Source organism: Patella vulgata, chromosome 5, assembly GCF_932274485.2.
Source record: "Patella vulgata chromosome 5, xgPatVulg1.2, whole genome shotgun sequence".
Classification (NCBI taxonomy): Eukaryota; Metazoa; Mollusca; class Gastropoda; family Patellidae; genus Patella; species Patella vulgata.
Window position 1 is genome coordinate 71293063 of NC_065883.2, and position 144179 is coordinate 71437241.

Genomic DNA, 144179 nt, shown 5'->3' on the forward strand with positions numbered 1-144179 from the left:
TACCATACTCTGGGCTGAGATGAAATTAAAACGAGTTGTATCAGGTTGCAGTTCCTAAATGTCACGTAGACTGGAAGCCCGTATTAGAAATTAATAATATTTAGCCTATATTTTTTTTTTATAAACAATATTTTTATTCAGGATGTCTGAATGGGATTGGGGAACAGGCTCAGCCTATGTAAAACCCCTCTCCCTAGATAATATACATACATAGTATAGGAACAAAGTGGGTGTATATATACACTTAAAATGACAGACACATAAATATATAAGTGTAAATACATATATAATGAGATGGATGGGAATGTACAATACATACTATATGTTACATTGTTACTTAAATTTAAAATTAATATTGTAAATTAAACAACTAGTAAGCAAGATTAAAATCTGTTTGACGTATCAATAAACTTGTAGTTTGTCTATGGTTTCCTTTCGTGCATTTGAATATAAAGAGCATTGCAAGAGGTGGTGATCAGGATCTTCAAAAATGTGACCACAGAGGCATGCGGTCTGTCAGCAACATCTCTGAGGTATTTGTGTTCCTGCAGGTCAGAATATCAGAGTCTTAAGTTTACTATGGATTATCTGGAGTTTCCGCTGACCGTTATAGTAAAAAGATGGAATTTTTATATCTGATTTGGAGAGATGATCGGATAATATTTTAAGAGTTCTTGAGTTTTTTACATGAGGGCTGAGTTTATTTCACTCTCTTATACTAGCTGGGATAAATGATTTAGAAAAAATTTCAGTACGACAAATTTCTTTTTTTGTATCTGCATTTCGAAATGAATATGTACTTGTTGGTTCCAGATCAATGAGATTCTTAAGATAGGGAGGAGTAAGGTTATTTATAATTTTGTATAGTAATTTTACTTTGTGTCGATTTCGTCGTTCTTTGAGTGGAATCAACCCAGTTTCCGCGTAGAGGGAAGCGTGGCTAGTACCCTTAACTGCCCCACAAATAGTGCGTAGTGCATCAAGCTGAAGGGATTCGAGATTATTAGACAAGTATGTCTGTGCATCCGTCCCGGATAACATCGGCATAGTCAAAGTGCGGCAGAATGAATGAAGAATATAAGGTATTTAGCGATATTCTGTTTAAACTATATTTCAAGGAGCGTAGGCAGCTTACTAATTTTGATACTATCAATGTGGCTGTTCCATTTACAGTTGGCTTGAAAAGTAACTTCCTTTATTTTAATTGATTTCATTAATAGGGGTCGTTTCACAATGTTGCGTTTAGTCGTGAGTGTTAAAGTGTCTGTCTCGAGTTGGTTAAATGTCACTAGCCATGTTTCCGCCCATATATTGATTGTTTGGAGATCTTTGTTTAGGGTTACTGCGCATGCCTCTGGGTCATCTATTTTTAAGTACAGAGAAGTGTCATCTACCAACTGATTTTGATTGTATGATAGTTCTTGAACCACAATAATAACCCTCCCCACACTCCAACAGCATTCAGCTTATGTCACAAAAAACGATCCTTGTATATTTGTTATGGTCAATGGCTTGAGATAAAAAAGTGATTTAGATTTATTAATTGGAAAACAGTAGAATCACCTGGTAGGAAACCACTTTGCAGTGTTGTTAGTATTAAATTGTCCTTGAAGAAGTTAAAGACGTGTTTACATATTACTTTATAAAATATTTTTATAATAAAGCTAAGGAGAGAAATGGGTCTGTAATTGCTGCATTCATTTGGGTGCCCTTTTTTGAAAATAGCCATGACATTTGCGAATTTCCATAAATTTGGAACAGTGTGTGTTTCTAGTGAAAATCGAAAGAGTTGGCACAGGGGATTACTAATTTCATTTACAATAAATTGTAAAATTTGCGAGCTTACTCCGTCCGGTCCGGAGGCTTTAGTTGTATCTGGGCTATTAATTACGTCTTTAATTTCTCTAGGTGTTGATATAATCTTGTCTAGACAATTATTATTCATTTTGAGGGGTGGAAGAGATTTATTAGTACTTGGTACATAACTGATAAGACATTTCAGGGAAACAGAAACTATTTAATGCAAATAAGTTTATTTACATTCCTATTACATTCATATTACATTCATATTACATTAATATACGTTGCGACCCATTTGTGTCAATTTCTAGGTCCCAAATATTAGCGACGATTTAGCTCATTTAAATAATGCCCCTTTAAGGTTTTATAACAAGCCAAGAGTGAGGCTGACGCACCAACCACAATCCCAAAACAAAAAGTAGATGACACATATTAATTAGTTGTACATTTATCTTTTTGACAAGTATTGATTATCTATACTTGAAGAGTTATTGTGTCCCAAAAAGTGTGATGGACGGACACACAGACCCATTTTATTAGTCCCCTGCCTCAGGCAGGGGGACAACAAAGACAAAATATGGCGGCAATTTAAAGGCTTATTTAACGTGCACCTAGGGTTTTCCTCCCATCTGAACGGGCACAAAACCAGACCCAACTTTTCTAGAGTAAAATTTTACGTAGAATACGATGCCGAGTGGTAATCAGTCCGCCGTAGGGGCGTTTTCGAGATATTCGGGGTCAAATGGGTTCATTTGCACTGAAAGTGAATGCGCAGTCTTTCTTGTATCATGAATATAAGCTGAAAATGATCGAAAGTAATAACACTTTCAATAGAGGTCAAAAGGTCACATTTTCCGTTTTAGCACTAGGAAGATTTAAAGTAATAAATGACAGCGTAAAATATAAAAACTATAGCGAAACCTGTTCTAATTAATAATAGGACCATTTAAAATTTATCTTTAGGTGGTCTTAGCACCGAACTTCTACTTTGTAACGTCGAAAATGATCTTGCATAACAGAACCAAAACGCTTCGGAACCTGTTTCAAAAATATGTAAAAACTGTCAAATCGAAATCTCTCCGATTTATTTTCAAAGCGATTATTATACATAAAGATACTTGTTATCTGAAAAACAATTGAATAGTTTCAGTAGTGTTAAGTTTTTAGATCTGCCCTTTCCTCTACTCGATCGATCCTCTATTGATGTTTTCAACAGGATTTGTAAATTGTAGTGGAAGGGCATTTGTCACAGGAAGCCCTCGTCTGAAAGGCTTTGGTAAACATCCCTTAAAAACATTGAAATAAATATTGAATTAAAAATACAATAGTAAACGACTGAAAGGCTGTGCTAAACATCCCATCAAACAATTGTCAAAATGAATATTTTAATTACAAATACAAGATTAATCGACACACTTCTACCATAATTTTTAATACAAGAAGTTGTCTTACTTAAATGCTCCTCTCTCGGCAGTCTATGCCGATATTCACACATTTCAGACCACAACTTACTGGAATATGCACCCTGATTCCAAGAAAAATCGCAGGTAATTTTAGAAGTTGTAACCAATTCCACTATTATTTCAATTTTTAATTTACCATCGTAGCATTTATGTGTCAATAATGCCCTTCAAATTTGGAAATTGTATCCAGGCGACGTAACTCGTGTTTCACAAGATATTTCATTTCACTGATAATTCCGTTGAAGATGAAAAGTTGTTATATGAGACGATGAGAGGGTATCTCACAATTCAAAAAAGAATTGGCTGTCAGTAGATAAAAGATAACGAACAAATTAGAAAAAGTCCGTGCATTACCCTGTTTTTATTAAGAACAGAATGAATAAAAACGGGGGAATGCACGGGATTTTTCAACTTTTTGTCGTGCCCCTTATCTAGTGACAGCCAATTCTATTTGGAATTGTGAGATACCCTCTCACCGTCCCATATAATAACTTTTCAACTTCAACAGAATTATCAGTGAAATGAAATTCGATCGTTTGTCTGTTACCGCTCGTTATTTCAGTCTGTTATATAGAAGGACAACTCGTGTTTGTCATGTTTGGCGTCACTTCCCGTTTCTTCACGTGCTTGTTACAAGTCTCCCGTAGCATTGATCTCTGTGTTAAAATTATATTTGGAATGTATTTAACCAGTTCTATCACATATGTAATAATGACTGACACCAATATTGTCCTTTAATATATCATATTTATTAATACCTTTATTCATATCAAGTTTGTATGTTTGCAACTGTGGTGCAAAACTGCTGAGGCTCAGTTTCTTTTATGCTGTCAGAATCTGAAAGTACTTGACCAAACGGAGTTTTTCCGGAAACACTAATATATATTTTAAGATAATTGAATCTTTTTAGTTTATTATCTTTGAAACTTACTTTTGTTAATAATTTGATTAAACTGATAAGGTAGTGTCATATTCATGCTTTATTAACTAGTCAAAGGTAATAGAATTACGATTAGGGCAATTAGCTGAAAAACAGCTCAATGGATTTAGTGTATCTTACAGCTATACCTTTAGATTTACTCAATTCATACTAAACTATAGCCACAACCATGACATATTCTCAAAATTAGTTAATTAAATAGGTTATAAATCTTGTTATATAATGGTTTTATTTAGAAACGTAATTCCGTTACCATGACATGTAATTCCGTAACGTGAGAAAGTCACTTCTTACAAAATTATTGAACAAGTTGCAAAATGGATGAGTTTAAATATTCCACAGAATATTACTTTAAGAAATGGGGGCTTGTCTGAATAAATCAGAGAGTTTCTAAAATCACCAAAACCAAATAAATAAAGGGGTTGTTTTACCTACACAGACACTTTATACATTCATACAGTAAGTCAGTGGTAATTTTTTAGAGATGATATATTATATGCCTGTTAACTCTCACGCTATTACAGATTTGACAACACAGAAGCCAAAAGTAAAAATCTGTTAGCTGTTATTCAGTATCAAACAGCTTTAAATGTAATTATTCTGTTACCGTAAAATTTCCCAGGTTAATTTTTGTTGTTGTTGTTGTTGTTGTTGTTGGCATAGTTCATATTAAAAATGTGTTTTTAATACTTAGATGATTATCCCGGTTTTCTTCGAAAGGCGGGGGCCAATAACAATTCAGAATAACTTGGGTTTAATAATGTACAAAAAGAAAATTCACGAGGTTGAACAGGCGACCCTTCTCATTGTCACGTACAGCTGAGGAATCAACACCACGCCAGTGGACTCAATGACAGACCGTATGATTCAACAAACACGTGCTACCCATACCCCCCACCCCCCTCCGCTAGAGAAATGAAATTGAATTTATAAACGTCTTACTTGTCTTCCCAATCAGTGCTAATGAAGATGGGCATGCCAATGTATACACGGGACCTATAAAGTAATAGATAGAGACCCAAATTTTGGCCTATCTAGAGATTGCCGGTAGTACTATATAAGAAACAGATGAATACACTTCAGTTTTCAAAATCTTAACTTTCTGAAAATTGACCAAATTGACATAGAATGACCCAAACATCAAATAGGTCTGTCGGATGGATGTCTAGCCAAAATGCTTTCTCATTTTTCTAAACATTCTCTGTTGCGTTTGTCATCTCCAAGCTTTCTAAGAGCTCTGAAGCCTGGTTTGTCAAGAGTTTAATACTATCGTAACCTCTTCCCTCGTTCTATGCGTGTTTAAATGTTCGTTAATATGCAACGCGATTTTACCATAACAATAGCAGGCATGTGTACTGTCATATATACGCGTTTTCTTACTTTGTCCACTGAATTACCTTGGTCTCTTTAATTTGTCCTTTACTATATATATATATATATATATATGCCTTTTAATGGTGTAGTCTCTGATGAGGTCTCTTTCCTTGGGCTCTGAGAGCATCACCTCGGCCGTGTCTAGTTTAGATCTCTTTATTTCTTCCTCTTCATTAACATGTGGGCCAAATTTCCATTAAGTACTCCGTTTTTAAATGTCGGGTCGCTCTCCAGTTTTTGAAGTTTTTGTGGTTTGGCAATATCATTTTGGTTTTCTCTTACGAAGAATCAGACACATCGATACTGATTTTTCTCTTTACCATATTCTCAAATTCGATTGGTGGTGATGAATTATCGTACTTGGAGTCTGAAATTAAAAACATTCACGACGATGTGAAAGTGTTGACAATGGAAAAGAGGAAGGCTTCACCTTTTCATTTGAATAAGAGAGATGCAGGCATCATAACCCTGTGTCCCTAATAAACTAATAGAATATCTAAAATGGATATCAGTACAATCTAGAGCATCGCTACCGCTGCAATATACGTCCACTTTCCAGCTTTGCTTGATATGGTACATTTTAAAATGAAGAGCATGAAATATGAAATGGCTGCAATGACTATAATATGACAAGAGGCTAAGAAGGCTAGGCGTTGGGTTTATTTTGCCAAATTTACAGAGTAAATATTGACAAAAAGTGGCTGTGACACCACCCCAGTGGGTCGGGGCATGCACCAAAATAAAAAGTTGTCGTTTTTTGTGGTATAAGGGATAAATATGCAAAGTTACAAGATGATCCATTCAGAATTTAAGCCTGTAGACAATAAACATAAAAATTAAGAGTGGCTCTGTCCCTGGGGGTTGGATATGTAACACAATAATCAGGTACAACCTTGTTATTGAAATGTTTAATATTCTGAATTTGAACCAAATTTGTTAATAATTGCAACCTGTAGAGTATTTACAAACAAAAGATTAGCAAAAATGTGGGTGTGCTACCACACGTGGGTCGGAAAATGCACCAAAATAAATAATTGCTATCCTTATAGTACTTAACAGTTGTTTGCGTTGAATGAAAAGCAGGCTTGTTATGTGAATGCCTGAATGATTTTGAAATACACATTTCTTTTGAAGAATTGGAATACACGTAGCTCTCAACTATACATTAACCACTTCTATAGTTACACATTTCTTTGTTTTGAAGATAAAACGAAATTCTTGGGTTTGATATTTGATAAGAAATTATCATTTTTCCCTCATATTAAAACCCTGACGAAGAAATGTCTGTAAGCCCTCAACATATTGAGAGTCTTATCAAACACTGACTGGGGAGCAGACCGTAAGGTCTTGCTCCGATTATATCGAGCTTTAATAAGATCTAAACTCGATTATGGGTGTATTGTGTATGGGTCAGCCCACGAGTCTGATCTCCAAGAGCTCGACACCGTACACAACCAAGGACTTAGAATCAGTTTAGGAGCATTTCGTACATCTCCAGTGCACAGTTTATACGTCGAGGCTCACGAGCCCTCGTTTCACGACAGACATGATAAACTGGCACTACAGTATGCTACAAAAATTGCATCTCTGCCTCATCATATTTCATATAACACCATATTTAGACAATATCATGAACACCTGTATTTACGGAAAACTAACGTTATTCCATCATTCGGTATTCGCATCCAACCCCTTTTGTCAGAGGCTGACATCAGTCATGGCAGTATTGCGAATACCCCTTTGTTTAGTACTCCACCCTGGACTATATCGCCTCCAAAGATCGATTTAGATCTTACAAAAAACAAAAAGAAAGATACTAGTTCCACGGTGTTTCAGACTCTCTTTCGAGGACTCAGGTCTAAATATGGTGATTATGCTCCCATTTATACAGATGGTTCCAAAGATGGTGATCGGGTAGCTTCGGCTACTGTCACGCCATCTGACACCATTTCTGTTCGTCTTCCGCCTGCTGCTTCCATATTTACTGCTGAATTCCAGGCCACCTTTCAGACTTTGGAGTATATCAAATCCTCTTCATCCTTAAAACACATTATATTTACTGATTATTTGTCCTCTTTACAGGCAATAAACAATAAGCAGACGTTTATCGTCTGCTACTATCACACGAGCTTAACAGCAAGGATATTGTCCTTTGTTGGCTCCCCAGTCATGTTGATATTAAAGGCAACGATCTAGCAGACTTAGCTGCCAAGTCTGCTTTAGATCTTCCCATATCACAATTTGTTTTACCTTGCACAGATTTTAAATCTTCCATTAACTTTTTTTATTTATGACCGCTGGCAACGTTCTTGGGATCTTGCAGGCACAAATAAGCTTCATCACATTAAGCCCCGCTTAGGAAATTGGCCAAACTCCTATAGAACCAACAGGAGGGATGAGGTTGTTTTGTGTCGCTCTCGTATTGGTCATACCTTTTTAACTCACATTTTCATATTAAAGCGAGAGCCTCATCCAGAATGTGAACACTGTCATGTTCCGTTGACAGTTAAGCACATTTTGATTGAGTGCAAGCATCCCAAAGATGTAAGATCGCAATTTTACCGTTGTCAGTCATTAAATCACATGTTTGCCCAACCGGGTTTATATAGATTTTTTTAAAAGAGACAGGATTTTATTATAAATTTTAAATTATATATATATATATATATATATATATATATATATTATTTAATTTTAGTTTTTAAATATTTGTATGCATAAAAGATTGATTTTATTTTTAATTTTACTTACTGTGATATTGTTTTCATTTATGCATATAATTTTTTCTGTGATATAATTTAGCCTGTCTCAAACTAATCACCATATGTTTGGCGCAATATAGCCCGGTTGGAGCTGACTTGCCATTCAACAACATTTCATTTCATTTCTTTGTTTTGAAGTGATTTCAATAAATATATTGATTGAAATCATTGGATTATTGTGAATCATTTCTATCTAACTGAATATTGGGAGAATGTACTATGTGCAGGTATATACATAGGATAGGGATTATCTATGAAATCGCAATTATGAATTATGTTCTTAAAGATACCTTCACACGTACAAACTAAATGATTTGATGATATATTTGGACTGGAAACATATTCAAACTAATTAAACTACCAAATTTTGCCTCAAATCCTCCTCATAACATTGTAATCACGAGGGAATACCCCTGCTATAAAAATTTGTATTAAAAGAGTTCGTGTTTGTGTCACCAGACTTAGCTGACGTGGTACCTAACAACGGGTGCGAAGCCAGAGGAGAATTCATTGCATATACAAGACGATGCTGTCTTTAATCGCTGTACATTTATCATAAATATCGAAGCCTATTAAATTATCAGATTATCCGATTCATCTACATCAAGCGCTCAACCGTTGCCGGTAAGGGAAACCCTTACATTTTCTAATAAGATTGGATGTTTCTACTTTCTATATAATATACCAAAATTGTTATACTTTTATTGATAAATACTTCTGTGGGAAAGTAGCTTTAATTCAAGAGAGATTATCTGACAGGACTTTTCCTGATATAACATGTCTTTATATATCACTAAATATATTTGAATATTCTAATATATTCTATTCGTATATATTCTAGTCATGTTTATTTTTCTTACTTTTGTGAGAGTACATTGCAAGTTACATTATAAGATCAGATTCTATTGGCTTGCATTATGTTCGATTCATCCATCGCCTTTGAATCAGTAGTGAACATTAAAGGACAATATTGGTGCCAGTCATTATCACATATGTGATAGAGCTGGTTAAACAGATTCCAAATATAATTTTAACACAGATCATTGCTACGATAGCGGAGTAATGCAGGTTTCCTGAATCGGAAGTGACGAACGCCAAAGGAAAACACGAGTAATCCCTCTATATTACTGACTGATAATTCCTTCCAAGACCAAAAGTTGCTATATGGGACTGTAAGAGGATACCTGACAATTCAATAAAGTTATTGAATGTCATTAGATAAGAGAGAGAGAGAGAAATGGGGTTTAACGTCCACTCGACACAAACTAGGTCATTTCGGGACTAACATATGGTTTTAATTTTATTTCAATAATTCGCTTGCGCATAGGGGTCTTTAGCAGTGGGAGGAAACCGGAATACCCGGAGAAAACCCACGAGGTTGGACTCATTAGATAAGAGAACACGGGAAAAATAGAAATAGTCCGTACATTCCCTTGTTTATATTCATTCTGTACCTTATATAAACATGGTAATGCGCGGACTTTTTCTGTTTTTCTTTGTGTTCTCTTATCTAGAGGCAGTCAATTCTTTTTATGAATTGTCAGATATCATCTCACACAACAACTTTTGGTCTTCGAAGGAATTATTAGTCAGTTATAAATAGGTTACATAAACCTTCCAGTGACAAAATGTATTGCGCTGAAACTTTCCGACAAGCAATATGGACAATTTCTTCCCATTTTGGCATTTAATTTGTCTATCACTGGGTATCCTGTAAATCTGGAATTCTCCTTTAATTCTTTTATCTTTAACTGTATACTTACATGTTCGTACATGTATGCAGCTTTATGGCCCTTTTCACTCTAATCGTTTATCATATATTTTACCAAATTCAATGTGAATGCAAATTTTTAAGTGCAAAAAAAACATTTTGAACTATTAAGTATAAACAAATCTAGATCAGCATAGTAATGTATAATGTCTTTCTATTATATTGCAAATGTAAATACCTTACATAATACATATATATAAACATTCAAATCCATATTTCAAATTTATTATTTCCTTTAAAAAACAAAATTAATTATTTCATTCCGATTCGCAGAGCGACAAATTTTAATGTTCTTGGTAGTCTATGAGAAATGAAGTTGGTGCCATATCCAAACTTATAATTCACTCCTTTTTTAAAAAATGGGCTTCTTTTCAAACATCAGTTTACTTGTAGCTTCCATAATACTTACAATTTTATTTGCGAATATTCTTTGTCTTCTATGGATCATGTTTGTCAAGGAGATTTATGAGTACAGAGTGTAACGTATCTAACAAATGATAGGGATCAGGTGTAAATGGGGGTTTCGGGTTTGTTGACTGGTCTAATTTCTGGACGAAGTCATTGGTATCGATATTTTATTTTTAAATCATGGAATATTATCTTGATCGAAGGAACAGATGGTCTATCAAAATCAACATGAAAAGATATGTAGAAGTGATTAGAATGAGACCCTCATCCCTAGCTAATATCCAATAAAGTGTATGGCCGCTTTGATGGGTTGCACATGGGACATGTTGTACAAAGTCATGTACATCTAAGATCTTCTTGGGAAGATAGTTCTCTTTCAAATCATAATGGATATTAAAATCTCCAAGTAGAATGGTGCTTTCTTTCGTCTCATCGAGTAAATCACAGAGATGCCTAAATTCCGAAATAAAAAGTGTATGTGACATCATGGTTTTTCGAAGGTGGGGGACGGTAGATACAAATAAAACGTGGCAACTTTTTTCCTCAACTTATCACACAAGACAAGACTTCAAAGGAATTAAAATTAATCTGAATTGGTCACAAAATCTGATCCCTGTAGCCTACTGGACAGCCTTTAAGTTCCCTTGGACAACAACAAGAGGAGAACGTCCATGTGCACAAAAAGAACCCCAAACCATGACGCTGCCGCCACCAAATCGGTCAACTTCTCTGACGCATACTTGAGCGTAACGTTCACCTCGTCTGCGGTACACTCGGGCCCTGCCATCGGCAAATCTCTAAGTGAATCGAGATCCGTCACTAAAGACAACCGAATTCCACTGTCTTTGAGTAAATCTTATGTGTCTTGTGGCCCACACAAGTCGGTTACGGCGATGAAGAGGTGTCAATATTGGTCCATTATAGGGCCTCCGAGCTCGAAGACCAGCAGCCTGCAAGCGATTTCGAATAGTTTGTGCAGTTACCCTTCCACCAAACATCTCTCTACTTGTGGAGGTTGCAGTGACAAATCTGTTTCTAAGATGACGTAATCGTATTGCTTGATCTTCCTGGAGTGACGTCACACGTGGCGCTCCCGCCCTTGGGCGGTCGGCAATAGTTCCAGTTTGAAGCACTCTCATTCTAAGATTAATTATTGTCTGGCGTGAACAATTAAAGGCCCTTGCAACAGTGACCACAGACTGACCAGCATAGAGCCTACCTATAGCACGTACACGTTCTACATTTGAAAGGCGCGGCATTTTCTAACAAAGATGAAAATAACAATTTTAATTTGTTTTTCCAGTTCAAGTTACGTGTGCGTGTTCAGTTTAAGCAAACTTTCATCGATTGACCTCACGAGTTTGTGTTTGCACGTGTTTTTCAGTTTTTTCATCTTTACATGCTCAAAAGTCACGTGATCCACGTGATTTAACAATTTTATGAAATTACCCAGTTAACATTGATGGTTAGATTTACGTAAAGTTTACGTCATTATGGTTAGATTTTGGTTAGCGTCCAATAATGGTAAAATTCTTTGGTTAAATTTACGTTACTTTTACGTCATAATGGTTATGGTTACTTTTACGTCAGAAAATGACGTAAATGTAACGTAAACTTTATGACGGATTACTAACCAATTTTTTTCCCTTTGAATACTTCTTGATTAAATAACATTACAAGTGTGTGCACATTCTAACAATTGATATATAGTCGGAATTCAGACATAATAATTATATATGTATTATTGGTTATAATTCTAACGTTAATCTAACGTAAATTTTACATCAGGTTCCTAACCGTTAGTTTATGGTTAGTTTTCTGACGTAAATCTAACGTTAGTTTTCTGACGTAAATCTAACGTTAGTTTTCTGACGTAAATCTAACGTTAGTTTTCTGACGTAAATCTAACGTTAGTTTTCTGACGTAAATCTAACGTTAGTTTTCTAACGTTAATGTAATGTTAGTTTTATGTCATAATTTTAACCGTTAATTTAACGTTAGTTTTCTAACGTAAATCTAATGTTAATTTTATAACATAAATCTAACTTTAGTTTTCTAACATAAATCTAACGTTAGTTTTCTAACATAAACCTGATATTAGTTGTAAAACGTAAAACAAATGTCAGTTTAATGTCATGATACTAACAATTAAGGGCCTGACAAGACAGCTGTCTAGTCATTAAAATGGGTAAGACCCTGGCTCGCTAGCCTGGAGGTCGGGTGTTCGATCCCTGCATTGGCCGAGAAAGTTCATCCAGATTTCCAGCGTGGTTTCCCCTTGTCAGTGATGCAGGACGGAGAGCCTGACAAGGACAGCTGTCTAGTTGTTCAGATGGGATAAAAAAAAAAACGAGGTCCTGTGTACACATTGGCATGCATGTAAAAGATCCCTTGACAGTTGGAATTCAATATAAGAGTAGGCCGTAGTGCCACTGTCGGGGCAAAATTTCCCTCATAACACACTGTATGGTGTATGGCCATCTTCATTAGCCCAGTTCGGAGCAGAACAGTTGGACGTTAAACCCCATTTCATTTCATTACATTTTGTATCCATTTCTAAGTGCCCAAGAATAGAGATCTAGCTCCTTTAATAGTTGCGGTCTCTAGGTGACACACAAAGAGAAAACGAATGAATGAATGATCTACTCTCATTTCAAAGATCCCTTGGTAGTTGGAACTTGATATAAGAGTAGGCCATAGCGCCGCTGCCTGGGCAAAATTTCCTTCATAGCATACTGTATGGCGTATGCTCATCTTCATTAGCTCAGTTTAGGAGCAGAACCCCTCATTTGCTAGCCAGTGTGTTACTAATTACTAGAGAGAGAGAGAGAGAGAGAAATGGGGTTTAACGTCTACTCGACACAAACTAGGTCATTTCGGGACTAACATATGGTTTAATTTTTATTTACATAATTCGCTTGCGCGTAGGGGTCTTTAGCAGTGGGAGAAAACCGGAGGTTGGACAGGCGACCCTACTCCTTGTCACGTACAACCGGGGATTCGAAACCACGCCAGTCAACTCAATGACAGACTTTATGATACAGCGCCCGCACGCTAACCATTCAGCCATCCAACCCCCCGTTACTAATTACTAAGTTTGTGAAATGTAGGTTTTTCCTCATGTAGGTTTGTCCTGATGAAATCGGTTTATTGTCCTACTGTTCTGCTCCGACTGGGCTAATGAAGACAGGTACATACCATACAATGTGCTATGAGGGAAATTTTGCCTACTAATATCGAATCCAACTGCCAAGGGATCTTTTCGTGCAAGCCAATGTATACATGGTACCTCGGTTTTTTGTCCCATCTGAGTGACTAGACTACTGTCCTTGTTCCTGCACCTCTGAAAAGGGGAAACCATGTCGGAAAATCATGATGAACTTTCTCCACCAATGCAGGGATCGAACACGTGCCCTCCGGATTACCGAGCCAGCATCTTACGCACTTAGCCACCATGGCTTTATCAAAATTAGTAATGAAGATGTGCTATGACAGAAATTTTGCCTGGACAGCAGCATTACCGCACTTACTAATGAAGAAGTGCTAGGAAAGACATTTTGCCTGGAGAGCAGCATTTCCACATATAGTCATTACCAATAGTTCTAAGTGCGCGCCAACCTGTAAAACATGTCTTTACACACTTTTCCATCATTACCAATTACTAGTCTGCGGGTTCACTAGTCTGTGGGTGCACTAATCCGTGCATTCACTAGTCCACTAGTCTGACTCTATAAAATACTATAAATATACTATTCAAAAAAAGTAGGGGATATTTGATTTTGGGGGCATAATACTAAAATATGCAAATGACTACGAAAAAAGTCACTATAGAACCTAACAGAAGAAACATTTCCAGTTACATGTGACGCCCAAACGCACCAATAGCTACCGCATGGAATGCAGGGGATGCTTGGGATCATCATGGGGGTCCAACCCAAGATTTGCACGACTCTGACTTTGAATGTTACAGTCATTGTGGCATTGAATTCCAGGGTGGAAACATCAGTTTAATTGTTTTAGTGACCAGAAAACAAATTTTGATATGCGTCGGCTTACCCAAAATGAAAGGTTACGTGCCCTTGGCATGCTACAGATCGGCACAACACAGGCGGTTGTGGCGCGGACGATGAATGTTTTTCAGTCTGTCATAAGCAGGCTATGGTCCAGATACCGTGATACACAATCTGTACAGGACAGACCACGCTCAGGTCGACCAAGGGCGACAACTCAAGCCCAGGATCGATTTATCCGTACCTTGGCCTTGAGAAATCGTGTCATCACAGCAAATCAGATCAGCGCTCGTCTTCAAACAGACACTGGTGTGAGAGTGAGTGGCCAGACGATTCGGAATCGACTGCATAGGGGTCACCTTCGCGCCCGACGTCCTCGCGTGATCCCTTGTTTGAGAGATCATCACATTCAGGCAAGACGTCGTTGGTGTAGGGATCGTCAACACTGGGATAATCGACGCTGGAACAATGTGATGTTTTCAGATGAGTCAAGGTTCACTGTTGATTTTTTGGACAGACGTAGGAGGGTGTGGCGTCGTCGAAACGGGCGCTTCCAAGACGTTAACGTCATCAGACATGATCGATTTGGGGGTGGTTCTGTTATGGTGTGGGGAGGCATCACTGTTGCTGGAAGAACGGCTTTACATGTTGTTGCAGGGCGTGTTACATGCCAGTACTACCGAGACAACATCTTGTCAGTCCATGTTGTGCCGTTCGCACGACGTCATGGCCGCCGTTTCATCTTCCAGGATGACAACGCAAGATGTCACAGGGCCAGGATCGTTACAGGTTACCTCCAACAACAGAACATCACCACATTACCTTGGCCAGCACTGAGTCCCGACCTCTCCCCCATCGAGCATGTCTGGGACATGCTTGGACAGAGGTTACGTCAACGTCAACAACGTCCTGCCAATGTCCAAGAACTTGCTGCTGAGTTGCAACAGGAATGGGACAATCTGGACCAAAATGACCTTAGACGTCTCATTAGGAGTATGCCACGTCGGATCAATGCTTGTTTGACAAACAGAGGAGGATTTACCCGTTACTGACTTGGTTGTGATGCTGTGGTAACTTTGCTGTTTGACCCCGGGTATCATTTTACCCTTATAATGGTCAGTCTGTGCCTTACTTAGTCTAACGATCATTTGGAATAAATCGATGAATGTGAACTTCATTTCATTTTGTCATTTGTTTCTTCGTCAGTTTCATTAGGTGACTTTAATAACACTTAAAAATCAAATATCCCCTACTTTTTTTGAATAGTATATGAGTATTAAAGAAACCCAGTAGATATGGTGACTGATATCACCCTTCGTAAGGCGATAACCCAACATCACGGCATTTTAACCCGAAATCACAACATTTTAACCATTATAGCATATGCCCTTCTTCATTAGCCCACTTGGAACAAAATAGTAGGATGTTCAAACCCCATTTAAAATTCATTTTTATACTTTTCTGAACCAATCGGACTATTGAAGATAGTCATACGCAATGCAGAGTGCTATGACGGAAATTTTCTATGGACTGTGGCAGGGCGGAGGATCTGGCAAGGGATAAGGTATAGTTGTTCGGGTCATACGAAAAATCAAGTCCTCGTGTACATATTGGCATACACGTAAAAGACACTCCGACAGTTGTAATTCAATATCAGAGTAGGCCATAGTGCCGCTATCCGTGCAAAGTTTCCGTCATAGTACACTGTATATAGTGTATGCCTGTCTTCATTAGCTCACTCAGAGCAAAACAGTAGGATGTTTAATCTCATTTAATTTTATTTAATTTTCCTACTTTTCTGCACCAATGGGACTATAAAAGATAGGCTGGCAAGCGGACGAGTGCACCCATTGACTATTGAGCATCATTTACTTGAAAACGTTGAGAGAACCCTCAACGAAATGTCGCTTTAATTAAAATAGTAATTGTGTTTTTTGTTGTATCATCGAGTCAAGTGAACGTTAAACCCCATTTCTCTCTCTCTCAATTTTGATACCCAAAAATTTGACAAAACAAATAATGATTGATTGTCGGAAACTGTTTCATAAAGCAAAGTTGTTCTCTACTAAAAGGTTATCACTGTCCAAATGTTAGGAGTAGTCCACACCTAGGCCGACTATGCATGAAGTGTTTTTATAATTAAATTTATTAAATATAGTACCTTGCATCAGTAAATATAAAATTAATGATCCTTTCACCAGTAAATATAAATTAAAATTACCCGATTTGATTATTCTTTTAATATAACGTAATCATGTAACCTCATATAAAATATGGTAGAGCGTATACAAACAAATAATATGAATAGATTCATTATCAGAAATATTACAGGCCTTTCAAACGAACAGTCGCCATTTTTAGACCTAAATACATGTAGATGTACAAATATATTTTTATCGTCTCGGGCAAGGTCAAGGTCACGATCTGTTCACGGTTGATGATTGTGTTTAAATCGGTTTATATCATATTATTTCTATTCACATTCACATTACAACGGTTGATGATTGTGTTTAAATCGGTTTATATCATATTATTTCTATTCACATTACAATATTTTTTTTATAGGTTACGGTTATTGTTGTTATTTATCAAAATTGCTTCAATTATTTATTAAATATTTTTTGTTTGTTCGTTTGACCGGAACGTACGGAATTCTGGGATTTAAAATGGCGGCATAGCTTATTATTTTTCCCAAAGAAGAAATGATGCCGTGATTTAAAGTTAAATAAAGCTATTCCACACATACACACACGATTTTGGATTCAGCAAAGTAAAGTTGAAGGTAAGTGCACTTTTTATGCGAACTTCCGTTGACAGTATACCGATAGATCTAATGTTGATAAAAAAATAATCTGGCCGTGGAAAAAGTTTGCACGCAACTTTGTATATCAGACAGTCAGTATTTGTTTTTAACACGATGCAGTTACATTGTCCGTAAACCATACTATTCATAAACAAAATCAACATTGCTTTAAGTTATCGAAAGTAATACTGGTTCCAAAATTGTTTTTAAAAAATCTGGATCCAAAAATTATCAAACACATAACGAATTTATTAATGATGTAGACTGTTAAAATTCAGGCTGTGCTAATTATAATATAAGTACATGTAGTATTTTCTAAACATTTTTATGGGTGTTTCAGGTTGGGTTTTTTTGTTGTTATTGTACTGATATTTTTGCAAATTTAATAATGCATAATGCAAGAGCTAAATCTATATATTGTACGTAGGTTAAGTAGGTATTTCTTGAGACTGTAAATGTTAAATTTTTTTATAAGACATTTTAATGTATTAACTTGCTAAGTCTATAATCAAGTCTCAATGCCATCGGGTGCTCGAGATGTTCACAGATTCAAACACTGGCGGTTAATGTTAATGATTTAATTTAATTGAAAAATGGATAATCAAGACTTTAAGCTTATATACATAGGCCTATTTATATGATATAACATTAAATAACAAGTTTGCCCGTACATACTTGTACATAAAGGTTTCAGTCCTACTCCCCTGCTTATTTATTCTTGTGGTGGCCAAGAAAGTTCATCAGGATTTTCTGGCATGGTTCCTCTTTTAACTGGTGCAAGACAGAGGGGCTGGTAAGGGCTAATGTACAGTTGTTCGGATAGGACAAAAAACCAAGCTCTTTTGTACACACGTTCCAGTCAAAATTTTCATCATAGCACACTTTCAAGCATTTGTCCAACTTCTTTAGCCCAGTTTGAGCAGCACAGTATGATGTTGAACCCCATTTCATTACAGATCCACAGTAGGTTGGCTGTCAGCCCAGTTGGAGCTGAACAGTAGGCCGTTTAACCCAATATCGTTTTTTTGGGGAGTATAAAGTTGCTTTTTATTTATTTTTATTTTTTTTACAGATCCTACATGTATATTTGAGCACCCGTGGTGGCAGTAATGACAAAGAAGTTCTAAAAAGATTTATATGGGCTTTATAATGAAAGTTAGACAACACTACTACTTGCCAAACACTACTACTTGTCACATAATGTAATGATATAAATATATATGTATCTATGGTAGCACAAATATCATCAGAATGTAGGCCAAAGCTTTACAAGCATTGTAGGCCTAAAATACTTTCTGTCTGAACTTTTGACAGTCAATTCTTTGATGACTAGTTAGTTTAGAGCAGATATCCTGTCACAGTATTATATAACAGCTCTTTGGCTTAAAATTTAAACTGAGTTGTATCAGTGAGTTGAAAATCATCTGTGTTCCTGTTATTGCTCCCTGCTGCAGCCAGTAAACAATAACCTTTTGCTTTCCTTACAAATCTTCCAATTTTTACTGATAGATCAACCATAGCAAAGATCTCTATTAAGATTATATTTGTAATGTGTGTAACAAATTCTATGACATAGGTATAATATTGGTGTAGTTAAGTATATACCATATTTATGCACACATTTCAATATTGGCATATTATTAGTCTCTATCATCTAGAAAAAAATATTCTATATTCTACGAATATTAGTGTGGTTGCGTTGTCAACATTTGAGAATAATCGGTCATAGGCTAGATTATCCGGTCTTTTACATTATCATAAACAAAGTCTAAGGGAGGTAACTAGTCCTAAAACAAGATGTTGACGCCCATGAAATTTATATAAGAATGCCATTTCCGAAAATCCATTTGATTGCATTGTCAGTTCAATATCCAACACTCTTAATTTTTTTTATTGTAAAATTTCTCTCTTCATGGGCCATATCTATGTTGTTTTTTTTATTGAATCCTAATTCGTCATCACTATTCATGTTTGTTTATAAATGCAAGTGTTATTGACAACTGTCCCAGACCCTCATTATTTATATGGCCCAACTTTTCTTCGGGGTACACCGGCACGGTATTAGACTAGGATAAACATTAGTCTTATATACCGCCTCTACTTAATTATGGATGTAGGTCGGAAAAATGTAAAATTTGGCAATTTGACTTATACTCAACATCGACTTATGCTATAACTGTTTCAAATGACAAGTGCTAAATGAAGTATTTATGTGGTCTTTGGTGAAAGAAATGAAATGAAATGGGGTTTAACGTCCTACTGTTCTGCTCCTAACCTGGGCTAATGAAGACGAGCATATGCCATACAGTGTGCTATGAGGGAAATTTTGCCTGGGCAGCGGGGCTACGGCCTACTCTTATATCGAATTCCAACTGCCAAGGGATCTTTTACGTGCACGCCAATGTCTACACGGGACCCCGTTTTTTTGTCCCATAACGACTAGACAGCTGTCCTTGTCAGTCCCTCTGTCCTGCATCACTGACAAGGGAAACCACGCCGGAAAATCAGGATGAACTTTCTCGGCCAATACAGGGATCAAACACCCGACCTCCAGGCTAGCGAGCCAGCGTCTTACCCACTTAGCCACTTGATCCCCCCCTTTGGTGAAAGAGAGAGAGAGAGAAATGGGGTTTACTGTCCACTGGACACAAACTAGGTCATTTCGGGACTAACATGGTTTAATTTTTCATTTACATAATTCGCTTGCGCGTAGGGGTCTTTAGCAGGGGGAGGAAACCGGACGACCCGGAGAAAACCCACGAGGTTGGACAGGCGACCCTACTCCTTGCCACGTACAACCGGGGATTCGAAACCGCGCCAGTCAACTCAATGACAGACTTTATGATACAGCGCGCGCACGCTAACCATTCAGCCATCCACCCCCCCCCCCCTTTGGTGAAAGAAAACAGAGCTGTGGCTAGTGAAATGAAAGTTTAACGTCCTACTGTTTTGCTCTGAACTGGGCTAATGAAGATGGGCATACGCCATACAGTGTGCTATGTGGGAAATTTTGCCCGGACAGTGGCACTACGGCCTTCTCTTATATCGAATTCTAATTTCAAGGGCTCTTGTACGTGCACGCCAATGTGTACATGGGACCTCATTTTTTTGTCCCATTTTAATGACTAGATAGCTGTCTTGTCTAGCCCTCTGTCCTGCATCACTGACAAGGGAGAACCACGCTGGAAAATCTGGAGTAACTTTCTCGGCCAATGCAAGGATCGAACACCCGACCTCCAGACTAGATAGCCAGTGTCTTACGGACTTAACCAACGTGATCCCCGTTGTGGCTACAATTCCTGGATTTGAAGGTCAGGTATGATATGAAACGAATATTTTGAACCAATGCAACCAATCTGTGACGGGTTAACTGATAGAGGGTTACATCCTTGATATAAATATACTTGTCGCAGGTTTTAAAAATAGAAAGATATATATAAAGGTAGCTCAAAATTCATCTCTACATATACATAGGCCAAGGGGGGATCATGTGGCTAAGTGGGTAAGACGCTGACTCGCTAGCCTTGAGGTCGGGTGTTCGATCCCTGCATTGGCCGAGAAAGTTCATCCTGATTTTCCGGTGTGGTTTCTCATTGTCAGTGATGCAGGACGGAGGGCCTGACGAGGACAGCTGTCTAGTCGTTTGGATGGGAAAAAAAAAACAAGGTCCAGTGTACACATTGGCAGTTGGAATTCGATACAAGAGTAGGCCATAGCACTGCTGCCTGGGCAAAATTTCCCTCATAGCACACTGTATGGCGTAACCTTTTGCGTCTCTTCAAAATATTTCAAATCTTTTGTCATGGATCAACCATTGCAAATATCCGTGTTACAATTATATTTGAAATGTGTTAAACCAATTCTGCAACACATGTAATATTGGTGTAGTATATATCTTTGTTTATACACCCACATATCAATTTTGGCCCTGTTTGTCCGTACACTGGGTGTGAAATGTGAATCATTTCGATTGTGAGAGGACAAGCATTATCAATATACAGCTTTTCAGGACTTTGCCTTCCTTGGTTAATTCTCCTTTTTTCAAATGCAATAGATGCTGTCTTTATTCTTAATTGATCTTTTTCAAATTTGTGTTACACACTGGAATCATGAGAGGACGAAACCTATCAATATTCAGTATTCCACAACATTCCATTCCAGTGTCGGCCGAGAAAATTCTTCGTGATTTCCAGACTTGGTTTCCTCCCCTTGTCAGAGGTGCAGGACAGAGGGCCTGACAAGGAGGGACAGCTGTCTAGTCGTTTGGAAGGTACGAATGACCGAGGTCCTGTGCACACATTGGTTCGCACGTGAAAGATCCCTTGGCAGTTTGAATTCGATATAAGAGTAGGCTTTAGCGCCGCTGTCTGGATAAAATTCCATAATAGGACACTGTATAGCATATTTCCATGTCATTAGCCCTGTCGGAATAGGACATTAAACCCCATTTCATTTCACTCATTCCAAAGTTAACTCCTATTCCATCAATACCTTGAGCAAATAAGATAGAGGCTATAGGTTTTGGCCCAATTTGGTCAATATCCCAGTTTTTTCTTTCTTATATGCATATCAACACTTTCATAGCGCTAATGTAGACCTTTTTCTTGAACATTTTCCCTTGTCAGTGATGCCGGACAGAGGACCTGACATGGATGGCTGACTAGTCATACGGAAGGGACAAAAAAACCAAGGTACAGTGTATACTCAAGTGTGTGTGTGTGAAAGATCCCTTCGCAGTTGGAATTTTATATAAGAGTACGCCATAGCTCTGCACACTGTGTGGCATATGCCCGTCTTCATTTCTCAAACAGCTGTGGATAAAAACTGTTAATATTTAAATGTGTATTTTGTATTTTATAACATTATATTTTTGTCTTTTAAATAAAGTATATGTATACATACTTGTAGTATATTTTGTCATATAATTCTGCTAGATTTTTAACTTTTCTGTGCAATACATTTAGAATTCTGACTGGTTATGGGTAGATAGAGAGCAGTGGGGTAAAACATCCAATAGACATAAACTGTCCTTTGGGACTAAGTGATTCAATTCAAGTTGAATAATTCATCCGCACCAGGAATCTTTAGTAGTAGGAGGACCCAGAGAAAACCCATGTTCAAGTTGGGTGTGGAAAGAAACCACTTGACTCAATGACAGACCTTATGATCTAAAGCGCACACGTTGGACCACTCAACTTTTAGCCTCACCCACGGGTCAGGAAAATTTGATTATTGGTTGAATGTACTTCCCATTTACTGCGGCGAATAATGAATAATTTTGAAGGTTTTAATGCTCATCAAAATTTGACATTAGAATTGCATCCGTAAATGATGTTAATTTAATGTTAGATTTACGTTATAATGGTCGGTTAGATATCCATCATTTTGCTCATCCTTTTAACGACAATTTAACGTCAGGAAATGACGTTAATCTAGCGTAAAGTTTACGTCATTTTTATGTTATATTTACATCATTTTCTGACGTAAATCTAACGTAAAGTTTACGTCATTTTCTGACGTAAATCTAACGAAAATGACGTAAACTTTACGCAAATTTTACGTTAGATTTACGTCAGAAAATGACGTAAAGTTTACGTTAGATTTACGTCAGAAAATGACGTAAATATAACGTAAAAATGACGTAAAGTTTACGTTAGATTAACGTCATTTCCTGACGTAAAATTATCGTTAAAAAGATGAGCAAAATGATGGTAAACTGACTGACCATTTTTACGTAAATGTAATGTAAAATTAACATCATATTGTTATGTGGGTAATGGCTTCTTACTACTTACTATCGTTAGAAACACATTAAAATTTATCTGACTTACCAGAAAAAATTTTTTGTTGAAATTCATCAGTGTCAAGTATTTAATTTGGCTGAGTATAGTATAAAATAACCATGTCTGCTTGTCATGTTTGAAAAAATGTTTTGCACTCTTATTCTGTTGTGAGTTTGTTGTTCTAAGAAATGTTTTTCCCATGGTAAAAAATAAGTCGGTCTCAAAAAAAGTGCTCACCGCAGTCGGTCTCAGACTTAATTAATGAGGTAAACAAACAATGCCAAAATAGAAAGGAATAATTTTGTGTGAATCCGAACACCTAAATTGCAACGGTATAGTATATGATAAACTAGTCAGCTTGGGTATGTTGGTCTAAGAAATTGAAAGAGCTTGTTACGAAGATTTTGATATTAGTCGAACAGTTGGTAAGAAGTTATCGGAAGAATAGCTTGTTTCAGAAATACGAAAAAAATCTTTAATTTATGAAATTTTAAGGCGATCTATTGCACTTAAGAATTTTTATTTGTTGCATATTCGATCCCAGGAGAAATTGAAACGTATTTTACTCATGTTGTAATTGTTTTCTGACCATCAGAATTCTGCAAAATCTCTCCCCAAAGTCCAGGGCATTTCAGAGACCAAGTAACCGCCCCATTTATTTTATGTAGGATATGTTTATGAATACAATTTTAGAAGCTTGCCTGCAATGGCGATAAATGATTTAGAAACATGTCGTTTCAAGCAAAACCCTAATGTAATTTAATGATGTATGTTGCCTTAGAGACAAGTTGTTGTTTACACTTTTGATATCTCATAATCCTTTCAAGATATTTTTTCAACATTTTGTATACATATAAGGCCATTCATTATAGGAGCTGTGCCTTTAGCTAATTAGAAATTTCTAGATTTATTCATTTCTGTGTTTTTATGCAATACGATTTTTATTCCGGCGCATATTTCATAAACTGTTAAGATATCATTATAAAACTGTGTCTGTTACAACATTGCAAGCGCAGAAATCCGGATAAATGGGGGATGGGGATGGGGGCGGGGCGTTCTAAAAGCACATAATTATATGAATGTATGTAAAGTGATTTATATTCAATTTTTGAAACAAATATTGTAACGTCTAATCAATTATGTTCGACGGAATACGTGAACAGTTCAACTATAACGGCAGTCGTTTACGCCTGCTTAGTGCATTCTACACGTTTTTAAATTATTATTTTGTCTTCTTTGATTGGCATTTAGTAACTGAACATATTAACACAAGGTACAATTTTATGGATACACAATTACTGAGTTTAATACTAAGCGACGTTTCGACGAGGATACTCTCGTCTCTATCAAGCAAATGATACAGAATATGCAACAACGATAAGAATCAAATACAATTAAATCTTAACACCTTTGATTAGGGGGGCATTTACAACTAAAACCTTCACAACGAAAACTCTTACAGGGATTAAAAGGAGGGGAATCCGATTATTTATAAAGATCAATGTATTAACATCAATGTATTAATGGAAAACCAATTAAACTGAGGTATAGATAAACATTAATATAAAGAGAAGTGTGTATGTATGGGAGTATGAGTGAACAAGAGTGATCGCTGATGCAGGTGTAAAGAAAATATAATAATAAATAAAAAAATAAGATATATTAATTCAATAAACAGAAAATCATAAAAGATAAAACTTATTATTAGACTGTAAAATTGGACGAGGGAAGCAGTAAATATATTAATTCAATAATATACCGGCAAAGCAACGTTGCTAACAACAATGTAGGGTGGTTAAGCCTATCATTGCCATTCCATTTTCAAAAGTTGCGTGGGTACGCGACGCGGTATATTTGTGCCAATGGACATGAAGGCCGTTGGTTTTTTGGGGTTTTTTTTTGGGGGGGGGGGGGGGTTATTCAATTATATACTAACATAATACGGTATATACATACATCTAAACATACAATAATTATATCATACAATTTCAAATCATTTATTATTTATTTAATATTCATTTATTATTGTCAGTACATGTTATATTTTTAATATTGTTTGCAGAGGATACGTCACTCCTGTTATTTTAAAAGGGTACTATTTTAAGATACTATTTTATTGTTACGCCTAATTATATTTAGCTTGGCTTTTCCCTAAAATGTGTTATCTCCCCTTAAGCAGGGCGGAGTTTTGACATGATTAGCAAATTATTGAATACATAGTACGCGAATGCGTTTAAGCTGTAATGCGGTAGATTTAAGTACTGGTCCTTTCCACGAAATGAATATTCGAAAGTTGAAAGGACTTAAGTACTTATAGCTAGCGTTTACTTCATACAATTTAATAACAATAATTTGGTTATTTCTGTTTTCATAACAAAACACAGCACAAGGTATATATCGATATAACCACTTCTCTACAACGTTTCGTAACACATACAGGTCACGTTTCAAGTTAATGATAAATATACATCTAGTCAGCCTATTTTGTTTGGATATTTGGTAAAATATTCCATTTATGGAAAATTTCTCATTAGTTTTAAAAATTTCCGGTTCTAAGGATTTTCTACGTATTTCACCGAACATAATTGATTTGAAATTACAGTAAAAACGGAAACGATTGAATGTAAATCAGTTTATATACATTCACATTACATTATTATATGCTTTGCGACCGATTTGTGTCAGTTTCTAGGAACCAAATATAAGCGATTTAGCTCCTTTAAATCATTTTCTAGTTTTAATATTAATTCAAATAAACGAGTAAAATATTGTTCAGAATAAGTATTCGGGCTGTGCGTATTTATAAGAATATAATTTGTTTTATTTATTACAATACATGCATAAGAAGCTTTTTTTCGTACAGCGGTTTGAGATTTTCTAATGTAAATCGTTATATGAAAAATTAGTTATTATTATTATTATTAGATTTAACTAACAATATTTACATCACATATATCTCGAAATAAGATAGCTGTGCCTGCTGAGTTGCTTTTACCGTTTGAGTAGACTCTGTGGTCTCCCCAGTCATGCAACCAGAGATTTTTTTCAGTTACAGTACTGTGTGTTTCTTCAATCTGATTATTAAAACACAGATCCTATTTCGTTTTGTATTTTATAGTTCAAAATTTCGTTTTACTTGTCTTTACTACACCAGGATCTAGAAGATCTGTTCTATAAGTCGCGTTCTGGTTAATGTGAGGGATTAGCCAATGAAACGCTCTGTTACGGCGAGTTCTTGGAGTGCGGTGCACGGAACTGTGGGTAAACCACCAGAAACATCAACGCTGATTGATTAATTAATGTCTGATTAATCAATGGCATAGGGTCAAAAGCCGGTTGTAAGACCCCTGACGCGACCTACCACTACAACCGGTCTGATCTTAATGTAGTGTAGGCCATCGAAAGTATAAAAAAAACGAAACGAAATGTAGATCTGTATTTTAATCAGATTGTGTGTTTAAGTCACTACAGGAAAGGCGAAGTCGACAATGTAAAATCTGATTATTTTTTTTTTCTTTTTCCGGAACTAAAGTATGATTGCGGTTCTTCTCTGTCAAAATTGTTCAATTTACTTTTAAAGATACTGAAGTCAATATGTGTACTCTCTCGTAAATGGCGACCCTGCATGATATGTATTCAGTTTATAACTGGTTTTTGCTTGTGTGTTTTATGAATGTTACAAGTACCGCTAGACGTGACATAAGCTCGTACATATTCAGTGATGTCATATAGTCTAGGAGCTAGCAAAGATTTATTTAACATCTCAGGTACAAAATGTTCAAGGCCTGGAATTAGAAGATGGGGACCCCCAAAAACACAACTTTTAAGTAATGCTATTGGGTCGCTACCATGGGGCGCTGTTCACTTCACATTACCGCCAAATTGGTATTGTAACACACCTCGAGTACATCCATAAAATCTGTGTTAAAATGGTCCTTAGTATCCCCAATGACAATGTTAATGATTCTGAGTAGTCAATGTTGGGGATTATAACCCACTGCTGAGTAAGTCAAAGGTCACCATTGGTTGGCTATGTCCAAGACAATAAATAATTAATCTCAATACCAGCAGAAAATGGGTAACTATGCACCACCCCCTTAGGGGAATATGAATCCTTCTTAGCCCACCCCTGAGTAGGCCAAAGGTCACCATTGGTCGGCCACGCCCATTCCGACTTAAATACATATCCTCGTATAAACAACCAGTACAAACACACCTTGTTCCTTGGGAACCCCTTCTGCAATATGAATCCTTCTGCGTGGTCAAATTTTGGGATTAGCCCACTTCTGTATAAGGTCAGTGTTCACCATCAGTCGACAACGCCCAATCCCCCTCAAATTCAAATCTCAGTACATACCGTAGACAAAGTGAAAATCGCAAGTAGAGAACAGGGAAATTAACCCACATCCGAATAGGTCAAAGGCCACCATTGCTCGGCCACGTGTCCAATCCACATTAAATATCTCAGTACATACATGCAGTACTAACACACACTATTCTTTGGGACCCTCTTGGGTAATATAATCCTTCTGAGTGGTCAAATTTGGAGATTATCCTAATTTAAGTATGCCAAAGGTACCTTATCTAATCCAACTTCAATTTATCTCAGTCAAACCTTAGACAAAGGGAAAACCGCAAATAGAGAGCAGGGTTCGCACATGAGTAATGCTTCGTAATTATGAAGCACGGTTGAAAGTCGGTTAAAACATCGCTAGCTTAACACTGTGACCATATCTGCAAGTACGAAAGTTATTATATTGGGCCGGGTATATTTAATCAGTCCTAATAGTATAAAAGTATTTTTTTAGACCGAAATACAGAAACGAGGTTTTCCAGGTGAAACTAAAGGCATCCGATGGTAGCTAAAGACAAATACATCAGTATATCAACATGACATGAGTATCCATATATCCAGGCACGCGCATGCTATACCATTAAAACTGTTGTTTAATACTAGTTCTTGATCTTTGAATGCCCTGATAACCGGACAATGGATTCAATTTATAATTTCTTCCGGCACAACCAGCTTCGTATTTGACAAATTATTAGGTCGTTTAACACGAAGAAGTGCGTTACCATCCAAAGGAAATAGATTGCGGTTACTCCAGTATTGTTTTACCAGACAGAGGACTGTTAATTTTAAAATCGCTTTCTTCAAGTTCGAGTCCCAGAAGTTTAACAAAGTTAAAATAATTTCTTGAGTCTAAATCATTCTATTGATCGGTTTTAATTGTTTACGCATAGTAGTCACTTAAGGAGGAGGTTCCCTCATCTTCCGATCGCATCATCGTCATCAATTCCATCCCATCGATACCCCTGTGATAATAACGAAATGAAATGGGGTTTAACTTCCTACTGTTCTGCTCCTATACTGGGCTAATGAAGACGGTCATACGCCATACAGTGTGCTATGAGGGAAATTTAGCCCGGGCAGCGGCACTATCGCCTACTCTTATATCGAATTCCAACTGCCAAGGGATCTTTTACGTGCATTCCAATGTATACACGGGACCTCGGTTTTTCGTCTCATCCGAAGGACTAGACAGCTGTCCTTGTCAGGCCCTCCGTCCTGCACCACTGACAAGAGGAAACCACGTCGGAAAATCCAGATGAACTTTCTCGGCCAATGCAGGGATCGAACACCCGACCTCCAGGCTAGCGAGCCAGCGTCTTAACCAACTAGCCACCGTGGCTCCCTGATAATAACGACAGACGCCGCACGGTCTATATTAAAATCGTTGCACGGTTTATCCTGTATTATCATGCTGTTCGAGTTATCTGCGTTAATAATATGTAAACTTGTTTTACCGTGGACCACCGTTTTGGTATATGAGACCGGAGAAGACAGTCTGCCTTTAGGGATGTATCGCATGCCTGTCTTGTGTGCACTCCGTGAGTGGTTTTCCTGGAATCCAGTATTTTTTTTTTAAGTAAGATTGGATGTCTCTACTTTCCCTATACCAAAATTGAATTGCTTTTTTTTTTTTTTTAAGAAATAAATACCCGATAAATACTTTTGTGCATTTGTATCTTGAAATGTACTTCCATGTGTAGTTTTAGCTAATTTTCTGCTATGTAAGACATTGGTGTGGTTTCACTCCGTTCTAATGGTTTAACGCGTGTGCGTTAGGTCAAGAAAGTTCATCCCGATTTTCCGGCGTGATTCCCCCTTGTGAGTGATGCAGGACGGAGGGCCTGACAAGGACAGCTGTCTAGTCATTCGGATGAGACGAAAAACCGAGGTCCCGTGTACACATTGGCGTGCACGTAAAAGATCCCTTGGCAGTTGGAATTCGATATAAGAGTAGGCCGTAGTGCCGCTGTCCGGGCAAAATTTCCCTCATAGCACACTGTATGGCGTTTGCCCGACTTCATTAGCCCAGTTCGGAGCAAAACAGTAGGACGTTAAACCCCATTTCATTTCGCGTTAGGTCAAAAGGAGGTCTGTCATTGAGTCAAATGGCGTGGTTTCTATTTCCCGCGTGTATGTGAGAAGGACTGGTGTAGGATCGCATGCCCAACCTAGATATGAATAAAAGGCAGAAAAAAAACAACTGCTATTTGGGAAATTAAAATGATCACCATTATTATTCTATTAATTATTTTAATTAATATTTTTTATTTTAGTCTGTAGGCTATCTTCGAACTATATAATGTGCCTCTGTCTGAACATCTAAAAATGGCAGTTGTACAATAATAAGTTATTTATTTTTTTTAAAATGTGTATTATTTTCTTGCAATACCATACATTTTATTATTAATATTAATGCAAAATATAAGTAAATACAATTGTCGAGGGCGAAGACAATTAAGTCTTATTTTATTTATTTATTTTTTTATCAAAGTGAATTCCGGCGAATAGTCTACCCGTAATAATATATATTGGCGCTTTTTCCTTTTCGTATACGTAACTTTTTTTTAGCATTTACATGTCCATGTATGGGCAAACGAACAAGAACAGAATAACAGGGACGAGAACATCAATGACGGAATACAGGTGATAGATTCAGCGAGGTAGCTTTTTTGATTATTCGAAGAAGGATTTCCGTTCGATGGGTTACAACATCACAAGTATTTTATTTGTTTTTTAAAAAATATTTTTAATTAAAACAATATACAATGTAATATGCATTAATACAGAAAACACAAAAGGATTTGTGAATGTATATTACTCGTTCCTACGATTACTATTTATTTAATAGACGAATATCGACAAACGAATATCCATCTATCTTCTGTTAATGACCCTTTATGGTCTTCACACAAGAGAGTTCTTGTGACAGGTGACGTGAAGAAAGTGACTTCAAGTCAACATCACTCTTAAGATTTTATACAATAAGTATATTAGTGTAGGCCGCTTTACAGTTATCTTTATCTTTGTAAAACCCCAATCTACAGCCATTATTGGTAAGACTTATTTTTTATATTAGCGTAATTTAACCCTTTGATTTACACAAATCGCACCACATTTCAAGGAACTGTTTTCAATCAAGCCATCAATCATGACATTATCATATCCAATATCATGTGCATGCGTATCAAATTTCTTTATAAAGTTTATATCTGTGTCATTTCTTTATGGTTGTAGTTTGTGTTGAGTGGACGTTAAACCCCGATCTCTCTCTCTCTCTCTCTCTCTCTCTCTCTCTCTCAATAAGAAGTTAAACCCCACTTCTTTACCTTTTGTGAACAAAGTCTTTGAATTATTTAAATGAAAACAGCACATGTCAAAGAGTGTATTGCTGAATATTTCAACGATTTTAAGGGGGGTATAATAACTCCAGGTAACATTTCATTTATTGGAGACACTCGGCACTATTAAACTTCGGCTTCAAATAAGTTACTACCAGTATCCTATGCTATAGCTGCATCCTACAGCTGCGGTATCCTATATTATCACCAAAACATGACCTAAGCTTTCTTAAAAGGTCAATGAATTATAGTTAATCAATTAGGAAGATTAATCTATTATTTACTGTAAAATGTATATATATTTTTTAATTTCAGGCTATTTGGCTCGTCTGCGAATGAATGAAGAATAATGGATGAACTTCATATCAAAGGCGTTGTTTTTATTCAGACTATTCAGAAATACTTTCAGGTAATTAGAATTCACTGGGCCTGAGTTGTGTTCAAGGATGAAGCTGAGAGGGTGAAGACCATAGACCTACATTTCAAGGGGGGGGGGGCATCTAATCTATCAATTGATAGCACCTTAGGTTTTTTTGCAAAGAGCGTCGCCCCCCAGGTAACAAGATGAGTGGCACTAAATGGTCCCACAAAAATACTATTCATTGATAAAAAGTCAATCACATCATTTAGAGAGAACTCCTATCTAACAAGATTCGCTCACAAGAGCGAAACTGATAACCCTAAGCTGGGAGTGGGACCCACAAATGAGTGGAGTGTCTGTCCCGTATTTATTCCAACATTGGGTCAAATGAGACTAATATCTGCAGCAAATTTGACTAAAATATCTATTTCTCTACTGATGCAACTGCAGGCCTGGAAATAATGGTTTTACGTGTACCTGACAAAATGTCAGGCACTAATGAAATAGTACCTGACATTTTCAACTTAGTGTCGGACATGTATTAATATCAATACAAAAGACAAATCAGTGCCGGACAAAATGACAGGCACCAGAGGTTTAGTGCCTAACAAAGCCTGAAACTGTGCCTGACATTGTCAGTGACAGGTGCCTTATTTCCAGGCTTGTACAACTGACAAGAAATCTCTTGCCGCAATGTTTCAAATTATCAGGGTAGAAATAAAGCCTACCTACTAACTTGCTTCCTATGTTTAATACAACACCGGAGAGAGAAAGAAAGAAAACATGCTTTATTTTCAAAGCAAATTAAAGAACATAACAGACTGAAATCGTGTAAAATACATCTTGATCTCGAAAGACACCAAGTAGAAATGTTACGATACTAATAATTGAGCTTTTCATGACTGATCCGGACAGTGAGAAAAATATGTCATTTGTAAAGTATTTGAATCAAAAAATGGATTCACCCTTTTAAGAACTTTCGCAATGGATGACTCAACGATTCCCCATTCTCTTTGTTTACATTTGTCATTATTTATTCATTCATACTAATTACAATCTAATTAAAATACTGATCTAGATTTCGTTTCGTTTTTTATGCTTTCGACGACCTACACTACATGAAGATCTGACTAGTTGTAGTGTTGTAGTTTCTAGTGGTTTACCAAAAGTTCCGTGCACGTCACGCCAAAAACTCGCCGTAACAGAACGCGGATGTTCTCTTCCAGATCCTAGTGTAGTAAAGACAAGTAAAACGAAATTTTGAACTATAAAAAAACGAAACGAAATAGAATCTGTGTTTTAATCAGATTGGAATAATTACTAATACATCTAATTCATTACAGGATGAATCAAGTTTCATGATTTTAATTTCACACCTAAGTGATCCCAAGAATGCATTTTTATTTTATTTTCCTCTGGTTTTCTGTCTGCATCGATCTGTTGGAAAACGAGTTCTATGGGTAGCAGCCATTTCTGAATGGTTGAATGCAGTTTTTAAATGGTGAGACAATCAAATAGGAAACAATCTTTTTCACTTGAAATTGAAATAGCGGTTTAATCTCCTTATTCTAACAGAAGGTCCCTGAAAATTTGATTCAAACACTGTGAAGTAGATATCGTTGACTAAGAGAAAAATAACTTTTATAAATGAATATATATGACATTAGCAGATCAAAGATATCATTTTATATAGATAATGTTTATTAGTTTATAAGTGATCACGTATTTGACTTGTTAATAGAACCAACTAGGCTATATTGAGCCACACTATGTATGGTGATCCTTATGAGATATCATGTTCTTCTGTAGATATAAAATCAGAGCTCCCCTGTGTTGCGTGAGAATGTTCCTTGAGATTTGCAGGGATGGTCTCACAATGTCAGTAATGTAGGATAGACAGTCTGGCTAGGTACAGCATCTAGTTGTTCAGATGGCGCAAACATCCGAGCTATGCATATAAAACAAACCTTGACAATTGAAAAAAAAGTGTACCATATTGCCGCTGTTCAAGCAAAATTTCCCTGATAACACATTGCATAGTCTATGCCTATCTTCAATATATTTGTAGCAGGGATGTGATTGTGTGATTGTGATAATTTGTATATCAGCGGAAACCTATATTGTTCTGTCCTATGGTGTCTAAATGTTTAAATATACTTCCTGCTGTCTTGGTTATGGGGAATTCCCTTTGGTTCACACAATAGAGATGTCAGAATTCCATACCTGGGGTCATGGGGAATTCCCTTTTGTTCAAACGGTGGCCGTGGTGAATTGTCGTTTGCTCACTCCATAGAGGTGTAAGAATTATATGACTGGGTTTGTAAGAATTCCATGCCGGGGGTTGTGGGTTCGACATTGGCCGTGTGGAATTCCCGTTTCCTCACTCGAATTCATACCAGTATTTTATATTTTCAGGATATTGCGTGGAGAACGGCCATATTGGTGGGTTAGTGAAAGTAATTTGTATAAAACACCACCACATTTAGAACAGTTTGATATAACATGTGAAACAGGTCCAGGTATGTTGTTAGTCATTGGGTTCAGAGAGCGGAGAGAGAGTAGGGGGGGGGGGGGAGAGACGGGGGGGAGGGAGGGGAGAGAGAATGATCAGTTCAATACAACCTAGTCATTTCCGAATTGATGTATGGTACAATTTTGTTTCCATAATTCGCTTGTGATATGAGTCTTTTATTAAAAAAAATTCTAGTGATATTTGGACAAACTTTTTCCATATAAATGTTTTGTGTAAGGAACTATACAATTTTAGAAAAAAGTAGTTGAGCACGACTGAAATCGTGTAATCACATTAAATGCTTCACATCAAATTTCAAATAAATCTGAAAAGGGGAGATAACTCCTGAATGCTTGACAAAATATTAAATCTAAATAGTCTAGATATTTAAATTGAAATAACCGATTTACGTCTAAACAACTGATAAAGATATCAATTCATTTGGGTTTAAAGTCCATTTCCTCAGCTCTGACATGGCTAATGAAGACGGTTAGGCTCCAATACCCCATGCAGTATGCTGTGAGAGAAATATTTCCTGGACAGTGGCACTATGGCCTACTCTTATTTCAAATTCCAACTGTCAAGTGTTCTTTTATCGGTTTTTACATCCCTTCCGAACGCCTATACGTTGTTTCTTGCCAGGACTCTCCGTCCTACACCACTGACGAGGGGCAACCATGTCGGAAAGATTAGATATGAATGGTATGTGTATATTTTCAGGTAGTCCATCTGGCCATTGTATGGTTACGTCAGCAGTTATTTACATCATAGTATCCGACTTTCTATTTTATACAAATATTAAAAGGTAATCTTTCAATTTCGTAGAACAAACAGACAGATAGAGTGTTTTACATCCATTTCATGCTAACTAGGTCATTGGGCACTAACATATGGTACAATTTTATTTTAATTATTCATTTGCGCTTATGGGTCTTAGAGGAACCCCATGATGTAAGGCAGGCAACCTCACTTCTTGCTACCAAGCTTGGTATCAAAACCACGCCATTAAGTCAAGTGGCATGGTTTCAATTTCCAGTTTGTACTTGACAAGGAATATGGTCGCTTGTAAAATTTAGTTGATGGATATCCTAGGCCCTCAAATGATTAATCAGAATTTTTGATTAAAATGTTTCAATGTCTTCTCAACAGCTGCATATTAAGTTTATGTCTAATAATGTTTGTTATACGCCCACATTGTCGTCGCCCGGTCCATTCGTCCACAATTTGTTTGTGGACACTATATGGTACAGGTTACAATTCTTATCCGATTTTGTCGAAACTTGAAGTATAGGTTTATATCCAAACGATCTCGGTTCCTTTCGGTATTGACATGTATCAGATCGAAACTTCATGGATTATGGCCCCTGATTGTACAAAAAATAACCTTTTTAGCCTATGGACATTCTAGAGGTCCCAATTGTTATCCGATTTAGATGACACTTTTAAAATGTATGTTTATCACGTATATCAGACCGCAAATTCCTGGATTATGGCCCCAGATTGTACGGAAAATCACGTTTTTAGCTTGTGCTCCCCCGAAAGGTCACAATTTTTATCTGATTTATAAAAACGTTCAAATAGATCACTGTTACACCATAATGACAGTTGAGTTCGAATTTCTTGAAAATCAGACTGCAATTGCCCAACAAAATGGCCGCTCCTCATACGCCAATAGTGTAAAAGTATGGTATATCAAGGGTGTGGACTCTCTAGAGGTCAAAATTTTAATCTGATTTTGATGAAAATTTAAGTTTATATCACAAAGATCTTGGATCCTTTCGATATTTGTGCATATCCAAGCTGCAACTTCCTGGATTATGACTCCTGGTTGTACAAAAAATCGAGATTTTAGCTTGTGGACCCTCTAGAGGTCACAGATTTATTCAATTTTGAAAAACCGTTTTAATATGTCACCGTTACACCTTGATAAGGAGTTCGAATTCCGTGAAAATTTGACCCAAACTGCCTGACAAAATGGACTCTCTAAAGGTCACAATTTTTTTCTGATTTTATTTAAACTTAAAATGTAACCCAAAGATCTCGGTTCCTATCGATATTTGCGGGTATCAGACCATAACTTCCCGAATTATGGCCCCTGATTGTACAAAAAATCAAACTATTTTTCTAGCTAGTTTTCTGTCAATCTCTTGCAAAATGTGTGTGTGGTGTGGTAACAACTTATGTTTAGTGTTGCTATCAAGTTGTTGTGTTGGATGGGATATGTTATATATTGTTGATGCTGTTTTATTGCTTATTGCTTTTAGCTTTTTATAGTGTTGCTATCAAGTTGTTGTGTTGCAATCTGTTTCATAGAGAATTACGAAAGTCTTCTAATATCTCTGTAAAAGATGACTGCCTTCAACACATGCCATCACAGCACGCAGCGTCAATCATTGGCCGAATGGCGCGTGCATTGTTTACATAAGACGTTACACTAAATAGGAAATAATTTTTACCTACAAATACGTCAAACATCTTTACTTATTTTTCTAATACATCAAAAAAATGTTTTAGAATTTAATTTGTCGGTGGAAAAAAGTTAATATTTAAGACTCATTAAGTCGCATTGATGTCATCCTTATCAGTGATTGTAGCGGCCTAGCAAATATTCTCTGCTGATCAGTGTGGTTGTGTTGATCAGGATATATTATATTGTTTATATTGTTTTATTGTTTTTTACAGTGTTGGTATCAAGTTGTTATGTTGGTCAGGATATGTTATATTGTTGATGTTAGTTTGTATATCAAGATGTTTTATAGCAGCTCATTTTCCACATCAAGTTATAGCAGGAACTTTAGTAGGTTAGTTTCATTTTATTATTTATCAAATAAATAGCCCTTAAAAATCTTAAAGCATTCGAGGGCAACATCCAATCAAAGAGTTAAACATACATTATGCAAGCGCTAAATCTACTTAATTAACTTATTCAGGCCTTAATCAACTCTCGATGGCATCGGATGTCTCCGATATTAAATAGATTGGAACAGTTCAGCCATATTTTCATTTAAACATGCATTATGCAAGAGCTAAATCTGCCTATTTCAGGTCTTTCTTAAGGCCTGAAATGTTATCTAATTTATTAATTAGACATTAATTAACCTATCCAGGCCATAATCAACTCTAGATGGCAGCGCTAGCCTGCGATCTTTAGTGGATCGTAAGCCGATTTACTGCATAACTTTCCTTCTCTATTAAACGATTAAATGGATAATCAAGACTATGCTGTTTATCGTACTGACTTAAGTAATGATGACCGAGGCTTATGGGAATTTCAGTCGCTTAGTTCTCAGTTCATAGTGGATCAATTTGAATTAAATTTTCACCAAATTGCCTTTACATTATCTAGTTTTTAACTATTATAGTGAGAACTGCCAACTCGTTACCGAATCTCCCATAATGTATCTTTAAGCTAAAAATGGAGGAGCGAGACTTAGCTTCAAGCAACCAGTACAGTGGTTGAAATTATTGCAAACGTCTTGTCAAACCTTCTAAGGCTAATATCTTCATTCGCAATAGAGTAATTTGAATGAAATTTTCAAATTATTCATTTTACATTATCTATTTTCGAACTATTATAGCAAGAATGGCTAGCTCTTTATCTAAATCTTACATAATGTATCTTTAAAATTAGAAAATAAAATGTGTTTTAATGTGGCTGGGGGGTGGGTGTGTGTGTGGATTGCCGAATGGTTAGCATGTGTGTGCTGTATCGTAAGACCTGTCATTGAGTCAACTGGCGTGGTTTCAAATCCCCGGTTATATGTGACAAGGAGTAGGGTCGCCTGTCCAGCCTCGTGGGTTTTCTCCGGGTCCTCCCACTGCTAAAGACCCCTACGCGCCAGCGAATTATTGAAATAAAATTAAACCATATGTTAGTCCCGAAATGACCTAGTTTGTGTCAAGTGGACATTAAACCCCATTTCTCTCTCTCTCTCTTTTAACGTGGCTTATTTCTATTTCATTTGAATAACAAATATATTTGTCTGTTTTTTCTATCTCGCAATTCTCAGTGCTAGGCTCTAGTCTTGAGTCTTGGTGGAATAATATCAAGGAGTGGGTCTCTTTGAAAAAATCCTAAGGCCCTATCAATTCAAGTACAATTTGGACAATTAATTTATTTTGATCGTACATATATTTATCTGTACATTTATTTATGGTTAAAAGTCTAGTTATATTCATGTTAGTCCCGAAATGACCTAGTTTGTGTCGAGTGGACGTTAAACCCCATTTCTCTCTCTCCCTCTCTCTAGTTATATTCCTGTTAGTTATTGTAACATGTTTATTTATTTGGTTTAAATAAGGAGGCCCACTAATTTCACTGCTGGGCCCCCATATCGGACACTGATCACAATTTCAATATGGCGGCAATGATGTAATGCTCGGTTCTTGGTTTGGTCCTTATAATACTATTTTTTACTGTTTTTCTTTTTTCTTTTTTGTTGTTTTTTTTCAGGTGTGCTAATAGGAATGGTGATGAATAAAATTTCTACGACTAATTTATCTTTACCACATTATATGTTGACGTCTTTAGCCTTGTTATCAGGAGGTGTTGGAACATTTTATATTATTCAATCCATGGATCTGGATCCATTCTGGTCCATCAGTAAAGCAGAAAGGAGATGTGCCAACCCAGAATGGATTCATCTGGATTCCAGTCTCTTCTTTTCTATTGTGCGTGATTTCTCTTCGCTTATTGGTAAGTTTTAAAAAGACTTAAAACATACATTATGCAAGAGCTAAATCTGCCAATTGCAGGTCTTTCTTTAGGCCTAAAATGTTATCTAAATTATTAATTAGACATTAATTAACTTATCCAGACCATAATCAACTAGCCAGCTTTATTTACTGGATTATGATCCCATTTGCTGCTCGACTTCCATTCATAATTTAATCATGAAATAGATGATCAAGACTATGTTTTTTATCGTACAGGCTTTAGTAATGATGATCGAGGCTAGGTCGAAATTTCAATCGCTTAATTCTCAGTTCATAGTAGATCATATTTGACTGAAATTTTCAGCAAATTGCTTTTACATTATCTAGTTTTTATACGCCCACATTGAAATGTGGTTGTATATTGTCGTCGCCCCCGTCCGTCGGTCCAGCGTCCACAATTGCTTGTGGACGCTCTAGAGGCTAAAGTTAATATCTGATTGACTTTAAATTATATACAGTGTTTAAAGCCGTGAGACGAAGAAGCCTATTGATTTTCAGCGATTTCCGATAATTACTGCCAGAGTTATGGCCCTTGATCACTTCAAAAAATCTTGTGGACGTTGTAGAGGCCTAAGTTAATATCCGATTGACTTTAGATTTATACACAGTGTTTAAGGCCATGAAACGAAGAAGCCTATTGATTTTCAGCGATTTCCGATAATAACTACCAGAGTTATGGCCCTCCACTTCAAAAAATCTTGTGGACGCTCTAGAGGTCAAAGTTAATATCCAATTGACTTTAAATTTATACACAGTGTTTAAGGTCATAAGACGAAGAAGCCTATTGATTTTCAGCAATTTCCGATAATTACAGCTAGAGTTATGGCCCTCCACTTCAAAAAATATTGTGGACGCTCTAGAGGGTAAAGTTAATATCCGATTGACTTAAAATTTATACACAGTGTTTAAGGTTATGAGACGAAGAATCCTATTGATTTTCAGTGATTTCCGATAAAGTTGTGCCAGAGTTATGGCCCTTGATCACTTTGAAAAATCTTGTGGACGCTCTAGAGGCTAAAGTTAATATCCCATTGATTTTAAATTTATACACAGTGTTAAAGGTCTTGATTTTCAATGAATCTTTATGACTTGAACAGCTAAATCCATGATGTTAAAAGTTTCGTATACTAAACGTTAGCATGGGGCAGAACTTTATAAAAACCGAACAAATTCTAATGGTTTTCTGATAATTACTTAATCAGATTTTAATGTATTATAAATGTTTCATTACCAAAAAAAGTAAAAATATGCGACAACTCTTGTTGACTGCCCGGACGATATAGCTGTTGTGGGCGTATGTTTCGTTGCCTGGCAACCTATCTTTAACTATTATAGTGAGAACTGCCAGCTCTTTATCTTATCTCATATAATGTATCTTTAATGTATATTTCATTTTCTTACTAATAAACATAAATGAAGGGTATAGCCGAGGAGGCATGTTTTACTTTTCATATAGATTAAACTTGCTACAATAAAAACCATAAAACTGAATTTTTTTACCCAACATTTATAGGTGGGATGCCAAATGTTGTGATATTTTTAGTCCAAATTTAGACAAATTTTCACAATTATATATGAATTCCTTAAAGATACATTATGGGAGATTAGAAAAAGAGCTGGCAGTTCTCACTATAATAGTTAAAAACTAGATAATGTAAAGGGAAGTTGCTGAAAATTTCAGTCAAATTGATCCAATCTTAATCGAGAATTTAGTGATTGAATTTTTGACCTAACATCGATCATCATTACTAAAGCCAAGCCGGTACAATAAAAAAACATAGTCTCGATTATCCATTTCATGAATAAATCATGAAGGAAAGTTGAGCAGCAAATCGGATCCTAATCCAGTAAATATGGCAGGCTAGCAATGGCAACGAGGGTTGATTAAGGTCTGGATAAGTTAATTAATGTCTAATTAATAATTTAGATAACATTTCAGGCCTAAAGAAAGACCTGCAATAGGCAGATTTAGCTCTTGCATGATGTATATACTATTCAAAAAAAAGTAGGGGATATTTGATTTTGGGGGCATAATACTAAAATATGCAAATGACTACGAAAAAAGTCACTATAGTACCTAACAGAAGAAACATTTCCAGTTACATGTGACGCCCAAACGCACCAATAGCTACCGCATGGAATGCAGGTGATGCTTGGGATCATCATGGGGATCCAACCCAAGATTTGCACGACTCTGACTTTGAATGTTACACTCATTGTGGCATTGAATTCCAGGGTGGAAACATCAGTTTAATTGTTTTAGTGACCAGAAAACAAATTTTGATATGCGTCGGCTTACCCAAAATGAAAGGTTACGTGCCCTTGGCATGCTACAGATCGGCACAACACAGGCGGTTGTGGCGCGGACGATGAATGTTTCTCAGTCTGTCATAAGCAGGCTATGGTCCAGATACCGTGATACACAATCTGTACAGGACAGACCACGCTCAGGTCGACCAAGGGCGACAACTCAAGCCCAGGATCGATTTATCCGTACCTTGGCCTTGAGAAATCGTGTCATCACAGCAAATCAGATCAGCGCTCGTCTTCAAACAGACACTGGTGTGAGAGTGAGTGGCCAGACGATTCGGAATCGACTGCATAGGGATCACCTTCGCGCCCGACGTCCTCGCGTGATCCCTTGTTTGAGAGATCATCACATTCAGGCAAGACGTTGTTGGTGTAGGGATCGTCAACACTGGGATAATCGACGCTGGAGCAATGTGATGTTTTCAGATGAGTCAAGGTTCACTGTTGATTTTTTGGACAGACGTAGGAGGGTGTGGCGTCGTCGAAACGAGCACTTCCAAGACGTTAACGTCATCAGACATGATCGATTTGGGGATGGTTCTGTTATGGTGTGGGGAGGCATCACTGTTGCTGGAAGAACGGCTTTACATGTTGTTGCAGGGGGTGTTACAGGCCAGAACTACCGGGACAACATCTTGGCAGTCCATGTTGTGCCGTTCGCACGACGTCATGGCCGCCGTTTCATCTTCCAGGATGACAACGCAAGATGTCACAGGGCCAGGATCGTTACAGGTTACCTCCAACAACAGAACATCACCACATTACCTTGGCCAGCACTGAGTCCCGACCTCTCCCCCATCGAGCATGTCTGGGACATGATTGGACAGAGGTTACGTCAACGTCAACAACGTCCTGCCAATGTCCAAGAACTTGCTGCTGCGTTGCAACAGGAATGGGACAATCTGGACCTAAATGACCTTAGACGTCTCATTAGGAGTATGCCACGTCGGGTCAATGCTTGTTTGGCAAACAGAGGAGGATTTACCCGTTACTGACTTGGTTGTGATGCTGTGGTAACTTTGCTGTTTGACCCCGGGTATCATTTTACCCTTATGATGGTCAGTCTGTGCCTTACTTAGTCTAACGATCATTTGGAATAAATCGATGAATGTGAACTTCATTTCATTTTGTCATTTGTTTCTTCGTCAGTTTCATTAGGTGACTTTAATAACACTTAAAAATCAAATATCCCCTACTTTTTTTGAATAGTATATTTAAATGATGATCTTCTGTTTTAAGCATAACTACCAGAGAAACAAGCGTGGATTTAGTATCTTATAACAAATCAACAGAAATATACCATATGTTTATTTTTTACCATTCCAGGTCTTGGTCTTGGACTATCATTGACAAGTACTACAGGTGTTAAATTTTCGCCAATATTTACCCCTATACAGATAGTTGTCTCCCTTGCCTTAACCCTTGGTTCTGATTGGGTACAGTTGCCAAAGGTTCCAGTTATTTATTTTTATTTATCAGCAAGTCTCAAATTTATAGTTATATTTATATGTGTTGTTGCTGTTATACCAAAATTAAATATTGGTAATATTGAAAATAGAAAAAAACAAAAGAAAAAGAAGAAGTAAATAAAATATTTTTATTTAATGTTAAATGTCCGTTATTCTTGTTCTTTCTAGTTTTGGGAGTTTGGGTGGCTCAGTGATTAAGGTGCGGGAGTAATAAAGCAAGAGATTTCAGGTCACTCCCAATGTTGTCCATGAAAGTTCCTAGGGGATTTGTTTCCCCCTTTGTAGTTATATCCGTGGAATTTAAAATAGGAGTAGATCAAATTTACCCTCATAGAAATGAAATGAAATGGGGTTTAACGTCCTACTGTTCTGCTCCTATAATGGGCTAATGAAGACGGGCATACGCCATACAGTGTGCTATGAGGGAAATTTTGCCCGGGCAGCGGCACTATCGCCTACTCTTATATCGAATTCCAACTGCCAAGGGATCTTTTACGTGCATTCCAATGTATACACAGGACCTCGGTTTTTCGTCTCATCCGAAGGACTAGACAGCTGTCCTTGTCAGGCCCTCCATTCTGTACCACTGACAAGGGGGAAACCACGTGGAACACCCGACCTCCAGGCTAACGAGCCAGCGCCTTACCCATTTAGCCACCATGACCCCTTTTACCCTCATAGAACACACTGCATGGTATATGCTCATCTTTATAGGCTTATACTTAGCAATATATGAGTCGTATTTGTTACTGGACCTTCAGTGTGATAGGCAATTGGATTAAAATACAGATCTAAATTTTGTGTCCTATTTTTATACTTTGAATGGCCTACACTACATGAAGATCTGACTGGTTTGTAATGGCACGTTGTGTTAGGGGTCATACAAGCGAATTTTGACCCTATGATGTCAGACATTTGATCAACAAATCAGCCTGGATGTTTCTAGTGGTATACTTGCCATAACCGACCGATTCATTGACTGATTCCTTACATCGACCAGAACGCGGGTTATATAACAACTCTTGTAGATCCTAGTGTAGTAAAGACAAGTAAAAGGAAATTTTGAACTATACAAAACGAAACGAAATAGGGTCTGTGTTTTAATCAGAGTGTAATAGGCTGCTCAGTTGAGTAAAAGATAGGTCCGTATGAAACCCCAAGCTATAAATAACCCTAAAATTTGAAGCGATGTCTTGTGCAAATGCCCCCCCCCCCTTCCCCCAAAAGCATGGGGCATTTGCCCCGCTGCCCTTGCTTTTTTCTGACTATCTTTTAAAATGTTTTTGTGCAAATGCCCCCCCCTTCCCCCAAAAGCATGGGGCATTTGCCCCGCTGCCCTTGCTTTTTTCTGACTATCTTTAAAACTGTTTTTCGTACACCAGCAATGAGATTGTCAGACTATCCTTCTCGCTTCAACTGATTTTAACAATTGATATGTGTTCGAGCATTGGTTGCTTAGGTAAGGAGGGGGGGGATCCAATCTTGTGCTGGTCTCCAGTTAGTCAGTGTAGACTTGAGTGCAGGTCCGCTAGTGAGTCGAGCCGGGAGGTGTTCATACATACAGGTCGAGCCGTACTATGTCATGATTTTATATTTTTGAATGGGGGTTGAATGGTCGAATGGTTAGCACGTGCGTGCTGTATCATAAGGCCTGTCATTGAGTCAACTGGCGTGGTTTCGAATCCCCAGTTGTACTGACAAGGAGTAGGGTCGCCTGTCCATCCACGTGGGTTTTCTCCGGGTTCTCGGGTTTCCTCCCACTGCTAAAGACCCCTACACTTAAAAATCATTTACACCGGAAATAACACAATTACCTCCCAATTACCCCCCTTGTTTTCTATTCTCCACCATGGAGTAGCTATCTTCAAACGTTTGAATTTGAAGAAGAAAATGATATTTTTGCCAATTTCTCAGTTGGAAATAGTGAATTATAGGACTGTTTATAGATACCATCTATTTTAAGGCTTTATTTTAATAAATTTTAAAAATATAACTTAAAAATATGAAATTGCAACTTTAAGTAATACTACAGTCTGTGTAAGAAAGGCTTATAGCGTACTATGTCATGCTATAGTACATAGTGGTTACACGTTTGGGGAACATTGAGGGGTGTGAATGTACAAACGACTCTGTCATTAAACGGGGGGGGGGGGACAAAGTTGACAGAAAATAATTAAGACCTTACTTTGGCCTCAATATGTATGATAAATGGACAGTAAGTAATGAAAAATCCATTCTGAAAAAATGACCCTCCCTCAATGTAGTTGGGTGACAAACATGTCGTCTAACAACAGTTTATTTATAGCTTTTTGATAGATTAATTAGTTTGATTATTTTTTTAGTCCAAATATATCATCAAATCACACAGTTTGTACGTGGAAAAGTATCTTTAAAGTTCGCCCTTTTCTTCGATCCTATCTCTTCTAATTAAGCAAAATATGGCTATGGTTGAAAATAAAGTGAATGTAAAATTGCCGGCGGCCATACTGCCATTTATAAGATATCGGAACTTGTCCTGATCATACAATGCACATGAGGCTCCGCCAACTTGACACGAATTCCATACCAGGCATAGGTGATCGACCAATTTACCGTAGACAATTGGTCCTAACAACCAACCTACATGCAATTAAAAATAAGTATATTATCAATGATAAGAATTTGATTTTTTAGTCCGTCATAATATCTTTTATACATTAAACTGGACAGGACGATTTACCCAATACTACCCACTACCTCCCACTACCACCCAATACTACCCACTACCACCCAATACTACGCACTTCCTTCCAACACTACTCACTTTCTCCCAGTCCCACTACCACCCAATACTACACAATACGACACACTAGCACCCAGTCCCAATACTACACACTAGCACCAAATACTACACAATACGACACACTTCCATCCAATACGACACACTACCACCCAGTCCCAATACTACACACTAGCAGCAAATACTACACAATATTACACACTAGCACCCAATACTATCCACTACCACCCAATGCTACCCAATATTACCCAATACTACTCACTGCCTCCCAATACTACACACTACCAGCCAAGATTAACTCAATACGAGCAAATAAACCTAATCCTAGTATATACCACCAGATGCTACGTGATATTATTTAAAATAGCCATGGAGGAAACATAGAACCATTCCTTGTCTCGAAGAGTGGAACTCACGTTTTAAAACATGATCCAAACCATTTTGCGGTAATAACGGTTATATTTTAACAAAGACGGCTTTATACCTGCCAAAGCATTAATGAATGCTGCCACTCCCATCGCCATTGGTTTCTGCTCCTCTGTAACGCATCTGGAAAAGGCAAGTGGATATAGCAAACTGAGATCGCTTTCATTTTACCAAGTGAGGTGAGGGGAAACAATGTCATATATATTTAAAAAGAAATGAAATGAAATAGGGTTTAGCGTCCTACTGTTCTGCTCCTATACTGGACTAATGAAGGCGAGCATATGAGGGAAATTTTGTCCGGGCAGCGGCACAATGATCTACTCTTATATCGAATTCCAACTGTCGAGGGTTTTTATACGTGCACGCCAATGTATACACGGAGCCTCGGTTTTTCGTCCCATCCGAACGACTAGACACCTGTCCTTGTCAGACTCTCCGTCATGCATCACTGACAAGTGGAAACTACGTCGGAAAATATATATATATAAGCCACCAACCTGATAATGACCATAACATATGGTATCATTCCGGAAGAGCCGAGTAATGCAGCCAGTGCCTTGGTAACGACGTAAAGATATATCTGGGAACAGTCAGCTTCACATAATCCAGTGGTGGCACTTCCAGACTCTATACATCCACAGTTCAAATAACTCTGACAGACCGGAAAAAAACAGTTTTAAAAGAGGCATTATCAATTATTGAAATGAAATCATAGAAATATAGCCACGCAAACTTATGACTGAAAAAAAAACGACAGCCACGCAAAGCTGTCTCAAAAAACAAAGATAGTCACGCAAAGATATGTCTCGAAAATCAAGATAGCCACACTAAGCTATATGTCTCCCCAAAAAAATATAGCCATAGACAGAAACTTATGTTAAATGAGGGTGACAGAACGCTGAAAATGTATGCTTTACACTAAATGTGAAAAAGCTCTGTCCAAAATTAAGTATAGCCTCTATCGCGCTAACAAGGGTGGATAACTCTTGAACGGAAGGTCACAGATCGCTGAATCTAGATAGAGTTCATCCTCTCATGATTCAAATGCTTCACAACAAGTTTGGAGAACAAATACCAGTCACAGATTGTAGTCCTTATCGCGTCGTAAGGTCTCTGAAGACGCGCGGGGGAGTGGGGGGTACCCCAGGACAGGAAGTCGCGAAACGCTGAATGACGATATGATTCATCCTCTCTTGACCAAAATTGAAAATGTTTATGGACCGATAAACCGAACGATTGACGGACAGGGGAGACGGCATACAACGCCCACGCTGAATTTTAGGTGGAAGAGGAGTTAAGGGGTGGGGGACTATTTCTAATCAAAGGTTTTTCGGCAATAAATTTCAAATTTTGTCAGCCCAATCAAAAAGCTACGGACAAGACACACAGTATAGACACAACAAACAACACATGCACATATCAGATCAAGTCATGAATGGATCCGGGGGCTGTCCATAATGCACATATCAGATCAAGTCATGAATGGATCCGGGGGCTGTCCATAATCACTCACTGTGTTGTACAGTCCAGGGTCTGCACAAATAGCAGGCCTGTAAGAATGTAATGAAATGAAATGAAATGAAATGAAATGGGGTTTTAGGTCTTACTGTTCTGTTCCGATTGGGCTAATGAAAGCGGGCATGCGTCATACAGTGTGCTATGAAGGATATTTTGCCCGGGCAGCGGCGCTACAGCCTACTCTCATATCGAATTCCAGCTGCCAAGGGATCTTTAACGTGCACGTTATTATATACACGGGACATCGGTTTTTCGTCCCATCCGAACGACTAGACAGCTGTCCTTGTCAGGCCCTCTGCCCTGCACCACTGACATGGGGAATCCACGCCAGAAAATCTCAATGAACTTTCACGCAATGTTACCGTGTCATTATTTGAAGTACAACCAGCGTAGCAAGGTGACAAGTAGTTGATATCATCACCACATACAGGAGAATAATAACTGGCATCACAACCACAGGTATCATAGCAACCATCGGATACCCCTTTTCCAACTCTGTTAAAACGAAACGAAATGAAATGAAATGACATGGAATAAAATGAAATCGAATGAGGTTTAAAGGCTCAATACCACTCTTGTTGTAACTGAATAATATGTCCCTATCTTTATTCTGGTCAACAAATTGTACTATTTTACAATATTCCAATTAATTGATGATACAAATTCCATCTTAACACACCTAATTTAAAAAATTGGAAAAATTCAACTAAATGATTTGAAAAGCCTGACGTAAAGCTTTTCAAATGTTACTTGGATTTAAAAATATTTTTTAACCTTCTGGACAAGTAAAATAGGATTTAATGGATAATTCACAAAACAGGTAGGACACTAACACATCTAGTACTTAGGATAAGGCTTTTTTTTATTTTCTGGAACTATGAAGCCAGCAAGAGTGTTATTGTCCCTTTAACGTCCCACTATTCTGCACCGACTGGGATAATGAAGACGGGTGTGTGCTATAACTATAAGGGAAATTACAACTGTCAAAGGTTCTTTAACGTGCACGCCAATGTGTATACGGGACCTCGGTTTTTGTACCATCCGAACAACTATAAGTTGTCAATTGCCAGGGCCCTGTCCTGCGCCACTGACAGTGGGGAGGGGGGAGGGGGCACGCTGGAAAATCTCGATGAACTTCTTAAGGCAACAAGGTTGAATATCGCGCTGGCTCACTAAATATAGTTGTTGCGGAAGTCGATCCCGGTGTTCGACTAGAACGTTCCTCGAGATTTTCCAACCTGGTTTCAACTTGTGAATAGTTTCGGACGGACCTCTAGTTGTTCGGGTGGAACGAAAAACGGGGCCTTTATTTAAGCTTAAAGGTAGTATACTGGTTTGCGATCGTTCGCGAGGGATCTCTATTTTCTGGCACGAGTTGCAGGGCATCGCTCTCGTGTCGCTGAAATTTTGAAATGAAATGGAATTTTTCTTAACGTAAAATTCTGCTCCGATATTGGGATAATGATGACAGCGCTCGAATTTTGAACACGTTCAAAACATTTGAGCGACAAAAAGTTTCTCAAAATACTCACAGAGTCACTGCGGTTGTCTCGAATAAGTTGCCATGAAAAAGAAAGTGCGTGAAATGTGGGACAGTTTTTGTAAGGGGTTGGGGAACTATGACACTAAATTGTAAATGATTGGAAATGAAATGAAATAGCCTTTAGCGTCCTACTATTCTGCTCCGACTGGGCTAATGAAGAAGGGTATCTTATTGGAGAAAACTACGAGAATCTAACAGCGTGTCGCGAGACAGGTGCGAACTGTCTTGGGGCCCCTGTGAGCGCAACAAAATTGAGAATAAATTGCGACAAAAAAATTATATGGGCCAGATTTCGTCGCGCGGCAATCGCCAGAGTCAAATTCGCAAATTTGTCGCGCAAGTGTCTGGTGGCATTTATGCCAACTCCGGGCAAAGTTTTGCCAAAGTTTCGACGGGAAAACGTGTGACATTCGTGCAATATTCGAGCGGTATACCAAATCATGGTGATTCCAAGTAGAAATTAACTGTCGCTATTTCGCGTATTTTCTCGCAATTTAATGGCTTTAAATAGTCACAGTCCAGTGATTAGGCCTACTAGCTTAAATATGCATTATGTAACTTTTAAATAAATAGCGAGACGTTCTTGCTATAATAGTTTTAAAAAAAAACCAGATAATGTAAAATAAATGTATTGAAATTTCAGTCCATTTACTAGTTCCGGATTGACGTTATCAATCTTTGAAGTGGTCACAATATTGTCTCGATTGTCAAGTAACATTGTTACGATAGTATAAATGTAAATCGCGACCATCCGATGTTCTAGAGAGTTGATTATGGTCTGTGATGTGAATAAATATCTAATATATGATTTATATAACATTTTGAGGACTCAGACGTATTCCTTTTTCATTGGGGGGTTGGATGGCTGAATGGTTAGCGTGCGCGCGCTGTATCATAAAGTCTGTCATTGAGTCGAGTGGCGTGGTTTGGAATCCCCGGTTGTACGTGACAAGGAGTAGGGTCGCCCGTCCAACCTCGTGGGTTTTCTCTGGATCCTCCGGTTTCCTCCCACTGCTCAAGACCCCTACGCGCAAGCGAATTATTGAAATAAAATTAAATGGACGTTAAACCCCATCTCTCTCTCTCTCTCTCTCTCTCTCTCTCTCTCTCCTTTTTCATTATCTATTTTAAACTATTATAGCGAGAAATGTCAGCTTTTTATCTAAATCTTATATAATTTATCTTTAACTAGTATACATGTAATAGCCGGCCTATAAATATTATAATAATATAAATATACATGTAATAGCCGGCCTATAAATATTATAATAATATAAATATATATGTAATAGCAGGCCTATAAATATAATAATAATATAAATATACATGTAATAGCAGGCCTATAAATATTATAATAATATAAATATACATGTAATAGCAGGCCTATAAATATAATAATAATATAAATATACATGTAATAGCAGGCCTATAAATATAATAATAATATAAATATACATGTAATAGCAGGCCTATAAATATTATAATAATATAAATATACATGTAATAGCAGGCCTATAAATATTATAATAATATAAATATACATGTAATAGCAGGCCTATAAATATAATAATAATATAAATATACATGTAATAGCCGGCCTATAAATATAATAATAATATAAATATACTTCACACTTGCGTATTAATCTGATCTGCCCATTGACAACTAAACAGAAATCCGCAGCTCTCCAAACAACCAGACAAAAATGTTGTAACAGTGACGTATATTAAATTCCGCAATGGTGTCATTGACTTAAAACTTGTTATCCATCCACCAGTCATAGTGCCTATAGCTGACGTTGCCATGGTTGTACCACCTACAACCGTAATCACAGTTAATTTAACAAGCAAAAACGAGAGAGAGAGAGAGAGAGAGAGAGAGAGAGGGTGGGGGAGAGGAAGGGGTGGGGTGGTAAGGTCCACTTTACGTCATTTGGGGACTAACATATGGTTCAATTTTTTTTATTTCAATAATTCACCTACGAGTAGGGGTCTCTAAAAGTAGGGGATGTGGAAAGAGGAAAGAGAAAATCAAAGCGGTTGGGCAGACGGCCCTACTCGCGCAAGCTTTTGATTGAAACCAAGCCGCGCGACTTAATGACAGGCCTCATGATCTGACGCACATGCGTAACTCCACTCGACCACCCAATCTTCTTTTTTTACCATCCATCTTCATTAGCCCAGTCGAAGAAAAACAGTAGGACGTTAAACCCCATTTCATTTCCTTTTTTCTCTCTCTCTCTCTCTCTCTCTCTCTCTCTCTCACACACACACACACACTTTTATAATGTAGCCTGTTTCATTTGGCGCAATATTTCCCGGTTGGAGCTGACGTACCATTAAACAATATTTTATTTATTCGTTCATATTTACTAGAACAGTATTATCTTATATCTTACCTATAATGATATTGACTTGCCATGCTGGTAATAGAAATTGAGTTTCCAGATATTTTGGATAGAAAGCTCCTGTGCCTGCCATGACGAACAGAAATGTGCAGGTGCCGACCTCAACGAGAGTAAAAACCGGGTTTTTCAACAGTTGCCATATAACAGATATTAAAGCTACAAACAGAAAAGAATAACAAACAAATATAATTCATGTGTCATTTATTATGATGTGTTTTATATCAGATGTAACAACAATGTTTTCAATGTATGAAATCACATGAAATCAAATCAAATCAAATCAAACGGCTTTCTTTTCTGCACCAATGAAGGCACCAATGACGCGTGGCGTGATGGATTTTAGAGACTTTTGGCAAGTGGAATTTTCCCCATCCGTATCACGTATCCGTATCGTATACGTGATCCGTTGCGTCATTGTTGTTTTAGAGTTTGGGCAGATTTTCGCGTCGCGTACCTATGCGTCGCTGAGCTGAGCTTAGTTCTATTACAGCATGATGGCGAGTGTCTAGCCTACAATTTCCACGAGGAGCAAAGTCGCTCGACCGTCGCTAAGCTGTTAAAAAATTTTGACTTCGACTTGACAGCAATTTTTGGATTCACTAATGTATCATTTCAGAAAGTTTATACCCTATTACCATAGAATAAAATCATTTACAGAATTGCAAGGTCTCACCTCTCTAAATTTAGCACGTAAAAAAAATCAAAAATAATGATAAAATTCCAGTCTGTTTCATGGTTAAAATCACATCAAATGTACACTTTTGTGTTCTAGAATCCACATAGATTCATAAAAACGCTATGATACAACATTTTAGCGTCTAAGAGTAGCAAAAAAGGAGGGCAAAAAGACAACAATGTTCTACGGACCTTTCCCGTATGAAAGCTGTCCTAAATGTGCTGCCGTATCCGTGTGCCGTATCACGTATGAGAAATATACACACATTGATGGCGTCACACACAAAATCCATACGGATACGCGATATGGACCAGGAATTCACGATTGCCAAAAGTCTCTATTGTGCCAAGGGCCGTGGCGTTTCCCCCTACTCTTCGTGGAATTTCAACTAAATTTTTTGTTAGTCCCACCCGACAGCCTAGGCGCGTTTGCCGCCCAACTGACAAGTGATCGGGTTATCTTGATAAATTCAAATAATTGATATTTCCAAACCTTTAAAATGTTTTAAAAGTGACAATTTTCTTTGCTGTTCATATGATTGGTCCTTTAACATCTGTTGGTTTTTATAACTGCGTTTAGAGAACAGCATGGGAACTCCTGCTATCAGTGACAAAACACCAAACACCACATATCCCAGCCACCACGCCCCAATCCACGCGGAGTGACGAGGCGTGATATCCACGTCTACAATACAATAAACGAAATGAAATGGGGTTTAACGTCCTACTGTTCGGCTCCTAAACTGGGTTAATGAAGACGGGCATACGCCATACTGTGTGCTATGAGGGAATTTTTCCCCTGGCAGCGGCACTATGGCCTACTCTTATATCGAATACCAAGGGATCTTTTACGTGCACGCCAATGTATACTCGGGACCTCGGTTTTACGTACCATCAGAACGACTAGACAGCTGTCCTCCTTGTCACGCCCTCCGTGTTGCACCATTGACATGGGGAAACCACGTCGGAAATAACATAAAGCGAGAATTTCATATTTTCTAAGAAAGTCAAAACATAATTATTTCTATGTCTTTTGCTCAATAGGTTATCAACTCACTATTATACGATCATAGGTCATTCTCACACTTAAAACTCATTTACACAGGAAATAACAACACAATTACCTCCCTTGTTTTCCTATTGAAAACAATGGTCAGCAATTTCCTCAACGTTGGAATTTGAAGTTGAAAATGATATTTTTGCCAATTTTGCAGCTGGCAATAGTGAATTATAGGATTAATAGGATTATTTTTTAACAAGGTAGGACTGTTTATGGATACCATCTATTTTAAGGCTTTATTTTAATAAATTTTAAGAATAAAACTTAAAAATTTGAAATTTCCGCTTTAACTGAATGGAAAGAGGGTTGTACGCGTTTAATGGTCACGGATTAAATCAACCGCTTGATTCATATTATCTTAGATTGTGTTAGAGAGAGAGAGAGAGAGAGAGAGAGAGAGAGATGATGTTTAACGTCCACCCTATAACAGTGGAAGGAAACCGAAGAGCCCTAAGAAAACCGACGAGGTTGACTCAGTGACAGACCTTATGATACAGCGCGCACGTGCTAACCATTCGGACATCGAACCCCCCTTAGTGTTATATCTTCGCACAAAAACCTAACGGAAACTAGTATAAAGAATATTCTTAATACCTACCGTGTAGTGTGATATGGTATGTACCAAAAACTCCTCCTAAACCAAATCCGACAGCTGGTCCTAATATTGTGAAAAATCCAATAATACCTACAATAAAATGGTCGAGGTTTTAATATGATAAAGTGTGTTTTTAGCTGATGCGATTTGATTTGTTTGCTGTCACATAAATGAAATGAGATTTAATTTCCTACTGTTCTGCACCGACTGGAAGAATGAATACGTGGATTTTGTGATGAAATGGTATTTAAACCTGTATTATGCAAGAGCCAAATCAGCATATTTTCGGTCTTTCGTTGGGCCTTAAATGCTATCTCAATTATTAATAAGACATTATAATTAACTTATCAAGACCATAATCAACTCTTGATACCATGGCTAGCCTGCGATATTTAATGGATCTGCATACGTTTTGTAATGAATAATTTAACGGTATTAATGACGATCGAGGCTAGCCTAAAATTGAATCGCTAATATCTCGCTTCAGAGTGAAGCAATTTGACTGAAACTTTCAGCATAATCTGTTTTCATTATGTATTTTTTTTAACTTTTATAGCGAGAATTGTCAGCTCTTTATCTAATCTTAGCTAATGGACCTTCAACTTCCTACTGTTCCGCACCGAATGGAGCAATGAAGATGGTGCCACATAAATTTTCTACAACCAGTCCTCCCAGTGCTGACGGGTAATGAAATGAAATGAAATGGGGTTTAATGTCTTACTGTTCTGCTCCTAAACTGGGCTAATGAAGACGGGCATACGCCATACAGTGTGCTATGAGGGAAATTTTACCCGGGTAGCGGCACTACGGCCTACTCTTATATCGAATTCCAACTGCCAAGGGATCTTTTACGTGCACGTCAATGTGTACACGGGACCTCGGTTTTTCGTCCCATCCGAACGACTAGACAGCTGTCCTTGTCAGGCCCTCCGCCCTTCATCACTGACAAGGGGAAACCACATGGAAAAATCTGGATGAACTTTCTCGGCCAATGCAGGGATCGAACATCCGACCTCCAGGCTAGCTGATTGGTAATATTGGGCCGTGTGGAACATGCTGGAGTCGATTTCTAGAATATCTGACCCACGGTATATGTTTGACACTAGTTAAGCATTATGATTATAATTATAATGTTGAAAACCGCATTGAAAACCATGACACAAAGCTTGTCATTGTGTCCACATACTTCTTACATTAAAACGTTTTAGCCGAATTCATTAACCAACTTACCTAAATTAAAACCGGTTTTAGATTTATCAGTATTGGATTCAAGATAAGACACGAGAAATGGATATCGTGAGGCCAGAAAAATTCCCTGTAAAATACCCGAAATAACTAAAATACAAAATGGAGGTAAATGGTCGCTGTCACTGAAACTTGCCGTATTGTCATCTTCAAAATTTGATGAGCATTTTTCGGTTGTTGATTGGTTGACTTCAAGACAAAGCGGGCCAATGAGATTGGGGCCTTCTGTTGACGTATTAGTGTACGTATGCTGATGGCGACTGAAAATGAAGTTAGGAAGAGAACACAGTAAAGCTGTCGCACCAAATACGAATGTTGATGTGGCCAGAGCACGTGGAATGTGAACTCTTGTAGCAAAATAGCCGACAAACAGTGACGTGGATATGAAACCTATATCTATGCTGGCTACAACAATACCTGAAATATAGAATATATACATACAGATATCTTATTTCTTCTCTCTCGAATAAGTTATCTAGATTCTAAACAAATTGAAAATATATTAATAAAATACCATGCTTAAAACAAGAGGCCTCGTTATTTTTGTTTTTTTGGTGGGGGGGGGGGGGTGAGCAATGCGAACGACCATGGCGCTCTTCGATGAAAGGGCCGTTTTCCTGGTCATTTGGCAAGGGAAAACAACGCTTGAAAATTCGATTAACAACGGAATCGAACGCCGGATCTCCTGGTTGGTGAGCCAGCGCCTTACCTTCTTAGCTACCGTGTCACCCACCCCTTGACGTGATACTGTTGCTCCACGTGAATGAACACTAGAAAACGTCATTGTATGGAATAACAGAGCGTGTAAATAGCCAGCTTTGCCCCAATAAATGAGGCTTGTGTCTTCAATAGCTACGAAAAATTATTAAATGCAGGAGCATCACACATACCAACGAGGATAACTTTATATAGGCTAACACATTAAGGGGAGATCACTCACCAGATTGAGAACTTGTAAAACCAAAATGGCGTTCAATGGCAGTTATTTGTGAAACAGTGTATGCTAATATAGCATTGACCGTTACCACGGAGACGGAATGAAACACTATAAACCATTTGAGACCAATAGGAAACGTTGTAGAAAGAACTTCCACATCTTGTTCCGGTTTTTTGGCATCGATTTGTGACGTAGTGGCTTGTCCGTCTTCTCGTTGTTGGCGATTCTCAAGGCCGCGCAAGGGGATTCCTTCTGTTTCCATGACTACATAGACCGCCCTGGAAAAAAATCTTAAAATTCTCAAGTTCAGTATTATCCATAATCTTCGACATTAACAACACGAATTAAAATTTATTATTGGTCCATATCATATTTCTCCATTGCATCATAAGCTTTGTCATTGAGTCGAAGCCACGGTAGCTACATGAGTAGGGAGCTGGTTCGCTAGTCTGGAGGGTGCGGGTTCGATCCCCGTGTTGGCCGAGGCAGTTCATAGGGATTTTCTGGCGTGGTTTCCCCTTGTCAGTTGCGCAGGACGGTGGACTTGACAATAACAGTACTGTTGTCCAGTCGCGTAAAAGATCCCTTTGCAATTGTAATTCTATATCAGAGTAGACCGTAGCGCCGTTATCCGTCCAAAATTTCGCCCACAGTACATGATATGGGGTATGTCCGTCTTCATTAGCCCAGTTGGACGGTAAACCATATTTCATTTCATTTCTGTCATTGAGTCAAGTAGCGTGGTTTAGATTATGCTTGAACGTGACAGGGAGTAGGATCGCCTGTCCAACCTCGCGGGTTTTCTCTGGCTTGATAGGATATTTTTGACAAGTCAAATATTTTATTTAATAAAATTTTCCCACTCAATGTAAGATTTCTTAGTCTCCATTTCTCTAATGTTGTACTTTTGATGTCTAATATTTCGTCAAAATTAAGACTATTTTGAAAATCTTTGTCTGAAGAAAACAAATACCTAACATCTTGATAGCTGTAGTGTTTAAAGTAGCTAAGTCTCTAACTCAATATCATCCAAAATCTTCAACATTGAAAACACGAATTATTTGTCAATTTAAATCAACATTGATGTGATCTTACCAGGAAAAGATGGGCTTCTGATATCCAATATTTAAGACAAAATAAACATTTTACCATTGGTACACGAATCGTGTACCATAATGCGCTTCAGCCCCAGTTGTATCAAGAGACTCGAGGGACGAGGCTAGACACATTGCACCAAATCAAACGGCGTATGTAGACTGGAATAACCAGACGCTAGAAATTTGCACTCGCTTGAGACTGCTGGCTTATTTCGCCGAACATAACTGATTTGAAATTGGAGTAAAAACGGAACCATTGAATGTAAATCAGTTTATATACATTCATATTACAGTATTATATGCGTTGCGACCCACTTTTGTCAATTTCTAGGTCCCACATGTTAGCGATTTAGCTCCTTTAATGTTAAATTAATTGATTTAAGAACAGACTTCAAGTTCTTTATGTTAGAATTCAAAGTATCAACCCGAGATTAATTTAAATTATTTCCAGACTTCTATGAGGTGTCTAGCGAGAGAGAGAGAGAGAGAGAGAGAGAGAGAGATGGGGTTTAACGTCCACTCGACACAAACTAGGTCATTTCGGGACTAACGTGGTTTAATTTTATTTCAATAATTCGCTTGCGTGTAGGGGTCTTTAGCAGTGGGAGGAAACCGGAGGACCGGAGAAAACCCACGAGATTGGACAGGCGACCCTATTCCTTGTCACGTACAACCGGGGATTCGAAACCACGCCAGTTGACTCAATGGCAGGCCGTATGATACAGCACGCACGTGCTAACCATTCGGCCATCCAACCCCCCGAAGTGTCTACCAGACTTAAATGAAATGAAATGAAATGGGGTTGTTTAACGTCCTACTGTTCTGCTCCTATACAGGGCTAATCAAGACGGGCATACGCCATACAGTGTGCGATGAGGGAAATTTTGCCCGGGCAGCGGCACTATCGCCTACTCTTATATCGAATTCCAACTGCCTAGGGATCTTTTACGTGCATTCCAATGTATACACGGGGTCTCGGGTTTTCGTCTCATCTGTTCTTGTCAAGCCTTCCGTTCTGCACCACTGACAAGGGGAAACCACGTCGGCAAATCCCGCTGAACTTTCTCGGCCAATGCAGGGATCGAAGTCTAGCAGACTTTTAATAGGCACGTCACATGGTCTGCGAAGGCAGTTGGAGACATAGTAGTTTTTCAACTAGTAGCCTATATATTTCTGTTCGTATATCACATCAAAGCAACGTAAAACTTCAACTCCGAATGAAATGTTTGTTTTAACATTTCAATCGGAGTAGAAGTTTTACGTCAACTTTAATTATTTAAAGTCCGTTTTCATATTTTAACTATGAACGTAAAAATGGGGTCTACTTACGATTATACACCGCCCTGTATACCATAACTTGTATATTTTAAAATGCATACTGATAGCAGTGGTGTCATTACATGTGGCCTTGACCTCTCCAGAATAAACACTGATGGTTAAGGTCTACGACAAGGCGGCTAATTTTTTTCTCTATGGTGAAATAGCACGTTATTTTAAATAGTGCAATGCAATATGTCTTTAACCAAATCTTTTACATGGGTCGATTTATAGGCGTAGGAGCCACAGGGTGTGTGTGTGGGGGGGGGGGGTATATTCGGTGAACCGTCCGTTTTTCGGGCACAAACATTAGAGAATGTGGAACATTACCCAGCGGGCACGCAACGTTGTTACAACATTGTGACAACGTCAATATTGGTCGTGACGTTGTACAACGTGTTTTCGACCAATATTCGACGTTGTATTTACGTCATATACAGGTTGTTGACACAACGTTGTCACAACGTCATCAAAACGTTATCAAAACGTCATATACAGGTTGTTGTCACATCGTTGTCACAACGTTGCCACAACGTCATTAAAACGTTATTCTAACGTCATATACAGGTTGTTGTCACAACGTTATCAAAACGTCATATACAGGTTGTTGTCACGGCGTTATTACAACGTTGTTACAACGTTGTCACAACGTTGTAACAACGTCTTCAAAACGTTATCAAAACGTCATATACAGGTTGTTGTCACAACGTTGTCACAACGTCATCAAAACGTTATTCAAACGTCATATACAGGTTGTTGTCACAACGTTGTCACAACGTTATCAAAACGTCATATACAGGTTGTTGTCACGGCGTTGTTACAACGTTGTCACAACGTCTTCAAAACGTTATCAAAACGTCATAGGTTGTTGTCACAACGTTGTCACAACGTTATCAAAACGTCATATACAGATTGTTGTGACAACGTTATCAAAACGTCATATACAGGTTGTTGTCACGGCGTTATTACAACGTTGTTACAACGTTGTCACAACGTTGTAACAACGTCTTCAAAACGTTATCAAAACGTCATATACAGGTTGTTGTCACAACGTTGTCACAACGTCATCAAAACGTTATTCAAACGTCATATACAGGTTGTTGTCACAACGTTGTCACAACGTTATCAAAACGTCATATACAGGTTGTTGTCACGGCGTTGTTACAACGTTGTCACAACGTCTTCAAAACGTTATCAAAACGTCATAGGTTGTTGTCACAACGTTGTCACAACGTTATCAAAACGTCATATACAGATTGTTGTGACAACGTTGTTAAAACGTTGTCACAACGTTGTCATAACGTTATCGAAACGTCATATATAGAAGTTCGAACCTTGACCTCTGATTGTCAAACCAAGGTCACCACGAGACTCCCAGGGGTCAATTTAGTTTAAATAGCCACGACCTCAAGGTCGTCGGATCCGATTTGTGATGGGCGAGTTATCTGCCCTTAGACCACACCGCTGTAATACTCAGCTATTTCACTTTCTAGGGAAATTTGCCCAAAAAATGTCTTCCAATCGCCCCGGGATTTGGTGACCCGATAGACTGACCCAACATTTGTTCTTCATTTTTTAAAATCGGCAACCAAAAGTCGTGACCTTGACCCGCTAGGGGCCCCGGAAGTATTTTGGTTTTTGAACCCTAGAGGCCCATCTAATAAAGTCAGGACCACTGGACCTTGACCTTCCAAAATGTCATCTTGGTCCACATGACCACGGTAGGTCAAGGTCATCTGAAAGGGTCAAGGTCACCAAAATATCTACTGAGTCGGATGCTCCCGGGCACATGGTGAGGCCCCGGGTCTGCGCGGCAAATCAAAGGTCATGACCATGGATAGGCAACTCATTGACCTTTCGAATGGGGCCTTGACCTTTGACCTGACCCTTGACCTTGGGATCGAAAAAGTCCCAAAACTTCATGTACCACCCAGACTTTCGCTAATAAATGTCAAGGTCAAAGTCGTGACCCGCACCCGCAAGGTCATTTTTGGGGTTGTAACCTGAGTCAAGGTCATGACATTGCCTGACATTCCCTGTTCCCGGCAGCAATTTAGGTAAAAAGTCACATTCAAAATCCCGAGAGAAAGTGAAAGCGGAACTTTCAGAATGTTATTTGGAAGAAAATATTTTGCTTTCTTGTCAGTAAAATAAAGGGCCCCAAATTCGATGACTTTTAAGTATAATATAACATTTTCACTTTCTTGTCATTGAACACGGCGAATTTGTACTGCATTGATTGCGGATTAAAACATTTCGTCGGGTCCCACTCGGCGGTGTGCGACATCGATCATTTATTTGCTTTATAATTTTTCGGAAATCATAATTTCCTTTAATGCATTAAAGTTATTGGTGTAATAAATAGGCAATACTGGCCTGCTTTCATGTTGCTGAGCACACGGGTTGGGAAAGCAAGAAAAGGCGTTTACGTCCGTCATGTATTATACAAAATGTATTATGAACTGTAAACGAGATGCCTCTCCCGCACCTAAATGTCGCTGTTTTTACATTCGGTGTTTTGCAATTGAAATAATAACACAAAGCACAGAAAATGGTGATTAATGCATATTGTGTAGTGTGCAGCGTTTGCTACACAAATTCAGTGCATAATACGGGCCTAAAACAGGAATTGCAATGCGCTTATCTATAGAAATTGACGTATGATCTTGGGTACAGTTGTATTGGTTAACGACGTAGATCGAAATTGAATAACACAATACAAGCTATAATACATTTTAATTAAGGCTTATTGTAAAACAACTAGAAGCTGACAAATATTCCGGTTAATTCTTCAGTAAATTATCTGGTAACACTAGCGGGTTTTTTTCCCGCGGATACTGATAACGTGACTCTAATGTTGCCGCGAAAGATGCTTCTGGGACGCCATATTGGTTTTTTGGTTCGTGCCGAAGGTAAGTTCTATTATTTTAACTCTCAACTGGGTATGTGGAAGGGATATAAAAATCGTCAATTGCTTCTTCTAAGGCTAATATAAGATCAGATAAAATTATATTGTATCTTAACACCCCATTAGGCTATTAGAGACAGTATACAAACAAAACATTAGGCTACCTACGCTACAGCATTATCATTGGCTATAAAACAACAAAAACACCAACTATATTTACATGTATGTAAAACACGCGCATCTATACATACATCATGTAGTAACAGGGACTATTATTATTAAGTTGAATATGAAAGCCCCTCGAATTTGATTACCGGTAAGGTAGGCATGGACTTCGTTGACGACCGCGGTGTAAGTGGCGACGTTCATTTCAAAACACAGACTCAGACTGCAGCTGTGCCGAGTGAATTTCATATTTTTAAGTTATATTTTTAAGTTACAGAATAATCCTATTATTCCTATAATTCACTACTGCCAGTTGAGAAATTGGCCAAAATATCATTTTCAACTTCAAATTCAAACGTTTGAAGATAGTTTTTCCATGGGGGGGGGGGGAGAAAAACAAAGGTGGTAATTGTGTTATTATTTCCGGTGTGAATGATTTTATAAGCGTCATAATGATACCTATGATCCTATAATAGTGAGTTGACAGCCTATTGAGCAAAAGATATAGAAATAATTATGTTTTGACTTTCTTAGAAAATATGAAATTCTCGCTTTAACTATTAAAACTAGCTGGACCAGCTGCATGATTGTGTCAGTCCGCTCAGAATACACGAGTCTAGGCCAAGCGACGTAGAATTTAGAACTGACTGACGTGATCTGCACTAGTCTAGGCTAGACATTTGCGTTGATGTGTTGCGCAAGTAGATCTAATCTAAATGAAATCTCTCATCATTAGTTTTTTCATATTACTCATATACATTGCCGTTAAACGAATAATTTTCAACACATAGCAAGCCATTTGATCTATACTACACGTCACTGGGCTATTTGATTTTACGGAGATTTGTTACCCACGGCAAAATCTCGATCGACGCTTGGTAGTTGGTAGACTTAACGCGATTTTATCATTCGGCTTCACTAAACAAATTATTAATAAAAACAGCCGTAGATCGACATCTAATAGTGCTAATGTAAATTTAATAATACTATTCCGGTATAAAAAAAAGAAATGATAATAAAAGAATAATGAAGTTAAGTATTTAAATGATCATTTTAAGTAGATACCGTTATATTACTGAGCGCCATGGAAAACGCATCACTTTTTTTCCCAAATATTTTATTACTAGGTGGTTTTGTATGTATAATATTATGCAATACTATGAACTATTGTTTCACACAATGCTCCCAAACGCAAAAAATTTCGGCCCGTGTGCACCAAAAAAATTGCATAAGATGCACATGAAAAACCCAATATTCACGTGCAGCATTGTGTGTGAGCCCTTTAAAAGCATGTTTTCAAATTAATGTGTTGTACATGAACTGTGAAACATCAATCTGTCGTAATTTGTTGTTGGACGTGTGAAGGAATCGAGCTAGAGATGCCGAGACTTACTGAAAATCAACGGAATGAAGCCATGGGAATGTCCAGGGCTGGCATGTCTACACGTGCTATTATTGCCAGACACTTCAATTGTCATCAGTCCACTATTGTAAGGTTGGTGGAACGTGTTCGAATTACTGGATCAACACGTGACCGTCAACGTCCTGGTCACTCATCTGCGTGACAGATTCCGCCCAGCGACTCGAACAGGTGCAGCAGTCGTCGGAAGACAAGGACCAGTAAGTGCCAACACCGTAAGACGTCGTCTAAGAGAAGTAGGACTCCGTGCACGACGACCTTATGTTGGAGCTATCCTCACCGTGAGCGGCGTTTGATATGGGCTCAAGGACACACCAGACATTGAGAAGAGTAGACTGGCAAAGTGTGCTCTTCAGTGATAAGAGTCGCTTTCATCCTTATCACGCTGATGGCCGTCAACATGTGTGTAGACGTCTTGAGGAACGTCTTGCAGACTGCTGCATCTTCGAAACGAATCGATGGGGTGGGGGGGAAGTGTAATAGTGTGGGGAGGCTTCACATTTCATCACCGGACCGCCCTACACATTTGCAGGGGTCGCGTTAATGCTGTAGCCTACCGTGATGATGTCTTGCAACCAATTGTTGTTCCGATGTTTCGAGCGCACCCACAACTTCAGCGCTTCCAATAGGATGATGCACGTCCGCATACCGCCCGTTTTAGTATGGACTTCCTGGCTGCTAACAACATCAATGTCTTGGACTGGCCAGCCATGTCTACGGACATGGCACCGATAGAACATGTCTGGGATGCGATTGGACGCCGTCTGTATCGGAGACCACAGATGCACACCATTGCTGCTTTAGAAGCTGCTCTTGTCCAAGAATGGAACAATTTGCCCCAGGCCTTCTTTCAAACATTGGTTAATTCCATGCGACGTCGCTGCACAGCGTGCGTAAGAGCCCGCGGAGGACACACATCTGACTTTGTACCGTTGATTACAGATTAAACATCCATGAGTGTACAAATGTGTTGTTATTGATGTGTTCCCATTTGAATATTGTTCACAATAAGAAGCAAAATAAATAAGATATGTTTACAGGATCATTTTGTTATACGAAAAACTAAGTGATGCGTTTTCCATGGCGCTCAGTATATATAAGTGTGAAACCTGGCCATTATTTAATTAATTACAGGTCTAAGTGAATCCCAGCAAGCACAAAATATTTTAAAAACGTTTTTTGTTTTTGTTTTTGTTATTTTTTTTTTGTTTCTAAAAGGTTATGTAAAAAAAAAATATTTATCAAACGTTTTTTAAATGTTTTAAGTGTATGTTTTTCAGAAGTTTTCGATAAATATTGATAAAAATGTTTAATATAATATGTTTAGATAACGTTCATAATTGATGTTTTCTTTCAAAATTTTCCATTAAAACGTAGTACCGTAAATATGATTTTTTTTTTTAACGTTTATGAAACGTTTATAAAGAACCCGCAATGAATAGGTAAAAAAAAAATTTTAAAAACATTTATTAAAGGTTTAATACACCTTTAAAACTTAATTACGTTCATAACTTAATTGCAAAATATCTATATTTAATGTACCGGTATATAAAAAAAACCCAATAAAGGTCAAGATTAATTATCTTATACATATTTTATTTTAAAACACACCCAAGGTTGACAGTTGGTCCAATCAAATTTAAACATCTTTCCGCCAAAAAGGAATCCTAGCCAAACATGGCTGCTTTATTAGAGCTGTGATAAACTATTGAGTTTTATAAGTTGCTAGAAGGCGTAAAAGTTGAAAATTAGGTATGTTACGATTAATTAACATTTTGTGTCCATTTAGAAATAATTATGATATAAAAGAATTAATTGTTTCGGTAATTGTAGATTATTTTCTACTGGTAGCCGAACTTCTATTGTCATTTCATTATTGAACCCTCCTTGCAAAGTAAATTGAGTATTTTAAATATGTTTTATTACCTCTTAAATGATTTATTTTAGTTTTGAAACTTTAGTGTTTTTATTTTATAATTGTATTGCATTTTAATCATTTAGTTTTTGGTTAATTGCTATGTCTGGATTTAGAAAGAGCTATTTCAATCTATGTCTGGAATTGGAAGGGGCCATTACAATATTTATAGTATTGTATAATGGACTTTCCCAGTATCTATTATCTTTAAATGTATAGGGTTACCAATTTCATGAAGCTTTGCAGGGAGTGTTAATAGTAATGTAACGTATACAAAACTTGTGATATATTACAAATGACAAGTGATATATGCACTCGTGCTGTATGAACTATTTATATAGTCTTTAGTGAATGAAAACATTTTTGGCTACCATTCCTGGTTTTGAATGTCAAATATGATATGAAAACGAATATCGGTTTGTAATTTTTTTTAACCGTTTTTTTCCCCGGTTGTACGTGACAAGGAGTTGGGTCGCCTGTCCAACCTGGTGGGTTTTCTCCGGGTCCTCAGGTTTCGTCCCACTGCTAAAAAGACCCCCTACGCGCTAGCGAATTATTGAAATAAAATTGAACCATATGTTAGTCCCGAAATGACCTAGTTTGTGTCAAGTGGACGTTAAACCCCATTTCTCTCTCTCTTCGCGTATTTCGCCGAACATAACTGATTAGACATTACAGTAAAAACAGAAACGATTGAATGTAAATCAGTTAATATACATTCATATTACATTATTATATGCGTTGCAACCCATTTATGTCCATTTCTAGGTGTCAAGGAATGGAAAGTCAAAATTCGTGGTATTGTCAAACGCATAAACAGTATGTCTTTTTATTTTAACAGGTTGATGTCTAATTCCCTAATGGCCCAATTTAATTTAAAGGGAAATAAAGGGAGGCGGTCCATAATGGACTTAGAAATTTACAAAGTTGTCCAAGGTTTGTTTTTATCATACTCAATTTACGAACATATCCTTAAATATCGGATAATCAAACATGGTATGGGCATACAGGAGTTTTTATTACTTCATCGATGAGTATTGATCTTTTTTTTTTGTAATTTACACCCAAGCCTTTCTTACACGTACAAATTCATGGAGAATATGAAAGTTATAACACAAGCGATGTCTCATATAGAATGTGTTATTGGGTCATATATAATATAATTCATATGGGGTTTAACGTCCTACTGTTCTGCTCCGACTAGGCTAATGAAGACGGGCATGAGCCATACCGCGTGCTATGATGGAAATTTTGCCCGGGCAGCGGCACTATGGCCTACTCTTATATCGAATTCCAACTGCCAAAGAGATCTTTTACTTGCACGTCAATGTGTACACGTGGCCTCGGTTTTTCATACCATCCAAACGAATTGTCCTTGTCAGGCCTACTGAACTTTCTCGGCAAATGTAGGGATCGAAAATGCGACCTCCAGACAAGCGAGCCAGCGTTTTACCCAATTAGCCACCTTTGCTCCATAATTCATGGGATGCAGAATTATCTGTTACAGCTTTAAGACGACCTTTTTGATCGGACTCAATTATATAATTTACAAAATTTGACAGAGTAAATATACAGTTTTTTTGTATTCTTCAGATAGTGTAATGATCAGTCAGCCGAGCTGCAAGGAAGCCGAGATAATAACAGCAGTTTCGGCTCATCTAAAATATGCACCCGACAGAAGAGGGACCAATTAAGTACATGTACAGTTTTAATTTGTTTATTACATGTCATATTTTATTATAATCTTTATAAGCCATTTTGAGCAGTGTTTTATATTGGTAACAGGCGCTTTATAAATAAATAAATTTTTATTATTATTACGGTACCAATTGCATTACAATTACTTTCTCATTTTTAGCAATATCATTCATTACCATTACCCATTACATTGAAAGTAAATAATTACATTTTATTACTATTTAAAGATTAGAGCTAATTTAGCATTTAATCAATCAGATTTAAAGACAATAGTTTTACCATGTCTTTAAATCTGATTGATTAAATGCTAAATTAGCACTAATCTTTAAATAGTAATAAAATGTAATAACATTAAATATGTTTCCTTGTTATATTCTTTTAAAACTCTAGTTATCACTGAATGCATAAGAGTATGGTTTTAATATATTTCTGTAAATCCTCTGTTTGATCTTTTATGAATGTATATTTAGTTAATCATGTATAGATCTATGCCTTATTTTCTTTTAAACTGGTTTCAATTATATAGTATAATGTGTATGGTTTCAGTACATCTCAACAATCCTCTGTTTGATCTTTTAATTGTATAATGAGTTAATCCTAGTATATACGATTATTTACCGTTGTTTCATCAATAGCTTGTGATAGCTACTCATGTTCACCTTCCTTGCATACCATTGGATAGTTCCCACTGATGTTTATATATATATTCATATCTTTCTCATTTTATTTATTTGTATATATATGCTTGAAAATGACTTGTGAAATCTTGTTGAAACGTTGCAGTGAAATAAACCATAGTAATTGTTATTCCATAAAAGTGTGTTTTTTGATTATGTTCCAATTACTAAATGCCATTCAAAAATGCGCCATTAAATGTAATTGAAATGTAATTGACCATTACATGATTTTCGGAATGTAATTAATTACATTTCCATTACTCATTACTTTTGAAATCTTCCATTACTCATTACATGACCATTACTTAAAATTTAATGATCAGATTCTATTACCTTTACCCATTACTGCAAAGTTATATGACTCTAGCATTAATATTGTCTGTAATATAATCGTTTGAATTGAATGTTTTGAAACTACGTATTGTCCTATTAATTGATACTGATTTTATTCAGAAAGAAGCAATTAGATTGGTTGTGATGGGACACAATAACTTTGATTCTAATTGAGTGAGAGTGTTGAAACTTCGCGTATCGTTTCACTATGTCAAAACCGTGGCCCAAATCTGTCGGGCATTTAAGCCCCCCCCCCTTCCCCGCACACACACCTAATTTAACTTCCATCCTGCCCGGCCGCCTATTCCCGTCTTCGTTAGTCCAGTAGGGGCAGAACTGTAGGGAGTTCGGATGGGGCTTATACTGGGTTTTATACAACCTCAAAACAACAAATTCTGACGTCGTGACAACTTTTCGCCAACCACCACACAACGTTGCAAAACAACAAAATTCTGACGTCGTGACAACTTTTCGTCAACCACCACACAATGTTGTGACAATGCTGCTTGAACGTCCGTACAACGTTGTCACAACTTTTCGTCAACCACCACACAACGTTGTGACAATGTTGCTTTGACGTCCGTACAACGTTGTCACAACTTTTCGTCAACCACCACACAACGTTGTGACAATGTTGCTTTGACGTCCGTACAACGTTGTCACAACTTTTCGTCAACCACCACACAACTTTTCGTCAACCACCACACAACGTTGTGACAATGTTGCTTTGACGTCCGTACAACGTTGTCACAACGTAAGAGTTTGTTGCAAAACAACCTACAGCTGACTTATTTCAGACGTTGTGATACAACCTCTGAAAAACGTTGTCACAACGTTCTGTGCCCGCTGGGTAAGTTGTTTTTTGATTAATATTGATGTTTAATTGTGCAAACAGCCAGCACCGTTTTGTGGAAAATTCCTTTTAGTTTATGATTGATTCATTCTGAAAATTCGGGTGACAAAGAAAATTTTTGGGCATATAGCCTCAGCATTCCCCCCCCCCCCCCTCCCACCACCACCACTACCACCCCAACTACCACCCCAACTGAGATTGACGCCCTATTTCTATGCAGCGATTAATATCCAAGCATTGATAAGAAATATCAACGAGTTTAACATAAAGTGGTATAAGAAGTACACACTATTATATTAAATAAACAAACCCGACATTAGGGTGAGGACTGGTCTAATTTACTGTGCACTAAGATGTTCAGTTTTTTATTTTTAGAATATGCAATGCACTATCTGCTGTTGCGCTAAATGGGCTACAAAGGGGGCTATTGTTCGACCATCCATACATCTTTGCTCGTGATTGATCGTAAAAGTGCAAGGGAAACAACTTAGCGTGTACTTTGTCTATGAAAACAAAAACAGATTACTTGGTTATTTAGTATTTCCTCCTACAATTTCTCGTGGTCAGTGAATCCACAACATCACTGTGTTTATATACATAAATAAAACAGATACAACGCTAAAGGCATCGCGGTAGAAGTCGTCTATGTGCATAAATCAATTTAAAAACTGCTGTCAGCCGACAGCTAGCTTAACATGACGCTCGAGAAAGAGCAGACATCTCGCTTAATATGATTTGATGTATACCAGAATGCAGTAAAGTGGTTGAGTTTTTTGACTGGACGTATTTTTTCTTTATTTATGTATTTATCTAGCCCCCGGTTCCATTCACTTGATTTGATATGTACCTTTGTGATTTCTGCGTATTGTGGCTTGTCCGTAGATTCGTTTTGTGTAAATTATGTGTGGTGAAGTCCCACTGCACTTACTAATAGACGTACTTGTACTTTATCTACTATATCCAAAAGAATTAGCACAACCGTAAAGCTGCAATACATCGTTGCACGGTACACGATAACAAGACAAAAGGTATGCCGACACTTCAACACTGGTTTACTAAGTTTCAATGTCATTGTATAGAGATGTACAAAAAATAACAATTTATACATATTTACATATATAGTAACGCTGTGGTTTTAATTGTCTATAGTTTCAATTGTCTATGGTTACATAGTATATAGGTAACTACCAAAGAACCTGTACATACGTGTGTTAATATGTTTTATAAACCTGTAACGGTAAATCTCTTTGATCTTTGGGGTTATTCTATGCCCGCAATAACTTGCGGTCTGAAAGTCGGGGCGGCTTTGGATATACACGGAAATTTGGGGTTATTCTTCTGAAAGTTTTTCTTTAAACCTGTAACGGGTTATTCTTCCAGGGTAGGTTTTTTTTCACAAGAAAACATGATATAAGGTTTTTCTTACGGGAATTCTGGGATATTCTCATCTTGCGTACATGTAAACATAGACGGTTTATAAGCAAGATAAAGTCTCGGCCTGCCGGCCTCGGGGTTTCTTTTTCTCGGGTTTTTTTCTTCAGTCTTTCTTTCCCCAGCATAACCTCAGTCTCGTGCTTTATCCTACACGTAATGGGTATAATTTAGGAACAGTGAGTGGGAGATATTGACTATTAAGTCGATGAAAGTATTTTTAAATAAAATGATTTTCCATTACCTTTTTCTCTTTGTTATGTCATCGACTTTAATTTTATAAAACGAAGAAATTTAATTATAGGTGCTGTGCACATCTAAAGACTATCTATTAACAAAAAAGGGTCCATTTTTAATGTGACAATCCCGTCCATGGTTGCGTATCCCGTAGATGTGTACCCATGTCTCCGATGTAAAAATGGAGACACAATTAACTGTCAAGACATGGGGTTGTTTTTTTTTGCGTCACAATTCATATACTGTCGTTGGCGCTAAAAGTAAAGTTATGCAATATATTGTTTTCCTAATATGGTCGCAACGTTTACATCGAAGATCCGAGAATTTAGATACATACAAATCGGTCCTTGTAATAGATGAGTTAAATTTTGCCCCGTTAACTCTTATGTTCGTGAACACAATACAGAAGAAACGTTCTCAGTGGATTTTCAAAATTTAATTGCGATTGTCCATTTAATCATAAAATGATTGAATATAAAAAAATTAAAATTGTAAAGTTTAAACACGGGTCACTTTTATTCTAAAAGTGTGTGATAGAGTTCATGGATTTTTTTTTTTTTAATATTGCTCAATGGGATATTTGTTGACAGACAATGACTTTATATTTAGCACTGAAGAGTTTGCTATAAAATGAAATGAAAAGAAATGGGGTTTAACGCCCTACTGTTCTGGACTTTGCTATAAAATGAAATGGGGTTTAACATCCTACTGTTCTGGACTATAAGGGGGCATCGCAAAATCTGAACACTTGCGTCCAAACAAATAAATCACGGAACTAGGTGAGTGAGTTGGACTCCTGATAGAAAATGATAAATTAAATATTGAAACAAATACTGAAAAATGTCAACGCTTTCTTACTCCGTCGACGCAGATCGGCAGGTTTAGTGGGTACATCTGTGACTGTCCCTTAGTTTAATCTTTGACAACAGACTCACCCCACCATACCCAATCTAACCGCACTGGAGAGAGAGAGAGAGAGAGGGGGGGAGAGAGGGTAGTGTTAACGTACACTCGACACAAACTAGGTCATTTCGGGACTAACGTATGGTTCAATTTTATTTCAATAATTCGCTTGCGCGAAGGGGTCTTTAGCAATGGGAGGAAATCGGAGGACCCGGAGGAAACCCACGAGGTTGGAGAGGCGATCCAACCTCTTGTCGCGTACAGCCGGGGAATCGAAACCACGCCAGTTGACTCAGTGACAGACCTTATGATACAGCGCGCACGTGCTAACCATTCGACCATCCAACCCCCTAACCGCACTGAACAGACGTTGGCATTGTTAATAAATAAAAAAATTTATTTATTTGTTTAGCAAAGAATAAGTACAGAGATGTCGAGATGGGGACGGGACAAATGAACTTAATACTATAAATGTTGCTATACCGGTTCGTCTTCATTAGTCCAGTCGGAGCAGAACAATAGGACTTTAAACCTCATTTCATTTGCTACACCGGAATCAAACTAATTCCTGTAAACAAGAGACAAGAGATTAGGAATAATAATCAAGATACATCTTCTAGAAATAGTCATCTAGTGTCTGGCTATCCTCCGTATTTTAATCAGCAAGTACAATTAAGTTATCGATCATTCATTAAAGTCATCCCTGAAGAAATTACATTTAAAGATGGGTTCCCAGAAAAGTATTTATCGTGTGGTTATTTCCAATAAAAGTATGGCAATTTTGGTATATATGGAAAGTAGAGATATCCAATCTTACTAATAAAATTATGGATTCCCCGAAAAACACTCATGGAGCGTATACAGGACAAAAATGTAAGAGTTCCCTTAATCAACAGCCCGACGATTAAGAATTTCTGCACGCGTGATGTCAAAGGTCACACGCGAACATTGAGCGCTTGATGTACAAGTTGATAAACTTTATGAAGAGTTAGGCGTACAACACTTTCTGGGATAAAAATGACGGGAAAAGACGCGGGTAGTGGATAATCCGAGAATTTAATTAGGATTCGATATTTGTAATAAATAGTAAGCGATTAAAGACAACATCGTCTTATGTATGCAATGAATTCTCCTCTGACTCCCAAGACGGGACGTAAACATGACCTGGTTTGATCGAATTTTAATAGCAGGGCATTCCTTCGCAATTACAATGTTTGAGAAGGATTTGAAGCATAATTATGAGAAATTAATTAGTTTGAATATGTTTTGAGTCCATATATACCATTAAATCACCCAGTTTGTACGCGGGAACCCATCTTTAATGACAATGTATATACAAGACAAGAAACAGACGGTCGTTTAGAGCTTCATATGTATAAGGTATATAATGAACAGTTTGCTGCAGCGTGAGATGGGTCCCTAGAGTTCCTTCCCCCTTCCAAAATAACAACAGAAAATATGCACTTACTTTATATGTACATGTTTATGAAGGGGTGGTTGGGCGCTGGGTGTGTGCGGGTGGGGTGGGGGTGGGGTGGCCGAATGGTTAGCACGCGCGCGCTGTATCATAAGGTCTGTCATTGAGTCAACTGGCGTGGTTTTGATTCCCCGGTTGTACGTGACAAGAGTAGGGTCGCCTGTCCAACCTCGTGGGTTTCTTCCGAGTTCGCCGGTTTCCTCCCACTGCTACGCGCAAGCGAATTATTGAAATAAAATTAATTGTACCATATGTTATTCCCGAAATGACCTAAAATTTGGATTTTATCATAGTTAAATTTTCGTGAAACAGGCCCAGTTGGTGCTCATGACGGAACCAGAAGCTGTAAACGACTGATAAGGCATATCTCGCGGTCGCTGTTCAGGTTTCTGCTCTATCCGGATATCTCAATCCACGCAGAAAACGAAGATATGGGATTCCCCTCGCAGAAAATTTTGATAGTTTGAAGTCAATTTCCTTGCATCTGGGGGCTTTTCTAAAGGCAATTTACTGTTTTAAATGTATAGGCTCTCCCCTGGACCCCGCCCTCCTCGCACTGGACACGCGCCTGGATAACATATAGCAAAATTCCATCGACCCATGCTGCCCCCTGTGTAAATGGTACACTTTACATTTTCTTTATTTTTTTCTCCCCTCTCGCTTTTTCTTTCTTGAAAGAATCGGATGAAAAACAGGTCTACTTTTCTTTGAAGTTGAACTTTCCGTCATTTTGGAATCTACGGTAGCTAGATCGCTAATTTATAAGTCTGTTTATTGTCAGATGACGTCATGATATTATAACACGCCCCCCATTAACTTAACGTGTTTTCGAAAGCTAATTTATTTCAAGTCTGTTTTTCATCTGATGGAATCCAAGCCGAGGGATTATCTTAAATAATTAATTCGAGTGAGTATAATCCGGGATTAAACCGTGAGAAATTTGTTACTTTCCTAAAAAAGTTACCGTGGAAAGATGGGCTTCTGATATCCAATAGTTAAGACAAAATGAAAATTAAAAACTTACCCCACATGAGAATAACCAGATGCTAAAGACTACCATCAATTTGGACCCTTCGCGCATTTCGCCGAATATAACTGGTTAGAAATTACATTGAAAACAGAAACGAATGAATGTAAACCAGTTTATATACATTCATATTACATTATTATATGCGTTGCGGTCCATTTGTGTCGAGGTGCCAAAGAATGAAGATTTAGCTCCTTTAAGAGAGAGAGAGAGAGAGAGAGAGAAAGAGAGAAAGTCATTTCGGGACTTACATATGATTTTAATTTTATTTCAATAATTCGCGTAGGTGTCTTTGGGAAGAAACCGGAGGACCCGGAGAAAACCCAAGAGGTTCGACAAGCGACCCTACTCCTTGTCACGTACAACAGGGGGATCGAAACCACGCCAGTTGACTCAAATGGCAGACCTTATGATACAGCGCGCACGTGCTAACCAAGCCCCTTTAAGCACTGTGACTAAGTGAGTAAGACGCTGACTCGGTAGCCTGGACGTTCGCTGGTTTCCCCCTCGTCAGTGTTGCATGACGGAGGGCCTGTCAAGGACAGCTGTTTAGTCGTTCGGTGGGACGAAAATCCGAGATCCTGTGTACCCATTGGCGTGCACGTAAAAGATCCCTTGGCGGTTGGAATTCGAAGCGTATGCCCGTCTTCGTTAGCCAAGTCGGCGCATAACAGTAGCACGTTAAACCCCATTTCATTTCATTTCACATATTCCCATACATACATTCGACATGAGTATAGGACTATGAAAACAATAGATGCACGTGGTCGTCGCTTTTCTTCAATAGATATCGAGTATTTAACTTGTCATTTTATTTACAATCTTCTTGTTGCAATTATGGACAAATTCTTATCTAAAGAGTTTAACATCCTATTTAATAAACTAGCATGTTTTTCTCAGTGTTTAACGTCCGCTTCCACCGAAGGTGATATCGCAGACAAGTCTTATTTTTTCATTTTCATTATCTTAGCGCACGCGCGGGGGTCTTTCCTATGGGAAGAAACCAGGGTACCTGGAGTAAACCCACGAGCTTGAGAAGGCGGCTCTATCTCCAAGCCACATACGCTCACACCAGGGATCGAAACCACAGCCGCAAGCCCGAGGTGACCGGCCAGCTAGAGGTCGAAGCGCGTCACTCTAGACCACTAGCCCCCCCCCCCCCCAAAAAAAAAAAACCCTAGCATGTTAACAGTCCCTCTTATATAGCCCCAGACGACTTAATACTCTCTGATGCGCCTTTGTCTTGTCCTCTGGCAACCTATCATAATTTTTGTTATCTCGTATATTATTGCCGATATATAGGCCGGTTGGCATTAACGTGACAATTTATGTCTTTTAATCTAGTTTATAGACGAGACTCTGTGACGTTTATGACCAAAGCGTGTAGTTTTATCTCGTAAAATGGTTAATTATTATTGATCGCCATTGTATAATAGAATACAGGTACGAGCGTACTATATGGACTAGTCACCGAGCATGACGTCATCGCCGCCATCTTGGAATTGTGGCATCATATCAAATATCAATCTGATTAAAACATAGATCCTATTTCGTTTCGTTTTTTTATAATTCAAAATGTCGTTATACTTGTCTTTACTACACTAGGATCTGGTTGATGTGTGGGATTAACCTATGGAAGGGACTGTTACGGTGAGTTTTTGTCGTGCGTTGCATTGAGCTGGGAATCCCAGTAGAAATATCAACGCTGATACCATTGAATAATGAGAGAGAGAGAGAGAGAGAGAGAGAGAGGGGGGGGGGCGTGGGGTTTAACGTCCACTCGACACAAACTAGGTCATTTCGGGACCAGTGCCGGACTGGGCCCACCTGTACACCTGGACCTAAGCTCATTAAAAAAAAGTGGGCCTAAGCCTATAAAGAAAAAAGAAAAAAGAGAAAGAAAAAGACCTGAAGATTACTTTGGCTATCCTTGAAGCTAAAGAAATAATTTGTTACTTCTTAGAGAACAATTAATTATCAGTTATCATCACAGAAGTAAACAAATTTCATCATAAGCTCGTGAGGTTCAGGAGCTTATGATGATATTCGTTTACTTCTGTGAGTGCGAAGATTCTAGCTATATTCTGTGATGTGAGTCAAGTCAACAGAACTGTCAAATACGTGTACTGTATGTATATTATAATTTGCATTATTTTCATCACGGAGAATAAAAGGTTTTGGGGTTTTTTTGACACTCAAGAGAGTTCTCAAATTCATCTAATGATAGTGCTCTTAGGTCATTCTGTTATCTAATTGTATCAGGAAATCAAAAATTTACCTTCATCTGCTTTGGTCTGAAAAGCTTGGAAAGTGGATTTGCGGTTGTCAATTTCCAAAATTTTCCTAGGGGGAGCCCCCCCCCCCCCGGACGTTCATGCCTTGGTTAATGACCTGACAGGTGGGGCCCACCAGTCCGGCACTGTTCGGGACTAACAAATGGTTCAATTTTATTTCAATCATTCGCATGCGGGTAGAGGTCTTTATCAGTGGGAGGAAACCTGAGGACCCGGGAAAAACCCACGAGGTTGGACAGGCGACCGTACTCCTTGTCACGTACAACCGGGGAATCGAAACCCCACCAGCTGACTCAATGACAGATCGTATGGTACAGCGCGCGCGTGCTAACCATTCGGCCACACCCCCCCCCCCCATTGACTAATGAAGCTAGGCCTTTTAGTTCTAGTCATTAAATCATATAAGTGATCAGTATTCTAAACTTATGTTTAGTATGTATAGAAAGTGGTTAGAAATTATACAGTTGTCATTAATTAGCAAGTGTGTAACTAGCTGTAAAAGATGTCACTACTGGTGTAAAAGCATGACTATTTATAACACCCATTACTATTAAATACATTAACCTGGACAATAGTGGTGTATATCATTCAATAATCACAGTTTTAACATCTTAGTGACAAAACACCTACTTAATGAAGACTGCCAGATTAATACCAATTTAATTAACTAATACACATTACGTATATAAACTGACGACTTTGATCTATTAGTGTCGTATATTTTCATTTATAACAGTTATTTGTTGCGTCAGTCAACGATATCAACATTAAAATGTTAGTAAATCAAAAGTCTGACGTCATAGGGTCAAAAACCGCTCGTATGACTCCTGACGCGACCTTCCACTACAACTCTTCAGATCTTCATGTAGTAGAGACCATCGAAAGTATAAAAAAAACGAAATGAAATGATTACTTTGATCCTAGTCCTGTATAAGATACCTTTACCAAGAAAAAATATAAAAAAATCAGTTACTATGTGGAGTTGTCAATATTCCAAATTTTACATTACATGAGTGTCTAGACTGGATAGCCATATGAGGGAATGTATCTGCTTGCAGAAGTTTGACTGCTAAGTAAAAGTCACGGATTCGATCTCTGTGTTGGCCGGAAGTGTTCCTCGCAAGTTTCCGGTATGGTTTTCATATGTCTGTCGTGCATGGCGGAGTGCCTGGCAAGTCTCATGCTATTGATGGTGTGAACGTAAAAGAACCCTTGACAGTTGTAATTTGAAATAGGACTAGAAGTAGCGCGGCTGCACGGGCGAAATTCTACGCATAACGTATACCCGTCTTAATTAGCCCAGACGGTGCAGAAAAGTACGGCGTAAAACCTCATTTAGTCAATGCGTTAGTTAAAGTTGCAATTGCAAATTTTCAAGTTATATTTTTAAAATGTATTTAAAGGAGCTAAATCGCTAACATTTGGGACCTAGAAATTGACAAAAGTGGGTCGCAACGCATATAATACTGTAGTATGAATGTATATAAACTGATTTACATTCAATGGTTTCCGTTTTTACTCCAATTTCAAATCAGTTATGTTCGGCGAGTGCAAATTTCTAGCGTCTAGTTATTCCTGTCTACATACGCCGTTTGATTTGGTAAAGAATAATCCTATTATTCCTATAATTCGCTATTGCCAGCTGAGAAATTGGCAAAAATATCATTTTTAACTTCAAATTCCAACGTTGGAAAATGGCTTCCCCATGTGGTCAATAGCAAAACAGGGGAGGTAATTGTGTTGTTATTTCCTGTGTCATAGATGTTTAAGGGTGGGAAATAATGCCCATGATCGTATAATAGTGATTTGATAACCTATTGAGAAAAAGACATAGAAATAATTATGTTTTGACTTTCTTAGAAAATTTGAAGTTCTCGCTTTAAACATACATTATACAAGAGGTAAATCTGCCTACTGCAGGTTTTTCTCTAGACCTGAAATGTTATATAAACTATTAATTAGGCATTAATTAACATATCCACACCATAATCAACTCTCGATGTCATCGCTAGCCTGCGATATTTACTAGATTAGGATCCGATTTCCTGTTCGACGTCCATTATTGAAATAAGATTAAACCAGATGTTAGTCCCGAAATGAACTAGTTTGTGTCGAGTGAACGTTAAACCCCATCTCTCTCTCTCTCTCTCTCTCTCTCTCTCTCTCTCTCTCTCTCTCTCTCACTCTTTAGGCCTGAAATGTTATATAAACTATTAATCAGGCGCTTATTAACATGAGAAGATGCCATCTTATGTGTCGGATTTTAACTGGATTTGAATCCGATTTGCTGCGCAACGCTCATTGATGATTTAGTCCAAAAATGGATAATCGAGACTATGTTTTATTGTCGTGCCGACATAAGTAATGATGATTGAGACTAGGCCTATAATTCCAATTCTAATATCTCGGTTAAGAATGGAGTAATTTGACTGAAATTTTCATCATATTCCCTTTACATTATCTAGTTTTAACTATTATAGAGAGAACTGTCAGCTCTTTATCTAATCTTTCATAATGCCCTTTTAATCCCGTAAAATGTCTAAGAGCCGGTTTCGTCGCCGGGGGGGGGGGGGGGTTGAATGGTTAGCACGTGCGTGCTGTATCATAAGGTCTGTCATTGAGTCAACTGGCGTGGTTTCGAATCCCCGGTTGTACGTGACAAGGAGTAGGGTCGCCTGTCCAACCTCGTGGGCTTTGTCCTGGTCGTCCGGTTTCCTCCCACTGCAAAAGACCCCTACGCTCAAGCGATTTATAGAAATAAAATTGAACCATATGTTAGTCCCGAAATCACCTAGTTTGTGTCGAGTGGACGTAACCCCCCCCCCCCCCTCTACGAGACGTTCAATATTTGATATCCATTCGACATAAACGTACATTTTAGGGTTTAATTTGCTCACTTTATTCATAAAGATGCGTTATGTAAGATTTAAATGAAGAGCTGACAGTAATCGCTATAAAAGTTAAAAACGAGATACTGAAAAGGGAATATCCTGAAATTTTCAGTCAAATTACTTCATTAATATTTGGCGAATAGCAGAGCCTCGATTGTCATAGCTAACAAAGTCTCAGTTACCCATTTTTAAATTAAATCATTAACCATCAATCATGTCTAAATCCGTTGAAAATCAAGAGCATCCGTTTGGGATAGAGTCTTTGCAATTTAATAAATTTCTAATTAATAAATTACATAAGATTTAAGGCCTAAAGAAAGACCGGTAACATGCAGATTCACCCATTTTGTTTCTTTGTTTTTATATTATCTATGGAGAGGGGTTTTTACATAGGCTAAGCCTGTTCCCCAATCCCACTCAGACATTCTGAATAAAAATATTGTTTATAAAAAAAAAAACGATTTAGCTCTTTCATAATGCATCTTTATTTAAACTCATATTTATTTACGTCGTTTTATGAAATCCGGGACTGTCCCTTTAACTATAATCAATCTCCATCCTGTTTGTATATATTTATATAATGTCTTGTATCAGCTTTTATCACTTAATCAATAATCAATATTATTGATTGACTGATCAATATTAACATTAAGGTGGGGGCGTTTGGGTGGTAAATGAGCGGGCTTTCGATCTTAAACTTGGTAAAGGGGCAGGCATTTGATCTTAAACTTTGTTGTTCTCTGAGCAGGCCTGGAAATAACGGTTTTAGATGTACCTGACAAAATGTCAAGTACTAATGAAATAATACCGGACATTTTCATCTTAGTGCCAGACATGTATTAATAATACATGTATCATTAAAAAAGACGAATCAGTGCCTGACAACCTGACAAAGCCTGAATCTGTGCCTGACATTGTCAGTGACAGGTGCCTTATTTCCAGGCTTGTCTCTGAGTCTACCGGTTTCCATCCACAGTGCGGAAGTGAATTATTCAAATAAAATTCTACTATATGTTAGTCCCGAAATAATTTAGTTTGTGTTGACAGGGAATAAAATTTCCACGGGATTTTCCAGCGTGGTTACCCCTTGTTTGTGGTGCAGGAAGGAGGGTTTGGCACTGACAGCGCCTTGTCAAGCGGATTGGGCTAAACACTGAGGTCCCGCGAACATGTTGGCGTGCGCGTAAGAGTACCATGAATATATTACTCAATCTCACACAAACAATCCTGGTTGTTCTTTGCTATAAGGCTTGGTCAATCCAGTGTGGATATACATATATATATATAGAGAGAGAGAGAGAAATGGGGTTTAACGTCTACTCGACACAAACCAAGTCATTTCGGGACTAACACATGGTTCAATTTTATTTCAATATTTCGCTGCTGGACAGGTGACACTACTCTTTGTCACGTACAACCCCAGGGAATCGAAACCACGCCAGTTGACTCAATGACAGACCTTCTGATACAGCGCGCACATGCTAACCAAGCGGTCACCCAACCGGCCTAGGTGTGGATATAACTCTTATTTTGCAATATAATATTACACAACATATCCAATGTGGATTTAAAAATTGCATTGACTAGGATAAGTTCTGCATAGGCTACACAATGTTTGAATGTGGAAATAGAACAGGATAACAATCGTATATTTCTTTCATTAATTGTAAAATTCCATTGACTGGGATATGATTCAACTTGTATCACGCCTACCTTCGATTTTGCTGAATTCGTCCATTAAACTTGTATCGATTGTACCTGAGTTTTTATAAGTTGTTACGTGATGATCAACACTAATCAATAAATAATAAATCATACCACAGTAACCATATTGTATAGAATATTTGATGATGTATACGGCCAATCATCAATAACTATCTTCGATCCATGGAAGTAAGGGACGGGGGTGGCGGGTAGACTTATTTCATTCATTGAGCAAGCAATGATAAATTGATAAATTATTCACCTGCAACGATAGTTTCAGAGAGAGAGAGAGAGAGAGAGAGGAGAGGGGGGGGGTAACGTCCACTCGACACAAACTAGGTCATTTCGGGACTAACGTAAGGTTCAATTTTATTTCAATAATTTGCTTGCGCGGAGGGGCCTTATAGCCACTTGGCTCAATGACATCTTATTCTCGAAAGCACTGTGAGGATATGGTGTTGCACGGGTAGTAGTAGACCGGAGGTCGCAGAAAACGCAACCCGGTCAAACCCGAAACAATATTATTGAGAGAGAGAGAGAGAGAGAGAGAGAGAGAGAGACTTGTCCCACCCCATCCCTCTCTTCCGAATAAAAAATCCGTTGGTTTCCCTACTCAGTCTTCGGCACATGAAATATAGTTTTTGTCAAGTTATGACAATCCTATCAGACCAAACCCCAAGCCATTTGGTGCTTTCACCGAAAAAATGCCAAATTTCAGTTCGTATTTTTCCATTAACTATTAGCGAGATCGCAATAATCGAGACACCAGGATCTTTATTATTTATAGCTCGAGAGCTGAATGAATATCACGTGGTTTGCTACGTCACCGCCAATGTTTATAAAAGCTCGTCGAGCCGTTTGTTGATCAGAAACAGCCTGTTAACACATGACTTCAAGTCTTACTACTGTATACTATATATAAACTATACACTGTACCTGCATATAAATAGAATCTGGACTTTAAATCAACCGATTTAACATCACATCGACTCAAAACCGGAACTGCATTTTATTTTACCTGTCACCACATAGTACACTTGTATTGCGTAATATTGGTGAGTACACATGAAATTTTAATATGCATTGTTTTATCTAACAAATTTATTTGAATTACAAATGGGAGAATTTTGGTATGGCAGCGCTACATGTCGAGACGGGGATTTTAACAATAAGTTTGGATTCTCATTGTTCAAATTTTGTTGTTCTTTTTGCAGTTTCGCATGGACAGTTAGTAGTATATTGCGAAATTCAATTAGGTTTGTTTTGTTCGGAGAAAGGCGCGACGGTGGCTCGGGGAGCATGGGGAACAGTCACTAACCAGGGGGTCTCTGGTTCGAACGTTCCTAGGGATTTACCAGCTTGATTCCCCCTGTCTAATAGTGCAGGGTGGAGAGTTTGTCGACTCAAGGAACACCGTCTAGTCGTTCGGATAGTACTAAAAAAAACGAGGTCCAGTGTTGTCGAGGCCAACTTCCATGGCCTATGCTCATCTTTATGAACTCGATTGGTGCACAAAAGTAGAACGCTAAACCTCATTTCGTTTAATTTAATTTCATTTATTGGTCGATATAAGAGTATAGGTCGTAGCGCCGCTGTCCAGGACAATTTCCCCCATAGCACACTGTATGGTGTATGCCCGTCTTCATCAACCCCATTTCATTTAATTTCATTTATTGGGTCAAGATAGACGGTGATTAATCAGTGACCCGACAGTTAAGGTCACTATCACCTTGTGTTTTGTCAGATAAAATGACAAAGTTTAGAAAAGTATAACAAAAGGATTACAAATGATAAATGGCCAAGATAATAAATATAACGGGGATATGCGAGGGCCATGTCACGTTTTTTCTTTTTTTTATTGTAGACTGAAATATTAACCTGTCCAAAAATACATCTGGACTAGATAAGAATACTATATATCACTGACAGTTATTGTCAAATGTATTATATTTACACATGGGGAATTTATATACTATGCATTAAATGCATCATTTAATAATAATTCTCAATTTTTATAGCGCAAAAATACTTTATATTATTATTGTAGACTGAAATATTAACCTGTCCAAAAATACATCCGAACTAGATAAAAAAATATACTATATAACGCTGATAGTTATTGTCAAATGTATTATATTTACATGGGACATTTATATACTATGCATTAAATGCATCATTTAATAAAAATTCTGAATTTGTATAGCGCAAAAATACTTTATATTGTTAAAGCTTTTTATTAATATATATTTACAAAGAAACTTATTTTTTTATATCATATATTCTCTTAAATATCTGATGACTCACTGAATAATTTAGAGTAAGTTATTTGTCACGAACGTTGTTACAACTCCTTGGAAATCACCAGGTAGCCGCCGAGAAAGTTCACGGGGATTTTCCGGCGTGGTTCGATCCCCTTGCCAGTGATGTAGGACGGAGGGACTGGCAAGAGACAACGCATACACATTGTACACATTGGCGTGCACGTAAAAGAACCCTTGGCAGTTGGAATTCGCAATGAGAGTAGGCCTAAGTCTGGTGTGGTTTCAATTCCTTGCTTGTACGTATCAAGGAGTAGGGTCTCATGTCCAACCCGCGTCCTCCGGTTTCTTTCCACAGCTAAAGACCCCTACACACAAGCGTAGTATTGAAATTATAAACATGTACCGAAATGACCTAGATTGTTGACGTTAAACCGCATTTTATCTCTCCTAACAAAGATAAAAAAAATACAGTATAAATTTATTCTCTGTTAACATCACGATTTTTATTGTATCAGTCTGAATACTGACGACAAAGCATGTACGTGATAAACAAACAAAATGCGTTTTTTTTTGTTTTTTATTTTAGCTCTGAATAAAGAAATCAAACCCGCCAATTACGTTAATTGAAAATTGACTTGTATAATATGTTGATGGGTTTTTGTCTCCCGTGAGTTGGGTGTGATAAACAAAACACACCCTCGGTATTGAAATAATGTTTACCGAAATGACCTTGTTTGTGTGAAGCCGAAACCACACCGGAAAACCGAGGAACCCTCACTGGGGCCACCGCGGCTTCCTGCTAAGGCTGAGAACTCTCTCTCTCTCTCTCGCTCGCTCTGTCTTTCCCTCAAGCGTTTATTATCGGTACAAAATATTATTTATTTCCTATTCTCCCCGTTTTCTACTAGTATATTTACTTGCAAAAATGTCGAGGCTAAAGTGAATTTTTATTGTGAATAAAATATTAACCGTAGCTATGTGAAAAGGCGCTAGACGTTTTGAAGGAATCATATTTTCGGACCAGACACTTGGATCCCAAGGGCTACTCATTTTGTTCTTGTAGTTCTTGTGGCGACGCTCTTGTAGTTTTGGTTGTAGTTCTTGTGGCGACGCTCTTGTAATTCTGGTTGTTCTTGTGGCGACATTCTTGTAGTTCTAGTTGTTCTTTTTGCGACATTCTTGTAGTTCTGGTTGTAGTTCTTGTGGTGACGCTCTTGTAGTTCTAGTTGTTCTTGTGGCGACATTCTTGTAGTTCTGGTTGTTGTTCTTGTGGCAACATTCTTGTAGTTCTGGTTGTCCTTGAGGCGAGCTCTTGAGTTCTGTTGGTTATTCTTGTGGCGACGTTCTTCTAGTTCTGTTGGTTGTTATTGGGTTCGAACACTTTGAAAAAATAGCCTAAGGTTCCGCCAGTTTCTATGCGATCGACATAAAAACGAACGTGGCATGCCTGCTTTATGGACAATTGCGAATCGACGGACGGATTTGGAATTTTGATATAACTTAACAATTCCACGATGGCTGAGATAAAATCAACAGCTTCTTGTCCATGACACGGTGTTACGTGTTACATTGGATGTCTTTGTTTAGGTATGGTTGGCGTAGCAAAGTTAGGCTCTTTCTGATCGCTCCTAAAATGCTATTGTTGTTGTTGTGTTTAACGTCCGCTTCCACCAAAGGTGATATCGCAGACAAGTTGTCTTTTTTATTATTTTCATTATCTTAGTGCAGTTAGAGGTCGAAGCGCGACACTCTAGTCCACTTGATGCTGTTAAATCTAGAACATGCTCCAAATTTCGCATTCCTCCGGGAATTTTTAGAATTGTCTGTTGTTTGTGGGATAAAAATTGTCTGTGAGAGTTCCGCCCATCCCCTACTGATAATTCCTGGGATCGTCATTAGAACCAAATATTATTGAAATTTTATCCAAATCTGATCTGAACAAAAGGGAAGAGTGGCTATTCAATTATACCAAATGAGACAATCAAATACATGTCACTTGATAATTATCTAAATGGATTTTTTCAGTGATTTTCTTCTAGATTAGATTTTAATGTCTATGTATATCTGGACAGATCTATAAGCGCTAATTGGTTTTAAAATATCATCTGCAACCATATACGTCATGTTTGTCTGTTTGTGTTCGCCATATTTAGACATGGCCTTCTATTTACAGTTCAAATAATCGATGTTTAACTCGTGCGTTTCTTTGATCATGCCCGACTACATGTATATATTTACTATAAACGCGATTAAGTCGAACTGTTAAATATAGTATTAATGTCAAGGCTGTCCACATGAAATGTTCAAGATACATTATGGGAGATTCGATAACGAGTTGGCATTTCTCACTATAATAATTAAAAACCAGAAAACGTAAAGGCAATTTGCTGAAAATTTCATTCAAATTGATCCACTATGAACCGAGAACTAGGCGAATGAAATTTCAGCCTAGCCTCGGTCATCATTACTAAAGTCAGTACGATAAACAGCATAGTCTCGATTATCCATTTAATCGTTTAATCGAGAAGGAAAGTTATGCAGTAATTCGGCTCACAATCCACTTAAGATCGCAGGCTAGCGATGCCATCTAGAGTTGATTATGGTCTGGATAAGTTAATTAATGTCTACTTAATAATTTAGATAACATTTCAGGCCTAAAGAAAGACCTGCAATAGACAGATTTAGCTCTTGCATAATGTATGTTTAACTATGGTATAACTAACTGTCAAATAGTATCATATCCAGTTGAATAATTAAATGAAATGAACTGAAATCTGCGCAGAATGGACTAATGAAGACGGACAAAAGCCATACAGTGTGCAATGATAGAAATTTTGACCGGAAAGCGACGTTACGGCCTACTCGTATAGCGAATTCCAACTGCCAGGGAATCTTTCAGTGCACCCCAATATGTACACAGGCAAAGGTTGACTGTAATATGGCAGTCAAGGCTGTCTAGTCGAACTATTGACTGTAAAATCACAGTAACGGTAACCCAGTCGAACTGTTAAATATAATATTACAGTCAAGGTTATCCAGCCGAACTATTAAATATAATATCACAGTCAAGGTTATCCAGCCGAACTATTAAATATAATATCACAGTCAAGGTAACCCAGTCGAACTACTAAATATAATATCAAATTAACGGTTATCCAGTCGAACTGTTAAATATAATATCACAGTAACAGTTACACAGTCGAACTGTTAAATATAACATCACAGTCAAGGTTACCCAGTCGAACTGTTAAATATAATATCACAGTCAAGGTTATCCAGCCGAACTATTAAATATAATATCAAAGTAACTATTGTTTATTTCACTGCGACGTTTTAACAAGATTTCACAAGACGCTATCAAGCATATAACACAAATAAAACGACTTGTGAAATCTTGTTGAAACGTCGCGGTGAAATAAACCACAGTAATTGTTATCCATAAATAGTGTGTTATTCGAGATTGAAACCTAGCTTGATAATGTTAAAAGAATTCTCTTGGAAACGCCGCCCATATATATATTATTAGCAGTTTTCCACAAGTATGTCTTATAGTATATTGTTCTGTGCAGCTACTATAGCTGGTTTCCGTAAAGGGGCTTTATTCAAGAGCTAAATCTAACTATCGCAAGCCTTTCTTTAGGTCTTAAAGGACAATATTGGTGCCAGTCATTATCACATATGTGATAGAGCTGGTTAAACACGTTCCAAATATAATTTTAACACAGAGATCATTGCTACGATAGTTGAGTAATGCAGGTTTCCTGAATCGGAAGTGACGAACGCCAAAGGAAAACACGAGTCATCTCTCTATATAACTGACTGATGTGACGAGTGATCACGGAAATACGGGCGAAGTTCTGCTCACTAATAATTCCTTCGAAGACCAAAAGTTGTGTGAGATTGTGAGAGGATATCTGACAATTCATAAAAAGAATTGACTGCCACTAGATAAGTGAACACGAAAGAAAAACAGAAAAAATCCGTGCATTACCATGTTTTTAATAGGTATAGAATGAATATAAACACGGGAATGTACGGACTATTTCTATTTTTCTTTCGTGTTCACTGTTTTGCTATCGACAATAACTCCGCTTCGAATGCAGTAATTTTACTGATTTTTCAACATATCCTCGCGTTTCTGGCGAACCAACGAATCTTTAAGTATTGAGAATTATGCGTTTCCGTTCAGTTGTTATCTCTGTAGCCATGAGTGAAGTAAGTTGTCGCCTGTCACACATAAAATAAACTGTCCGTTCGTAATTTTCTCAAAACTCCAGACAGTGTGAGTTAAACAGGACTAGGATTACGGTTTATAAAAGGATTTTATTTAAAGATTCATTATGGGAGATTAAATAAAGAGTTCTCACTATAAGAGTTAAAAACTAGATAATGTAAAGGGAATTTGCTGAAAATTTCAGCCAAATTGACCCACTCTGAACCGAGATTTTAGCTATTGAATTTTCGGCCTAGCCTCGATCACCATTACTAAAGTCGGTACGATAAAAAAACATAGTCTCGATTATCCATTTCCTGATTAAATCTTGAATGGAATCGAACACCAAGTCAGAACCTAATCCAATAAACATCGCAGGCTAACGATGACATCGGGAGTTGATTATGGTCTGGATGAGTTAGTTAATGTCTAATTAATATTTTAGACTAGAAGAATGCCCGGCTTCGCTCGGGGGTCATAACCCCGAAACCGGAAGTGGTAGACTAACACCACCTGGCCTATGTTACTCCCCGGTCCGATCTACCCCTCTACCCCAAATTTCAGACTCGGGGCAGACCTAGTGTAGCCGCCAACCCCGAACAGACAGACAAACAGACAGACAAACGACAGTCACAAATATTAGTATAGAAGATAAGATTTCAGGCCTAAAGAAAGACCTGCAATAGGCAGATTTAGCTCTTGCATAATGCATGTTGAACTGGCGTTATTCGCTAAAATATATCTGGGCCTGCTGGTCCATTAATCTGAATTTGTTATTTGATTACATTGCCTTTAATATAATACTTAAAAATCACGAACTACCAATTGTCATGGAGATAATTTTAAACAAAATGAACTTATTGAAGTATGATACTAAACTGATTTGAATATTAATCTTATAACAAACTATATTTGAACAACAATGTAAAAGGAATTCAATTATTGGCTTTAACATGCGAACGTTTGGGTCGTGTTGTTGTGTATTCAAAGTGCTAAATCTGTTATCGTCTAGAGGAATGGAGGAGGCGTACTGTGTCATCCCGTGCCCCTGGCAAGTGTGTACAAATAGAATTAATATGATAATTAAATTGATGCGTTTTACTTTTGTAACGCGATAAAACGCGTTATGAATCATAAAATCTGTATTGTATTTAAAGAGAGAGAGAGAGAGAGAGAAAGAGAGGGGGGGAGAGGGAGAGAGTTATCAATTGATAATAAAAACTGCATTATATTTATTGGATGTCGGACAAAAACAAGTACATCTTGGAATTGTTACTTCATATAATAATAATCGCAATCTGTCAGTCGAAGCACAAAGTGTAAGGATTACGCATGCTCAGTTTCGTGTAATTGGTGGATCTTGGAGGTTGCGGGTTCGCTCCCGGTGTTGGCCGAGAAAGTTCATTGAGATTTTCTAGCATGGTTTCCCCTTGTGTCAGTGGTGCAGGATGCAGGCCCCGACAAGGACAGTTGTTTAGTCGTTCCGATGGGATTGGCGTGAATGCTAAAGATCCCTTGACACTTGTAATTCGATAAGAGTAGCCCGGGCAAACTATCCCTCACAGCACACTGTATAGCGTATGCCCGTCTTCATTAGCCCAGTCGGAGCAGAACAGTAGGACGTTAAACCTCATTTCATTTGCTCCCAAAAACAACAAGATCAACCTAATGAGTAGCGGTTGGTGCCCGGTTTCTGGTCCAAAGATCGTCTCATCGTGTGCGGTGGAGGGATGGGTGTCCTCATAGCTGTATTCGTGTGGTAAGGGGCTGGACTCACCAAAGAATAACCATTGCGATTTACTTTTACTGTCCCGGTCGGTCGTATCGAATGGGTTTCATTCAAGAGTCATAATTCGAAGAAGAATAGATAGATACGTTGCCAATCTGATTAAAATACAGATCTATATTTCATTTCGTTTTTTTTATACTTGCGATGGTCTAACTACGTGAAGATCTGAAAAGTTGTACTGGTAGGTCGTGTAAGGGTCGTACGAGCGGCTTTTGACCCTATGACGCCAGACATTGATTAAGCAATCAGCGTTGACGTTTCTAGTGGTTTGCCCACAGTTCCGTAACATACCGTTTCATTGGCTTATCTCCACCCAGAACGCCGGTAATATAACATCTCTTTCAGATCCTAGTGTAGTAAAGATAAGTAAAACGAAATTTTAAACTATAAAAAACGAAACGAAATAGGATCTGTGTTGTAATCAGATCGGACACATTGCCTTCTAGGTAAAATTCTCCCCGCTCGTATTACATCGTCTCTGTTATAGCCTTATCTAATGTCCTACTAAAACCAACAGTGTATTTCAAAACAGGTTTGTTGGGACTTACCAATTCGATATTTTCCTCATAGCACACATCACATTGCATGACGAATGTCTATTTCATTTTTATTTCATTTAAAACCAAGCTTAATTTAGTTCAAGCTTACGGAACTCCAATTGGGTCACATTTAATCATTTTGTCAAGAGTGGATCTAACCATATCTATCTAAAGCACGATCCGGTTTAATTTCTGTTAAGCTACTTGACATAATATTTGTATACGTAAGCTAAAATCGCAATAGACTAAACGGATAACTTTCACTCATTGGCGGAGCCGACCACTACCCATTCGCACACGTAGGCAATGTCCGGTTGGCTGGGACCGCTGAATAAAATGTGTCGTTCCTCTAAATAAAAAAAAGAAATGCTGAAGAAATATTAATGAAGGGTGCCCGGTCCGGGGTTGAAGCGTTCACTCGTTCAACTTTTATGCTAGTTTAAGCATGGCATGTTGCTATATTTTAATATCGATTTACCGGAGAGTAATTGGGTGGGGGGGGGTCGAATTAATACACTACGTAAAAGTACCTTGATAAGCACAGAAATAGGTCCTGTTCGGGCAAAGATCCCTCTTCAAACCATTTCAAATCGGAACCTAATCCAATAAACATCACAGGCTAGCGATAACACCGAGAGTTGATTATGGTCTGGATAAGTTAGTTAATGTCTAATTAATATTTTAGATAACATTTCAGGCCTAAAGAAAGACCTGCAATAGGCAGATTTACCTCTTGCATAATGTATGTTTAATGTATATTACGTGTATCATAACAAATTGCTACTTTTATCAAATGAAGGGGAGCCACGGTGGCTAGTTGGTTAAGACGCTGGCTCGCTAGCCTGGAGGTCGGGTGTTCGATCCCTGCATTGGCCGAGAAAGTTCATCAGGATTTTCCGGCGTGGTTTCCCCTTGTCAGCGGTGCAGAACGGAGGACCTGACAAGGACAGCTGTCTAGTCCTTCGGATGAGACGAAAAACCGAGGTCCCGTGTATATATTGGAATGCACGTAAAAGATCCCCTGGCAGTTGGAATTCGATATAAGAGTAGGCGATAGTGCCGCTTCCCGGGCAAAATTTCCCTCATAGCACACTGTATGGCGTATGCCCGTCTTCATTAGCCCAGTATAGGAGCAGAACAGTAGGACGTTAAATTTCATTTCATTTCATTTTATCAAATGAACTTATGCTATGTTATTATCATAATATCAAATAAAGTTTAATGACGTCAAATCGTTGGTTACGTAATACGTGAATTTGAACAAAGAGACCCACCCTATATAAATAGACTATAATTTATATATTTCTATGATAAAATGTGTAAAAATGACGTCAAATCTTGGGTGACGTAATAAGTAGCCTCTAATCAAAACCGTAATAGACAGTGTGTAAAAAAAGGGTAAAATTAATAATTTATACTCGGATATTTACGTCCCACAATGGCTATATTGGTAAACATTATGTATTGCATTACGACACGACTATAACTAATTATTTTCAAGTCATTCAGAATCCAGTAATTATCGTAAACACGATATGATTCGAACACAGCCATCAAGTCGCCTTTCTACACCACGCGCTTATATAACCTGTTTTCCTTCTGCTCAGGAATCACGTTGGCTCGCTTACCAGGAAGTCCCGACCAAGTTCCTCGGGTGACGGACTTGGCGGGGAAAGCTGTCTAGTCCTTCCTGTGGGATGGAACACTAAGGTTCCGTACATCCTATTGGGATCACGTTAAAGATTCCTTGGCAGTTGGAAACCAAAATGTAAGAAAGCCATAGCGGCAATAATTCCCTCATAGCACGTCTTCATTAGTCCGACTGGTGAAGAAATTTAAGACATCAAAGGTCCGTTCATACTACATCCGTATCCGTATCTGTAAATACGTGCGTGAATACGTACTGAGAGAGAGAGAGATGGGGTTTAACGTCCACTCGACACAAACTAGGTCATTTCGGGACTAACATGCGGTTTAATTTTATTTACATAATTCGCTTGCGCGTATGGGTCTTTAGCAGTGGGAGAAAACTCACGCGGTTGGACAGGCGACCCTACTCCTTGCCACGTACAACCGGGGATTCGAAACCACGCCAGTCGACTCAATGACAGACTTTATGATACAGCGCGCGCACGCTAACCATCCAACCCCCCCCCCCCCCCGAATACGTACTGGTATACTTTAGTCATTTTTAGAGAAAGGGTTCAAATAGAATCCGGCACGTATTGCGCACAAAAACAACTGCGTCCGTTAAGCCGGATTGATTGCTCCCAGAGCTCAGGAAACAAAAATTACCAGGATTTTTTTTTCTGTATTTGAAAATGGAATTTCTGTTAATTGAAGGAAATTACCGGAAAAACAAATACGGATAAAATTTTCCTGGTAATTTTTGTTTCCGGAATTTATTTGTTACAGTGTATTCTCTAGCGAAATTATGACACAACGAACCTGCTGACGTAATTGTGTTACACGGGCGTCAATTTCCGCCACCTTTCGCATCATTTCTGTTGCGTGTTTACTGTGAGTTTAATTTCAATTTGAGCGAAGCCTGTAGCATAACAGACCCGGGACTGTACAGCGTAGTGGTCGCCTACCTCTGGCCACCTGATACATTTACTTAATTTGATATCTGTTGTTTATTTCTTGCAATGTCTGGGTAGTTTTTGTCTTGTCTGCAGGTTTGTGTTATGAGGGGGGTGGGGGAGAACTGGGATTTAACACAAACTAGGTCATTTCGGGATTCGTTTATCTGTGGTGCGGTCCTGCTGCACTTACTTGTTTTATTAAGCTCCCGCTAAGTTTAAAATGGTATATATAATATTGATGACGACTGACATTTAAACAAATCGATATTCAGCTGCATGTTAAAACGTAATTTAATACTTTATTTCCTGGGGGCGACAATTAAAAGGATAGGCTAGACACATCGACGATATATTTGACTGCGTGATAGATGGGGAATGTTCAGCTGTTCTTTCGTCAAAGAATACATTTATGTTTTGATCAATCTGAATAAAATACAGATCTTATTTCGTTTCGTTTTTTTATAGTTAACAATTTCGTTTTATTTGACTTCACTTCAGTAGTGGTTAGGTCTATTTGATAAAGCCAACTTCAAGTTTGGTCAAATGTCACGAGATGTAAACATGGCTGCCGATAGATTTAGCCCTACAGTAGTGTGGTGTAGGCCATCGAAAATATAAAAAAAAAAAACGAAACGAAATATAGATCTGTATTTTAATCAGAGTGTATTTTTATTCTCTTGTGAAATATATGGCTCGGGTTTTTATCGGTTGCTGTTTCTTATCAGCTTGGTGTTTAATTGCATGTAAGCAAACACGTTTTATCTCAATTTCGTTGACAAATATGATTTACAATAGGAGAAGAGTGTCACGTGCTTGTCACGTTATAGTGTGTTACTATGGAGATAATGTAGATATAGCAATCTTTATATTGAACGTCGGGTAATGTTCATGAAAATACGAGATGATATTGAAAGCCAGACTTGTTATAAAACAATTCCTAATTTAACCACCAGTATCCGGAGAATTGTTTTCTGCTTTTACCCACTCGACTAATAAATAAAAGCCATAAACTACATATTAAAGGTATATTATGGGAGATTATATAAAGGGCTGGCAGTTCTTACTATAATAATTAAAAACTAGATAATGTAAAGGCAATTTGCTGAAATTTCAGTCAAATTAATCCACTTTGAACCGAGAATTAGGCGATTTAAATTTCGGCCTAGCCTCGATCATCATTACTAAAGTCGGTACGATAAAAAACATAGTCTTGATTATCCAGTTCATGATTAAATCATGAATGAAAGTTGAGCAGCAAATCGGATCATAATCCAATAAATATCGTAGGCTAGCGATGCCATCGAGAGTTGATTTTGGTCTTGATAAGTTGATGTCTAATTAATAATTTAGATAACATTTCAGGCCTAAAGAAAGACCTGCAATAGGCAGATTTAGCTCTTGCATAATGTATGTTTAAAGTTGGCTAGTCAGACTGGTTATAAACCAATATGTAATGCAACCAGTTTGGGTCGTCGATAGGAGAAATGAATTGGGATTTAACGCCCATTTGTTCTGCTCCGACTGGGTTAATGAAGGCGGACATTCGCCATACAGTGTGTTTTGAAGGCAATTTTGCCCGGAGAGCTGCTCTACGGCCTACTCTTATATCGAATTCAAACTGTCAGGGTGTCTTTTATGAGCACGCCAATGTGTACACGGGACCTCAGTTTTTTCGTCCCATCCGAAGTATTAGACGCCCTTAATACCAGACCGTAAAATATCAGAATTATTTTATTATATATACATGCCCAGTGGATCTTCTGATAATCTCGAATTTAAAAAGCCTTCTTCATCGCCAAGTTATTTTGAAATCGGGTGATGGAATCCCCAATCCTAATCCAGGTTCACAAAACGGAAGGCCTAGCACAAGAAAGCAGGGAACTATTAAAAAAAATGGTCTGTCCGTCTGTCACACTTTTTGGAACATAACAATGTTTAATGTTTAAACCTGGAGTAGATGTCCATTAGTCGAATGTCTTCACCGAGTTCAGTGATAAACATATTCCACTAAAGCTAAGCTTATTGTTTTATCATTTGTGAATCAGCCATTACTATTTACTGCCGCAATGTAATTTAGGATATGTATTTCTTTGTTCATTGGTTTTGCGCTTGTGGCGATATGGTGCACGAGTTAAAACGTTCACCGTGTCTTAAATATTGGATATTAGGATCCCACATTTTCACGGAAACAACAACGTCAATATGGATTGAAATGGACCAATATTGAATTCGAATTTGTGTTTTTAATTTCGAATATTATGGAAAATATTGAGTTGGGGACTTAGCTCCTTTAAACTGTGCGTTATAACTCGTGTAGAAGAGTACAGTCCCATCCCATAATTATTCGGTTTAGTCCGTATACCGAATTGACCCCCAAGATCAAAGCAAAAAATTACCGTTATATATATTAGGTTTATATTTCATTACAACATAAAAAAACGCGAGTTTATAAATCAGCCTTAGGCAACTGCTGCTAAGTCTGTAACGGATGCTCTTTGCAAATTATTCAATATATGATATTATTATTGTTCTATTTTCGTGCCATTGTCAGGATATAAGATCTCGTGGTGAAGAGACGATATTTTGATAGATACCAAAGAATGTAAGTCCTAAGCAACCAATGATTTAGTGCGAAAGGGATCAATGATGGCTAAATTTATTTGTTAAGTCCAGCTCAATTTTTGTCAAGGTTGTTGAGATGTAAATAAGGTTTAGGGAACGTGATTGTTGGCGAGATTGTATGGGTTAGGGTTAGGGTAAGCATTGGGGCTAGGTCCAAGTTTTAGGGTTAGGGTTGGGATTAGCGCTAGCTCTGTTTACGTCTCGTGAATTATGACGAAAAATTAAGCTGGCCTTATTATTTAGCACTAACAGATCAATGACACGTATTATGTATACTTGTGTCAAAAAGTAGAACGGGACAAAAACATGCCATATCATTTATTTATATTTCCAAAGGTCAGGGACAAAAATATTTCACGCTCTTTTACTATAAAGACCGTTATTATATAAAATAAAAATGAAATGAAATGATAAAGACGGGAGAACCCTCGTCGGAACGTCACTGAAATAGATCCATATAATTGTGTCAGGTGTTAAATGAAATGAGTGTTAACGTCCTGCTATTCTGCTCCGACTGGGCTAATCAAGACAGGCATACACCATACAGTGTGCTATGAGGGAAATTGTGCCCGGACAGCGGTATTATGTCCTACTCTTATGACGTACATGATACCTCGCTTTTTCCCATCCGAACGACTACACAGCTGTCCCTTGCCAGGCCCATTGCCCTGCATCACTGACAGGGGAAACCATGCCGGAAAATCCCGAAAAACTTTCTCGGCCAACGCAGGGATCGAACAAGGTACCTCCACGGTATCGAACCAAAATCCTACTCGAGACTTTAGTTTTTGAAATCTGGACAACGATGTTGGACATCGATTTCGTCATGGTCTACTCCTGTATACTTTTCAAGCAAAATAAAAATTGATTAGTTATGGAACAAAATCTAAATTATTTAATTTCCGTTTGAAAATATTAATGTCTGGCTCAAAGTCAACCACAAAAGTGAAAGTAGCTGTGGTAATTCGGTGAAAAGTTTAGTTATTCAAATTATTATGTATATGATAAACAACTGTCGCTTCCCTCAATGGAAGCGGACCTTAACTAACGCCCACCAGCGAACGAACGAACGAATAAACGCTTCAATTTGGTCGATATGATTGTATGACATTGACCGATTATCCCGGTTGGGGCAGAAAAATATGAGTTTAAACCTCGTTTGTGTTTCTATACTCAGGGAGCTACGGTGGCTCAGCGAGTAAGATGTTGGCTCGCTAACCGTGAGGTCCCGTGTTCGACCCCTGCGTTGGCCGAAAAAGATCATCAGAATTTTCCGGCGTGGTTCCCCCTTGTCAGTGGTGCAGGACAACGTATAGTCGTTCGGATGGGACGAAAAACCGAGGTCCCGTGTACACGTTAAAGATCCCTTGGCAGTTGGAATTCGATATAAGAGTAGGCCACAGTGCGTTGTCAGGGTACAATTTCCCTTATAGCACACTGTATGGCGTATACCCATCTTCATTAGCCCAGTATTTCATTTCATTTGTATACAAAGACTGTGGAAGTTAGTTAACAATATTCTAAGATGTTATCCGAATAACTCGGGTCAATCTTGTTGACTCGAACCTTTATATAGCTAATAGTCTATATATGGAATAATCCTTGCTATTACGGACAGTACAGTGTATCGATTTTACATTAACAAAACCTTGGTCTCAGCAGTATAAGATATACTCTACATAGGTGTTTAATTTAACATTACTGGAGTAGATATTAAGAGCATTGGTAGTTCATTAATAGCCACCCACGTTCGATAATTAACACTTATACTTTAGTTGATTTCTCGCCTTTAATGAAAGGGAGAGGTTTCGTTATTCAGAGACTGGTCAGGTCGTATTGAAGTCTAATTATGAGGAAATAAGACAGATACATAAAATCTATCTTTAGTCTAGACATCAATAACTAGACATTTACACGCACCGGTAACTCATATACGCCGTAGACATATATATTTAAATATATTGAACTATCGAAGAGAGAGAGAGAGAGAGAGGGAGAGAGAGAGAAATAGGGAGGGGGAGGGGGTAACGTCCACTGGACACAAACTAGCTCATTTCGGGACTAACATATGGTTCAATTTTTATTCAATAATTCGCTTGCACGTAGGGGTCTTTCGCAGTGGGGGGGGGGGGACGGACGACCCGGAGAAAACGCACGTACCGAAGAATAACAATGTGAATTTAACTGAGTGTATTTCGTATTTGTATTTATGAGAGAGGACATTTACACGCATCAGAAACTCATATACGCCGTAGACATACATATTTAAATATATTGATTTTATAAATGAACTACCGAAGAAGAGGGGGAGAGAGAGAGAGAAAGGGAGAGAGAGAGAGAGAGATGGGGTTTAACGTCCACTCAACACAAACTAGGTCATATCTCTCTCTCTCTCTCTCCCTCCCTCCCTCTCTCCCTCTCTCTCTCTCTCCCTCCCTCTCTCCCTCTCTCTCTCTCTCTCCCTCCCTCCATCTCTCACTATCTCTCTCTCTCTCTCTTGGTATAAATAATAAATTATTATAGTAATATGAATTTATTTGATCTGATATGTTATTTCTAGCTGTATATTATTAAATTAAAGATGCATTGTGTAAGAGCTAAATCTGACTATTGCTACGATAATGAACGATCTACCCTACATCTTCAAGCGGTCATAACTTCGCCCAGTATATAGTAAATTGAATGAAATTTTTAATATATTCATTTTTCATTATCTTATTTTGGCTCACTTTAAATTTTGTTTCGAAATATTATACTACTTGTTTTCTAATTTTAGTTCTGTTTGGCTTACTATTGACTGTGGAATAGCAAATCGGTTGTATCTGAACATTGGCTGATTTTAGATGTAAAATTCTCAGCAAAGAAAGTTTGTCATCTCAGATAACAAATCAATCCAATAATATCGACCATTTTAATTCTGAACACAATCAATGCAGTCTAGCCATTCTATCATTATTCCTAATGGTTAATTGTATTTAGACAGTCTGCGCTGGTCTTAATTCAAGATATGTTTCTTGTTTGTGAGTCTTTAGACAGCCTATGTTGGCCTTAATTCAAGATATGTTTCTTGTTTGTGAGTCTTTAGACAGCCTATGTTGGCCTTAATTCAAGATATGTTTCTTATTTGTGAGTCTTTAGACAGAATATGTTGATCTTAATTCAAGATATGTTTTTTATTGGTGAGTCTTTAGACAGAATATGTTGATCTTAATTCAAGATATGTTTCTTATCTCCGAGACTTTAGACAGCCTACGCTGGTCTTAATTCAAGATAGGTTTTTTAGACAGCCTATGCATCATGTCTTAATTCAAAATATGTTTCTCGTCTGCGAGACTTTAGACAGCATATGCTGGTCTTAATTCAAGATAATTCTTATCTGTGAGTCGTTAGACAGCGTATGATGATCTTGATTCAAGAGATATTTCTTTTCTCTGAGACTTTAGAAAGCCAAGTTGGCCTTAATTCAAGATATCTCTTATCCTTGGAAACAAAATCATGAACACGCGTTGGCTGTAAATTGATTATAAATAATTTTATAGTGGTCGAATGTAGTTTTGAAATCTATCTATAATTAGTTTTATTCCGTAATCACACAAATTTCATACTTTCGTTATCTAAGAATAGCTAGATCTATTTCTTAAGGCTAACTCAAGTTTTCGTCAAGGTTGCTGAGATGTAAATAAGGTTAGGGCACGTGATTGTTGGCGATATTGTAGGTTAGGGTTAGGATCAGCATTAGGGCGAGGTCCATGGTTAGAGTTAGGTTTGGGATTAGCGCTAGCCCTGTTTACGTCTCGTGACCTTTGACCAAAGTTAATACCCTGTTTCGTGAAAACTGTCTGTTGGTATTTTTATAGTGGCCCTTTCTAAGCCGCTATAAAAGAAATACAGTAAACAGATTGACCAAACTTGAAGTTGGCCTTATCAAATAGATCTAACCGTGCTGGTCTTAATTCAAGATAAGTTTCCTGTCTAGGGAAATAAAATCATGAACATGTGTCGACTGTAAATTGATTATAAATAATTTTATCGTGGTCGATTGTAGTAGTAGTTTTAATAATAATAATAATAATAATAATTCTTTATTACATAACTGCATGGTATACACGAGTATGGTAAAGCATACAATACAATAATAAACATCAAAGAACATAAAATAAGGTTTACAGAGGTTTCTAAAAGTATATTAAATTCAGGGCCGTATCTAGCGGGGGTGCAGGGGGTACATTGCACCCCCAGAAAAATAAGGCGGCCCGAGAAATTGCGCCCCCACCCATCAAAAAAAAAAAAAATTATTTGACAATCTTTCAATTATAAAATAATACACTTGATTATGATCACACAGTGGTGCTTTTAAGGCACTGATCAGTCGATCGGTTTTAAGGGCGCCCACACGCCAATGGGTTCCTTTGACCTGATCCAAACTTTCTTATATCACATACGTGGAGGCTATGGCGCCCCACCACTCTGCTGCACCTCCACTTTTAAAATCCTACATACGGCCCTGATTAAATTATATTAATAATGCTTGTAGTTTTGAACTCTGTGTATTATATGTTTTATTCCATGCTCACACAAATTTCATTATACTTTCGTTATCTAAGAATGGGATTACCAATTTTCGTTGAACACACTCCACAAGGTAAAAGCGAAGCTTGTCGTGGGTGGAATCACTGTAGGCCAATATAAATAAATAATATAATTCAAATATCACGCAATGTATTTATAGTCTACATATAGAACGTCTGTATTTCCTCTTATTTCCTGTAATACAAACCTTAAATCTGTTTCCTGTATTTCTTTGATAGCGGCTTAGGAAGGGCCACCATAAAAATACCAACAGACAGTTTTCACGAAACAGGGTTAGATCTAATTGATAAGGCCAACTTCAAGTTTGGTAACAGGTGACGAGATGTAACCAGGGCTAGGGCTAATCCCAAATCCTAACCCTAACCCTGGACCTAGAGCCAATACTTACCCTAACCCCAAACTACAATCTCGCCAACAATCACGTGCCCTAACCTTGTTTACATCTCAGCGACCTTGACGAAAATTGAGCTGGCCTTAACAAATAGATCTGGCCACGAAACAGTACATACCAATGTACCACGAAGTCTTTCAATTCCTGACATTATACATAAGTAGCCTATATTTTTACTGCCCCTTGGGACGCGGGTGTACATATATAATTCAATTCCTGATATTATAGAAGTAGTCATTGTTTCGGGGGTAGCTTAAATGTCCCCTTGGGACTCGGGTGTACCATATAGAACACTGAATAGAAAAGGTCTATCACGTGTATACATTTCTTGGACTTGGATCGTGACTATCGTTTCCTTCATTCATAGGATAAACCACGTTTTCTCTTTGTTTATTTATATACAACAAGTGGAACATATGTTTTATATTATTACTGGCCAGGAGCCATACATCATAATATTTCCACAGACTTTCTTAACACAGAACGTGCCCTGTGTACTATCAATGAAAGTAATAACCACTAGAGGGGAGTGTGGTACTAATCAAAATATATCAACATCCGAAACGATTTCTATAATGTTACACGAAATATCTGTTTCACCTATTTCTTTTTATAAACAATATTTTTTTCCACACATATATTCTTTGAATGGCATTTAGTAATTGGAACATAGTCGAATAACACACTATTTATGGATAACAATTACTATGGTTTCAACAAGATTTCACAGGACGCTATCAAACATATAACACAAATAAAACGACTTGTGAAATCTTGTTGAAACGTCGCAGTGAAATAAACCATAGTAATTGTTATCCATAAATAGTGTGTTATGTTATTTGATCAAAATCCAGACAAGGATTGACTAGTGTTAATTATTTCCCGGCCATTAACATTTATTAATTAGTGGAAATATAACCATTTAAAGTAGGATTTTACACCTCAGTTCATGTCATTACACTAAGTGCTTTCTCGATGATATTAAAAGATGCAAAAATAATTGTGTAACTCTATAAATACAGCATAGAAATGTTGCTTCAGGTGTGTTTTGATTTGTGTTTGTCTCGTGGGAGTGTGGGGTGTTTGTTTTGAATATTTGTGATGGGGTTGGGGGCGGTGTCTTCAATATCTACAGAGATTTTATTTAAGGAAAACTTTGTTCGATGAGTTATCGTGCTTCTAGATACTGTTTTATTTTTTAAATACACCCAGGTTACTGCTGTGGTAATTTAAGCAAGCGTCTATACTGTTACATCTGGCTTATTCAAATTAGATACAATATTACCAAGCCATAGTTGAGAAATGAAATGAAATGAAATGGGGTTTAACGTCCTACTGTTCTGCTCCCATACTGGGCTAATGAAGTCAGCCATAGTTGAGACATATTCGTCTAAACTACAAGCTTACCTATCAATATAAGGATCGTTTTAATATTTTAGTTAATTTCAAGGAGTTTTATTCAACTGTTCTAAAGTTTATCAATCAGTATTGGTTTCTCTGTAGGGGAATCCACGGTTATTTTGAGCATATTGTGGTTGTCCGGGAGTAAAGTCGATGTCTGGATCTTATTGTGGTTTTCAACGAGTTCAGTCGATGCCTGGGTCATATTGTGGTTTTCCGGGAGTTCAGTCAATACCTAGTTAAAATGTTATTTTGAGTAGGATAACACATAAAAGTAATTAGATTTTCTTTATGGGATTCATAATATCTATTTAAACCCATATTCAAATTATTTCTTCTTTTCTGTTTCAGATTCCTCGAAACTCAAAATGACAAACAATGGAACAGTAAAGTCAGCAAATTCTGGGAATCAAAATGTCAGAGATATTGCCATGGCGGCCATGTCATTATTACGACACAACCCAAAGAAACTTCTGAAAAAAGCAAAACGATTGGTCAAGGAACATCCAAAGATAGCGCGTGATGTATTCTGCGTTGACGTTGAGGGATGGACCCTTATCCATGCGTGTGCATTACGTGGCACAAAGACTATTTTAAAAACATTACTGTCATGCGGTGTGGATATAAACTTTGAAATGGGATTCCCTGATGGGTTACCTGGCAACTCTACTTGTTTACACTTAGCGGCGTACAGAGGAGATATTAAAATAATTGACTATTTGTTATCCCATGGTGCAAATATTCACGCTCAGGACTCACAGGGCCACGAACCAATCTTTTATGCAGTAAAACGAAACCATACGGAAACCATTTTGTATTTACAAGACAAAGGCGCTTACGCAACAAATCAAAATGACGTCACAGACAGAGGGTTTGCCGATATGGTCATGACTCCAGAACCCAAGATTCACCCATTTTGTTTTTCATTCCACGCTCTTAAAAAGTCATAAGCCTACAAGACAAAATTAATATAATTTTCAACTCGATGCTTGATTTATGTTTCTATGCACAGCCATGTTTGACCTGTGTGATGTCGTCGTACTTATGACGATAGACAGCCTCTTTGAAGTGTCTGTTGATATTGGGTTGGTCGAGAATGGCAGATGTCATCGTTTATTTATTAAACAATAAAGCCTCAGAGATGCATTTGAAAGGACCACTGGAAGAACTGTGCCCCGTGCTACTTTGTGTGCAGGCCTACTGTGAGTTCCAGCCTATTTCTGGAAAGCGGAACTTTGTGACAATATTGTAACATAATTATCCCCATTTCCTCGTGCAGTTTTGCAATTTTCTTACTTACACGCCATTTGTTGGTGTTTATTTTTGTTGTCATTTATAGTTCACGTGTTCCGTCTTGGATACCGTTGATGGTTTTATACCTTTTAAAGTGTGTAAGGGGATATAACTCCAATTAGCATAAACGGGAAGCGGACCACTATTAATTTCCCTATTGTCTTAATTTTATGGTTAACCGTAACCAACCTCTGTCACCCTTCCGCCTCCAAACCATCAATATCTTTACCAAATTAATTTTTAATAAAAGGCAACAAAAATGGCACCAGGACTGTGGAATATAATGTTGGTCTGTCTCCGACCGGCCATCTTAGAGTTGCCCAAGTTATCTTCGATTGAACGTGGGCCATATTTGCATTAAAATCCAAAGAACTTTCTAGTGTTCTGTCATATCGACCATGAAGGATTGTTAAAATGTGCAAAGTGTTTTATTTTGTATTATTCCCGAATGATGATGCATGGTAGATAACGCATGTTTAGTATTAAGCGATATCTACTATGAAGGAGATATCATTTCAACTTATCGAGGCAACAAGCCAGCTAGTCAGAATGTATATAAAATCTTTTTTTTTATTACTGTAACGAAAATTTATCACTTTTAAATCAACGCTAATGTTTTAACATTAAAATAAGAAAACAAAATCAAATTACCAACGCTAGACAATGTCCCGGCTTGGATTCAAAACAGCCTCATTAATTTGGTTAACGGCAAATATCGTACGTAATTAACGTTCAAAAACTAGCTTGCTTGTTTCACTTCTCTGCAGACAGGCCGGGTCTATTGTTCAAATTGGGTAAATAATATTATGTTTTATAAAAAGATGGACAAAAACTATTTTTCTGATAAAATTATTATTATCGGTCAATATTCATCGATAAATATGGACAATAATATAACAGCCCTCGTACCCACCCCAACCCCTCACCCTAAACACGTGAGGTCACGTGCGCATGTGGTTTTGTTTATGAATGATATTGGGTGATATGTGTTTTATATCAGTTGTATTTAATTCTCTATTTAGACATGCACTATGGGCCAGGAACCAAGGATGACCTCGGCCATCTTGGAATTGTTACTTAAACAGACATTATGCAAGAGCTAAATCTGCCTATTGCAGGTCTTTCTTCAGGCCTTACATGTTATCTAAATTATTAATTAGACATTAATTAACTTATCAAGACCATAATAAACTCTTGATGCAATCGTTAGCCTGCGATATTTAGTGAATTTGAATACGTTTTGGTGTGGATGAAATGAATAATTGAGACGTTGTTTATTATCGTACCAACAATAGTAATGGCGATCGAGGCTAGCCTAAAATTGTATCGCTAATATCTAGGTTCAGAGTGTAGCAATTTGACTGACATTTACAGCATATTCTCTTTTCATTATCTATATTTTTACTATTATAGCGAGAACGGTGCGAGAACGGTCGGCTCTTTATCTTATCTTACCTAATTAATTAAACCACACCATAAATGGCTCTTTAGCAACATTGTTAAAATACAGATCTGTATTTCGTTTCGTTCTTTTATACTTTCGATGGAGTAAAACGAAATTTTGAACTATCAAACCACTCTCATTAAGATTCGAAATACATTTATGGTAAGACCATAGCGTTGGAAACAAAATGAAATAGGGTTGTAACGTACCACTGTTACTGCTCCGATTGGGCTAATGAAGGCAGGTAGGACTTATAGTTGTAAATCAAATGAAATGGGTTTAATGTCCTACTGTTCTGCAGACGGGCAAAAAAGGCTGGAAAGATAACTACCCGAATGTTAAGTTTGATTACGGGGGTGCGCGATTCACATTCCAGAACGTCCCGAATTGACAGAATTGCAATCGAGAAACACGGAATTCAGTCCTGTCACGGTTCTGTCAGTACCAACTACGCAGGTGGTGTGAGTAGAATCGTGACGTAATTAAACATAACGCATATGTTTCGGCTGCACGGTTGGTTGATATATTTACTTATTCAGTCGACGCATGCGTTGTAGCCCGAAATACCCCTTTTCACTCGATTGTCACTATTTTTGGGATTGAGAGAATTCAATTCCGGAACGTTCAATCGAGTAGCCCCTACTAGTGTATATTTGGTGCTAATGCCATTAAAGTGCTGTTTTAATATTTTTCGATGTTTCTATACATGTATTTCGATTGGTTATACCTACTGATATAATATTTTGTTCAATTTTGTTTTTGCACCTGGACAGGTGGGCACTGTTGTATATTTCAAATAAAATGCTAAATTGTTTTGTAAACTGACCGACATGGTCTTTGATGTGACCATTCTGAATAAAAATAAAAATAACACAAATTACTCCCCGTTTCCTTATCTGTTCTATAATGTCTAAATCGGGAATCGAGATGACCCAGTTTTGCAGTATTTCACAGTTCCAGCATAAAAAATAAACATGTCACAGTTTTATTATCAAAATAGAAATGTCACAGTTTTATTATCAAAATAAAAATGTTTCACCGTGTGTCTCACAGTTTCATTATGAAAATGTAAATGTTTCACCGTTGGTATTATATACTATTCAAAAAAAGTAGGGGATATTTGATTTTGGGGGCATAATACTAAAATATGCAAATGACTACGAAAAAAGTCACTATAGAACCTAACAGAAGAAACATTTCCAGTTACATGTGACGCCCAAACGCACCAATAGCTACCGCATGGAATGCAGGTGATGCTTGGGATCATCATGGGGGTCCAACCCAAGATTTGCACGACTCTGACTTTGAATGTTACAGTCATTGTGGCATTGAATTCCAGGGTGGAAACATCAGTTTAATTGTTTTAGTGACCAGAAAACAAATTTTGATATGCGTCGGCTTATCCAAAATGAAAGGTTACGTGCCCTTGGCATGCTACAGATCGGCACAACACAGGCGGTTGTGGCGCGGACGATGAATGTTTCTCAGTCTGTCATAAGCAGGCTATGGTCCAGATACCGTGATACACAATCTGTACAGGACAGACCACGCTCAGGTCGACCAAGGGCGACAACACAAGCCCAGGATCGATTTATCCGTACCTTGGCCTTGGGAAATCGTGTCATCACAGCAAATCAGATCAGCGCTCGTCTTCAAACAGACACTGGTGTGAGAGTGAGTGGCCAGACGATTCGGAATCGACTGCATAGGGGTCACCTTCGCGCCCGACGTCCTCGCGTGATCCCTTGTTTGAGAGATCATCACATTCAGGCAAGACGTCGTTGGTGTAGGGATCGTCAACACTGGGATAATCGACGCTGGAGCAATGTGATGTTTTCAGATGAGTCAAGGTTCACTGTTGATTTTTTGGACAGACGTAGGAGGGTGTGGCGTCGTCGAAACGAGCGCTTCCAAGACGTTAACGTCATCAGACATGATCGATTTGGGGGTGGTTCTGTTATGGTGTGGGGAGGCATCACTGTTGCTGGAAGAACGGCTTTACATGTTGTTGCAGGGCGTGTTACAGGCCAGTACTACCGGGACAACATCTTGGCAGTCCATGTTGTGCCGTTCGCACGACGTCATGGCCGCCGTTTCATCTTCCAGGATGACAACGCAAGATGTCACAGGGCCAGGATCGTTACAGGTTACCTCCAACAACAGAACATCACCACTTTACCTTGGCCAGCACTGAGTCCCGACCTCTCCCCCATCGAGCATGTCTGGGACATGCTTGGACAGAGGTTAAGTCAACGTCAACAACGTCCTGCCAATGTCCAAGAACTTGCTGCTGCGTTGCAACAGGAATGGGACAATCTGGACCAAAATGACCCTAGACGTCTCATTAGGAGTATGTCACGTCGGATCAATGCTTGTTTGGCAAACAGAGGTGGATTTACCCGTTACTGACTTGGTTGTGATGCTGTGGTAACTTTGCTGTATCATTTTACCCTTATAATGGTCAGTCTGTGCCTTACTTAGTCTAACGATCATTTGGAATAAATCGATGAATGTGAACTTCATTTCATTTTGTCATTTGTTTCTTCGTCAGTTTCATTAGGTGACTTTAATAACACTTAAAAATCAAATATCCCCTACTTTTTTTGAATAGTATATCACAGTGTTATCGGAAACTACCGATATTCCGCCGCGAGTCTCACAGGTTGGGTTCGATTGCAACTACTCGTAAATAGTCGACAAGATGGTAGAAATCAACGTTAACCGCTAATATACGGGAGATAACTTTCGAAGTCAGCCAAGGGCTCCTGGCGCATCACCAAAGAGTGGCGAAATCTATTTGTTAAGGCCAGCTCAATTTTTGTCAAGGTCGCTGAGATATAAATAAGGTTAGGGCACGTGATTGTTGGCGAGATTATAGGTTAGGGTTAGGGTAAGCATTGGGGCTAGCCCTGTTTACATCTCGTGACCTATGACGAAAATCTAAGCTGGCCTTATCATTTTGCACTAACCCCAAAGGTTATCCTTTGACTTAACATTAATTCTAGTCACACTTTCTTTACGCTGAAAAAATTCTACCATAGATAGTGTAAAATGAAATAGTGTTTAACGTCCTACTGTTCTGCTAAGACTGGGATGATGAAGGCTGGCGTACGACATGCAGTGTGTTGTGGGGAAAATTTTGGACGGACAGCCGTGTACGGGCCGATTTTCCTTGGAGTGGGTGTATCATTATTGTCCGAAAAATATGGCGGCGGCATATGTCACGTACAAACGGAGAATCGAAACCACGCCAGTTAACTCAATGCGCACGCGCTAACCATTCAGCCAGCGACCCCCCCACCCCCACGCACACAGACCATGTCGTCCAACGCCCAATAAAACAGAGAAGACAACACATACTTTCGTGTCTAAGCAATTTCCATGTCACGATGATGCAAAAGTTATCTCCCATTAATTAATGCATAATAAAACAAGAAAATAAATCAAAATGGGGATGAGCTTTTACGGGCACCGCCGCGGCTCCCAATAAAACAAGATATACAAACTCTGTTTATGAAAGAACGACGGCATTGCTAAATGTTAGTCAGAATTTTCCCGAAACAGATTTTAAATTTTAAATATTATGTAACAACTCTTCTTTTTGTGGGGATGGAGACTAACCAGCAGAGCCTAAAATATAAATCTATTTAATTTCGATCCTAAAGATAACTATATCCTATATAATATTTATTTCGTTTCGCGTTTTTTAAAACTTTTAATACTACAATACAGATCTTGTAATTTTGTAGTCAGTATAACATACTCTACAAAGCACCATTTACGGTCAGAATTTCAAAAGAAATTATCGCGCATGGGGGGAGGTAGGGTGTGACTTCAGTTGGGACCCTTATACGGGGTTTGGCCCAAGCTGCCCATGGGCTTCCCGCAAAGACTATTTCAATATTTTACCCTGCAGACATTGTTTCATATAGACCAGTTTTTACTGCAATCGGAAGTCGATATTAAACATATTGTGTCAAGCCTCGATCTCACTTATACAAATATTATTGCACATATTCAGTTCCTGAACGGAAGTTATTCATCAACAATATAGATGTTCATAGACGGAAACCAAGTTAATTGTTGTAGCCGTGAACAAAATCGATTGACCCGTCAAAAGATTTTACAAAGACGTTCATGAATTCGAAACTACAAGACCAAACAACGTGAATTTAAGCAGCCAGGAAACCGCTGTTGCATGAACTGAAATAGATATTTGTCTTGTTTTAAAATCAATCGGTGTTTCCGAGATTTCATGTTATTTTTATTGATGACGTTGGTAGAAATGTTGCCAGTTTCCAGACAAATGGCATTGTTACAAGGTTAGAACGAACGACAGAATGTTTTTAATTAATCTTTACAAACACAAAGTTCTTGGGGTTAGAAAAGTTTAAAACTTGAAAAGCTATTGCCGTATATTTATGTAATTGTCTGTGGCTGCTACGTAAGAAGATAAAAGTGACGTAATAGAATAATAACGCTGTATGTATGTTCATCGTTATTCCAGTTGACACTCACTTTATTTACGTAGCGTCTTGATAATCGAGAATAATAACTGTGTATGTATGATCATCGTTATTCCAGTTGACACTCATTTTATTTACGTAGCGTCTTGATAATCGAGATAATGTATTTACTTCTATTATCAGAATGGAGATAAAAATCTCATCCTCTCAACAGCATAGCCAACCGACGACTTAGAGTGTTGATTACATAGGCGTAGGAGCTCAAAGTAATTCAGGGGGCATAAGAGAAAATTGCCCGAAATCAATACCGTTTTTTCGGGCATACATATCATAAGAGAGCTTCGGGCATGCAGTGGACAAGAAAAAGACGAGAAAATACTTTTCGGGCAGTGTGGATCTCATAGAAATAAGTTAGTTATATTTTTTCTCTAAACGTTAATAGAAAAAAAAGGTCGTGGAACTAACATATGGTTTAATTTTATTTACATAATTCGCTTGCGCGTAGGGGTCTTTAGCAGTGGGAGGAAACCGGAGGACCCGGAGAAAACCCACGAGGTTGGACAGGCGATCCTACTCTGTCGTGTGAATAATCAATCTGATTAAAATACAGATCTATATTTCGTTTCGTTTTTTTATACTTTCGATGGCCTACACTACATGAAAATCTGACAAGTTATAGCGATAGGTCACGTCAGGGGTCAAAAGACCGACTTATGACCTCTGACGTCAGACATTTGATTAACCAATCAGCATTGTGGATTACCCACAGTTCCGTGAAAAACACGACTAAAGCTCGCCGTAACAGACCGTTTCATTGGCTTATCCCTGACACCATTCAGAACACGAGTTAAATAACAACTCTTCCAGATCCAAGTGTAGTAAAGACAAGTAAAACGAAATTTTGAACTATAAAAACGAAACGAAATAGGATCTGTGTTTTAACCAGATTGGTGAATAATTATTGTCTATATAATGATTCATAAAATATTTGAAGCCAGAAAAAAAAGTGGCTCTTGTTTGTTAAAGATACATTATGGGAGATAAGATAAAGTGGCAGTTCTCGCTATAATAGTTAAAAACTAGATAGTGTAAAGGTAATTTGCTGAAAATTTCAGTCAAATTGATCCACTATGAGCCGAGAAAGAAGCGGGTGAAATTTTTGCATAGGCTCGGTCATCATTACTAAAATCATTAATATAAACAGCATAGTCTCGATTATCCACTTTTTCTGATTTAATTATCAACGGCCGTTAGCGTCATATAGGAATCTAATCCAGCCAACATCGAAGGTAAGCCATGACATCGAGAGTTTATTATGGTCTGGATAAGTTAATTAATGTCTAATTGATAATTTAGATAACATTTCAGGCCTAAAGAAAGACTTGTAATAAGCAGATTTTGCTCTTGCATAATGCATGTTTAATATTGTCTACCGAGGAGCGAGAGAGAGAGAGAGAGAGAGAGAGAGAGATGGGGTTTAATGCCCACTCGACACAAACTAGGTCATTTCGGCACGAACATATAGTTCAATTTTATTTCAACAATTAGTTTGCGCGTAGGGGTCTTTAGCAGTGGTAGGGAAACCGACGAGGTTGGACAAGCGACCATGTTCCTTATCACGTGCATGCGAGGAATCGAAACAATTCAATGACAGACCTTCTGATCAAACGCGCTCACATTAACCATTCGGTCACCCAACACCCCATTCATTTTAGAAATTCGAATTTCACAATAATGTAGTTCTTAGGGAATTCAAAATCTCCGTATAATGACCAACGTATTTAACAGCTGAATTTACTGTGATATATAGGATTCTATAGTTGGTCTTTAGTATATTCAATGTTTTGTTTAAATTTATATTGTCTCTGTTCTATTCATACATACTCTTAAAAAAACAGTAGGGGATATTGAAATGCAAATACCTATGCAGGTTGTGATATGATAAATAGTCATGGACACTTGACATGCTTTGAAGGTATGTTCACAGATGAAGAACTTATCGCCCCAACAGAACCACTGAGCTGCATATGCGACACGCAATATCGCCATACACGTGAGAGGGGTTCATTGTCAAATTTGACATTTCAAGGAAGGGTTGATGAAAACTGCTGTGTGCTGGTTTATGCTATCGATGTTTGCTTTCCTATCGGTTCTTGCATAAGATTTACGATTTAGCGTATCTTTGCTGTAGTGTGTTACGTTTAATCTGATCGGGAGACGTGTTCGTCGACGTCAACCGACACCACAGCAAGAATTGGCCGTGGCACTGCGAGAGGAGTGGGTCAGATTGCCCCAAATCGTGATTGGACGGTTGATTAGGAGCATCCCACGACGAACTGCTGAATGTCTGAGCATTGGTGGAGCAATTACTCATTATTAAGACAAAAATCAAAAACGTCCATTTTCACTTTTGACAGTGTATATCTTTGCGAGTGAAATGGGGCCGTCAGATAAGCCGCCCATATGAACTGTTTATGTTCATGTGTAGGCAATTGGCCTGTTATTAACATACACTGGTTACCTCTAATAAAAACAGCAGTGCATTTCCGCAGTTTTGTATTGTTTCTGAATATCCCCTACTGTTTTTGAAGAGGATACTTCCCAAATCGTTTGACTGTATTGTCTATTAAAGATTGTAAAATTCAATTTTCTCTGTCTTGTAGATTTCTGTATTTATAAAATAAATAATGTCAGAATGTAACCAAACAAATCATTCCCTAAAACACAGTATGATATATTATTATTAGGGTTTCACACTGCGTAGCTTGTGTCATACACTATTGTTTTTGTTCGGATTATTATTAGGGTTTCACACTGCGTAGCTTGTGTGAAACTATTGTTTTTGTTAAAATTCTTCTTATTATTTTTTTTAATTTTTTAAAATTTTTTTCCCACTTGAGCATATGTAAGAAACTACTTGTCTGATTGATTCGATGTCTTCGGTTTTACCGGAAAAGTGGATGTGACTTAGAGATTAAAGCTATTTCGAACGTTTTGCGACAATGCGAAATGTCCGAAATCGTCGAAGTCGTTTTTTTTTTAATATTGCCGTAATATTAACAATAATCGTCGGTTCTTTAGATTTTTGATTTTTGACGAATCATCCGAGATATTAGGCGCCAAGTTTTGAAAATTTAAATTTTTATTAAAAACTTTTTTATGTATGAATATTTTTATGTGGTATTTCACCCAGGGTTAAAGAGTCATCCGATTTGATCAAAACTGGCAACATATTTTGTCACCGTAATTTTCCTTGGCCGCCATTGGCTAATTCAGTTTTTCAGTCGGGATTAATTATTTATTGTTCGATTTGTATAAAACAAAGTTCGTATGCTCCGTGGTCTAAAATGTCATTTTTTTTGTTACCGGTAAAGTTACCTTTCAGCAACGGAAGTGACGTAAATTTAGCAAAAACTTTTTGAAAGCAAATATTATTTTTTTCAAATCTGGTATGACTGATATGTTAAAGTGGGTGTAACTTAGCGTTTAAAGCTATTTCGAATTTTCTGCGACAATGTGAAATGTCTGAAATCACCAAAGTTGTCGTTTTTTTTAAATATTGCCGTAATATTAACAATGCTCATTGGATTTTAACATTTGATACATTTTAACATAGCCCGAGACAAGGCAAATAGCTACGGTTCTTTAGATTTTTATTTTCGACGAACCGTCGGAGATATTAGGCGCCAAAATTTGAAAATTTAAATAATTTTAACTAAAAACGTTTTTATTTATAAATATTTTTATGGCATTTTACCAATAATTAAAGGGTCATGCGATTTGATCAAAAATATGAACAATTTTTGTCTCGATAGTTTTCCTTGGCCGCTATTGGCTAATTCAGTTTATGGGTTCTAGATTAATTATTTATTGTTCGATTTGTATAAAACAAAGTTCATATGCTCCGTGGTCCAAAATATCATTTTTTGTTTGTTACCGGCGAAGTTTTTTTTCGGCACCGGAAGTGACATACATTTAGCAATAACTGCAATTTTGACAGTTCGGTCAAACTTTTTGAAAGCAATTATTATTTTGTTCAAATTTGGTATAACTGAAAGGGTGTGCCCTGTAAAGGCGCACAAAACATCGGGCTCAGTTTTTTTAATTTCGATTTCGTTTTCCGGCCATTTTGATTACAAGGTGAAAAAAGGTATAAAAAAAAGCTATAAAAATAAGCTATTTACAACCCACCCAGCGTCTTCATATATTAAAATATTTCTTCGTAACTTTCATAAACTCGTAGCAATAACCCATACGAAGACAATGTTTGTAATATGAGTAGTTGCCGATAAATAAGCAATTTAGCATGAGTCACTTTTCACGTTATTTTGCCTGTAAAAGAATCAATTGTTATTCGATTTTCAATTTTCGACTAGATCAAACCATGTTAACATTTTCACTGTCACCGGAAATGGAGTCCTTTGGGCAAAACTTAATTTTTAGCCTTCAAAACAAATATTTTATTCAAATGAGTCGCACTTATTATTTGTTTAAAATTATGATATTTGATTCCAATCAACAAACAGAATGAACCCATACGATCATACAGATACCACAAAAGGGTTTATAACTTGTACGGATGAAGGGAAATAAACGATTTTCTGCATGTCACTTATCAAGGTTTTTGGTCTATAAAAGTATCAATTATTATTTGATTTTCATAAAATTTTCACCATGTGATGACTTATGCCATTATTGATTTCATAAAACTAATTTCATATTTTCATTCTCACCGGAAGTAATGTCAGTTTTGCAAAAACTGTGTTTTTAGCCTTCAAAACTACTATTAATTTGAAGTAAGTTATAATTAGTATTCGTTTAACATTATGAAAATTTGATTCCAATGGAAATATAGATTGGTACAATACGATCATATAAATGTCAAAACAATGCTCCTAGCATCTACCCTTGTCGAGAAATAACCAATTTATGTCAGGATCATTTTTTAAAGATTTTTTACCTTTTTAAGTTTAGTTTATGGATTCTATGTTAATTAGTTATTGTCCGATATGTATAATACAAAGTTCATATGTTTCATGGTGCAAATTCTCAACTTTTTTGTTACCGATAAAGTTTTCTGTCGGCACCGGATGTGACGAAATTTTGACCAGTCACTCTTTTCGCAAGCAGATATTAATTTTTACAAATCTGATAGATGAAGAAGAAGGCCCCCTATGACAGGCGCAAAAAATGTTGAACTCATTTTTTAAAAAAAATATTTTGGTCTTGTGTTTGCGCTATTTCGATTTAAATGTGAAAAGAATGTAAAATTAAGCAATTTACAACCCATTCAGCCTTTTCATATTTTAAAATATTTCTATGTAATGTTTATAGTATAGTATGTTTATTTATACTAAGACAATCTATGCCGAAATTAGTTTGTAACCTGAGGAGTTGCCTAGAAATGGGCAATTTTGCATGAGTCACTTTTCAATTTTCATAAAAGTAACACCACTTGATGCATAAAGCAAATTTGCATTATATCAATTTGTATAGAATTTAAAATTGACACCGGAAGTGACGCCATTTTGTCAACAACTGTATTTTTAACCTTCAAAACAGATATTTTATTCAAATGAGTCTTATTTGTTATGTTTTTAAAAGTATGATATTTAATTCAAATCAACAAATAGAATGCACCCATACGATCATATAGATATCACAAAATGGTTTCTAACTTGACCAGTTGCTAAGAAATAGACGATTTCCTGCAAGCCACTTTTAATGGTTTTTGGTCCACGAAATTGTCAATTATTATTTGATTTTATAAAAGTTCCACCATTTGATGCCTAATTCCAATTGTGATTTCATAAAACCAATTTATTTTACCGAAAGTGACAACATTCCGACAAAAACTGTATTTTTTAGCCTTCAAAACTAATATCTTCTTCAAATGAGTGCTATTCAATATTCCTTTAAATTTATGATATTTAATTTTATCCAACATATAGAATGATTTAATACGATGCTATAAATACCAAAATATTGCTTCTAACTTCTTCCATTAGTGAGAAGTAACCAATTTTGTCAGGGTCACTTTTAAAGATTTTTTTTTCGCATTATAATTTCCCATTAGAAAGTCTCATCAGCTAACTTACCAGTAATTTAGTAACCAATTTTGTCAGAGTCACTATTTTGACATATGTAACACATGGTAACAAATGGATAAATGTAACTGATATTGCGGGATTTAGTTGATTCTGCTTCTGTTTTATAACACGTGTACAGTGCTTGTGTGGAAATCTGTTTAACGGTTTCATTGGTACCGAAAGTTACATAAGTTCACGTGTAACGTGGCACCGTAAGTGACATAATTTCAAGGGTAACGTGGCACCGGTGAAACCCGTCATTACTGTATCGCAGTTCTGGTTATTATTATTGTTCGATTTATATAGCGCTTCATTACACATGAGTGTTTCTAAACGTATTCACAACAAAACATTTTAGAAATAAATATGTTTTTAAGTTAGTCTTAAAGCTCTGGATGCAAGAGGACTCTCGATGAGTTTTTAGAAGATCATTCCACATTTTAGCTGCTCTGACGGAGAAAGAATATTCACCGGAACGTTTATTATATTTAGGAATCCTCAATATGCTACGATCACTTGAAGAATGAAGATTGGATCGCCGGAGAGTATAGAAATTAAATAACTGGTTGCAGTGTCAGAATAAATTGATTTAAACACATTCACAAGAGCTTTAAATTGAACCCTCGCTCGAATTGGAAGCTAATGCAATTTCTGTAACTTAGCTGATATATGATCAAATTTACATGGTCTACGACCAAGGTTAATTAGAGCACATCGTAGATTCCAGGTATCAAGTTTTCTGGGTATATCTAATTTCGTTCGAATCGATAGTGCATAAGGGGATTAACCCAGGGTATAGTGGGGTAGAACGGAATGAGACCACTGGATAAACCGAGGATGGATAGTGGAGTAAGGGGGGGGGGGTCGGGTTACGATCGATAAGACGGGCCTGGCACCCAAACACTAAATCCACAAAGATGACATCCAACGCATAAAGGCTGCCTCTGTAGATCAACTACCAAACGATATGTTTTTATACGCCGTCATACTCATGTATGTCCGTTCACATTTTGTTCGTGGACAGTCTACAGGTCACAATTTTTACCAAACTTGAAATATAGGTATATCTCCCTAAGATCTCAGTTCCATTCGATATTGGCACATATTGGACCGTAACTTCTTGGATTATATAACCCCTGGTTGTACGAAAAATCGCGTTTTTAGCGTGTGGACACTCTAGAGGTCACAATTTTTATTCGATTTTGGTGAAACTTGAAATGCATGTCTGTAACCTAATGAACTTGGTTCCTGTGGATATTAGGGCATATCTAACCGTAACTTGCTGGATAATGTCCCCTCTAGAGGTTACAATTTTTTATCCTATTTTTATCCTATTGGTTGAGTTCGAATTTAGTGAAAAACCGGACCGAACCCGCCACTCCCTGTATGCAAACGGTGTTAAAGTATGAAATATCAAGGTTGTGGACCCTCTAATGGTCACAATTTGATGAAACTTAAAATGCTTGTTTATATCCCACAAAACTCGGTTCCTTTCGATGTTTGCGCATATCGGATTGTAACTTGTGGGCCCTCTAGAGATTGTGCACCCTCTAGAGGTCAAACTGTTTATCCGATTTTAAAAGTCATTTATATGTCACCGTTACACCCTAATGATGGTTGAGTTCACTTTTCGTGAAAATCAGACCGAAACTCCCCGACAAAATGGCCGCTCCTTGTACGCAAATAATGTAAAAAATTGTAATATCAAGTTTGTGGAACCTCCCATGTTCATAGTTCGAATTTCGTGAAAATTAGATCAACAATTCCCCCCAAATTGACCGCTCCTTGTACGCAAATAATCTAAAAGTATGGAATATCTAGGTTGTGGAATCTCTAGAATTCACAATTTTGATCCAATTTTGATAAAACTTAAAATATATGTTTATATTTCAAAGTTCTCTGTTTCTGTCGATTGTCGCGTATATCAGACCGTAAATTGCTTGTCTTGATTATGGCCCCGGATTGCACAAAAAAGGACGAAAAACCGAGGACCCGTGTACACATTGGTGTACACGTTAAAGATCCCTTGACAGTTGGAATTCGATATAAGAGTAGCACAATGTATGGCGTATGCCCTCTTCACAGCCCAAACGGAGCAGAACAGTAGGACGTTAAACCCCATTTCATTTCATTTCCTTTCAGGGATTCAACTTTCACAATACATTATAATAGTTTGCACAGATCTGATTTCACGTCCACTCGACAAAAACTAGGTCATTTTGGGACTAACACATGGTTCAATTTTATTTCAATTATTCACTTGAGGGTCTTTAACAGTGGGAGGAAACAGGAGGACCCGTACAAAACCCACGAGGTTAGACAGGCGACCCTACTCCTTGTCACGTACAACCGGGGAATCGAAACCCCGCCAGTTGACTAAATGGCAGACTGTATGATACAGCGCACACGTGCTAACGATTCGGCCATCCATCCCCCAACCACCCACTTGTCTCTTCAACAATATAAAATTAAGTTTTTTGTTCCCTCTTCCAAGGATATCACTTTATTGCATATTATAGATTTTCTATGTTTATAAAATAAATAAAGTATGAAATATATAACAACGCCACTTCTGTTAATTAAAACATATTAGATATTTCAAGAGTCAGGATAACACGTCTCGTTGGTGTGAGCATACCCTGCTGCGTGTACCACACCAGTTATATAACAGATTTCAGGAGTCCGGATAACACGTCTGGATGGTATCAGGTGTTCTTTAAAGAGTAAGCATATCCTGCTACATGTACCGCACCTGTCATATTAGAGATTTCAGTAGTCAACGGTCGTTACATGTAGCCAACACAACAAAGTCAAGTTAACACGCTCTTGTTAATTTTAATTGCACGATCACCTACAGAACACAACGGAATGATAGAAATAAGAATTTATGGTGAATTATATTTGTTGTTGGTTTTGTTGCTTATTACACAAACTGCTGGTAAGTCAAACTTTAATTTAACAATATTGCCAACGGTTAATTACTGTTTAATATTTCGACCCACTGTGGATGGAGTTGAAAAGTAAGGCGTTCAATCCCATTTCCTTGCATTATATATTTTTGATATAGTACGGTTTTTAAAATATGTATCAAATTCGTCCATTGGATTCTCTTGCCCGCTCGGGTTATGCTACGTTCATACTAGAGGTAATCAAAGTTGTTTTTTTCCCCGACCTGTTATTGCGTTAAATAAAGTACGGAATGGGGTTTAACGTCCCAGTCTTCAGTTTCAACGGAGGTAATGGAGACGGGTATATAGTGCCATACAGTGTACTATGGGGACACTGATGTTTCTTATAGCAAAATAATTTTAAAAACTTGACATTTGCCCTCAAAATTTCAGACTTTCCGGTAAACTTTTAGGATGTCATTTATGGAAGACCAAACAACTCTTTATTCAGTGTTCTTAATTCTTAGTTCTTAATTCATAGCCCATAATTCTTATTTCTTCATTTGTTGTCGTATTTCGACATTTGTACACTAAAATTAAAATTTGTATCTTAAAATCAATACATGTATTTGTTTTACAAATCAGATATTTGTCATATCAGATTTGTAAATTGTATTTTTGTTTAATTTATTTGTATTTTAATATAAAGATAAAGTTTATTTTAGAATTTCAAAAATTAAACCCGTATTTACATTTCATCAGAGATATACATATCTCCAAGGGGGGTTGGATGGCTGAATGGTTAGCGTGCGCGCGCTGTATCATAAAGTCTGTCATTGAGTCGACTGGCGTGGTTTCAAATCCCCGGTTGTACGTGACAAGGAGTAGGGTCGCCTGTCCAACCTCGCGGGTTTTCTCCGGGTCCTCCGGTTTCCTCCCACTGCTAAAGACCCCTACGCGCAAGCGAATTATTGAAATAAAATTAAACCATATGTTAGTCCCGAAATGACCTAGTTTGTGTCGAGTGGACGTTAAACCCCATTTCTCTCTCTCTCTCACACATCTCCAAATCTGAATAACCTGTATTAAATGAGGTAGAGGGGGTATTTAACGTCAAAATACGGGCCATAACACGAAATATAAGATATATTTTCAAAAGATATTCATATTTACATACCTTGTTAAAACAGATATAATTTGGATCGTTTGAACTCTTTTTAGTGGTGTCACTATTTGCGTACAAGGAGCGGCCATTTTGTCAGGAAATTTTCGTCCGACTTTCACGAAATTCGAACTGAATCATCATTAAGGTGCAACGGTGACATATATATACGGTTTTTAAAATCGGATAAAAAATGTGACCTCTAGAGGGCCCCAAAAAGCGATTTTTCGTACAATCAAGGACGTTACGGTGCGATATGCGCGAATATCAAAAGGTAACGAGATCCGTGAGATATAAACATATATTTTAAGTTTCATCAAAATCGGATAAAGTATTACATACTTTTACACTGTTTCCGTACAAGGAGCGCCATTTTGTCGGGCAGTTTCGGTCTGATTTTCACGAAATGTGAACTCAACCATCATTAGGGTGTAACGGTGACATATATAAACGATTTTTAAAATCGGATAAAGAGTTTGACCTCTAAAGAGTGCACAATCTCTAGAGGGGTCACAAGTTACGGTCTGATATGCGCGAAGATTGAGAGAAACCAAGTTATTTGGCATATAAACAAGTATTTTAAGTTGTGACCTTTAGAGAGTCCACAACCTTGATATTACATAGTTTAACGCCATTTGCGTACGCGTGGCAGTTTCGATCCAATTTTCACGAAATTCGAATTTAATCATCATTATGGTGTAACGCTTATTTTTTTAATCGGATAAAACTTATGACTTCTAGAGGGACCACAAGCTAACGCGCGATTTTTCGTACATACCGGGGCCATTATCGTGGACGTTACGGTCCGATATGCGCCAATATCGCACGGAACCAAGATCGTTAGGTTACAAAACATACATTTCAAGTTTCATCAAGATCGAATAAACATTGTGACCATTAGAGTGTCCACAAGCTAAAAACGTGATTTTTCGTACAATTATGGGCTATAATCCGTGAAGTTACAATTCGATACATGCCAATATCGAACGGGACCGAGGTCGTAGGGTGATAAACCTAATTTCAAGTTTCGTCAAAATCGGATAAAAAATGTGGGCGGGCAAGGGCGACGACAATATACGTCAACACCAAAAATGTGCCGTTGGTAGTTCGTTAATAGAGGCAGCATTTATGCGGGCATATATGCGTCTCTTCTCTGGGTTGGATGTCATCTTTGTGGATTTAGTGTTTGGGTGCCAGGCCTGTCTTATGGATCGTAACCTCCCCTTACTCCACTATCCATCATCGGTTTCCCTAGTGGTCTCGTTCCGTTCTACCCCACTATACCCTGGGTTAATCCATAGGGTTTTCACGATTTCAAATTTTCTGCTCTGGCCTTGATCGTAGCTTGAGTCTGCGAACCACTTAAAAATCAGTTTAGTGTCTGGCCACAGATCACTATAATAATGATTTCCGCATTGACTTTAATGTTAATTCTCGTCCTTTAGACCGGCTCTAACATCTTCCCAAATTTTCTTTGGGTAGAACGCTTTTACCACAGAAGGAGCAACATCTGACAACCTCTGGCTCAAAAGCACGTATGAGGTTCACCATGAAAAACTTGAGATACACAAACTGGAAGTAAAGATCAATAAACATGCAATTTCCCGCCCTACATTTCAACCTAACCAACCTCTCAACTCTCGTATCCTTCCGCCCTAAAATCATGTATAATCAACAAAACCTTTCAGAAAATGTATTTCCAAACCCTTTTGTTCGTTTCTACACCAAAAAGTCAACAAAAATGGTCATTCAAAGGGGGAGGGGGGAAGAGAAAGGGAGAGAAAGACTAAACTTAACTTTCGACCTTCATTCGTGGGTGATGGCGTAGGTGTGTCCGCGTAGGTGACAGTTACTTCCCTTAGCAATTAAAGATTTATGGAGTTGATCAATAAAATAGCACAATCATCTAGGGTAGATAACTTGAATACGCCCCCACACCCAATGGATTAACCCACTGGGGATACCGAGAATGTCAACAATCATACTGTTCAGGTTTGGTAGGTGGCTATTTAGCCAATAAGCATTCGCGGCCGTGCTTATGTGTCTTATATCGATTCCTGGCAAAACAGATTTAACCGGAAAACTTGATACCTAAAATCTATGATGTGTTCTAATTAACCTTGGTCGTGTTTGTGTTTATATATATTACTGTGGGTAAGAAAATGTTGAACATGTTTGGTTTCATTGATGTTACAATCTTACATTATTTATTTTATAAATACAGAAATCTACAAGACAGAGAAAATTGAATTTTACAATCTTTAATAGACAATACAGTCAAATAATTTATGAAACTTAGAAAAAAAACCCAAGTACATGAATAGAGCAGAAACAATGTAAATTGAAACAAAACATTAAATATACTAAAAACCAACTATAGAATCCTATATATCACAGTAAATTCAATCGTTAAATATGGGGACTGATAGTGGCCATGTTAAATCTCGCTTTTTTATAATAATAATAATAATAATAATTACGCAACAACACGACATCACGACAGTATTGACGCAATCACACGACACTTTACTCTGTCGTAACATCGTGTTATTTTTGTCGTAACATCGAGATGTCGACTTGTCGGCTTATCTAAGTATCAGATTAGATAAATATAAATAAGACTACTCGTGTTGTCGCATTATGAAAAGGGCTAGATTTAACATGACCACTATCAGCCACCATATTAAATACGCAGGTCATTATAGAGAGATTTTGAATTCCCTAAGAACTACTTTATTGTGAAATTCGAATTCTAAATGGAATGGGGTGTTGGGTGACCGAATGGTTAATGTGAGCGCGTTTGATCAGAAGATCTGTCATTGAGTCAAGTCGTGTGGCTTCGATTCCCCGCCTGTACGTAACAAGAAATATGGTCGCTTGTCCAAGCTCCTCGTTTTTCAACGGTTCTCCAGTTCCCCTTAAATGAAATTCTGATACTAGTAAACACATTATCTCGAACATCAAGACGCTACGTAAATAAAGTGAGTGTCAACTGGAATAACGATGATTATATATACAGTGTTATTATTCTATTACGTCACTTTTATCTTCTTACGTAGCAGCCACAGACAAGTACATAAATATACGGCAATAGCTTTTCAAGTTTTAAACTTTTCTAAACCCAAGAACTTTTTGTTAGGAAAGATTGATTAAAAACATTCTGCCGTTCGTTCTAACCTTGTAACAATGCCATTTGTCTGGAAACTGGGAATATCTATACCAACGTCATCAATAAAAATAACACGAAATCTCAGAAACACCGATTGATTTTAGAACAAGACAAATATCTTTAATTCTTTACGGCTATTTAATGTCATGCATCGTCATTTATCTTGGCTATTTAAATTCACACTGTTTGGTTTTGTAGTTTTTTTTTTATCTGGCTCGTTGTCGTCTATTGTCAAAGCCGTTATTGAATCATGAACCTCTTTGTAAAAAAAGTTAACGCCTCAATCGATTTTGTTCACGGCTACAACAATTAACTTGGTTTCCGTCTATGAACATCTATATTGTTGATGTATAACTTCCGTTCAGGAACTGAATATGTGTAATAATATTTGTATAAAGGATGTTTCCATAAGTGAGATCGAGGCTTGATCTAAGAGCAAGCCGCCTCGTTTATTTTCTTCCCAACTTTACAGGTTTGTAGAAATATGTCAGATATCGACTTCCGATTGAAGTAAAAACAGGTCAATATGAAACAATGTCTGCAGGGAAATATATTTAAATAGTCTTCCCGGGAAGCCCATGGGAGGCCTGGGTCAGGCCCCGTTTAAGGATCTCAACTGAAGTTCCCCTGCATGCGCGATGATTTCTTTTGAAAATCCGACCGTAAATGGTGCTTTCTGGAGTGTAATATCATGACTACAAAATTACAAAATCTCCACATAGGCTGCTATATTAAAAGTGTAAAAAAGCGAAACGAAATAAACATTATATATGATATAGTTTCTTTAGGATCGAAAATAAATAGATTTATATATTAGGCTCTGCTGGTCAGCCCCCATCCCGCACAAACAAAAATACATTTGTTGTTCGAGATTTGTTTTGCGTTGTATGTCTCTGATGAAATGTAAATGTAGGCCAAGTTTCTGATTTTCTAAAATAATTTTATCTTTAAATTAAAATATAAATTGAATTAAACACAAATACTATTTACAAATCTGATAAGACAAATTTCTGATTTGTAAGACAAATATTGATTTTAAGATACAAATATTGATTTTAAGATACAAATGTTAATTTTAGTGTACAAATGTCGGAATACGACAAGAAATGAAGAAATTAGAATCAAGGACTATGAATTAAGAACTGCGAATTAAGAACACCGAATAAAGAGCTGTTTGGTCTTCCATAGTCATTCAGTACAATCAACACTGCCGGACGCCTCTTCTTGTCATTCCTTCTGGACGACTGGCAAGAAATTTCCTGGTCACGGAGCCAAATCTATACTCATAAAGCTACGTTTCATTCAGCGTTTCCTATATCACAACTTATATACAATAAGCTCGTTTTACAATATGGCAGATATTTACATAACTTTCGGCATACATGCACCTGTATATAACCGTTCAATTTTCTTATTGTGTAACTCCGTTCGTTGTTCGTATTTATTCATTATTTGAATGACCTATTACAAAACATGTTTTATACCAATCGAGCTAATGAAAGTGGGCAAACGCCGGGACAGCGACGCTGCGACTAGTTCCGTTAGTTGTTCGTATTTATTCATTATTTCATTCATATATTACAAAAAATGTTCTATACCAGTCGGGCTAATGACGATAGCGACACTGCGATTAGTTCCTTTAGGAACTGCCTCTGATCGACGTTGTCCGCTCTGACATTTTCTATCCGTCCCTGTATAGCTGCAGTAGGAAAATACCGCTCTTACCCACCTCTGTTCTTAAGGCCATTTTGGAATCCTTACCGACTATTGTTCACCGTGATTCGTCTTTGTTCTCCAAAAGGAATCATTTCTAGCCAAATATGACAAATTTATAAAAATTCAAAACTATTTTCTAGTAGAAATTTGCGATTAAAAAAAACATGCGGTCTGCGCATGTTCGGGTCTCCTAATGGCTGATCAGTTCAAACTATTTTGACGTTGCGAACTACTCTTATTTCGAATTCCAACTGTCAATAGATGTTTTACGTGCTGACCGCGGTCCTTTGCCAGACCAATTTTGCCCGGGCAGCGGCACTATGGCCTACTCTTATTTCGAAATCCAACTGCCAACAGATGTTTTACGTGCTGACCGCGGTTTTTATTCCCATCAAAATGCTGTCCTTTGCCAGACCATCCATACTGAACCACTGACAATGCGGACATTTTATCGTCCAGCGCTAGGAGAAAACCCGGGACCGCCATTCTGGCGAGCCAGAGCTTCACTCACCGAGCCACCGCGGCTCCTGCATCAGAGAATTATTTAACGATATCTGTTTCTATCATTTTCCGAGTACATGTATTACAAGAAGCAGACGAGGATCATGATGATGGCAGCGATGAAGATAATGCTAGTCCACCGAGATGTGACGGAGCCGAATATAATGACGTGTGTTATTGGACAACACCTCTACCTAATATTAGCTCAAGTCCCGAATGTCCAGGTGGAGAACTTGGCATCGTTAGTGATAACGCAACATGGAATTATGTAACAGGGAAATTGGCAGCCGAAATAAGGTAATTTTGATTATACTCGCCACACCCAACTGTGGTGCCTGACTGAAAGCAAGAAGAGAGAGAGAGAGGGAGAGAGAGAGGGGGGGGGCGGGGAGAGAGATAACGTATACGATTATCTGCTGTATATAAGGAAGAAACAACAGTAGTTGATTTGTAACTGGACGTATTTTTATTTTTTTATGTATCTAGATCTACCATAAACATATATATTCAGAGCATTGGAATATTTACGGTTATATGCTCGTTGTATCATAAGATCTGACATTGAGTCAATTGGCGTGATTTCGATTCCCTGGTTGTACGTGACAACTCCCTCCCCCCCCCCTCTCTCTCTCTCGCCAACGCATCAGGGTCTTTAGCTGTGGGAGGATGCTGGATGACCTGATAAAACCCACGATACGTGGACCAATGACAGACCTTATGATCTGAAACACACACCTTAGGCCACTTGCTCGCCCCACTCCCAGGGCCAGTTTAGTATCATCAGGCACAAAACATCATAACCACTTCATTCACTGTATGGCGTATGCCCGCATTCATTAGCCCATCTGGAGCAGAACAGTAGGATGTTAAACCCCATTTCATTTCATGCACTAACGGAACCACCTAATTTGGCCAGAGCACTGAATTATACACTTAAAACATGAAATATCATCATTGCGGGTGAATTTGATTACTTTTCCATCTTCAGCAAGTACGCGAGTCTAAAGCTAGGACTTGGATCGTCACCTGTGGCACCAGTAGAGACGGTAACAACTATTTATGATTTGTATGGTAGGAGCTTACCTGGACTTATAGATCAAGTAGAATCGACAGACAAATGCTTCATCTGGGATAGGATTGAACTGGTTATAACCGGAGTCAGCTGTGGTGGATTTTCATTCAAATACCGCGCTTTATGCTCGTTTAGACCTACCCTGGGTAAGTCCTTAACTTGTTGTTTAGTTTATTTGTGGGTGTTCACTTCCGCTTACCCCAAGTGTGATATCGCAGCAAAACTGTTTCCGGGTAAACCAGTCGTGTTTGTGAGTTTAGTCCGGCTTAAGGAGTGGTCACCCCCATGCTTAGCCTAATGGGCTATTGCAATGAATTATTTCAATCCAGGGGCGCAAACTGCTGAGGACGGGTATTGGAAATAGTTCGCTTGTTATAAAGGACCACTGGGAAGATGGCAGGTAGAGCGAAGTTAACAGCGACAATTTCAAATTACAAAAAAAAATTAATTTTACACTTACTACTATAACACGACGAGTCGGCGTCTTACCCACCTGGCTACCGTGGCTCCTTGTTTCCATGGTATCAATCGTATCAATCAGGTGTGTATTTGGTATATATACAACTGGCGGTAGTTTTTTCTTTGATGTCCAAAATGAAATGAAATGGGATTTAACGTCCTACTCTTCTGCACCTAACCTGGGCTAATTGAAGACGACTTTGATGTCCATAGCAGTTATATCTCATAACAACCTGTCATGACGCCATCATAGGTTGATATATTCGTTCATATCACCCGCTGATGACGTCATGACAGGTTGATATTTCATATCAACCGCTAATGACGTCATCTCAGGTCGATATATTCGGCTCATATCAACCGCTGATGACATAGATGATCGAAATAAAACAAAAAACACAGAAATAAATTTTTATTCTTTTGACAATTAAAAATTGTTATGGTACAGTTTGTAACATTCCGGGCCGAAATAGACGGTGTACTTATCGATATACATGTATTTAGATCGGTTATCCATGTCTAAGACATGTCAGAATTTTCTTTTCGTCCACATTGCGATTATTTCTCCACACACTACAAGACTTGAAAGTATTTATCGCCCAAGAGTTCCTTTGTAAAGTATTTTTGGGTACAGTCCACTTAAAACAGTCGGTCAAATCCTTCTCTGAACATACCGAAAACCTTCAATCATGGTTTACTGTCAGAATTCTTGGAAAAGAATGCCTTTTGGTTCAAATTTTCTGCAGGCTTTGGATAGATCCTCGTCGATATTTGCATTCACATCTATTCCATCGTCAATATGTTGGCTAAAAAGGATTGATTATTCGTCTGACTTCGTATTACTATCCATTTTGTTTTTGTGTATTCAATTCAATAGTCCAAAATGGCGATATATAAAAAAAACATGCACGTAATTACACGTGATTACTTCGGTAATTTTCGCTATTTGGCGGAAACTATCGAGCAATTGTCCAATCATTGTAGTCTCTACCATCCAGAAAAATATTCTACGAATATTAGTCTGGACAGGTTGTCAACATTTGAGAAAAATTGGCTAGATAATCCGGTCTTTCAAATTATCATTAACAATGTCTAAGGGAGGTAACTCCTCTTAAAACAAGATGTTTACGCCCATGAAATTAATTTAAGAATTTCATTTCAAAAAATCCATTTGATTGCATGCGAGTTCAATATCTAACACTCTTAATTTTTTATTGTAAAATTTCTCTCTTCATGGGCCATATCTATGCTTTTAAAATTAATCCTAATTCGTCGTCACGATTCATGTTTGTTTATATTAATGCAAGAATTATGGGATTTATTATGGGAAGGGGCGCAACTCTTACTTGACTTGGCTAAAGAGACTGGATAATCAACCACATTAAAAACCAAACTCCCGGTTACGCATGGGCAATGGACTTTACGTCAAATATTGACAACTTTCCCAGACCCTCCGTATGTTGAAGACTAGGAGGTTCTGGGTGACCGAGACTACAATCATTATTGCCTTTTAATGGAAGAGCCCATTAAATTTAAGGGTGAAATGGCGTTGTATATGTCGGATATAAACCTACTCTCCCTCGGATTGATATGGTAGAGAACGCATGGGCTTCGCCCGCGCGTTCTCTACCATATCAACCTCGGGTAGGTTAATATCCTATACACACAGTGTTGGTGAAGTAGATCTCATCATTAATTATATTTATTTAAGATGGGGAGAAGAATTGTACGGGTGTAGGAGGAGTTGAGATCAACAGTAAATGTTTTTGGATATCGGCTACCATATTTGGCGATGTTGAAGAATGTCAGTTGTTCTGCTTTGAAAATGAAGGTTACTTGGCACCAATATCTGATCTACAAGAACTTAATCTTATTCTCAATTCAACTATAATGTAAGTTATTCACATATAATATGTAGTTGTTTGTCTACTTTTATTTTATTTTTTTATTTTATTATTATTATTTTTTTTATAATGGCCCCGTTTTTTGTAAGAAGTAAATTTGAAAATGTTTATTTAGTCTTTAAAGGGACAATAACACTCTTGCTGGCTTTACAGCTCCAGAAAATAAATAATAGCCTTATTCTAAGTATTAGATGTTTAAGTGTCCTACCTGTTGTGTAAATTATCCATTACATGCTATTTTACTTGTCCAGAGGGTTCGAAAATATTTTTAAATCCAAGTCATATTTGAAAAGCTTTACGTCAGGCTTTTCAAATCATTTAGTTGAATTTTTCCAATTTTTTAAATTAGGTGTGTTTAAGATGAAATTTGTATCATCAATTAATTGGAATATTGTAAAATAGTACAATTTGTTGACCAGAATAAAGATTGGGACATATTATTCAGTTACAACAAGAGTGGTATTGAGCCTTTAAGTTATTCAGATATAATATGTAGTTGTTTGTCTACTTTTATTTATTTATTTTTTTTTTTTATAAAATATCTCCATTATATAATATTGCCCACTGATACAAAAAATAGAACCACTGCTTTTTAAAAAATAAATTGTAAAATGTTTATTTAGTCGTTGTGTGTATGAAAGATGGAAAACGGACTGGAACCGCATTACAAAATAGTATTCTAATTTTGAATATGACGGTCATTCTAGGTTTCTACTTAATTCCAGGATAGCTGCCGATACAGATAAGGATAAAGATATATTATTGGGTTTAACCATCTATAAAAATGACTGGATAACTCTTCAGGGAGATAACCCACAGTACTTACGATTTCCTACCATTCTATATAATATAAAAGACGAAGACAACTGTGTTTATGTTGATAAGGACGGGTTGTGGGTATTCGACCATTGTGAAAACAGGCATTGGGTGGTGTGCCAAACAAATCAGCGGTCAGGTAGAGTGTTCTGTTTATGCAGGCGATTCTACTTTTTTTTATGCGCATTATAGATTCTTTTGAGGGGCTAAGCGGAATCTAAACGGGAATTCACAGTGAGATTTCGGCTCAAACACCCTATATTGAGCTACTTTCTAGGTGCCGGAAATACAGGAAAACACTTTAGCGGCCGTCTAATTTTCAAACCGCCTTCTAAACAGAAATTATTTCGCCCCTCCACCCCCACCACACCACACATTTCACCCCCCCCCCCCCCACACACACACACACACACACATGCGCACAATCCATCGTGCTTGTATACCCATTTGTGTCTTATACTAGGTTGTGTCTCACGATTCGTGCTGCGATTGAAATCGGTGTTTTAATCGTGGAGTATTCGTGGTGATCCTATCAGGTCCGATCATATATTGAGGTCAGTCGTAGCAATCGTATTGATCGTATCGAAACGTATCCGAACGTATCGAAACGTACCAGATCGTGAACTCAGTAGGGACAATACTATCGTAACGCATCGCACAACGGTGGGAACCTAGCAATAGGAAAAAAAAGTAAAATGTATTTCTGTTGTCTATTAGTTCAATTTTCGTGAAGTTTTGTTTTAGACTACAAGGTGTGCTTGATTACACAATAAAAACACTAAATGAGTAAATAATTTTTATCGCCTTTAATGACGATATGAATATGTCACATGTCACGCGTGTGCTTAATTACGCATTATACCACTGGCGATAGTTTTTTCTTTGATGTGCATAGAAGTTATATCTCATACCAACCGATATATTCAGTTTTTATCAACCGCTGATGACGCTGATGATCGAAATAATGCAAAGAACATAGAAATAATATTTTATTCTTTTGACAATTAACATTCAGCACCGAAATATACAGCGTACTTATTAGCATATTTAGATCGGTTATCCATGTCTAAGACATCTTTCAGAATTTTCTTGTCCAAATTTCGATTATTTCTCCACACACACCAAGACTTGAAAGTATTTCTAGCTCAAGAGTTCCTTTGTAAAGTATTTTTGGATACAGTCCACTTGACACAGTCGGTCAAATCCTTCTCTGAACTTACTGAAAACCTTTACGATTCACTGTCAGAATTATCGGAAAAGATTGCCTTTTGATCAAAATTTTCTTCAGCCTTTGACAAGCAACTAGTAGATCCTCGTCGGAATTTGCCTTCACATCTATTCTACCGTCAATCTGTTGGCTAAAATGGATTGATTATTCGTCTGTTTTTGCTTTCAATTCAATTGAACCTATATTTTCTCCAAAATGGCGACAATGTATTTGGGTATAAACAATGCATTCACGTGATTAGTTCGGTAATTTTCGTTATTTGGCGGAAACTATCGAACAATTATCCAATCATAGTTGACTTTTAATGGAAGAGTCCATTTAGTTTAAGGGTGATTAAAACTATGACGCTGTATATGTCGGATATAAACCTCCTTTTCCTCGGATTGATATGATAGAAAACACTTGGGCTTCGCCCGCGTGTTCTTTATCATATCAGCCTCGGGTAGGTTAATATCCTATACATAAAAATACTAAATAACAAAATAGTTTTTATCGCCTTTAATGACGATATGATATAATGTGTCACACGTCTCGTGTTTAGAGAATCCAAAAGGGATGAAAGGAACATTTAAAGGAGATGGAAAATTACGATTGATAATTTATACTCTTAGATTATTGGTATGAAATTGAAAGATACACCTTCTATGAAGCTCATACACTCTGTGCCTCGAAGGACGGAAAGTTGCCAGTTCCGAACAATTTACAGGAACACGAGGCTATTCAATCGACTGCTGTTGAGTAAGTATTTTTTTTTTTATTTTTCGTCTTTTTAACGAATTTACTATGGGAACCGCGGTGAATTAGTGGGTAAGGCATTGACTTGCCAACCTGAAGATCTCAGGTATCTACCTGTGATGGCGGAGAATCGGCCCCGGGTTTTTCTAGCTGGCGTGGTTTCTCGATGTCAGTGGTGCAGGCAGTGGTTCTGGCAAGGGACAGCGTCAAGTCATTTAGATGGCACGAAAAGCCGATATCCCGTGATCACGTTGGCATGCACCTAAAAGAACCCGATACAGTTGGAATTCGAAATAACAGTAGGCCGTTGCGCCTAGTATGTTGCAAAATGAGTGCTTCTTCGCCATTTACCCCAAGTTAACTCTGAGACTGGCGGCTTCTGTGGAAGACAAGTTTGTTTTCCGGAAAGATATTTTTTGGGAGACTGTTCTTTTTTGGGAATACCAGTTTGTTTTCCAGTAAAGATCTTTTTTTTTATGGTAACACTATCTTGTTTTTGAAATACCAACACTATCTTGTTTTCCAGTGGAGATCGTTTTTGGGTAGGAATAACACGTCATCCATGGTATACCTATACTGGTGAATTGGTACAATGGTTCAACTGGAATAACGTTGAGGATAAAGAGCTGGTTGATTGTGTTATGATAGAGAAATTTCAGTCTCCCTTCACTTGGAGGGATAGAAAATGCTCTAGTGTAGAAGATTATGGGTTGTGTTCGAAAGATGTTTTGGGAGGTAAGGTGTACATAGAACAATGGAAAGGAAAATAATCTAGAGTTTTTACGATTTCACATTATATTATTTTTCAACCGTAGTTATTATACAATGTAAATGAATGTAAATGAATCTTTGGGAGTTGGAATTTAGCGAAGAGTAAGCGGACACGCCATAGTCCGTGCAAAATTCCGTGTCCTTCCTCTTTAGTCCGTTCGATGCAGAACACTAGGACGTTAAACCCCATTTCAGTTCATTAGTTTTGCATTTTCATTATTGCCGAGAACCAATTTTACATGGATCCATTTATTTTTTTATAAAGATGATAACTGTATTGGTGCCATTTATAACAATAACACCTGTTATTGGTTTACATCGAAGGATGTGACAGCACCACAAGCCGATGAACAGTGTCTTAGTAACGGTGGAACTCTGGCTGTTATCTCCAATTCACTAACAGATGACTTTATGGGATCTTTAGTTGATGAGAAAGATATAGGGTAAGAACTGTTGGCACTGGCATTGAACACGATTAATAGATTACGGAAGTTGGGGCGGGGGGCGGGGGGGGGGCAGGTCGTGCTGTCTAGATGGTGCGATTTAGGTCTGTCATTGAATCAAGTGGCGTGGTTTCGATCCATTGTCTTATGTGACAATAGTGCGGTTACCATTCCAGCCTAGTTTAGATTCTCCCGTGTTTTATTTATGCTAATTACCCATGTCAACAAATATGTGTATACACATAGATCATATTACAGATGCATTATGCAAGAGCTAAATCGGCTTATTGCAAGTCTTTGTTAAGGCCTTAGATCTTGTATAAATTTTTAATTCTAAATTTATCAAATTGCCCAAACCATAATCAACTATCTATGCCACCGGATGCTCTTGATGCGAGCCAGCGTCTTACCCACTTAGCCATGCGATCCCCCGGTAGCAATGACAATGACAAACAGCCCTAACGTAGATAAGTATAAAGTAATTTGATATTCCCTTTTCATTTTCTACTTTTTAACTATTATAGCGAGAACTGTCAGCTCTTTAACTAAATATTGCATAGTGCAACATTAATATTTTCGGTTTTAGGTGGAGTGTGTGGATTGGAATAACTAAACTGAAGCAACGGTGGTATTCAAGTATTGGAGAACAGACTTGGTTTAACTGGTACAAATCAGGATGGAGCTCACCTTTCACTGTCGAATCTTGTGTTACCTTCAGTGCTGAGAACAATTTCCAATGGTCAGTTGGTTGTCCAGTGGTCAATGCTAACGACTCATTACAGCCTGGAAATTTCTGTATGAAAACACTGAACAGTAAGATTTTGTTTTTTCTCCATTTTTCTCCAGTGCAACAAGCCGACAGACGTGAATATACAATTAATACAGAATAAGTGGCAGATGACTGGGATTGGGGGGGGGGGGCTGAAAACTTTCTGGCGTCCCTGTGCAAACTTTCTAGCTGGATTCTTTATTTTCCCCAGTCCTGAGTGCCAGAAAGGGGGCTTTGCATCAGTTCAAAATCGCCACCATATAGCAGGTATGACCAAAATGAATTATATACGCAAATGTCGGATTATCGTATACATTTCTCCTGAAATAAAAGAGTTCAAAGATAATCTAGTGATTTTAATATTTTAATCAATAGGTTCGATTAGGAGGGGAAAGGGGGAGGTAACTGTGTAACATACCACTAAATCTCACTGTATAAATATAGTTTTCAAAAGATAATCCGCCATCTATACTCTTCAAAAAAAGTAGGGGATATTGAAATGCAAATAACTATGCAGGTTGTGATATGATAAATAGTCATGGACACGGTGAAGAACTTATCGCCCCAACAGAACCACTGAGCTGCATGTGCGACACGCAATAGCGCCATACACGTTGAAGGGGTTCATTGTCAAATTTGACATTTCAAGGAGGGGTTGATGAAAACTGCCGCGTGCTGGTTTATCTATCCATGTTTGCTTTCCTATCGGTTATTGCATAATATTTACTGTTTAGCGTATCTTTGCTTTAGTGTGTTATGTTTAATTTGATCGGGAGACGTGCCGCGGCACTACAAAATGGGTGGGTCAGATTGAACGGTTGATTAGGAGCATGCCACGACGAATTGCTGAATGTCTAAGGATTGGTGAACCAATTACTCATTATTAAGACAAAAATCAAAAACGTCCATTTTCACTTTTGACGGTATATCTCTTTGCGAGTGAAATGGAGCCGTCAGATAAGCCGCCCATATGAACTGTTTATGTTCACGTGTAGGCAGTTGGCCTGTTATTAAAATACACTGGTTACCTCTAATAAAAACAGCAGTGCATTTTGTATTGTTTCTGAATATCCCCTACCTTTTTTGAAGGGTATTTTTTGTTATAAATGAAATGAAATGAAATGGGGTTTAATGTCCTACTGCTCTGCTCTGTACTGGGCTAATGAAGACGGGCATACGCCATAAAGTGTGCTATGAGAGAAATTTTGCCCGGACAGCGGCACCATGGCCTACTCTTATATCGAATTCCAACTGTCAAGGGATCCTTTACGTGCACGCCAATATGTAAACAGGACCTCGGTTTTTCGTCCCATCCGGACGACTAGATAGCTGTCCTTGTCAGGCCTGTTTTGTTATAGATTGCTGCTGTAAAGGACGATCGTGTTACACCTTTACTGATATGTACATCACACAACCAGTCCACAAAGCACAATATATTCAATTTCTATAGGCTAATATTTTTTACCATATAGTTCACATATCAAAAATCAAAGATATGTACTATATCGATGTAATGCGTATACCCTTACAACGTAATTTCAAAAGACATCCGAGTATTAAGAAAATCAAACCTTCAAAGAAAACTGGACTTTTATAAAGATATAGCATTTATTTGGGGCGAAGTTACGAGTGTTTGAAGTTTAGTCAAGAAATAGTCATATCCACAGTTCATATTCTGGTTTGTCACGATAATACACGATTTCTTGATTATCGGTCCTTTGATTGACCCTCTATTATAAACATTATCTGATCCACTCAATATCTAAATCATCGGATGGTCTAGAAAGTTGACCGTGGACATGCCACGTGAATAAAGGTCTAAATAATAATGTATCTACTATTTGGAGCAGAAAGGTATAGCTCTCTCATAATACATCTTTAATAAAAAGAACTGTTGCATGTTTATGGGATTAATGTGTATATTTTGACATGTTGAGATGTTTTATTCCTGGTTTCTATTTAATTAAGGTACGATAACTACGGAAAAACCATCCACAGAATCTACCCCACAGACTACAGCCACAGATACGAAAGATACGTACATGGCAGTGACAGAATCCAGTTCACAGTATAAAGCGTCAGATACAACAACATCGACAATGTCATCGTCAGCGGAACCTGTAACAACGGCAACAGAGCCAATAACTACATCATTGCAATCACCAACAACAACGGCATCGGCAGCAGAATCGAAGACATCATCATTGACATCTGTGCGAACAACGGCACCTGTAGCATCTTCTCAAACCGGGCAGTCAACCGGTTTACCAACAACGTCATCGGAGTTTAAACAGGCCACACAGCCACTAGACCCAATCCTGTCCCCTCTGAATAAATGTGGAGTCAAAGTTACTTATCCATCCACTGGTCGTGTTTGGAATATACCGTGTCTATGTAGGTGTAAAACTTGTAAAAAGCAATCAAATATCCTAAATATAAGTGATGCAGCTGTTGTGGAGGAAATGAAGACTGAAATAAAGAAGAAGTTGACTGTACCAAAAGATAAAATATCAGCTCTGTTGAATAAAAAGATATCTAAAGTGGATGAAAGAGCATCATCAACATCTATTGGCCTGGTTTCAACTTGTGTTTTGGGGGCTATACTCGTGTTCTTTGTCATCTCTGATGTCATTAAAATTATCTACATCGTCAAAAATATGTGGATAGTGTTTGAGTAACTTTGGGTAGGCCTATAAACGTTTTCTTGAATTTTAACATTCTATCATTAATTTGTTAAAGATTGTCTCACACCAAACAACATGAATTCAACAGAATGGAAATACGGTGCAGCCATGTGGTATATGGCTTTTAAATACAACTGCTAGAAGACTCAAAGTGTACCAAGGTTGACTTATGAACACCGAGAACGCACCATTGCGTTAATTCCAACGGTATAATGAGCACCAAAGCATACATGAGAGTTTGGGTGTAATTACACTATCATCCTGAGGTTGGGCAACCGTTTCCAACAGATAAATTGAAATACAGACCCGCCAAGTGCCAGGGCCTGTGTAGCACTCCGTAACAACACCTCGACAAGATCGGGTCATGATCCGAAACATCAAGAGGATCGCACCTGCCAGTGCCCCATACTACAGATAGAAACACTCATCTCTCGACCCTGCGTGTTTCGAGATGGTACTATATAGTTCCTTCTGGAAGAATCCTATGTGAATCAATACGTCAACAATCAAAATTGTTCAAAACAGCTATTGATTATTGTTATATATTACATCTCTGCCACATCTAACTACAATTAAGTATATAAACATACTTGACACGAGTACTAATCATCTCTGTTAAATCGAAGCGTTAAACGCTGGCTTTTACCCGACATTTTAAATCGGAATAGGTTTAACGTCATGAAGGCAGGGCTAAATGTATGTCGTGTACAATAGCCAATCAAAAACACGACTTAGACTATTTAAAATTACAAGTAGAGAACATGTATGGTGTGATAGAATACATAACTCTTATTTATTAAAAGATATTTTAATACTGGATAACATATTTACAGGTACATAACAACATCATTTGGTTGGGTAAAGTTACGTCTAGCTATAGCTGCTTCCCCTCGGCCTCACAGGACCCCTCTGCCCGGTGTCGAGGGCAGACCCTCTCCCGAGGTCCGGGAGACCTCTCAGCCTCTACGGGTCTCTCTTGTCCCTCCTTTGTACTTTCCCCTGCCTGCTTGTAAACTAGGCTTTTTATATCGGTTAAGGCACGCCATAGTTAATACCATTAGTAATCAGGACAATGAAAAGTAATTATTAAGATTCACACACCTTACCTCAAGACAAAAAGTGTCAATACGTGTTAAGCCTGAATCTTATATCATATAGACACTCCGAGTATACATGTTTGTACAATCCATTAAATCTTACATAATACTATTTCAACAACCTACACCTGATATATAGATTAAATCTTACAATTAATCTGTCACTTAATATATGTCTAAAATTGAGTTACAAATAAAATATGAATTAAGAATACAATATTGAAATTTAGATCCCAAATGATACTGTATTACATTCCTCCCTTAACCACAATTTTAAAATAGTGGAATATATAAAATAATATATGAAACGATTTTAAAACAAAAAAAATAAAAGCATAATACAATAACTGAAACATCCAAAAGCAGATGGAAATATGGTAAAAAAAAATGTTCATTAGTCCACGGAGTAATGCCGGGGTAAATATGGCGTCGTGGCGGACATATTTCATAAAAGTTATACACAAGAAGTAACACAACATCAAACTAAAAAATTCATAAATGTATAAGAGTCACTGGTCACAGTACGTGTAAGTCCTAGATCAGTATATTCTATGAATAAAGGCACATCTACGTGGGAACACAGTACGCGGAAAAATCGTCACACAAATGAATGTCATATAAATGATAAATGAAATACACGAACATAATCACATTCACACGCGATCCAAATTAGGGAATACACCATTTAAACATATATTTTCTACCATGTATGCATCACCATGTATGCACCTATTCTCCTTTATGTCAGCATAATTATATTTTCCACCATGTATGCATCACCATGGATGCATATTCTTCTTCATGTCGGCATAATTATATTTTCCACCATGTATGCATCACCGTGGATGCATATTCTTCTTCATGTCGGCATAATTATATTTTCCACCATGTATGCATCACCATGTATGCATATATTCTTCATCATGTCAGCATATATTTCGTATGCTCTGCTTTGTCGAGGTATGGTGAATGGATAATTTCTCCATTCTCAAGCTCACTGCGGCTTGTGGCTTTTAGCCTTCACCATCTTCTTCAACACTCTATACTCGGTATCGTCACCTTCTTTGTTTATTTATTGGCCGCTATTATTCTTGTCGGTTAGTCTTTTTCCTTTCCATACCGCCTGGCCAACGGTGCTTAATGACATGCGTCATGAGAAATATTTTAACTGCCATGCGTACCCAAGTGTTATCACCTGCTTATTATATCATGGAGTGAACTCAATTAACTTTTAATCAATTTAGTAAGTGGAACAGACTATTTTAAAATATTTACATTAGAATTGACATAAACCAAATTGAAAGTAGGAGGTCACATTTAACTAATCTTAAATAAGATATTTTGGAAAGAACCTATCAAAATTAACGGTGGTTTTATCTCTATAATTCTTAAACAAAAACACAAAACAATACATCACATTCGCTCTTAATTCCGAGCAAGACCCGCCTGGGGTGAAACCAATTCCGCCGTATAGGAATTTCACTTAAAAACTCTCCCGTAACATCTCGGGCTTCCCAATCGCATATTATTGGGGTTAACACAAATAAAATTTCTCTCTCACGTAACATATCGTAAGATCCCGTAAATCCCGGGGTTAAACCAATCCCACCTTATAGGAATTGTACATAAACTCTTCCCGTAACATATCGGGCATTATTGGGGTTAACACAATTAAAATCTCTCCCGTAAAACCCGGGGCAAAATATATATATAGACAAAACAACAACAAAAAAAAAATATAAGAGATAAAATCGTTTATACCGTGTGAATATTAATGAGTTATATCTCTCAATTAGGATACTCATAACTCGATTCCAGTTAATTAAACAATCATAAAACATTTCACTTCGAATTATAGGCATTTAATAGTTACTACTAATTTTAAGCCAAAATATGTGTTCAAAACAATTATAATTTACATATTATTTAAAAAATCAACATAACTCATTGTAAAACAAAATAGATGTTTGTTTTAGTAATTTTCATACAAATAGTTGAGTACTGTTCCACTACTAGCAATATTTCTATTTTTTGAATAAGATACAACAGATGAAAGGTCATTTCTTAATACTAGAAAATGGTTGAGCTAATTGAGTTACTACATAATGTTTAAGCGTTGAAGACAAACCGCTTATTTCGCCAGTTAAATTATTAAACATAACACTAATCATTACCCGTGGCCAAAATTTGGATCAGAAAAAAGACTTACCTCTTAATAAAATGCTTCAATCTTCTAGTGGTCAGGACTTCAAAAAAATTGGTCTGGTCATAACCTCATGTGATATATCATAACCTCAGGTTCGTCAGTCACGGCACCACTTAAGAGTATGTGATAGAATACATAACTCTTATTTATTAAAAGATATTTTAATACTGGATAACATATTTACAGGTACATAACAACATCATTTGGTTGGGTAAAGTTACGTCTAGCTATAGCTGCTCCCCCTCGGCCTCACAGGACCCCTCTGCCCGGTGTCGAGGGCAGACCCTCTCCCGAGGTCCGGGAGACCTCTCAGCCTCTACGGGTCTCTCTTGTCCCTCCTTTGTACTTTCCCCTGCCTGCTTGTAAACTAGGCTTTTTATATCGGTTAAGGCACGCCATAGTTAATGCCATTAGTAATCAGGACAATGAAAAGTAATTATTAAGATTCACACATCTTACCTCAAGACAAAAGGTGTCAATACGTGTTAAGCCTGAATCTTATATCATATAGACACTCCGAGTATACATGTTTGTACAATCCATTAAATCTTACATAATACTATTTCAACAACCTACACCTGATATATAGATTAAATCTTACAATTAATCTGTCACTTAATATATGTCTAAAATTGAGTTACAAATGAAAAATATAATTTAAAATATGAATTCAAAATACAATAATAAAATTTAGATCCCAAATGATACTGTATTACAATGGGTCGCGCATGACTAATGCACTGTAATTATGAATGGCCATATCAATTCGGTTAAAATAAAATGGGCTTGATTAACTTTAACACACTAAACACTGTTTATGGAATAACAATCACTGGTTTATTAACATGAAACGTTTCGATGATGATATACTCGTCTTTATCAAGGAAATGATAAGATATATGTTGTTGTTGTTGTTTATTACAAATTTAACGTTTAATACATTATTATATGATATTACATGTTCCTGAAGCAACGAATGTGGGGTTTACAACATCTGGACGTTCTTATATTGTTTTACAATTCCCGTTAAGTCCATTTACTGCACACACGTAAATAGTAGCGTCCAATCGGAGGTTGTGGCACATACAAGCTCAAATCGCCGAACATAACTGATTTGAAATAAGAGTAAAATCGAAAACGATTGAATGTAAATCAGTCTATATACATTCATATTACATTATTATATGCCTTGCGACCCATTTGTATCAATTTCTAGATCCCACAAATTAGCGATTTAGTTCCTTTAAACTAGTCCTAATAGTATAAACTTAACTTATTTATTGGTTTGCCAGATGAAACCAAAGGCATCCAATCGTAGCTAAAACAAACATATCAGTATATTTGAACGTTTTTGGCTACGTTCTCGTAGCTATCCATTAACTGCTACTGTGACTGGTCCAGTGCTGACACTGCTCGTCACAAACTCAACGCCGTTACTAACTTTTGATTTTATGTCTACGTTTCATTATAAAGTAAACTTGTTTTGAACTCCATGGGTCGTTGTTGATTATCTTGTCTGGGTAAGTGTCCAGTCTACAATCACGTCATTATGTCTAGTCAACACTTCCGGTTCCTTTTTATTACGTCCAGGTATATAATATATAAATCAAACGATCCTTCTTAGACTACTCTAGAAATCAAACCTGTGACTTTTTAAAATGGAAGAGAAATAACAGCCCACAGAAAATGTTGTACTTTAATTTATTTATTTGTTATTTTGTTCCAGAGAATTATGGAATGTATTATAAAGTCGAATCTCTAATAGGATTATTAGTCGAAAAATGGTTAAATGCCATTAAGTATTTACAAAGATATGTGGAATTGACATTTTCGGGCAATAGATTTTCCATTTCAAATTACATCTGATAAGAGCTCACACTCACGGGGGTGGGGGGTCTCCTTATACGGTATCAGACTAACCTGATGACATAACCTTGGACATGGTTTCATATTTTACTTCAAGACTTATTTCGACAAATCTGTAAAAGAGTAAAGAAAATAAACGAGGGGTCTAGCCTCAATCTAATTTATGGAAATATCTTTTGATCAAATATTATTGCACATATTCAGTTCCTGAACGGATGTGATACATCAACAATATAGATGTTCGCAAACGGAAACCATGTTAATTGTTGTAGCCGTGAACACAATCGATTGAGACCAAACAGCGTGAATTTAAGCAGCCAGGAAACCACCGTTGCATGATTCTAAATAGCCGACAGGGATGAAAGATATTTGTCTTGGGGCAAACTCAGTCGGTGTTCAAGAGATTTTATGTTATTTTTATTGATGGCGCTGTTAGAAAATATATTGTTCTAAGACCATTGACACCGTAAGAAGGGAGAGAGAGAGGGACAAATGGGGTTTAACCTCCACTCGACACAAACAATATCATTTCGGGACTAACCGCTGTTGCATGATCATAAAGGAGATAAATCGCTGATATTAGGGACCTAGAAATGGACACGAATGGGTCGCAACGCATATACTAATGTAATATGAATGTATATAAACTGATTTACATTCAGTCGCTTCCGTTTTTACTCTAATTTCTAAGTTATGTTCGGAGAAATACGCCAGAAGTCTCAATCGAATGGCAATCTCTAGCGTCTGGTTATTCCAGTCTACGCCGATAGTATTTATTGCGCATGCTGTCCAGATAAGAATATGACGTCACCGTTTGACATTACTTGTGGAATATGTCTACCCTCGTTCTTTATGGCACACGATTCGTGTACCAATGGTAAATGCCTATTTTGTCTTAAATATTGGATTAATAAAATAAAACCAAGTACGAAAAATCCAAACCATAAGACAGAATTCGAAGTCCTAAAAAACATTATAGGCAAAATAGTGTATTCAAGCAAAATAGTGTAATCAGCAAATGGACTGCTCCTCGTGTACAAAATAGACGACAAACAGTGGTAACAGGTGTCCGGAAGAGTAAGCTTACCCTGCCTGGCGCCACACCCGCCGTAGCTGCATCCAAACTATTAGACGAAATCTAAGCAAAATAGCGTGATTGGCCAATGGACTATCAATGACAGCCTACACCGGTTGTGTTCCCAAAACAAACGGTATAGGCAAAATAGTGTAATCAGGCAAAATAGTGTAATTAGCAAATGGACTGCTCGCCGTGTACAAAATACACGACAAACAGTGGTCACAGGTGTCCGGAAGAGTAAGCTTACCTTGCCTTGCGCCACACCCGCCATAGCTGCATCCAAACTATTAGGCGAAATGTCGGTAAAGAAGCCCATCTTTTTCCGGTAAGGTCACAATATCAATGTTGAGTTGATTTAAATTGACAAATAATTCACGTTTTCAATGTGGAAGACTTTGGGTGATATTGAGTTAGAGACTTAGCTACTTTAAATAGCCGAAAGGAATTAAAGATATTTGTCTTGGGTTAAACTCAATCGGTGTTCAGCGAGATTTCATGTTATTTTTATCGATGACGTTGGTAGGCCATTGACATTTTAACAAGGTTTAAAGTCCAAATCATAAAAAAACGGCAAAATGTTTTTAATCAATCTTTCGAAACAAAGCGGGCTAGCATCTAGATAATCGAGATAATGTATTTACTAGAATCTAGGCCGTTTCTCGAAATCTTAACTAAAGATAAATCAAAATTTAAGTAGATACTTCAATTTTGATTGGCTAAGCACTAAAATCAGTCTAATATTATCCAATCAAATTACTATAATTTGGATTTTATCTTAGTTAAAATTTCGTGAAACAGGCCCCAGAATTTTATTTTAGGGAATTAACGAAATTAAAGATGCATTTATGACAGATTTAGATAAAGATCTGACCATTCTTGCTATAATAAAATAAACAATAAATATACTGAAAATTGTCATCAAATTACGTTAATCTGAGCGATAATCTGTGAAATAGCGTAAATATTCCCGATTGTCAAGTACCTTTGTCACGATTATAAAGTTTCTATTTTCAGTCCTTCAATCGGTATTCTCCGTGATGTTTAACGAAACTATTGTCTAGTCCACTCAACTTCAGGGCCATCAGACCACCCAAAGAGTTGACTATGGGCTTGAGATGCGAATAAAATGTGTAGTGTGTCCATATGATCTGCAGAGGTTACCGATTTTGTAAATTGACATTCCAATTTCACAATAATGTAGTTTCCAAGGGACTCAAAATCACTTCAAGGAAGATCATTGTATTTAACAGCTGAATTTACTGTGATATATAGATTCTATAGTTGGTTTAATGTTTTGTTTAAATTTACGTTGTCCCTGCTCTATTCATTTTCTAGGGTTTTATTTCTAAGTTTCATAAATCATTTGACTGTATTGTCTATTAAAGATTGTAAAATTCAATTTTCTCTGTCTTGTAGATTTCTGTATTTATAAAATAAATAATGTCAGATTGTAACATCCATCAATCAAACCAAACATGTTCAACACAATTCATTTCTTAAAATGCGGCTCTTAATTCGATTCCTTGGAAAATTGATATAACCGGAAATCTAGATTCTAGGGTATAAAAACACCAACACGTCCAGGGTTAATTAGGACACATCACAGATTCCTAGAATCCAGATTGCGAGTTATATCAGTTTTCGAAGGAATCGAAATGAAATGAAATGAAATGAAATGGGGTTTAACGTCCTACTGTTCTGCTTCTATACTGGGCTAATGAAGACGGGCATACGCCATACAGTGTGCTATGAGGGAAATTTTGCCCGGGCAGCGGCACTATCGCCTACTCTTATATCGAATTCCAACTGCCAAGGGATCTTTTACGTGCATTCCAATGTTTACACGGGACCTCGGTTTTTCGTCTCATTCGAAGGACTAGACAGCTGTCCTTGTCAGGCCCTCCGTCCTGCATCACTGACAAGGGGAAACCTCGTCGGAAAATCGGGATGAACTTTCTCGGCCAATGCAGGGATCGAACACCCGACCTCCAGGCTAGCGAGCCAGCGCCCTACCCAACTAGCCACCGTGGCTCCTCGAAGGAATCGAAATAAGGGTAGTTTATACTGAGCACGTTCACTGCTATATATTTATACTATATATGTATACTAAATTGAGTCACTTGTACACTTAAAGGAATTGAGTCATTTTTGGGTTGATATTCTTCTTAGAGACTCAACTTCCATATTATTGTAGTCTTCAAGGGATTAAAGATACATTGTCCCGAAAGTATTTATCGGGTGGTTATTTCCAATAAATATATGGCAAATTTGGTATATATGGAAAGTTTAGACACCCAGTCTTACTAGTAAAATACTTGATTACCCGAAAAACACCCATTGAGCAAAAATGTCAGGGTATCACTAAATGACAACCCGACTTTGTCTGGCAGCTTATTGTGTGCTAGCTTGACTGAGTGAGCGGTTGCTATTTCTTGATGAAATGATTAGGCGGTTTTGGGAACACTGAGGGGTGCCGACGTACAAAAGACTCTGTAATTAAATGGTGGGAAAAGAAATTGACAGAAGATAATTAAGAATTTACTTTGGCCTCAATATGTATGATAAATGGACAGTACTTAATGAAAAATACATTATGCAAAATGAACCCTCCAACGATGAATTGAGGTGACAGACATGGCGTCTAACAACAGTTTATTTATAGCTTGTGGTATCTCCCCGCGAAAACAAAGTTTTGAGAGGAATTTGAAGAAAATTTTTGATAGATTAATTAGTTTGAATATGTTTTTAGTCCAAATATATCATCAAATCACACAGTTTGTACGTGGTAAAGTACCTTTAAGAGACGTAAGCATTCTTTCAGTATGACATCCTCTGAGTTTTATTTATGTATACAATCTGATTTCACTCCTAGTATTGTCTTGGTGTCTCCTGCACTATTAAAACTTCGATTTTTTGTTCTCTCTTCTTCGGATTTCCCTCTACGTTATAGATTTTTTATGTTTATAAAACAAATAATGTGACAGAATGTAAGAAGAATAACCCGAATCACTATATGTATAACATATATATAAATATATATAAAAACGGGACTTGTGGGTAATTCAAACAGATTTATGGAGTCAGGATAACACGTCTCTTTTGTATCAGATATTCTAGAAAATTGAGCATACCCTGATACGTGTACGGCACCAGTTATATTACACATTTCAGGAGTCAAGTTCACTCGTCCTCATAGGTTGGTATCAAGTGTTCTATAAAGAGTAAGCATATCCTGCTGCATGTACTACAAGTTCACTCGTCTCGTTGGTATCAAGTGATATATAAAGTGTAAGCATACCCTGCGATATCACCTCCGTGGAAGCGGACATAAAATACAACTAACTCAAACCTGCTGAGTGGACAACACCGGTCGGTACATGTAGCCAACATAACAAATTCAAGTTTTAATTCCACGATCACCTATAGAACACAACGGAATGATAGAAATAAGAATTTATGGTGAATTATATTTATTGTTTATATTGTTGCTCTTTACACAAACTTCAGGTAAGTCAAACATTTAATTTAACAGTATCGCTGTTTAGAATTGTCTGTACATGTCTAAGCCCGCTTTTATTAGCTTGGGTAGTTAATATCTCTTCAAAAAAAGAAACGCACAGCCCATTTTTTATCATTTTTTTTGTGATCAGGATCGTTGTTTCCATAAATCTTACTAGTATGCCAGAATACTATGTGGCAGAAATGTGCAAACTAAGCTTTCTCGGTTTTAAATAATAGATTACACCCAGTAGTGTTACAAAAAAAAACGCCCTATCAATTGGCCCAAGGGAAAATTTTTTAGAGGCCTCGAGGTTTTCCGACGGTGGTATTGGAAGGGTACCAGCCAACTCACTGATTTACCTGGTATCCGACCTGCGTTTTGTTCTTTAGTTTCGTGGAAAATTCGAAATAGAAACAACGGAAATGGCAACTTCAGACAATTCAGAGAAAAATGCGCCATTTGTGGTGAAGGGGGAGATAGTGGGGAACTATCTATCATGACTGTAGACTTAAGTACGGGCATTTTAACTCAATTTCGCACCAGTTGCTGCAATAGAAATGCCGACCACGGTTTATGTTTGGTGTAGACGTATATTATCACCAAATAAAAGGCCCAGTCCGAAATCCGTGTCCAAATGGGTCAAATGGGCAAAAATCTAAAATGGCCGTCAGTTTTTGACTGGAAAATGCCCATCTTTATCCAATATTAGGATCCAATAGGGGTC

The 144179-nt window shown here is 37.6% G+C and overlaps 2 protein-coding genes and 2 long non-coding RNA genes across 7 annotated transcripts; 3 read left to right on the plus strand and 1 right to left on the minus strand.

The window, feature by feature from the left end:
- Positions 1-30367: 30367 nt before the first annotated feature.
- On the plus strand, positions 30368-42330 carry LOC126820613 (glucose-6-phosphatase 2). Its single transcript, XM_050548693.2, has 8 exons — positions 30368-30521; positions 31122-31215; positions 32511-32668; positions 33583-33686; positions 34400-34484; positions 36362-36480; positions 38133-38375; positions 42032-42330. Exons 2-8 carry the CDS (start codon positions 31156-31158, stop codon positions 42289-42291), a joined length of 1029 nt encoding a protein of 342 aa, XP_050404650.1. The 5' UTR covers positions 30368-30521; positions 31122-31155; the 3' UTR covers positions 42292-42330.
- A 1673-nt stretch (positions 42331-44003) lies between these two features.
- LOC126820605 (solute carrier organic anion transporter family member 2A1) lies at positions 44004-57861 on the minus strand. Of its 4 annotated transcripts, none has more exons than XM_050548677.2 (11): positions 57786-57861; positions 55363-55637; positions 54408-54839; positions 53181-53267; positions 52016-52207; positions 50839-51003; positions 50079-50256; positions 47260-47392; positions 45877-46031; positions 45438-45502; positions 44024-44793 (listed from the first exon to the last, which is right to left on the minus strand). In XM_050548677.2, exons 2-11 carry the CDS (start codon positions 55619-55621, stop codon positions 44564-44566), a joined length of 1896 nt encoding a protein of 631 aa, XP_050404634.1. In that variant the 5' UTR covers positions 55622-55637; positions 57786-57861; the 3' UTR covers positions 44024-44563. The 4 variants fall into 4 exon arrangements, with proteins under 4 accessions (XP_055957392.1, XP_050404634.1, XP_050404633.1 ...); XM_050548676.2 differs by having other exon boundaries at positions 50073-50256; XM_056101417.1 differs by having other exon boundaries at positions 44004-45502; positions 50073-50256.
- Positions 57862-63823: 5962 nt separating this feature from the next.
- On the plus strand, positions 63824-66109 carry LOC130013044 (uncharacterized). Its single transcript, XR_008788328.1, has 3 exons — positions 63824-64018; positions 65023-65117; positions 65775-66109. It is a non-coding gene; the product is annotated as an uncharacterized LOC130013044 (long non-coding RNA).
- A 14480-nt stretch (positions 66110-80589) lies between these two features.
- LOC130013010 (uncharacterized) lies at positions 80590-103714 on the plus strand. Its single transcript, XR_008788281.1, has 2 exons — positions 80590-80761; positions 100449-103714. It is a non-coding gene; the product is annotated as an uncharacterized LOC130013010 (long non-coding RNA).
- The last annotated feature ends 40465 nt before the right edge of the window (positions 103715-144179 follow it).

Excerpts from the sequence above, each read along its gene's own strand:
- LOC126820605 (XM_050548676.2), bottom strand. The coding sequence starts at position 55,621 with ATGGAAACAGAAGGAATCCCCTTGCGCGGCCTTGAGAATCGCCAACAA. Across the intron at positions 51,004-52,015 it reads ACTTTTAAAACATTTTAAAG|CTTTAATATCTGTTATATGG; the intron begins GTTTGGAAATAT and ends TTCTGTTTGTAG. Across the intron at positions 44,794-45,437 it reads ATTCATTAATGCTTTGGCAG|GTTGGTTGTTAGGACCAATT; the intron begins GTATAAAGCCGT and ends AATTGCATGTAG.
- LOC126820613 (XM_050548693.2), top strand. The coding sequence starts at position 31,156 with ATGGATGAACTTCATATCAAAGGCGTTGTTTTTATTCAGACTATTCAG. Across the intron at positions 31,216-32,510 it reads CTATTCAGAAATACTTTCAG|GATGAATCAAGTTTCATGAT; the intron begins GTAATTAGAATT and ends AATTCATTACAG. Across the intron at positions 33,687-34,399 it reads AACATGTGAAACAGGTCCAG|GTAGTCCATCTGGCCATTGT; the intron begins GTATGTTGTTAG and ends GTATATTTTCAG.